The sequence below is a fragment of the Crotalus tigris genome, unplaced genomic scaffold (genome assembly GCF_016545835.1).
Source record: "Crotalus tigris isolate CLP2741 ecotype Arizona unplaced genomic scaffold, ASM1654583v1 scf7180000018005.443694, whole genome shotgun sequence".
Taxonomy (NCBI): domain Eukaryota; kingdom Metazoa; phylum Chordata; class Lepidosauria; order Squamata; family Viperidae; genus Crotalus; species Crotalus tigris.
The window spans coordinates 108,792-252,970 of NW_024096769.1; the positions used below are offsets into that span (position 1 = coordinate 108,792).

The following is a 144,179-nucleotide window of genomic DNA, read 5'->3' on the forward strand; positions in this document are numbered from 1 at the left end:
TCATATCTGCCTGTTTCTCTGCTCATTCGTATTTTCTCTTTTGTGTAAATGTTTGCAGTGGGGAAAAAAGTACATAAAGAGATCATTGAGAAATGAAACATAGGTAATATAAGTAAAAATAATTTTGGAACATTTGCAAAACAGTTAAGTCTCAGTCCCTTTGGCATTGATATAATTAACCTAATCATGTGTAATTCTTGAGAAAGAGTATTAAATCTCCTGATAAAATTTAAGTTCTGCTTTGAAAGCCCACCTGACAACCGTGAAAATGCCCTGGAAAGGCCACTGAGAAAACATGAATCAGTTCAGAGGTGGAAATTATGAGTAAGTAAATGCCATTTTAGAAAAGCAGCAGCAGATTAGTAGCAGTTTACCTTTGCCTTTAAACAGGTAACAACAGGTGGCAGCCCTTAGCCAAATTTGACTACCTCAGAGTAGCAGGGCTTGTTCTTGGATGAGAGGCTATCATGAATCTCAGTCAGAGACTAGACTTGGAAGCTGAAAATCAAATACTTGGAAGAAGGTAACGGTGAACCATTTTTGTCCTCTTGCTAAAAAAAATTATATGGTCATTCACAAAGTCACCAATATTTGAGCTTCAGTCACAGAAGACTTTTTAGTCACACACACACACACAAAAACCAGACAAAACTTCTAGGCTGACTACAATGGTTAATTTTAAGTTATTACATTTGCTTCATCATGGGTTTCTAAATTGTGTGAATTTGAAAAAAAAAAAATACCGCAGGAGAGAAGTGGAAGACAATACAACTCTTTCTAAATGACAGTGACTTAGTGGCGGACTTTTGCTTCCTCACTTTGTACAGGAAGGTATTTACTTATGAAAATAATCAAGCACAGCTGTGCATCCCAGAGTCTTTCATAGAACTCCTATCGAAGACTAAAAGCTGTTGAAAGCTAAAACTGCATTTCAGCTGGAGGGAATACTTTGTGTTTCGGAAGACTTAAAAGACCAGGTTAGGGACAAATCGTCTTGGAGAGAATACCTAAGTGGCTGCTAAGAGTCAACACTGACTTGATGGCAAATAACCAATCAAATCGTAATCACACGTTAACCTCGGGACTTGTGCAACAGAGACCCGCTCGCCTCCGTTCCTTTGCAAAGGAATCCTGTTCACACTCCCAGCCACGGACTGCCGCGATGTCCCCATGTGCGTGAACCAGACCCATTTCCTAACGCGAGTAGGTACTGTACGACTTAGAGGTCGCCTAATAGAAGTACGGCAGCGAAAGGGTTAACGCACTCCCTCCCTTCTCCCCTTCCCTTTTTTCCCCGGCTGAATTGATCTATTAACCAGCTGCCACATTAGCTGGGGGGGGGGGCGGCTGTGAGGCGGGGCAAGGGGTACAATAGCTGCCTCTTTGCAGCCGGAGACAATCGATCAGCTCGGCCCCAGCCTCTTCGCGGGAGTGACATCATCCCTTCCAAATACCAACCGGCACTGCCATTGGCTGGCCAGGTAACCGAGATGGGCATTTCTGCTTCCCCCCGCCCATCCTCGCCCGATGCCTACTTTGTGGCGGCGGCGGCGGCGCTGTGCTCGTCCTCCACACACGCCCAGTGCGAGCGGCCAGCGGCACCGACCGGCCTAGAGTTCGCTCGCTCTGCTCCCCAGCGCAAGGCAAGCGAGGTAACCACAGCCGTCCACAGGCGCTGGGCTGGGAGGGGGGGGGGGACGGTGCCGGAGCTCTGGGGCCGGCGAGGCGGTTCCCGGCCGGCGCCGAAGGAATTGCATGCAAGCAGGGGAGACGGAGGGACATGCTGGCTGGCTCTTTTCCCCCTCGGCTTGGTGCTTTCGGGGAATCGCTCCTGGGAAGCAGGGGCTGGGCGGCGTGGCGCGGCGCGGCGGAGAGAACTAGGCGGGGGCCGCCGCGCGTCTAGAGGCAGCTCGCCTGCAGGTGCAGCTCGCGAAGGAGCCGCGCCTTGTTGGGTGGGCTGGGCTGGGCTGGGCTGTGGGCTTTGTTAAACTGGGCAGTTTTTGGCCGGGGTTCTTTTCCTTCCGGCCGAAAGGAAACGCAGGAAATGGATCTGGAGTCTTTTCTGGGCACGAACTCTTCCTTTGTGGCTACCCGCTTGGGGGGGGGGGGAGAAGGGAGGGGAAGAATCGCGTTGCTACCCTGCTGAACTCAAAAGGATGGCTGTCTGTTTGCCATCTGCGTTTGTGGCTGGTTTGTTGGATGGATTGATCTGGGGGGGGGGGTTATTTTTAGAAACGGAATTCAGACGTTAAGTGCTCAAAGGGGAAGGGCGGTGAAAGACTCTTGGCGAAGGAATAAAAACAACGTATCTGACCACCGGAACAGTTGCCGTCTCTCAAAAAGTCTCCATTGAGAGTAGTGGGTCAGAGAGGCGCGGTCGCCGGTCCGTTTTCTTTGTTAAGGGAGGGGTCTACGGTGGTAATGGGCGGCAGCCTCGCCCTATGCCGCTTTGTTGAAAAGAAGCTGATTTTTTTTTGTCGTTCCATCTCCCTTTTATTGGGTAAATCTCATTTTTTTTTTAAAAAAAGTATGTCTTCCCACAGCTAAAAAAACAAGCTGAGCGAAATTGTTATTTGCTCATTCACCAGCAGACAATTTTTTTTTATCTTCACATGGGCTCTTGCAGCTTCCATTAAACAAAGGAGTTGTGCTCCTCTGGGAGAGAAATATATAAGTCTTAAAGCTGTCGATATGTGAACATTTTGTATTAAAAATAAAAAGAGTTTCTGCTCTTCTGAGTTGGACTAAGGGGGTAGCTAAGCTGCAGTAATAACAATAATGACATGCTGAGTAGAATTGAAATAAAATCTTAATGAATTAACAGCTCTTAAAATGATGCTTAAGGGCATATGTGAGCTGTTCTAAAGAAAAAAAAACTTGGGTTAAGATGAATGGATGCTTCTTTGTGATAGACCTTAAATCTCATATTTTCCAGATGGGTGATGGAAAAGAGGCAATCAAACACGATTGATTTTAGACAGTGGTAGAAAAGAGAAAATGGTTTCCAACTGGAACTGTTGGCAACAGATGATGGGAAAGGTGGTAAAACTTCTTTCCAGAAGGTCATGTGAAGAAACCCAGATACTGCAATTGATTGTGACTTAAGTATAAGAAAATGGTGTTGCAGAGAAAGAGATCCACTACAGATGCACTCTGATTGCACTGAACAATCCTTTTACTGGCTCTGTTTTGTATCAGCTCCACCTCCCTCCCCCAAAAGACCAGAGCTAATGCTTGGGAGTTGTTTCCCCTGCAAGAACCAAACTAATGGATGAGATGATTCAGCTGGCTCTTTAGTAGAGGCAACTGAAGAAAAGCAAATGCAGACTCTGTTGCCTTGCTCCTTCATGGCATTGAGTTCTCCCAAGTGGGTTTGTTGGACCCAGTTTGCAAAGTCAATTAACACAGAGAATAGAGAGTAAATGACTTTATTTGTGTAAATAAAGTGTGGCAGGAAAAATGTTCCAAACGTATACACTCCAACCTTTAGATAAGCTTTTTTTATACAGTTTTTATAAACAGCATCCCCTCTTAGAGTGGATTCTTGCAAGAAAACAAAACTAAAACATTTTTTTTTTTGCCCCGTACAGCTTTGTTCACAGACACCCATGCTCTTGTGACCTCTCATCTGGACTATTGCAATGTGCTCTACATGGGGCTGCCCTTGAAGGGTGTATGGAAGCTTCAAGTGGTGCAGAATGCAGTTGCACGGGTAGCAAATGGTGTCAGATATTCAACACATGTAACACTACTGCTGCTGCCAGTCTGCTTCCAGGTAGCATTCAAGGTGCTGGTTATCTCTTTTAAAGCCCTTCATGGCTTGGGAATAGATTATCTAAAGGTCCATCTTCTCCCAGTCCAGCTGTCCAGCTCAGTCTGTTATGGCTCTTGTCAGCCAAGAAATATCTGCTGGCAGAGAGACCAGGAGACCTGTCTTCTCTGCTGCAGCACCTACTATCTGGAACATTCTCCCCTCTGGGTTAGGATAACCCTGTCCCTGCTGGCCTTGAAGCCCTGGCTATGTGCTGAGTTTGGAACCTCCAGTGCACTTATTTTTAATTGTTTGTGTGGTGTACACTGCCCAGAGTCACTTGTTGAGACTATGTCTATGGGGTTTCTCAGTCATCCAGGTCAGGGTTGTCCCAAAGATGTTTTTTTCCAGAGGCAACTGGACTTTCTTTGTTTTTCCTTGAAGATGTTTTATGCTTCTCTTCCAAGAAGTTTCTTCAATTCTGAAGTTGTTGAGACTGAAGAAATAGGCTGGCTATAGAAACCATCCCTACCCTATCCTTCCATTTCCCCCCTCCCCCACAACTGATGAAGTTTCTTGGATGAGAAACATTTTCTTCCTCAAGGGAAAAAACCCAGTCCAATTGCCTCTTGAAAAAGCACCTTGGAGAACAACCATGACCTTACCTGGAGGACTCAAAATTAACTACAGATTATAGAAATCAAATAAAAATGCCATTAATTATTAGGCCTTTGATCCCAGTGATGTTTGTTTTACTGCCTCTTTGTTCTTACCACAAATGTTAATAGGGACCTGCAATTAACTTGTTCTCCGGCTTATCTTTTTCCTACGGAAATTGTCTGTTAGTTCCCGGTTATCTTTTTCAATAATGAGCAGAAACAGTCATGAGTTGTCGGTTCCTCCTCCAATTCCAGCTGCACATGGAACCATAACAGCGTCCTCCCTTTTTATTCTCGTATATTCTATTATCTATTACCTCTTCATAACTCTTAAGCTACAGGGGCCTCTCGCCTGTCCTTTCTGGATCAAATCAGGGAAAAGGTCACGGCTGAAGGATAAACCAAGTTATTTCAGCAGCTGGGCAGAGGAGGGAATAAAATACATCCTTGGCCAATTAAGGGGGATGATATAGTGTCTTGTGACTGTTAATTAAAATTGCACTTCCATGTGACTTTCTGTACGCCTAAGAGGCTATCCTGTGAGTTTCCTTAAATTTGGGTCTTTTAACTATGTAACCCAATTTCCTTCAGTCACTGGTGCATTTGCAGATGCCTCGTCATACAGGAGCTTCCTTCAGTCTTGGCATTCCTTTCTCTAGAACAGTGTTTCTCAACCTTGACAATTTTAAGGCATGTGGACTTCAACTCCCAGAATTCCACAGCCAGCAATGCTGGCTGTGGAATTCTGGGAGTTGAAGTCCACATGCCTTAAAATTGTCAAGGTTGAGAAACACTGCAAATAAGCAGGTTGTCTGGAAATAGTGGAAGGTCATTCACATCTACGCAGCACCAACTTCAGGAAGCCTTCTTGGGTATTGTACTTACACTTGCTATGAATTATCCCAAAATGCTTTGGTACACAGGCTGACAAGACCACGAGGCTGATCACTCAGATGAGAGTAGGGGAAAAAAAAAAAAAAAACTAAACCAAACCAGGGATGGTGCAGTTTTTATGTGGCTCCATTGGATAGTCTTAGATGTATTAAGTTTGGTTGCCAGACTGAGTTTGGGTACTTGGTTTGGCATGACAATTGCTAGATCACATATTGATAGCTAGCAACCCTTTGCATTCTCTTGGAAAGACGTTTTACTAGGATGACGGGCCAGGGGAGCCCAGAGATATTCTGGTAAAACTAGACAACTTTATTCCACAGAATTTTCCATAAACTAGGAGAGAAGATGACTGAATGGGACTGGGCCATGTTATGATTTAATGCAGGGGTAGGAAACCTTGGCTCTTTTATGACTCGTGGACTTCAACTCCCAGAATTCCTGAGCCAGCCATGCTGACTCAGGAATTCTGGGAGTTGAAGTCCACGAGTCATAAAAGAGCCAAGGTTGCCTACCCCTGGTTTAATGGATACTAGAGCTGTTGAACACTTATTCACCAAAGGAAGTACTGAATGACATACTATAGGGCTCTGTTTTAGGCACTGTGCTGTTGAACATAATTATTATTTAGAGGACGGTTTAAAAATTGTATTATCTTTGCAGATGACACAAAAGTTAGGCAGAAAAATCTTTGGAGGACAATTTCAGGGCTGAATGGAATCTTGTACAATGGAACATTAGGCAAAATCCACAAAATAAATTTCATTAGAAAGACATTTATTTATTTAAAAGTTATTGGCTGCACAACTCTAGTGGAACCTGGGCAGCATACTAAATTTAAAAATCATAAAAACAGTGTGAAATGTTACATCAAAAGGCAGCCCGGGATACAATATTCACAAAACAAAGCCCGCAAAACAAAAGAGGAGCCATTAACAATGAGAAATGTCAACCCCAGGCCTGGGACCAGAGCCAGGTCTTCAAGGCTTTCCAGAATCCTAGGAGAGAGGAAACCATCCTTATCTTGGGGAGCGGGCAAGGGGGGGGAATGCTATTCCAGGGCTGTAACAGAGAAGACCCACTTTGTAAGTCCCACAGGATAGCTGTATTTAATGGAGGAGACCTGAGTGCACCTGATCTGCTTCAATGCACTGGGTGGGCAAAAACTATTGGAGATAAGTGGTATCTCAGATATCCAGGCTCTATGCCAGTGGTGGTGAACCTATGGCACGTGTGCCAGAGGCAGCACTCGGAGCCCTCTCTGTGGGCACACATGCCGTTGCCCCAGCCTTGCCTCCTCCCGTGACCCCCTCCTCACCAGCAGCCCCCCTGGAGGAAAGTCGCCCCTGAGCGTAGGCCGTGTGGAGCAGCGCAGCCAAGCACATGGCAGCCAGGCAACGTAGACAAGACTGCCCTCACACCCCATCGCGCACAGTTGATGCTGCGGGGCGCAGGCAGACAGCATGGCTGCAATGGTGCTGCTGGGCTGCCTGGGCAATCTGCGGTGGGCCCTGGAGGTGATGAGTGGCCCTGCGGGCAGGCGGGGTAGGGGTGGAGCAGGGGGCGGAGCGGGGGCGGGGCCAGTTTTTGGGCACTCGGTCTCTTAAAAGGCTTGCCATTACTGCTCTATGCCATACACTTCAAATGAAAAATGTTACGTTTAGGTACGAAAATTGGATTACAGTATAAGATGACAGAGTATGTGGAAATATAGCGGAATGGTAGTCATGTAGAATATGGAACAGGAAAAGTTGACCCAGAAGGCATGGCACAGGAGAATGGTTTAAATTATATGGGGATAGATTTTGGTTGGACATCAAGAAATATTTCCTGAGCTGCTAAGCCATGGAAGAGATTGCCTTGGGAGTTTCAGCAAGGGATGGATAACCTTTGTTGGGGGCGTTATAATTGTTGATTCGTGCTTTGGATGAGGGACTTCATAGGATAAGGGTGATCTCTTCCACCCCCCCCCCCGACCTTCCATGATTGTGTGAGAACTGCAGCCTTGCTTATTATATCCTCAGACCAAATTAGATTGGAGACTACTAAGGAAACCTGTCCTGCTAAACCCTCATGTGGAGTATTTTGTGTTGAAGGGAAAGATAGGATACAAATGTGGTGCATTATTGTCAGTTTGCAAGAGTGCCTCTGTCTGTGTATCAATAGTAGTTGGTCCACGCGGTGTACATGCATGTGCTGTTAGGGACTTGGACTCCTTTCTGCCTTGAGGTAGCCTGAATCTAGTAGTTGGTGACTCTGATTCTTGTTGTAGTTAGTGATGTTTCTTAGATAAAAATTCACAAATTAGCAGAGATACTAGGATCATAAGTAGGATCAACACTAATCTAGGGAACTTGTGTTGAGCGACAGTTATTAAATTTATCTGCTGACCCTTTTACAGATAAAATATGCATCAATGTTTTCTATGGTAACAAGAAGAGAGAAGAAAAGTTACCATTTCCCATTCAGAATCTCCTTTATGCTCTTCCATCACCAGCATTGTAGAATCTGGAAGGGCAAAGCCCCCTGATCCAGAAAGCTAATTGCTTCTGGCCCTCTCCACTCCTGTTTGTATATAGGACCTCTGTGTCAATTTCTTTTTGCAATGTTCTTTTTATAGGCAGTAACACTTAAGAGGAGAGCAGAAGTGTGAATACGCTTTAGAGGAAAATGAATTGACAGTGTGTATATGAATCTTATTTCAGTCTTTTAAACTGAACTTTGACCTGGGTCCATCTGTTTTTTTGTTTTTTGAATGCAGCTCCTGATAACCTGCGGTCTGAATGAGGTTGTTTACCCTTGCCACAGCAAGCTGAAATCTCTTTGCTCTGACGTGACCTCCCTAGAAGGTGAGTTTTGTGATACTCTGGCTATTATTGTAGGTCCTTTCAGATATGAGTATTGTTGTAAAAGCCTGTGACAATAAAATAAGGATAGTATCAGTGAACACATGACCGCATATCCTGATCTCCTTGTGTGTTTTGTCAGTACCAACTTCAATCCTATTTGCATCCAGTGTCGTCTTCCACAATCGGTAAGCAGGAGCTGGAAGACTCATTGTTACAGTCTCTCTATATGTAGTCGGTCTTCCTGGGGGTCCAGCAATAGGTATATGGTTTGGGTCACCTTGGTGGTGCTTCTCTTTTTCAGGACCAAATTGAAAACTGCAACCTGCCAAGCCATTCAGACACATACCACCCGCCTGGAGCCTATGAATGTGAAGATGGATGACAACGGCAGAGCTGCTAGTGGAACCTCAGTTTTGCAGACCAGCGGGGTGGCAACTGCTAGGAAGAGAGTGCCAACTGCTTGTCCCTCTGCTGCCAAGCAAAAGGCCAGCAAGCCCCCCCAGCCAGCAAACAAGCTTCCCAATAAGAAGCAGCCAGCAGCTCTCGCAGCTGGTTCTCCTTCAGTTCCTAGCGGAGCTTCCAAAACACTTGGAGACGGATCTGCTCGGAAGGCCAACGTGCAGCAGCCAAAGCAGCCGGCATCCAAGAGTAGTAGTGTTGACAACTTGTCTGCTAGAGCAACAGTGAAAAAGGCAACAGGGGACAGGGCAAGTGGACTGAAGACGTCGGGAAAGACAGCTACAGAGAAGGAAGCGCAGCAGAAACCCCCAAAGGTGACCACACAGCCCATAGGTATGCTTTTGCCTGTTTTTCAGCATGCACGGAGTAATTAATCCTGGACTTGGTTCATTCCTGTATTTTCAGCATCTTTCAGGATGGTTTTGGTCATGCTTTTTAAAGGGTACTAAGTGTGCTAAACTTACTGATTATTTTTTTTTTACTCAGGGGAAAAAAAAGCATTGAGAGCCATCTAATACTAGCTGTTGGGAAGAATGGAAGAACTATATGGATCTCTTTTCCTAAATCACTAGATACTGGGATGGCTTTTCCTAACTTGTAACCAGGCAAGCAGTGTTCCCAGCATTAATTATGATAGCCGTAAGGATTGGATTCTCAGGATGCTGCACTTTCTGTATTTTCTCTGATGTTTCTCTTGACACACTGTTCAATCCTGAAAAAAGAAACCTTCCCTTTGTCCCACTACATTCATTAGATAACTCTTGCAAGTGTTCATGGCAATTTGTCAATTAACTGTTAAGCTGCTGCCTTTTTTTTTTCTTCCATCAGCATCAAAAGCACCTTCAACGAAGCCCAGCAGAGCTGAACAGACTAAAACATCCAGGTATCGGCTTTGGGTATCGCTTTCAGATGCACCAGTCAAAGAATTGGGATTTTAAATGCTTTTTCTCTGTATGAGTATGTTGATTTGCTCAGAAATGCCAGGTTTTGGGGGGTATAAAGTAGAGTCCTGATGGAGGGAATTGTTGTGAAATTATGGTGGGAGTAATTGTTTGTACATTAATATATTCAGGTTGAAAGCATGTTAAGGCAATCCGAGAGAGCATCTCCCTTATAGGATATGAATGTCATGTCTGTATCTAGTTAGAAGCCTGGAGTTTTGCAGGGCCACTCGGGAACTCTGTCCATTTCACCATTGTCTCTCTGACAGCATAGCAATTTGATATGACCCCAGTTAAAAGCATTAGAAAGAAAGAAAACATCGTACACACAGGGCACAAGCATACTTAGATCTGCAATGTGATATAAGAGTAAATCATACTAGTAGCAGACTGGAGGGCTGCCAGCTATTTGGAGTTAAAGCCAAGGAATGCCTCTATAACGAGGCAAACAGCTTAATTGTCTGGTATACTAGTGTACTGCACAATAGTATACTATTGCATACTATCACTGATGCTGTTGTAAATCCAATGAGGAGCACACATACAATCAGTGGATAAAAGTATCAAATAAGCTGAATAAGCTGTTCCAGTGGAAGGGCTTCAGTTTGGTGGTGATCTTCTGTCCTGGGCCCAGATGGATGGAGTGTTGTGTTCCTGACCTGGAGTGCTGCTGATCTATGCTCAAGACTTGTTTGTAACAAGTCCTCATTCATTCATGACTTAGTGATGGGCAAACAGGCATACCTGGTCAATAACTAAGATTGGCTAGGCCAGGGGTAGGCAACCTCAGCTCTTGGAATTCTGGGAGTTGAAGTCCATGAGTCATAAAAGAGCCGAGGTTGCCTACCCCTGGGCTAGGCAAAAGCAGCAATGCTATCCTACCTTAAATCTGCCTTGGTGGATTTTGGAGCCACGATTGGAAAGGAAAGGTGGTGTCAGTCTGTCTTGAGACCTTATACATAAACTGAGGTCACTATTCTTCACACAGTGGGGTATGAATGCTTATGATTTAGGTTGGATTGGTAGCTGGTATATCAGCCAACGTGCTGCCACCAAAATCCATTGCTATTTTGTGTTTGTTCTCCCCTGGCCCAGTTTATTTGAATACTGGAAGATGCCATCAGATGCAAGAGGTAGGTGAGTAGCTAGCAGAACTATATTTCAAGCTGTTAACCAAAATAAAAACATCTTGTCTGGTTCTTGATCTAATGGCTGAGATATTTGAAGGTGGTTGTTTTTGTTTTGTTTTGTTTTGTTTTTAAAAAAACTAGTCCTTTTCTCTTTACTGCAAGTTTTAAAAGCTGGTACTTTTCAGGATAAACTTGGCTCGTAGACTTTGAACTGGCAAAAGCTTCAAGAGCATTTGTACTGAGGCCATAGATTACTCAATTGTGCCTTCTATGTTTTCTAAGGGTTCTCTGCTGTGCATAATCGTTTGCTATCTGTTTCAGGACTTCATCCTCTTTAAACAGACCTGCTACCAATGATAAGAATGTGGGCAAACATAAGCCAACACCACCCCCTGCTGGTCAGGCCACATCAGCACATCAGCAGAAAAACACTCTGGCAACACAGAGAGGTACATAGCCTGTTGTCATAACACAAATGCCCCTCTACCTTACCAAAACCTGAATTTTGCAATGTCTAAAGGGGGAAGATCATATTTCACAGAAATATTAGATAATACGTATAAGCGGGAGTGATCAGGCTAAAGGCAGGTCATATAAATGTTTTTCAATATGTTTATAGTGACTTTAGATTTCAAAACATATTCAAGGATCATAACCCTCTCAGATCAATCAGAATTATCTACGTTGCAAATGGCATATCAGGGCTGCCAAGGGTAAGCACACCTAGTAAGTTCTTGGCAGGGTTCTTCCACCCCCTTAAGAATTAGAACTATGTTTCCATGTCATCATTTCCCCTAAGGCTTTCCAATGTTTTTTTTTATTTGGGCTTCCATAATTTTCAGTCATAGTGGCTTTTGCTGGCACATAGCAGTTTTTGTTGGCGTGGCTTCTGAAGAGATGGTGCTGAATTCTAATGGCCATAACAATTGGCTAGCAACACCACAATAATTGGACTATTTAGTATTCCACATCTGGAGGAGTTAGGGAAGTCACACTAAGCATTACATACTTTTAAAATTTTAGCTTATTGCAAAACAGACTTGAGGCCTGTCAAGTACAAGGAGCAAAACATCACGTCATCGGTAAGCCCATTGAGAAAGGGACAATGATCACTGAAGCAGGACAACTATATTATTTTTTATGAACGAATCAGTACTAAAATGGAAGGTCGTGTTCAATTGCCATATGAACCTTAAAGCGGAAGGGGCAGCTGTAGTGTAGTTAGAAATAGGCCTTAGGATGCTGGAGGGGTTTCAGGCGTTCTGCATAGATAACATGTTAGCTTTTCCAGTCCAAACAAAGATGTAAGATGTCTTTTCTTACTCCAGATGCCTCTAGAGCTGCCCCAGTTTTAAAGGCCAAGGTTTCACACTCCAACTCCTCTGTGAAGATGCCACCTGTCCTAAAGCATCCCAAACACTCGGCCTCCAAATTGCAATCTGAGCAAAATCTCGGAGAGAGGAATGTGACTGCACCTATGAACAGCAGATTTGCAGCAAAGAGATTTTCAGATCCCAGCAAGCCCCAAATTCCTGCCAAGGCAGCCGTTGGGACTCTCCATCCAAGAGTCATTGCTTCCCCTCCCAAATCTCTGCCTCCTTCAGGCAAGAAGCTTCTGAAGAAAGACACTCTTTCCAGTCGTGAGCAGGTGTCACCCCAAAAGAAGCTTCAAAAGACAATTGCCAAGGAAGGGAATTGCAAGAAAACCATCAAAGAAGCAGAAAGTGCTTCAATCAAGGGTACAAAGTTTCTAGAAAAGTTGGAATCTGCAGCAGAAGAAGAAACTGTTGACCAGCTACTCTCCCCGGAGACTGCAGGCTGTTGCATAACAGGAGTAGGGATGGAGCAGATGGAACCAGGAGTCTCAGAAGACGACAAAGAGGAACAGATAAACGCTAATGTTTCAGAGGGGCTGCCTTCAGCACTCCTTGAAGAATCTCTGGTCTGCCCTGGACCACAAGATACCAGTATATCATCTGTCAGTGAGATGCCTCGCTTGACCACTCTTGATGTCTTGGAGGTACGTTGTGGAAGTGGTGATGAAACACACAATTTGGAGCCAGCCCTCCCTTGTGAAACATCTCCTCCCATTCAGCTGGAGCTCTCTCACCAAACTTCTCCAGCGGAAACCTTATGGCACAAAGAAAGAGACATGGACTCCGAGCACCTCAGAAAGCAAACATCTCATTTTGATGCTTCAGCAGCTATTGAGCAGCCCCATTTCTTGCACAGCCCTGACAAGCCTTGTCTTGATGTACATCGTATTTCAACAACATCCCTTCCAGCTGGGGATTCCCAGATTTTAATAAGCGAATCTGTTCCTATGCTTGAGAGATCTCCTTCTTCCGAGTCCTTGACTTTAGAGTCTGAATTGCTTGAAGAGACTCAAACTATAAAACTATTAGTTCTGGCGGAGACACAGGAGGAGCCCAGTCTTTCAGCAGAGCAGGAGGAGCCCAGTCTGTCAGCTAGCCAGTTTGATCCCATCTTAAAAACTGTAACAGAGTCTCTAGCAGCAGGCCACGATGATAGCACTGAATTGGAAATGGTGAACAGGGTATTGAATTTGTGTCAGGACTCAGAGGAAGAACTGCAGAAGGAAGTGGTATCTCTAGAGGCAGGAAATGAAGGACTGAAGAGCCCCCTAGATCTTGCAACTAAAGATAGTGAGCTTACACAGAAAGTAGTCACTTCTCAGCAGATGGAGGATCTGCATTGTGCCAGTATACGTGCTGAAAATGAAGAGCTAATGGAAGTTCTGCAGGTAGCAGATCATTTAATAATGGGAGCAGCTACACAGTACCAAACACGTCTCCCTGTGTTTGTGGCTGCAACCTCAATTCCTACACAATTGCCTGGAGAGCCTTCTGCAGGCTATGATGATCAGTCTAGCAGCTTAGATGACTATCCCACCATTGGAGAACTTGAGGATGATGCAGTAATTCCAGAAGAATGCATGAGTAATGTGAAGCAAGAAGAGGCCACCCAATATGAAACTCCAGACTTATTGTTTCATCCTTCAGGGGAGCTCTCACCAAATAGCGGTGCCACTCAGCTGTCAATGCACAAACCTCAGAGCCTGCCCTTGAAGAGCTTGGAGTTGTTACAAGAATACCCAACTGAGTTGGCTGAAATGCCAGAGTTGCTGTTAAGTAGTACAGGGCTGAAAGCTCTCTCTCCAGAGAAGGGAGGCTCGTCTTCCAAATCCAGCACCTTAAGTGGGCCTGATCTGGCAGGTAAGAGCAGCAGTGAAACTAGCACACCTGAAGAGCTGCGGGAGTACGACAGTAGCTCTGGAGTTGAATCTAAGTCAGATGACAAACTGGAACAAACTTGTCATCAGCTCCTGAGTCCCTTGGAGGATCTCCCTGGTGAACTTGATCTGGGCATCCACATGGAAAAGGGAGACGATGAGGCAGAGACCCTGCCAGCAGATGAAGTCCTTGGAGATCCACCTACTGAGCCCACTGTATCCTCCGAGGAGGAAGCTGATCTGGATGCAGATCTTCTGAAGGAAGCGGGCTTTCCCAAAACGGTATGCCTCTTGACATCACCTCTCCCAACCAAGTCACATTTGCCCCATTCAGTAGAGGAGTCTGATGAACCAGGTTCTGGTGATGCTGGCACAGAAACCCCAGCCTCAACCAACTCTGCAGCTTCGTGTGATGTTTTTGGTGCCTTTCATCTCCATTCAGCTGACAGCTGTGGCAAAAGCCCCGGCCTCTCTTCCCTGGACAGCGAAGAACATTCCACTGAGGGCAGTAAGGAGACCTGCAGCAAGATTCCCGTGGATTGGGAGCAACAGTTGCACCTCACCCCAATGCCCTTGAAGACTGGAGGGCACGAAGAAGAATCGTCACAGCCTTTCCCTGCCGGTCATAGTCTGGCTGCAGGTAATGTATAGAAATCCTGCCCTATCTGTGTTGGATGGGCCAACCTGTGGTATGTTAATGTGCAATAGTATCCTGTAGGGAATGGAGATGGTTTCCTTCCTGCTTGTGTATCTGTTCCATCTGTGTCTCTAGCCAAACGGGCATTTTCTCGTTTTTGTGTGTCTTAAAATCTTTTCTCTCAACTTCTTAATAGACTTCTTTTGGGAAAGTTGTGTATATTTTAGTGCTTTTCTTAGTGGTGGTGGTGATGGTGGAAATAAACTTCTTAGCCTTTGGATATGTAAAATAAAGCATCACTTTGTCTATCTGATGTGGCCTGTATTGTTTTTCCAGGGAATCTGTCTTCTCCACCTACCTGTCCATACCACTTGCAGTTTTTAAATTGGAAAGAAGGGTGCCAAATAAATAATAGCATCTAGAATGCAAACAGAAATTATGGGGTTTGCTGTATATGAACTGGACAAACATGAGTGGCATATGGGAGAAGAAACCTTATTTTGAATATATGAACAAGCATCAGGAAAACTTGATCCATCAGAATAACCTGAGGTCCTCATCCTGCTCAGCAGCCATGTCTTCTTTAATTATCCTTTGGTAAAGCTGCCTTTTGCAATTTCTTCATGCCATTGGATTTTGCATCCTTTGGTGCATTGGGCTCTGAGAACATTTAGTAGAGAGCAGAGCAAGGTACTAAGCAGCACAATGCTTGGACTGTTAGATGTTTTATGGGGCTCACAATTAATTTGATCCAAGTTGTCCAGCAGTCCCAACCTGCCTTCCCTCTGGAATCATGCACATTTCTGTGTTTAGACAAATATCCTAGCATTGGGTGGATTCATTAACATGCTAAGGCAAAACCAAACACACCATACTGACGTTTTGAATAACACGGACTCGGCCATAAAACGCACATTTATTGTTTATAGCCCTAGAAATCAGGGCTACGTTTAATAGATTTTTGGTTGAATATTAAGAAAAAACTTTCCAACTTTTCTTATGCCAGGCATAAGAAATAAATCATTGAAGCCATCACGTTTCCATCACAGGAAGGCTAAATAGCGATTGGTTAAGAATATCATGCTTTCCTGGAATGAGCAAAGGATTGGTTAGCTTGCTAATTAACCAAGGCAGATTTCCTTTAATGAAATCTTGAAATGTAATAAATGATCAGAAATATTCTGCAGGAGATAGATTGCGTTTAGATCTTTTCAGGCCATAGGTGTACTGGACTAGGAGGAAGGCCATTGAGGAAAACTCACGTTGCAATTTCCTGTCTTAGCATGTTATATGCTGAAAGATTCCTGGATTCAAAAATGATTCAGCTTTGATAGCTGCTTTAGTATTTATAATTAGATAAATAATTTCGGTTTACCAATTGGTTTACTAATAGGAGCTGAGAAACAAGTTAAATCCTCAAGTTCATTATTGAACTAAATCCTGCTTCACTATTGCTGATTGATTGAAACTGAAACCAAGCAGTCTATAGATAAATTAGGAACAGATCCTGATAAAATGAAGTTTTAATCAGTCCTAAGAACTCTGGCATCTCTTTCTCTGATTCTGAGAAAATTTGAGGTGATTGAGGTGAACAGTTCCTGGGAGGGAAGCTGTTCAGAAAGTAAAGGGTTGCTGATTTCATATATATAGGTCCTCCAAAAAGTTAGCCCTAGCCGTTCTCATTCATAGCCAGTGGAGCCAACTAGCAGTAAACAAGCATGCAAAAACTGTCTAGTATTGAGACATTGTATTGAGACATGCCCAATACAATCTCTGAATCCATTTTTAAAATGAATTAGTTGGGAACACAACATTGATCAGCCAAGCACTGGCACTATAACTGCAATGGAGTGTATTTCTTGCAAATCTGAGAAGCATCTCCTTTTTTTCTTCAAAACCTAGCCTCTTTCCACTTTCCCTTTTCTTTTTTGTTCTTGTCTGTCAATTCCTTTCTGTCTGTTGTGACCACTACCCATCCTGAGGGCCATCCTTTCCAACCCAAGCTCCTTGCCCTATTTGTAGGTGACAATGGGGCTGGCTTGCCCTTCCCCTGGGAACCATGTCCATCAGAGATCCTCTCCACTATCTATGAAGTAGAAAGTGGTGCTGAAACACCTGGCCCAGACGAAGAGGACGGGAGCCGTTGCTTGCGTGCCGCCTCCCGAGAACAGGCTCTCCAGCTAGGAAACATCCAGGCTACAGTCGTACAGCAGCTAATCAGCCGAGCCCTGCTCTTCCCAACAGAAGCACCTCCTGGGGCTGTCAGTGGGAAGGGGGCCATGAACAGCGAAGCAGAGATTGGCAAATGGACGGAACTGATCTCCCCTTTGGAAGAATCTCGAGCCAGCATCACTTCTGTGACCAGCTTCTCCCCAGAGGACATGTCATCCCCACATGGGGACTGGACTGTGGTAGAGGTAGAGTCGTTCCACTGATTATTCTCCCCCCCCCAGTTATAAATATATAGAAGGCATTTTTTGGAGGTGAACCACTACTTTTCATACAAGTGTATCTATTAATGTCCAGGAAGGGTCAAGTGTTAGCTGACTGGAGCTACTGCTCTCCCCTTCATTTTCAGCAGCTAATGGTATGGATAGTTAAGCACTTGTGAATCATGATTACATTTATCCCATGCAGTCTTAGCCCTTGAGTTTTTGGTTCAGCAGACTAGACTGGTCAGCCTTTCATGTTTGGGATTACCAGGCATAATGTTTATTTCCAGAGGGTAAGGTCCAGCTTTACTTAGTGGTAACATGTGATTGTGCCAATTATTGATATCACTATCCGTCAACATGATAAAAATAAAGCTTCCTCTCCCACGTATTTTGATAAACCTACAGTGTTCTTCATTAATGAAGGCTATCAGTAACAGAAGATGCTAGTGGCCTTGATTACTGATACCTCCTTATGGAAAGCCATCCACATTTGGTTGTCAGGCTGCCAATATTTGATATTTTTTTTTGTCAACTTTCAAAAGCAAATTTCCTGGCAAAGGTGTTTTACTCTGAGAGTTTTTTTTTAAGGAAGTAGCACCTCAAAGATTGTGCCCACACAATACTATTAGGATGAGACCTAACAGATAAATTTATATGTTATCCAGCAGCCTGGATTTGCACAGTATGTTTGGTACAAGGACATCAATTAATTCAAAAAGTAGCTTAAATGGGTTGTGTGAATGTAGCCAATATGGAAGAGAAATTTACAAATGAGGACATCTTAGTGTTTTTGAATGATTGATGTATCTGCTATTTAGGATGTGGTTACTCTACTTCTCTTGCCTACTTCTATGAAGTGGACCTCTCAGCAATAACTTCTGGAGGAGACCTTGGACTCAAAGAGAGATGTATTTTAGCATCCTAAACAAGACTAGGTAAGAAAAGACTGCTAAAAAAAATCAGTTTGGGAATTTTCTTCAAAGGTACAGTTTTCAGACCACTTGAACTTCTATCTAAAATGGAAAAGTTTAGAAAATGCAGGGACCAAGTTTTGGTGCAACTGGTTCTTATACTTGTGCTAGCCCAAACTCCTTGCTGATGCAGCAGTAGATAATTCCATTTTTTTTTTCTTTGTGCCAGTGGTTATGCCTAGACAAATAGCACGTGTGTCATTGTGAGGGGCTTTCCTGACTTGATTGTAGGCCAATGCAGCGGTGGGGTGAGGAACATCCGGAACAACCCTTAAGTTGTGAATTACAATTCCAAGCAGCCTCTGAGAATTTTTATAACTGTTCAATGTTAGACATTTTTCACTAGCATTCTAGAGACGCATAGATTGGCAGTGCAACCATGATAGTTTTGCTCTGGCATTTGTTAGTAAGAGTGGTATGAAACTATACCGCAGCTATGAGATGGTGTCCAGTAATGGATAAACCCGATTCCATCGTACAATAGCAATTGTTTAATGGTTTCTTTTAGCTGTGCCATATTTTTTTTTGTTGTTACCACATTTGAGAGTCTACATTAAACTGCATAAATTCAGAGCAAAGATGACTATCTAAAAATTAGGCTGCCTTTCTAACCTACTACCAGAAAAACAATGTGAAAAAGCTTTTTCTAATTGCCATATTTAAGAGGTACTATACTCGTGAAGCCAACCTTCTATTGCAATACTCCTTCTCTCCTGAAAAAAAGAAATGAAGCTTGTTTCTATAATGTGAAATGTGTTTTAAAAAACGTTCATCTCATTAACTCTGCCATCTTCCTATATCTGCCTTCCCAGATCACTTGTAGTTCCACTAGTTAACGCAAATGTGGAGCCTTATTGTCTGTAATGAAGTATTGATGTGTGCAACTTTTTTTGTAATGTAGCAAAGTGTGATATAGTATTTTTAAAAAATAAAAATAAATTTGAGGTTATTCTGTTGTGCGTCTTTGAAAATTGTTTGGTTTTTAATAGTCGGAATGCAGTGCAAAATTGGTTACACTTTTAAGGGCTCAGGGCCTCTTGAGACTACCTAAAGCAAGGTAGTTAATTACTTGGCTAATTCTTGAGAAGCCATTCTGCAGACTAAAGTTCTGCTGTTGGACCAGAGTCTTGTTAAAATATACAGGGGCTACTTTTCTTTAGAAAACAAATGGCTAAGCTGCGATGGATGTAACTGTTTTAAATTCATAAAAATTCTAGATAGGGTTGAAGAAGTTAATCTTGAATTTCCAATGCTAGGTACTCATGATTGCATAGACTTATGGAATTAGTCTTCTTCCAGGGTGGAGATCTCTCTCTAGCCTTCTTCACTTAAGCTGCTGTACAACTGTAACAATGTCACTTGCTGAGCGAAAGTAGCTGAGATAGTTCTAATTCTTTAACTGGGATTAGTCCATGAACAAGAGTGTAAGGGCAAGTTTAAAAGATACTAAACACACTAAACTTGATACAGCATCTCCACCTCAGCCTGCTGATAAGATGATGAGCATCTTGAACTGCAGGAGGATTGGGCAGTATAGGTGGCCCTTGACTTCAGATCTTTTGAAGGTACAATGGACTCCACCCAAAGATATTTACCACCCAGTTCTGAAGTTTCAATGTCCTACCACATGACCACATTTTGGGCACTTGGCAACTGACCCATCTTTGCAGCTGTTTGCCCCCAAAAGTTTTATTTCTGATTTATGGCAAAAATGCCCCATTGGTGAACAATAGGTTTGCTTAACCCCCACAAAAAACGGTTGGGTTGGTGACAGGGGCAAACTGCTTTACAACGATCACAACTTTTGACTCTAATGGGCAGACTTCCATTTATAGACTATTTATACTGAAATGTTCTGATCTTTGCTATCCACTTTCCTGCACTAAACTATATTGTAGTAAACCTTTGCTGTCTGGGACCTAGAATAGTTTTCAGCCTCCTGTATATGTAAATCGAACAATAGGGGATATTCACATATAGCTTGCAAAACGTAAGTATTTTTGCATGTTCTACTTCTAATTTTGTGCTTTATTTCCAAAATGTATTTTTTAAAGCAGGGGTCCCCAACCCCTGGTCCGTGGACCAGTACCAGGCTGCAGCATGCCAGCATCCGGGCTGCACAAACAAGCAAAGCCCCATCCATGGGATGAAGGCAGCACACAAAACCACACCCCCTCTGGTCCGCGGAAAAACCTGTGTCCACAGAATCAGTCGCTGGTGCCCAAAAGGTTGGGGACCTCTGCTTTAAAGCATGTAATATGCTATGCATGCTTACATAGCCTTTTAATCAATAAGTATTGTCAGGGAAAAGCTCTCTATAGCACAGTGTTTCTCAACCTTGACCATTTTAAGGCATGTGGACTTCAACTCCCAGCTGTGGAATTCTGGGAGTTGAAGTCCACATGCCTTAAAATGGTCAAGGTTGAGAAACGCTGCTATAGCAAAATAGGAAATTGTATCATGTTTCCCTATTCCTTGCCTTTTTTCTCACTAAAATCAAGATTGAGCACTATTAATTCTGAGCTGAGATACCCAGAAAGTTTGGTTCAGGAAGACTACATCTATCTTTAGTCCATGAATTATAAGTCAGGTTCTATTAAGGAAGATTGTTGCTATATTTGGCTGCTTATGAATCCTCATAAACCAAAAAGTTTATTTCACTCCAAGGGGGTCATATTACCCAAGGTACTGTCCAGACACTAGAAGGCAATTTCACAAGATGGCTACAAACACAACCCTACACCTGAAGCTTCCTTTGGAAGCTTGACAGGCATATGACATAAGTTGAAAGCTGAGAAATGAATTATATGTTTGAAGTGGAGTTTACCTTTTGAGGCACAGCAAAGGTATTTATTGGAAATCTTTGCAAGAGATGGCATCAACCCTATTATTGTCCATGCTGAAAAATAGAGTAATGAAAAGGAACATAATAGAGTTCTGCTGGAATATATCATAGATATGCCCACATCAGCATCCTATTTTTGCAGGCAAGTGCTCCAAGACAATCTCCCACCTCACCCACAACATCCAGTAATGACAAATCTTCTTCTTAGTTGGGAATTCCTTTAAATTATTGGGCGAACAACAAGGGAGAATTCTAGTCTCTCTAAAGGTGGTGCATTTTAGGAAAGAAAATTCCACCAATTCATTGTACCTTGTGGTAAGATAGTTTTGAACAGTACTGATTGTCCCTCATTACAATTAGATGCCCCTGAGTAATTTGGGAGGGAAATGTCCATTTTTTCTATCTCACATAGAATTAACTATTTTTGTCCTTCTCCAGTTCAATAAAAAGTTGCAATGCTTTCACCTTTCCAACAGAAAAAAAGGATAACTCTTTTATCAAGTTGGCTACTTAACTCTTTTTGTAACAAGGTATAGCATGGTGCAGGGACATCTCATAAAACCCCCAAGTCAGTTAATATATGTCCAAAATAAATAAAAAGTAAATACACCATTATATTAATTGGAATAACTTCTGCCAGTTCTGTATTTATACACAATGCGCACCAGCATCAGAAATTTAGATAAAAGATGGGGTTTTTTTTAGGTGGAACCAAAGTTGGACACTTAACAGGAACACCCAGATGAACTGGAGATAAAAACTACTTAAGACCAGATCCATGTCTGTCTACGTGGGAATAAATTCTACTAAACCTGAGATTATCTGGGGGGGGGGGAGAGGGGGAAAATGCAACAAATGATAGATGGTCCTGAAATCAGCCAATTCCAGCACATGGAATATCTTATTCAGAAATTAATCTTAAACACAGATGCAGTTTGCTAGATTCATGTTCCTAAAGAGCCACCATCCACTTTTGTGTAGGAATGTGAGCTTGGATGGCATTGTGGCTTCATTATGAGTAGTCACATTCAACCATGATAGCCAGGATTCACATATCAAAGATGACAACCATCCAACCACCACTTCCCAAATACCTCTTTTAGCATTACCCTGAAATTAAAATAGTTTGGATGCAATTGTGCTGACCTGAGACTTATGAAGGTTGCATTCTTCATAAGTTTTTGAGCAGATAAAATCCAAAACATTTAAAATTGTCTACTAGTGATTACTGTCTTCAAAGGTGCTATAATGGAAATTTGCATACATCATAAAGTAGTTTCCCTGTGAAAAAAGTCAGTGAAATGAGTGAGAAAAATCAACATGTGCCCAACTCACAATTCATTGAACTTATCATTTCACATTTTTCAAGATTTTTTACATTATGATCTGGGCACATGATGAAACTATGAAGTCATTTATCATCTATATATATATATATACACATATATGTATATGTATACATATATATGTTTATGTGTATATATATGCACACATACATATTTTAAAAAGTGAACTGTTATCAATATATGATGATCGTATTTACATAGTCTTAAGTCTGAGAAAAATTCATGAATGTATCAACACAAAGCTTTTTGCTCTTTCATTGCAAAGTTATGCCTTAAGCTGCTCCTTAAACGTTTAAGATACCCCAGTACAATACTCATTCCAATTTGGCCTCACTGAGCTTTCAGATCACTATAGTGAGTCAGCTGTATATATATTTTTTTTAATTTACCTTTTGCAGATTCTTTCATTGTGCCTGGAATGAGTTAAGAGTGAACCAAGAGCTCCGTATCTATTACCAAAAGGAGTGAGCAGGATCAAAAGCCACTCCAGCTCCTGCTGGATCGGCCACTGTTTCCTACACTGTATTGTGTATTACTTCTTGCACAGCAAGTTTGATAGACAAAATACAAGGGGTTAAGACTTGTTAGAACTTAAAAAATTTGGTTTTTTATTCCCAGCTCTGGACAAAAAAATAGGGCCTAGTGCAATAGAGAGCAATGTGTAGCCAGTATGTAAGCCCCTGAGGCACTTCTGTGCTAAAACATCAAGAACCTCTGTTATCAAAGTTCAAAGTATAAGTTTCTAGCCCTCGTGGGTCGAAGGGAAATGTTGAGAACATAAAATTCAGTGTGCTCATATCTGCATTCTTCCTGGTAGTGAAATTGAAGTTTCCTTCTCTCTTTGCAATTATGTAGTTTTCTGTTCCTAATGCACAACTAAACAGAGTAGATATAAATTTTTCTCACTTTCAGTAAGATCCCCTTTACATTTCTAATTTACACCATTTGAAGTGATCTGTCGTGATTCTCCAATGAGTTTTGGAAATGTTGTTCTGTATACAATCTAAGATCCTATTCTAAAGAGTTGTCTGCATCCTCTATGAAGTTCCCATTGTTTTTAATGCAAAACTGAAACTGACTTTCAATTGTGAAACAGATGTTTCCTGGCCAACATTAAGTACAATATGTCTTCAAAACCATTGAGAATCTGAAATGTTGTATAATGTGCCCACCGGAATACCTCCATCACCTGATTTTTACAAGTTTACCAAGGATAATTTCTTAATATTGGCATTGCAATCTTTTAGGATTTATCCTGCTTAAACAGGAAGAGGCCAGTCCTAAGGATAGGAAAGCCATCCCCTGGGTGTTTGATAGAGAAAAAAAATGGTTCTGGCCAATTTCATTCCCTATCCTTTTCTATGTCCCCAAAGCATTAATATTGGTGGTATGGTCTACTTATATAGTCCTTATGTAAGAAAACTCACTGCTAATGAAAATACATACATACACACGCAAGCACACAGTTATAACTCTCTGCCCACTGGAAAGAGCCCATCTATAAATCCTACATTTATTTTAGACTTTTTGGTGATTATGTAAAGGTTACCGCGCTTTCATCCCACGGATTACAATACTGAAAATTAAGGTGGAACCCTTCAAGTCTATTCCCATCTATGGACTAGACAGAAGATAATCTACCCCCACTTGCTTTCTTTTTTCTTCCAAAACTTGATTACCAGGTGACACTTCTCCATAGAGCAGAACCCAAAATCTGGAGCCCTCTTGCACATTTTTGCCCTTTAAACATACAGTCATTTCAGCTGGTTCCATTACCCTTTGCAGAGGGCTAAGGTATCTGGGAATACTAAATCGTTTTTTCAGTTTAAATATTTATATTTTTAAAAAATGGGGAAGAAAAAAAAATAATAAAAAGCAATTGACTCTGGGCAACAACCATGAAAATTGGAAGAAAAGGCTACCTGAACAGAAAAGAGAATAAAAAGCTATTTGATTAAAACCTCCTGGCACCTCCAGCAAGCTTTTTTTCTTGCCTATCATCGAAAGAAGGGGCAATCAGGGCTATCCAATGCTACTGTTGGAGAGAGGGAAGGGAGAAGCCATTTGGGTGCTGCTGAAGCATAAATCATTTCAGCTCAGGTGAAGATTGGGAAAAGGAGGAAAACCACATTGCCTCATCTTTCTCTCCCCCCCCCCCAACAGACAATGCACTATGGTGAGTGAAAAGCTTGGGGTCGGGTCAGACAGGCAAGATGAGAGAAGAAAGCGAGCTTTTAGCCCTCTGAACCCAGTCTTTTGGATCACCAGATAACCGGGATAAGGAAGCCACGAAAGCTGGGTCATTTCTGCCTCCCTCCTCTCACCAGGTATGGTCCAAGCCCTTGCCCTTCCCAACGTTGTCTTGTTTTCACAGAGGCAAAGGAAGGCTGAAATGGCTGAGACAGTAGCGTTGACAGAGTCCCTGTTCTCTCCCTCCCCCTCACTAGCGTGGCCCCGTTCTCCTCAGCCCATGAAGGAGTCGCCCTCGTCTTCTTCAAAGTGGCACTGCTGGAGGACCTTGATGTGATACTCGTAGATCTTGAGGGCCGGTCCCAGGCGAATAGAGAGGCCAGTAAGCACATCAGTGCGCTGCATCAGCAGCAGAGATTTCCCATCAATCTCCTAGGGAGGGGGAGGGATACACAAAAACAGAACATCATGAGATTAGTGCACAGCAGCATGCCAAGAAGAGGTTTCTTCCTTTCTATAAGGCAGGAAAAGAGTTCCAAGTATGGTTGATTAAAGCAACATTGAGGCATATATCCATGCATGCATACATACACACGTGCACTGCTCATATGCCTATCTCTCACCAGTCTGTGAGCCGAGAAGAGCCATTACAGAATCCCCACCGCCTAATTGGGAAGGGGCTTTTTAAGACATCTAGTCCATTACTTTGCTTAGCACAGGAAATCTACTAAACTTGCAGTGTTTCTCAACCTTGACAATTTTAAGGCGTGTGGACTTCAACTCCCAGAATTCCACAGCCAGCATTGCTGGCTGTGGAATTCTGGGAGTTGAAGTCCACACACCTTAAAATTGTCAAGGTTGAGAAACACTGTACTAAAGAAAATGTGTTCTAGAAATAGATATGGCTGCAGTTACTCTCTCAATATATAGGTATTTTTTATTAGATTTTTATATCCTTCTTTAGTGACCATCCGTGGGACAAGTACCTCTTTCGTTAAATAAAGCAAAACTATGACTCTGCTTATGATCTTATTTCAAGTTTCCTTTGCTTTACAGACCTGCTAAGATTGTCAATGCAATCTTAATTAATGGTACTTTTATCTCTGTCATTAACTACAAACGGTTGCTAGATGAAAACTTTACCTGTATTTACCTTTTATTCACTTGCTAATTTCAAACGTATTTATAATAAAACCAAAAACAACCAACCCAACTGAACTGGCTTGGCCACAACCCACCATTAGATAAAGTAAGGCAGGTAAGTGGGGCCCAATACACTTCCTAGCTGCTTGTCAGTGCTTCCCATTCTATTATAATAATAATAATAGTAAAGTTGAAAGGGACCTTGGAGGTCATCTAGTCCAACCCCCTGCTCGGGCAGGAAACCCTACACCATTTCGGACAAATGGCTGTCCAGTCTCTTCTTAAAAACTTCCAGTGTTGGAGCATTTACTGCTTCTGGAGGCAAGCTGTTCCACTGATTAATTGTTCTCACTGTCAGGAAGTTTCTCCTTAGTTCTAGGTTGCTTCTCTCCTTGATTAGTTTCCACCCGTTGCTTCTTGTCCTGCCTTCAGGTGCTTTGGAAAATAGCTTAATTCCCTCTTCTTTATGGCAGCCCCTGAGGTATTGGAATACTGCTATCATGTCCCCCCCTTGTCCTTCTCTTCGTATTCCTACCCTCTTAAAGTAACCAGGCACCCCAGGTGTGCTGGCAGAGTTTACCAGTGTGGAAGTAAAATTCAATAATCAGTTCTACTGGGCTTGTCAAAATGGAATTCAAATGTGCACCTATGATTCCTAGGCATCAAAATGGTTTAATTGCCCAGTACCTAAAGGCGAGACGGAAATAAGATCTCAAAGATCTAAGCTTTCAGAAAGCACAAAGCTTTTTACAAGCCTTTATTGCAAACTGAAATTTGTGTTTTTGAAGAAGCCAACAAAAGGCTATCTAACAAAGAGCATAGATCATAGTAAAGAATTAGGGAGCATAATTGTGGATGGTCATCAGGAGGTGCAAAATCTCTCTGAATCTCTCTCTCTGAAAACATGTTTTAGTGAGAGCTACCCAAAACTTGTCACAGCCTGAGCTCAAGAAAACCAGTCATGAAAAGGAGGACCACAAATGACAACGGGGCCTCCATCCAGGGAGTGGCCGCTTTCTCATCCCACTTTTACCGAATTTCAAAAGGATTAAAAAAAAAAAAGACATAAAAGACATATATGGTTACTGAGATAAACCAGTGATTTACTTTTAAGCAGGTTATTCTCTTGAAATACTGAGAGACTGGATGGCATTGAGAATCACAAGGGTAGGGAACAGGCAGAAGCACTACATCAGTGGTTCTCAACCTGTGGGTCGGGACCCCATTTGGGGTCAAACGACCATTTCACGGGGGTCGCCAAACAACGCAGTCCGCCATTTTCCCCCCCTTTTCCTTAGCTGTGCTACTCCCTTTTATTCTATTGGCTTTTGAAAGCCAATAGAATAGACTCTCTTGAATAGAGTCTAATTCTATTGGCTTTCAAAAGCCAATAGGAATTGTCCAGGCTGTCTCTGCCCTGCTGAGCCGCCAAAAGTCCCATTCTGCAAATGGTGCTGCATCAGTAGAGTAGTCCTCGACTTACAACCGGTTGAGTAGTCCTTGACTTATGACCGGTTGGGGGTCGTGGCATTGAAAAGGTTGAGAACCACCGCACTACATGAAAGAAAGCCATAGAACAACTAAAGTCTGGATGTACCTTTACCCAGATTTTTAAAGCAATTTTCCCAGTCAAATGGGACCTAAACTCTGGAAAGAGTTCCAGCATATTCTCCATCACAATGAGAGGCCAAGACTTTCATAAGACTTTAGCTGAAGTGTAATCCCCCAATCCCTCTTCTTGGGGTTCTCACCTGCTCCTGAAAGGCCGAAGCTTGCTCAGCAAACCCAGCTTCTGTGAAATAATCCACAACGTCACCGACAGTCCATTCCACAGGGTCAGAAGGCTTCTCTTTCACCGAACTGGAGGAGGGGAGAGAAAGTGACATTGAGATCAGAGGCCTTGCACGGCTTTTTCTCCACCATCAGGAGAAGCCTGGGATTCCTCATCAGCACCGGATCAGGGATACTGTTCACATGTGCATGTACACTCAGACTGCACCGAAGGAATTCATCACAAGTGAATTGTACAGCATCTTTCTGTGGCAGTTTAAATCTGCCTTAAAGCATCCACTGCAGACATAGAAAAATGCACCAATTTAATACACACGCTTTATTTTATTTTTCAATCACACTATCAGGAGAGATTATAATTTAAAGTAAACATTAAGAAAATAGAATACCTCACATCAGAAAATTGTAAGAGTATCACAAAACTGACAACTAAATGTAATGGCCTTAAAAACATTGGGAATATAAAACAAAAATATTGGCCTGAAGCTGAAAGCAGCTGTTAAGGCAAATCTCTCTTGGGTCCATGTTCCACAACTGGGAATGACTGAAGATACCCTCTTTGCTCGCAACTTTTCATCTTACATTAGTGCTGCCTAAAGGAGGCAACATGAAGTTAAGTATATGTGAGACAGAGTGGCCAAATATTCTAGTCCTTAGCTCTAATGATATCTGAAAGGCAATGTATAAAGTAGTTGGCACAGTACAAGTGCATTACAACTGTTAACATCCAGCCATGCTTGGTAAGTTTGCAGCTGGACTTTGCATCAAATGCCACTTCTGAACAGCAAGCAAAGACAGTCCAGTATAGAGGGTCAACAAAACAGACTGACCAGGGCACAGAGAACTGAAGTCAGGCTAGTCATTGCTTCCAAAACCGGAAGCAATCACCATATCAAGAGTTCTAGCATGGCGTGACACTTTAAAGATAACAAACAAAACAACCCCAGTGTGGATATTTCAACCCCACAGCTCCTGTTTTGCAATCTAAAAGGAAGAGAAGTCTCACTTCCTCTAGCAACATCATGTAGCCAAAGAGTCTATATAGCCTTTCTCCTCTTCAGCCCATCTTCTTCTCATACAACGGTTTCCCTTCCGAAATCAGGGCATATCAGACCCTTGCTGCCGTTACCATTAGAACCAGCCAATGTGTGGTGGCAGTGACCATTATAAAAGTAATGAGCAAGTGAGATATGACCAAGGTGTCCAAGATCCCAAAGATATTTTCAACCTACATTAATTACTGAAAACTCTGCTGTTTTTCTAGAGAAGTGATAGCAGCAGAAGACAGGTTCAAATATATCCACTTTTTCTTTACAATAGTTAAACCAGGCATAACTGAAGAACAGGTTGTGATATCTGCACAAAACTTACACACAACTGAATGGTCTCCCATCTGCCTGGATGCCAGGTCTCCCAGGAGATGAGGGCACAGAGGGATCAGCCCCTGCAACAGCTGGTGACACTGGAGAAAAAGCAGAGAAACAAACAGGGGTAGATCTTGTTCTGTATCAGTATAACTGGAATTGGGACCAAACCGTGTTTGGGGTCCTTTAAAAACAATGAAAAATGTTATTATGAAAAGAACATTTTAATTTCCAAGATAGCCAATGCCACCAACCATATTCTTCCCTTTCACTTGCCCCAACTAATTCCAACCTACTCTAGAATGCCAATTAAGAATTCTTAAAACTGAATTAAAGGATAGCGTCCATATTTATTGCAGATCTGCACATATACACTGACACACAATGCAAGCATGCAATACATTGAATTATCATTCAACCCATGTCAGAATTATTAGTGTTTAAGTGACCCCCAATCTCAGATCTTTTGCCTTACTGCCTATTAGGTTTCCCAGAAAAGTCAAGTTTAGCCAGCTACTTCCCCATCTTCTGCTACTTCTTCCTGCCTAACCCATACCTGCTCTGTCTGGCTGCTGATAGGCGCTGCCATCTTTCTTGCTGCCTCCCAGATGGTGACAGGCACTTTCTCCAGGCCAAGAGGCCTTTGTGTGACATTGCTCATTCCCTTCATGCTGAGAATGCTCCAATCCTTTGTTCAAAGATGTTTCCTCTAGGGAGTGCAGGTCTCTGGGGGTGACACTGCTGGGTGCGATCTCTTTCCCACCGTGCTTGCTGTCCTTACAGTCACCATTCACCTGGCCTGTCCCAGGTCTGCTGTAGTTGCTGATCTCAAAATCTTGTGCCACTTCTGAGCCTTCAGACATAGTGGAGACTTCATCCTCTTCTTCCTCTTCGTCCTCGTCTTCTTCACCTTTGATCTCCTCCCCTGCCTTCTATTAATATCACAGAGAATAAAGAAGAACAGCACACACATTTTAATTTGGCATTCTTCTGACATATTGGGATTTCACCCATCATGAAGGCAAGTACAGTCATCACCTGGAAACAAGCACAACTACTTTTGAGACATATCACTGCAGTGTTAATTACTTTGGCTAAGACATCTCATATCTCAAACCCAAGCTGTTTGTTTCTGAGCCATTTTGTTTCACTTTCCCTCACTTGTATACACCCAGATATTTCTGAGGGCAGTCGATGCAATCAAACTAAGTGGTGCTGGGCTGGGAAACTTCTTAAACACTGCTCTAGCAATGTGATTAAAAGCTCCTTGAAGCAGGAACAGGAAACTTTTTATCCAGGGAGCATTTCATGCTAGTAAATCACTGCCACCTCTATCTTCCACCTGCAGCTTTTATGAAAATCTGTGATCATTCTCATCAATTAAAGATTGCAAAAATAATAATAGAAGAAAAAAGGGGGGCCGGATTTCCCTCCCCCCCCATTGCTAATCCTTCCTTGCTGCTAACTGAATTGGATAACAGCTAACAAGACTGCTAACTGAATTGGGTAACATTTCTGAAGTGATTACTTCCTGACCCACATTGCATGATATTTTCCTCCCCACCTCCAGCTTACCCATATTTGCATTCATTCAATACTGCTCCCACAACCTCTAGACTTTATTGGAGGTTACCAAATTCTTTAGGTCAAGCACAAGCTGACTCTTTGTTCTGTGTTTAGATGGAGCCTGGTACGACTGGAGTTGGGCTAGAAGGGGGCGCTGTTCTGGGCCCAATGTACACCAATGGCAGCAAACTAACCTTATGGAAGGACCACACACAGGTGAGCTAAGAAAGAACCCCCTCATATGTCGGAAGACTGTCGTCCGCCAGCCCCCCCTTCTCACCCCCACCCCCCCGAGAGTCGACCTTGAAGTTCTCGGAGCGCCAAAAGCCAGCCAGCGTCTGTCTCCTAACCTTGCCAAAATACTTCGCCAGTGTACGAGGGAATACTGCCCCGTTTAAAACCACGCACCAATCCTAGCGCCCCCTCCAGTGCGACATGATTTGATTGGGTGCTGCCCTCAACTCTTCCTCCCAGACACACGCACACCTGCACGAGAGCCCACTGACAACATCTGGGGGTTGGGCGCCGTCCGCCCGCCCCCAAACTGGCTGCTTTCTGGCGCCCACTGGCGCCCCTCCCCCCCAGCATTCGGGCACCCCCCCTGCGCGCGCACTCTAATCGGTCCGTTTCCTTCCTGGAGAGCCTCACCTGTTCTCAGCCGGTGCGTCCCCTTCGCCCCACGCCAGACACAGCCATCGCCACCCGCTGTTGCCAACCCATCCCCCAGAGCGCGCCCCGGCGTCTCCTCACCTTGTTCCTGTATGGTCTGGCGTTGGGGGCCCGGGCCTGCGCGCCTCTCTCCGCCCTGGGCAAAGCGACGCTGTTGCTGCTGCCGCCGCCACCGCCGCCGCCGCCGCCACCCAAGCGGGTTCTTTCCAGCCTCTCCTCTTGAAGCAGCCCCTGTGCTCGGCCTCGAGTCACTCGGCCGCCCCCCGGCGCGGCGCCGTCCCCGCCCAAGTAGCGCACAATCTCTCGCAGACTAACGGGGGAGGATTCCTCTTGGGCTGCGGGCGGCGGCGGTCGCTCCCGTCCGGTCCGACGAGGCGGAGGCGGCGGCGGCGGTGGCGGCGGCGGCGCGACTGGCTCTGCGCGAGGCGCAGCACGCTGGGAGGACCGGGGCGTCGCGGTGGCGGCGGGAGCGCTGGGCGGGGAAGTGCGGGCCGGGCGCTGCGGGGCCGCCGGACTGGCGGCGGGCGCTCCACCTCGCCGGGGAGGCTGGACCCGCGCAGCGTTGCGGTACGAGATGCTTCCCTTGTAGCTGACTCGGAGCACGGCGCGTTGCTGGATGAGCTTTTCCAGCTCGGCGCGGGTGCGCTCCGGCTCCGGGCCGTGCCGCCGGCGCACCATGCGGCAGATGCGCTCCAGGTCCGGGCGCGCCTTGCGAGAGCGCAGCGAGTCGATGGTGTCTAAGATCCACTCTTGGTAGCGGGGCGCCTCCTGGCCCGGGGGCGGCGGCGGGGGGCCGGCCATAGTGTTGCCGCCTCCCCCGGGGCTTTGCTGCCCCCGTGCGCCGCTCCGCCTTGGCCTCAGCCCTTGTCCGCGCGGCGCGAACTGGACCCTCCACCCGGCAGGCGCTGCTGCTTGCTGGAAGCGGCGGCGCGCGGGCTGGTCCGGGCAGCGCGAGCTCCTCCCTCCCCTTCCCCCAGCCGCACGCGCCGCCGCCTCCAACACCGCCCGAGCGGGACCCGCAGCCGCTTAAGGAGGCGCTGTTGCCTCCCGTAGTCTCCCTACACTTGGCGACTTAAGGTGGAGCAGGAGAATTCTCGGGCTTCCTTAGCGGCCGCTCGGAGGGAAAAGACGCTCTCAGGCCGCCTCCGTCAAAAGTCAGCCCCAATCCTACGAGAGAGGTCCAAGTCTGTTCTATTTATAGCCGCGGGAGTTTGCACCGTGGGCAAGTAGAAGGGAAGTTTTCCTCCTAGCCGTTTTTCTGCAGTGCTTTGCTTTCTCGTCCCACGCCCTTCTTCATTAGTCCAAATAACAAATCTATCCCCCGCCTCCTCCACAACGAACCGATTCGGCAGCCCTGATGTCGTCTTACTGTCATAGTTACTTCCTATTCCACGGAAGTTTCTGTTCTGTGATGCCCAAACGAGTCAACCGCTGGATGTAATGAGATTCAGTTTGGAGTAAATACTGTAGACAAAGAATGGACTTACAGGTCTGAACAGTTGACGAGGGGAACTGGCTGTCTTTTACAGGAAGATCTGCTGCCTTAAGTTTGCATTTTTTTCCCCCTGGTGAACGTGGCCTTCATTTTCTAGATCTGAAGCATATTTTCTATCTTGCATTTTGATTACTTTTGCTTAGGACTAAGGCCTAGATGCCTGGTATGAAGAGGAATGAAATAAAAGCAGCAATTTGTTTCTGATTACAAATGACCACAAAAAAAGGTTTCTGTAAAAATATGGATTTTACTGTAGTGCTGAATTTCATATCTTGCTTTTAGCTTCTTGAAAAATATGTATTCACCCATTACCCATTATTGATTTAACCATGGCTTACTGAATTAACAGTTTACTGTAACAGAATTATAGTTACTTAAGTATAAATTAATCATACTGGTTGGGAATCCTACAACAAATTAAGGTAAAATGTGGTTGGCTAGTTTGTGATTCAGTGTAGTGTGTGAACACAGAGTAGATGTTTAGTGTATTACAAAAGTGAAACTATACTTTATAAAGACTTTATAACTGCTGCATTTGTCAGTTATATATCTGTTCTATCAATCATCACACCTTCAAATAAGGAACCTATACATAATTGATGATCTAAACAAAAGCAAGATATTGAGAGATTTGAATTAAAATTTAGTCACAGAAAGTTGAATACTCTTTTATCATTTGGTATATCAGATTTGTTACACAAGAGCAACTGAGACTTTCATATATTAACTCTGTATTCAGTCTGTACTTCTTTGTAGTTAGCTATTTTTTCCCTAGAGGTTTGCCAAAGGTAGAACTGTTTCCTTCAGAACAAATTATGCAGTATCTAACACTGATCAAGTTGTATTAGCATTGGGGGAAGAAAGGGAAATTCAAAAGTATCTCTTCTTAGAATTTCAAGTACAATTAAAAGACTGCAGTATATAAAAACTGATATTCCAACTCAGTTGTTCAAACTTCACATGATATATAGGTGATCCATCTTCATTTTAGCCTATGAAGAATTGCTCATAAAATGAATATAAACACTTAGAGCAGAGGTGTCACACTCGCCGCATCACGTGATGTGTTGCAATGTATCGCAACTTTTTTCCCCCTTGCCGGAGCTGGGGTGGGCATGGCTTCCATGTGACGCATCCGGCCCATGGGCTGGCAGTTTGATACCCCTGACTTAGGGCCATTACTTAGATTCCCTCCAAATGAGTTAGGCTAAAGCTCCAGCACTGAACTAGTTTTCAGGCAACTATATAAATGACCAAAATTCAGCATGCAGGTGAAAATTGAGAAAACTTGGAATTCAGGCAGAATTGCAGATCCAAAAACTCTATCAGCCTACAGTAAATTAAAACAATGCCATACGGGTAATCTTTGTTTAGCAACTGTCTCATTTAGTGACCATTCACTTACTATACTAATGAAAAAGTAGCTTTTTTGAAGATTATAAATACAGTCATTGTTTCACTTAGCAAAGGCTTTGCTTAACAAATGTGGTTGCTAAAGGACTACCTGTAATGAAACATTTTATATTTATTTTCTGAATTGTGTCTCACTTGACTACCAATAAATCATAACAAGTAGAAAATAATAAGATAATTAAAATAATTTGATTGTATGCCGGAAATAAGACGACATTGTGATAGTTAATAAATCTATGGAAGGCTCCTTTGCTGAAGAATGATTATCACCAAATCTATCCACTGCAGGATGAATAGCTTCTTTAGTGAAAGTTATTGACCCACACCATGCTTGTCCAGTGCAGGTTGATAGTTTGTTTTTAATTTCCCAAGCTATGAGATAATGATTATTAAGAATCATTAGATTCAAGATCACATGAAGTATTAATACCACTTTACAATGCCTTGGTAAGGCCACACTTGGAATACTGCATCCAGTTTTGGTCACCACGATGTAAAAAAAGATACTGAGACTCTAGAAAGAGAACAGAGAAGAGCAACAAAGATGATTAGGGGACTGGAGGCTAAAACATATAAGGAATGGTTGCTGGAATTGGGTATGTCTAGTTTAAAGAAGAGAAGGACGAGGGGGGACATGATAGCAGTGTTCCAATATCTCAGGGGCTGCCACAAAGAAGAGGGAGTCAAGCTATTCTCCAAGGCGCCTGAAGGCAGGACAAGAAGCAATGGATGGAAACTAACCAAAGAGAGAAGCAATCTAGAACTAAGGAGAAACTTCCTCACAGTTAGAACAATTAACCAGTGGAACAACCTGTCTTCAGAAGCGGTGAATGCTCCAACACTGGAAGTTTTTAAGAAGAAACTGGACAGCCATTTGTCTGAAATGGTATAGAGTTACCTGCCTGAGCAGGGAGTTGGACTTGATGACCTCTATGGTCCCTTCCAACTTTATTATTATTATTATTATTATTATTATTATTATTATTATTATTAATCCAATGTCATCTTACCATCTTCCATGCCTAAGAAAGGAGAAGAATCTGGATCTCTTCACTACTAAAATATTTCAATCAAAAGGCAAATCCAAAGTTTGTTTTCTGAAATATGGATTTGGTACACTGTGAACATTCCACAGTAATTTTAATATAATTGCATTTATGCTGCTAGAAACTGAATTATAAGAGAGTCAGGATTTAGCAGTTATGAGGGCTGTGAGCAACAGTGGTTACATCTCCACCTACACATAGGAAAAGGAAATAGGTCCCTATTCATAAGCTGATTCAGTGACAGGAAGTGGTCAAGAATGAACTGCCTTTCATCTTTTTTCTTTTCAAAGATGGGAATAAATACATTTTTATGTTTAAATTATCAAAATATCAACTGAATTTGACAGATTAACAGCAATTGTTCTGAAGGGTGCTATAGGAATTTTTTTTGCTATTCTAATACCAGCATTTTTAATTTCAATTTTTTCTTTGTACTCCAGAATCGTACCTAAATATTTGTTAGCAATAAAAGTTTTCCAAATATAAAGATGAACAATTTCACATTCCTCTAATTAATATAATGTTCAAATCTGTTTAAACATAAATAAAAAAGTTCAACTCAAAGTCTTGTTCACCAACACACACACACACAACCCCTATTATAAAAGTTTTGACAATTTTGATATTGGAATTTGGACTTATCAGTTTCTTAGTAGCTGCCCCTCCCAACTCATTTTACAAAATAGGAAAACACTCAAGTTCTCAAAATGGTCTGAAAACTAGATATTCTATTATAATAAGATGCCTTACATAAAACTGATTTGCATAGCATACAACAAATATAAGATAATCAGCTGCTGGAATGCTGACCAGTTTCTTAATTTACAATACTGGCATTACTGCCTTTCTTTGTAATTTCTGGTCCTTATCAAGAATAATCCATCTTTTTCTTTTTGAGCAATCACTGTAAGTTATTCTCTAGTCTATCCTATACTGTAGCCCAGATCTAACAAGGTGTATACAACAACAGAATTAAGTGTAAGAAATAATACAATAGCTTGTCACAGTTCCAGAAGCAAAATAGAATTAATTTGGGGAAACCAGTTTTCTATTTTAATTTTTTAAAAAATGAGGGAACTGTGAAGAATCCAATAGCTATTCTTTTCTCTGGTAAGTCTTACTTGTATATAAACAGCCAGCTTGTTGCATTTACTGGCTGAGGTACACTGAAAGAGGAAGTGCGCTCAGCTTTTCGGTACACCTAATTCTGTCCCATTGAAAACAGTCACCTCTAAACCAAAATTACAAAATTCCATTATTTAGCATATACACTTTAGCCTTCAATGTGTTATGATTCTTTGTAATTTTATTATTGAGATACCTTAACCAATGATAATGGATTTTTTCATGGAAAGAGCTCTTCAAATATAATTAGAACCTTAAATGCAGATATTCAAAGAACTTGTAATAGAGTTGTATTTCCAGTGATGATTATGAGTTTTCTTATTAACAGTTTTTGCTACTAACCCATAGGAACTGAATTACTTTTGTTTTGAAAGTAATTTCCATGTTGTCTTCCTACTCTCAGAAGAGTTTGAATGGCTTTATTTAGTATTTGAATACATTGCATAACAGCACCTTCTTAAGCTGGTGCCTGTCGGATGCATTGGACCACCACTCCCAGGATATTTTAGGAATAGTACTCCAACATATTTAGAGGGTATTGAGTTGGGGAAGGCTATCATAGGACATTATGTAACTAGATACATGCCTTTATTTGCTCTGAATAAGGTTTTTTTAAAAATACAAACAGCGGAAGAGCTTTCCATGCACATTAACATGACAGTGTATATGAAATTCTAATATAGAAACTCAAGAATCTGACAATTCTGGGGTGCTCACATAAATTTTAGGTAATGGCCATGTTGATTTCACAGCCATTTGATAAATTGCCTCTTCCATTATCAATACTCTCCAGATTGAATTTAAAAGTTTCAAAATGTAATGTATATTTGATTACAAAGTAAATGCATTTTTCAAAAAGCTAATAATTTTCATTGACTGAGACTTAAAATTAAAACAGAGAGCATTCAATTCACATACCTTCAGTTATGTCAATTGGTTTTAAAGTTTTATACAAAGGGAGTAGGCTGTATCAATGGTTAATGAAAACTGCATCATGTGAGTTCCTAAAAGTTCCATAGCTTTTTATTTCATGTTATCTTTTAGCGACGGCCAACATGACTCAAACTCCTTACTGCTGTTTCCCATCTTATCTAAAGTTTAGGAATTAAACTTTATTTTTTTTAAACAAAACTTTATTGGTAATAGTTTCAAATATGTTTACAACAAAGCACACTGTTAAAGAGGAAGTAGGGTTTGTTTTTTTTCTCAGTGAAACAAGTTTTGTTGGATTACACAGAAGTGGTTTTTGCTTCTTCCAAGACTGGGAGCAGATGGCTTTAGGTCTACCTCTCCCCAACCTCACAGAAATGGGACTGAGGAGCTTCTTGGTGGGAAGGGATGATGAGAAGTTGGGGTTGGGGAGGCAAATAAAGCTTGTCTGATCCTAATAGCACTTCTGTGCAGATTACATCTTTCAATCTAAAGACGCCTGCTCTGCTCTCCAGCCATGGAAGGAGAACAGGAGAAACTTAAACTGTGAATTTAGAAAGAGTGTACTTGGAGTCAGGTAGGTGAAGACAAAATACAAGGAGGCATTGCATTGGAAAGGTGAAGGGGAGTATCAGAAAAAAAAATAGGACAAAACAACAAGCCTTCCCTCCTCATTGTTTGCGTCCAACTCCAACTGCTTCCGTCTTTTCAGAGAAAAGACTCTAAACAGATGCCACTTTATATTTCCAATCTCAACAACAGACCAAAACTGGTCACTCCCTTGTCTGCATGGCACAAGTGAATGGGTTTTGTCTATTTTGTTTGTAAATCTCACCATCTTTATTATCAGGGTTAGGTTTGCCATCCTTCTCTTGTTATCTTAGTATAAAACTAGAGCAGGTGTATAGAGATCTTAAGGATTGGAGTTAACGGAGAGTCCACACCCACAGATCCATGTATCACAACATTGAGGTTTGAGCTGGAAGAGAAAGAATCGTATCCAGCCAATGTGTCTTGCCAACATATTTCACTACGCATGTACTTTATCCCCATTTTAATTGCTACTAAAGGGGACAAACCTCTTCAGACAGTAACAAGTAGCTCATCTTTCCCAAATTCTGCTCGTTTCTCATCCATTCAAATACTCCAGCAGTTACCTTATGCAGTAGAACTGATCTTGGGATACATTTTAGAGGGGGTGAGGTTAGCTGAGGAGAAGGAAAAAGAATGGGCTTTGGAAATACACATTCAAACAATGTTTCTTCCCATAGTATTCCTGCTCCAGCTGCAGCCAGTCCTTGTCCCCCTTCAGCAAGTGTGAATATTATTGCCTCTTTCTTTCCCAAAACCAGGGACAAAGATTTAAATCAAGTGTAGAAAGAAAGAAAAGAAAAACCACATATTCTTCATGCTAAAATCCAGCTGTTTTTACAGAATTAAAATTCCTGCTGAATTTCATTTAACTGTGCTGGAAACAGAGCATATAAAAGCATTGCCCCCACCTAGACTGTTAAAACCTTTTTTTAAGCCAGTCAACTATGTCTTTAAACTTTTTCTTTAAAGTTAATAAAATGAGCCTTGGAAAGGGAGAGGGGAGGAAAGGGCTATTGATAAAAGGATAGGGTTGTCTCACAGTGGGAGGCGAGACAATTGGGTTGCAACCCATTTAATGCTGGTCTAAACACCAAAGTGTTGTGTGGATGTGTTTACTTTCTGCCTTCCCCAATTCCCTTCCCTTCTTTTTTTTTTTTTTTTTTTGCAATGGCCCATGAACCAAATCGTTAGAGATGGTGATGAATTACAAAGTATTCCCTTTCCCTTACAAATAAAAAGCCACCAAAAAACCAGGGACTGTCCAATTAGGGTTTGTGTATGGATTGGAGTCAATGTAAGCAGGAAGGGAATTTGTTTTAAAAACTGCCTGAGAGTGGCTCGAAGCCACCTTATAGCTTGCAGTGGATGGTGGATGGATGACATTCAGACTACTGTCTTTTCCACAGCTTCAAATGAATTCCCCTTTTCTCTCTTCTGCCCAAACAGATCCAGGTGAACCCCAACACTCTCCCACCTCCCCAAATTAACAAATAGGCAAGGAACTCTGGCCCCTGAGGCTGATCAAATCAAGCCCTTTCTTTTCCTGGGCACACAAAGCAAAGGGGGCTGGCCCTAAAATTCTGAAAACTCCTTGACGCATTTTTCAGTGATAGACACCCGGATCTCCTCTTCTTCATAGTCATCAAAGTTACTTGTGTCACCCGGTCCTTTGCACTTTGGTATAAAAGGAGCTTCCACCTGTGGAGGAGATAGCACAGTTAAGTATTATTATAATATGGGAACATGTCATCTCATGTGTTTATAATCAGTAGATCAATTATAACATGAGGCATGAAATAGGGCTACAACAGACATGTCAAACTCAAGGCCCGGGGGCCGGATGCGGCCCGCAAAGTGGTTTCATGTGGCCTGCGAAGCCATCCTGGAAACAGTGAGGGAACAGCCCCCGCTGCCTTGGCCTTGGCCCAAGCCAGCAGGGAGCCAATGTACAATTTTGTGGTGGTCATCTATGCTGAAACACATTCAGTCTTAGCTCCATAAGCCCCCCCCCTGCATGGCATGAGAGGAACACTGAGGCTCCTCCAGTGGACCATGCCTTGGCACTTGCCCCGTTCCCACCCCCTTCTGCTAGAGACCCTCAGATCTATTCCACTCCTGCCCAAGCCCCCACAGGCACTCTTGACGCGAACGATGTAGAGCTGGCCATGCCCACCCAGTAGACCACACCCACTCCATCCATGCCCACCCAGTAGGCCGCGCCCACCCAGTAGGCCGTACCCACCCGGCCTCCCAAGGGCAACCACAATGCTGATGCGGCCCTCAATGAAATTGAGTTTGACACCCCTGGGCTACAAGTTTGGTTATTAATCTAAGTAATGTTCTCATTTTCTCCCTCTTTAAAGAAGCACACAAAGGACAATTCTTGATCTTGACGAGAGAGAAAGCGCACCACCCGGTCAATTCTGTTGGCATGGTGAGTGTCAGATCCTCAACAACAGGTCTTTAACAACTTTTACACTCAGATGAATCCAATGAATACGAGACTAAATGTATAGATCCAACAAAAATGCTTATCTGTTTATCTATAAAACAGAGTTAAAGAGGCCCTGCTTCTCTATAGAAAAGAATAAAACACACAGCTGCTTAAAGCTATTTCTGCTTAGGCTAGGACACTTCTAATATTAATTACAGGATTGGGAAAATTTGCTTAACTTAGCTCCTGCACACTCATTGATGTAAGGGACATGCTTTGTTTTTTTTAACCAGGTAAAGAGGTAAGAATTCTCCACTATGCTTCAGCTCAGTCGGAGCTCTGCCTAACTCAGGGGTGTCAAACTGCCGGCCCACGGGTTGGACGCGTCATGAGGAAACTGCGCCCACCCCATTGCCGGCAATGGAGAAAAAGTTCAGATACGTTGCGCGGCGTGGCGTGACGTCACGAGTTCGACATGTCTGGCTTAACTCCTTCCATGTCTGCTGCTCAGCCATTTCTTCCCAAAGTAGAAGTTTATCAGCTGAGTCTCCCATTTCTTGTTTCTAGTTTAGGAAAAGTCAAATTAAAAATTCTCCAGAATTATTTGGGTTCTCCAGAATTACTTGGTTTTATAGGCTTTGTTTTAACTAACCACAATATGCTGATTGAGATACTGTGTTTTGTAAATTGTAGATTTGGGTTAATTTAATATAAAAAAAAACAATAAAACAAAGCAGGCTACTATGTCTTGCTAAGGTTAATACAAACCCTGGTCTAACACAATGTATAAACCAAGCCAATGTTTATAAATCAATCAGTAAATCTGAGGAGGGTCAGAGATGTAGTGGCAAATACAAGAACCCATTTATTTGTATCTAAAATAGTTTGTCATTTTCATGATCTTGTTAAGTCTTATACCACATGCAGAACCTTCCAGCCCATTTTACATCACTAGAATAACGAGTGATATTTGCTGGCAAACAATTTTCAGAAGGGGAATCTTTTTGCCTCTGCTTCCATTATCCTCTTCTCCTTCAAATAATTCACTTCACATAAATAACCATACAACTTTGAGCAATGATGGTGAATCTTTTGGGCTTGGCATGTCAAAAATGCGGAATATGGCCTAACTTGGTTCTGCTGGCATATCACGTCTCCCCCAAACAAAAGAAAACAATTCTCTATTTCTTTATTTATTTGTATCCCGCTTTTATGATTTTTACAAATAACTCAAGGTGATGAACATATCCAGCACACATTCCTATTTTCCCCACAACCATAACCCTATGAGGTGGGTTGGGCTAAGAGTGTGTGTGACTGGCCCATGGTCACCCAGCTGGCTTTTGTGGTTAAGATGGGACTAGAAGTCATGGTATCAAGCTTCTAGCTTGGTGCCTTAGCCACTAGATCAAACTGGCTCCCATTTAGATCACCCTGAACTGTGGCACTTGGTGACAGCACTGAGGGTGAGTTTTAAATAGAGGCCTGGGCTTCAACTTCAGCCCTAGTGCCATTGCTGCCACTCAAAAAAGCCACCTTACAACATTTTCCAATGATGGCGAGACTTGAGGAATAGCACGATTGTCCCCGCAGCTTACTATTTCCCAGGATCTGCCACATCCTCCTAGGCAATGTTCTCTTTTGACAGGCTTTTGGGCCCACGTAAGGCTGTTCTGGGATCACAAGGCCTCCGCTCTTGAAGTAACTTCAGAGAATGCTCTTCTGCATTTCTGCAGTGTCCAAAAAACATGAAAGCAGGCCCTGTTCTCAGGCAATTTTGGGAGGCTTCAGAAGCAACACAAGAGCAGAGCCCTCTAACAAGACTTCCAGAAGATCCGGAAGTCCCACCAAAGCACAACCCATTCTCTCACAGCCTCCATAGCTCCAGAAATCATAAAGAAGTCCCGTTTTTACACAACTTTTGGAGTCTTCATACCATGCAAAAACATGGCCCTCTCGCATAACATTTGCAGCCTCTGAAAATCACAGAACAGGATATGCTTCCAAGAATAGTTGTCAGCTGAATTCTGGTGCGTCACCCCAAATGTTGCCACCTGTCACCTTTGACATGTGTGCCATAGGTTCGCCATCCCATAACAATAAACAATTTAGCTGTATGCTTAAAAATCTTCTGTCAAATTGACGAAGGGCACTAAGAATTGTAGCGTGCCATAGCACTAACAACTTCGCACAATTAACTGACCTATTCCAAACCATGCACAATTCATAGAATTTACTGCAAATGCAAATTCAGGAAAAGCTGATTCGCACCCATCCTTCCTAAACGCACGGTAATCATTTTGTTGCATTACCACATCCACAGCCGTAATGCAAATTATATTATGAGCAAGTTGTATTACGAGCTCTACCCCAAATCCCATATATGTGCTCATTTTTCATTTTAAAATAGCAGCAGCTTATTTGCATTAAGTCTCTAAACTCCTAAACCTTGAAGATAAAGAGCGTCAGAAGATTGGTCCCCACGGTCTCAGCACTGGCATGACTTCCGTCTTTTGGACCTTCAGTGACTGACATATAGTCAAAAATTGTACAGGCCCTGCTGCCAAAAAACTTCCTTCTATGCCCTAAGTGGCAATTTGTAGAGGAAACTAAACTCAGATATGAAGATGAGCAGCCATTGATTGTTTAGCCCTTTCCCAGCTTGTTTCCCCTCCTGCTCTTGCCTTGTGCCTCTAAGGACGGATCAGAGGCTTTATCAAAGCATACAAGCAAGCCAGGAAACCACAAACAACCCATTTTGGCATCACCATTTAGAGTTAGACAACTCAGAAAGTCATAGCTGTAAATAATTCAAAAATAAAGTTTTTAATTAAGGTCTGCTGATTTAGAACAAGCCACTTTTTGTGAAATACTATGGAAGCCCTTGTGCTGATGCTAACTTGGTGCTTTAAGAAACTGCTCATTGCATCCACCTTTGTATATGTGCAAATGGCAGCCTTAAGCCTAATAGGCAATTGACATTAATATATAATAATAACAACAATAATAATAGAGTTGGAAGGGACCTTGGAGGACATCTAGTCCAACCCCCTGCTCAGGCAGGAAACTCTATACCATTTTGGACAAATGGCTATCCAGTCTCTTCTTAAAAACTTTCAGTGTTGGAGCATTCACAGCTTCTGGAGGCAGGCTGTTCCACTGATTAATTGTTCTAACTGTCTAAAATTTCTCTAGGTTGTTTCTCTCTTTGGTTAGTTTCCATCTGTTGCTTCTTGTCCTGCCTTCAGGTGCTTTGGAGAATAGCTTGACTCCCTCTTCTTTTTGGCAGCCCCTGAGATATTGGAACACGGCTATCATGTCCCCTCTTGTCCTTCTCTTCGTTAAACTAGACATTCCCAATTCCAGCAACCGTTCCTTATATGTTTTAGCCTCCAGTCCCCCAATCATCTTTGTTGCTCTTCTCTGTACTCTTTCTAGAGTCTCAACATCTTTTTTACATCGTGGTGACCAAAACTGGATGAAGTATTCCAAGTGTGGCCATACCAAGGCATTGTAAAGTGGTATAAATACTTCACGTGATCTTGATTCTATCCCTCTGTCAATGCAGCCTAGCACTGTGTTGGCTTTTTTGGAAGCTGCAGCACACTGCTGGCTCATATTTAAGTGATTGTCCACTAGGACTCACAGTTGCTACTATTGAACAAGGTACCATCTATACTATTCCTGTGCTTTTGGTTTTTCTTGCCTAAATGTAGAACCTTACTTTTTTCACCATTGAATTTCATTTTATTAGATAGCATCCAATGTTCAAATCTATTAAAATCCTTCTGTATCTTAAGCTTATGTCAAACACAAGGCCCGCCATGTGTTTCCATCTGGCCCGGGGACCTGCTCTGGAAACAGCAAAGGACTGGCCTGTGGCACCTCGGCCCGGCCCAGGCCAACTGGCCACTAATCTACAACCTGGTGTCAGTCATCAAAGCCAGAACGTGCTCAGCCTTAGATCCACAGGGCAGCCCTGGAACCAGCGATGGGTACTCCTGCTCTGTCCTTTGGACGCGCGCGCAAGCGGAATCCAGCATCCCTGCTGGCTGTCTTGCCCCACAAGCTGACTTCACCCAAGGACGCTGGCGCTGGTCGTCTCCTGTGTGCACACCCAGGGGCGGAGGCAGAGGTAGCGGAGCAGTTCCTCACTGGTTCCAGGGCTGCCCCGTGGATCTAAGGCTGAGCACATTCTGGCTTTGATGGCTGGCACCAGGTTGTAGATCAGCACCCCCCCCCACACACACCAGCATTTCCATGGCCCGTTCGCTGACCTAGCCTTGCAGCCATGAGGCTTCCCTTTCACCGGGACCGGCCCTGACTGCCTGTGTGGGATAGTGACAGCCGATGGTAGCATGGACACCGGCAGCACTAGCAATCTCTCCCCCTCCCATCACCCCTTTCTGAGCACGGAGGAAGGAAAGAGATGAGAATGGGAAGGGAGGGAGGAAGAAAGGAATGGAGGGAGGAAGGAAGGAAGGAAGGAACGGAGAGAGGAAGAAAGGAAGGAAGTGAGGGTGGATGAGTGGGAGGGGAAAAAAGGAAGGAAGGAAGGAAGGAAGGAAGGAAGGAAGGAAGGAAGGAAGGAAGGAAGGAAGGAGAGGCAAATTGGTTGGAAATGCCGCAGTTCACGCCGTTCTGCTTCAAATCTGGATCCGTCGAGACTTGGGCTCAAAGGAGAAAGCAATCCAAGTTAACATTGGTATTCTTGAGTTGTGAACTCTTAGGAAAGTATCCCCTCCTTGTGTGTTGCAAACAGCCATTTCCAGTGGGGAAAACAGGACAAAGCAGAATGGGGGAAAATATTTTCCTTTGCTATATTTTCATCTGAATTAGATCATGGTAAGGTCCCTAGAGGAGAGCCCTTTTAAGGATTATGTATTAATACAGCGGTTCTCAACCTGTGGGTCGTGACTCTTTTGGGGGTCGAACGACCCTTTCATAGGGGTCGCCTAAGACCATCGGAAAACACATATTTCTGATGGTCTTAGGAACCGAGACACCGCTCCTCTATCCGTCTCCACACAGCTTCGAGCTGGGGCCATTGCAGTGCCAGTTTCGTTTCCGTCGAGCATCTCCTAAGGGAGGCTGCGCTGCTTTGTGGCCCTTTCCGCGGAGGAGGCTGAACTAAGCTCTACTGGCGCTGTTGCCCTCTTGGCTCTTGCTCTCTCTCTCTCTCTCTCTCTCTCTCTCTCTCTCTCCCCCCGCCTGGGCGCTTCTCCAACCAGGCTGGGCGGAGCCGGCAGAGCGGCCTTCCTGCCCCCCCTCTCCGGCCAGCTGGAGCTGCGCAGGCCGGCGACCTTCGGAAATGAGGCGAGGACAGGCAAGGTGCGCTGAGCCCTGGGTGTGGCGGGTAAGTGGGCGGCATCAGTGCGCGCTTGGAGAGCCCTTAGGGTTGGGGGTCACCACAACATGAGGAACTGTATTAAAGGTCACGGCATTAGGAAGATTGAGAACCACTGTATTAATAGAAAAGCAACTAACTTACCTCTGTTCCTAAATGCTAAAGCTGTTGCATATAAAAAACAGAGGAGCTCTGATCAACTATCACAGCCCCCATTTTGACAGTTTTGCTGTACTTTGTCTGTGGACGCCCCACTAAATGGAAGCACGGGATAAACTGAGCCTGATTTGTTCTCAGTCTTTTAAGTGGCCACAGACTACTAGCAAAAGTGGCATTTGATCACAAGGCATCGGGAAATGTTTCCCCTTTTGCATTTGAGCATCCAAGAAGGGACAGGAAAGGAGAAAGGGAAAGAGGAAAGACAAAAAGAAGGAAAGAGAATGAAGAGGGAAGGAAAAAGAAGAAAAGGGAGAAAGGAAGGAAGGAGATTATAATGAGAGGGAAGGAGGGTTTGAGGGAAGTCCTGCCTTAGCACTTGCCAGGAGCAGCCCTGCTGCCTTTTCGCCATCCCCTTGTCCCCTCTTCCTGACCTTTCCTGGTGGTCTCCCATCCTATTGCTAAGGATACTTTGATTACAAAGCTGGGTCTCCTCACAGGGAGAGGGAGTGGGCCTCCCTCTGACCCATACATTTTGCCCTCACACACACACCATGAGCAGCTTGGCCAAGAAGAGCGACCCAATCAGCGGCAGCCTTGAGGAGGAGATAAGCACAGCCAGGCGCTCCCTTGGAAAAGGCTGGGCACTTGCCCTTCACTGCCCATGGCTCCGGGCAGCCTGCATCACTGGGGGTCCTCCACATGGCCTGAGAGGGACAGAAAGGCTCCTCTAGTGGACAAGGATATAGTGCTCATCCTGGTCTCGCCTTCTTCGGTTGGAGACGATGGATTCCCCCAGCCCTGCATGGGCCACCATAGGCACCCCCCGACACGAAAGATGTTGAGCTGGCCACACCCACCCCCGCTATGCCCACCCCGGCCACGCCTACCCCGACCCCTCAAGGTCAACCACAATCCTGATGCAGCTCTCAATGAAATCGAGATTGACACCCCTGTTCTGGAGTATTGGTTATTCCTTCCAGTTTGGTGTCATCTGCAAATTTATGTACTAATACTATTTACTCTTTATTTTAAAAAAAGCCTGTTGGCTGCAGTTGTTTACCTTCCGTTGGTAGATGGCAATCCAATCAGTGGTTGCAAACCACTTGTGATTCTTGATGTCGTTGACTCCATTTTTGAGGTTGCCAAAGCGTTTGGTGAGGTCTACCTGTAGCAGGTTACGCAACAGGTCCTTCAGATCTGAGCTGAAGTGGGATGGGAAGCGGACCTGGATGCAAAAAATCCAAGATTTTCTTCTGTCTCCAGAAAGAAATCTCAAAGCTATAGAAACAGGGTGGGCAGTATGATATCTCATATGCTATAGCGGTCTATTCCCAAATTTGTGCCCTCCAGGAATACTTGGAATGATTAGGCTGGTGGAGAGCACACTGTAGCTCAAGACATTAACACACTTTTGAAATTAAAACATTTACCACATAACTACAGTTCTAGGTAGGTTTTTCATATATCTTGTATTTGAATTCCCAAAATCTTATTTTTACGAGAATTTCTACCTCTCAGGAACTTGAAGATGGGAAAAGTACAGATGTATAATAAGAATTACTGACACAAGAGAAGCAGAAGGGTTTAAAAAAAAAAAAACCTAGCAAACCATATATGTCTTTTGGGTTGTTTTTCAAAGTGCCCTGCTTCTCAAAAATCTTCTAGCATAAAACTCTTATAGATTGCCAAACTATTTTACAGAGTAGGATTTAGTATTTAGCTTTACATCAGGGCAAGCAGAGGGCAGATTGTGTGGCTTGAAATATTCCCGACTCCCAATTGACTGATAAAAGTCTAACATTATACTACTGAAAAAATAATTTATTTGCTTGGAACTATACAAGCATTGTTAAGTACTAACATTCAAAAACAAAAGAAAATAAATATTTTGGATTCAGGGTTCTTAAATCCAAATGTGTGTTTTGAGCAATTGGATCTTGGATGTCAGAAAAGTAAAACAAGATAAAGCAAAAATAGATTGTTTATATCTGAGTTTGGCCCATCTTTTCTCTTTTTCAAGTAGGTAGACTCTAATGGAGAAAGAGTTGCATCAAGGCTAATAAGTTAAATGCCTTAAGCCAAGTCTAATTTATGCAAGTCATTAAATTAAGTATTTGCCTACCTAATGCATATAGCTGGAATATTTTTAAGAAACATCTGACATATTTGTAGAAGTTGGTTACTTGATTCATTAACTTAATTTGCTCCTGCAATAAACTAAGACAGTGGTTCTCAACCTTTTTAATGCCGCGACCCCCAACTGGTCGTAAGTCGAGGACTACTCAACCAGTCGTAAGTCAAGGACTACTCAACTGGTGCAGCACCGTTTGCAGAATGGGACTTTTGGCGGGCTCAGCAGGGCAGAGACAGCCTGGACAATTCCTATTGGCTTTTGAAAGCCAATAGAATTAGACTCTATTCAAGAGAGTCTATTCTATTGGCTTTCAAAAGCCAATAGAATAAAAGGGAGTAGCACAGCTAAGGAAAAGGGGGGAAAAATGGCGGACTGCGTTGTTTGGCGACCCCGGTGAAATGGCTGTTCGACCCCAAATGGGGTCCCAACCCACAGGTTGAGAACCACTGAACTAAGATGTCATACATAAGTATCTGAGCAAAATGAAAAGGGTTTTTTTCCCCAGTTGAGAGAATAACTTAACCAAAAATTCAACTGACTGGGGTTGTGGCAAGGAACTGTGAGGAGAACATTGAAAAACAAGCTATAGAAAGATAAGAATGTTTTACATCTTATGCACTTCCTAATGCACATCTGCATTTTCTCCAAAAATATTTTTTTTTAAATTGAGAATATAAAATGCAATTCAGAGGAGATGACATATAGGAGACTCTAACATAAAAAAGAAACTCTTTCACTGATTAAATTGAACTATTACAGTTCAAAAGTACAGCACAAAGTTCTGATATATTTTATATTAACCCAACAAGTTAAAAATAATATTACATGTCCAGCCACAATGCTTATGTTGTTATTTGTAAAAGGAATTAAAACTATTTCTAAAATTTAGGACACTGCTTTGCTGAAGGACACTGTAGGAATATGTAATACCTGCATGAATTTCAAAACAAAAGCAAATCAAGACAATGGTCCACACTAAATGAAGCAGTACACCTAATAAAACATTATCCTTGATTGCTTTTCAATAAAGGTAAGTTTCCTTACAGTAAGAGTTGTGTTGAATGGTTGAAACACTTTAACTTTTGGCTTATATTCTGCCTCAAATGGTAGCTGGTATCAGAGGTAATATTTTTTAGAATAACGTGCATAAGCAGGGCCCTTTGAAGCTTTTTCAGGAGAGTGGTAAAGGAGGGAAGAAGTCAAAAAAAGTTAGATGCAGATGATCAAAAAATTAGCATAAGAGTTTTGTTTTAGTAACAGTTGATAGTAGAATTTTTTTTGCCTAGGATTGGAGTTTCTTTTCTATTTAGTTCTTCCAAATGAAATCCTGAAAACGCACACCTTTATGGTTACAGTTACAGTAAGACTATCCTTTGCCTGGTTTTATTCTTTTAAACATTATGCAGAAAAAGAGGAGCCATGCAAATTTTCATACATTTTGTTACTACAGTGAAAGCTGTTAGTAATGCCAAAAAAGTTAAATTCAAAATGTTGTCAAAAGGAATAGTTTAAAGGTGCCCACTCACAATTTACAGAACTACAATTATTTTAGCATTTATTTGGTAGGGAAAAGTTACATCCAAGTTTTAGTGAGCATTATAAATGTATATATATATATTTTAAAAAATTATTTAACCTACACCCAAGGTAAAGTCTGGATTCTAGTCTATGTAAAAAAAAAAAGACCAATAACATACAACAGGTAGGTGTAATATCTTGCATGCAGCAAATAAGGCACCGGCTGAAATATTACCTTCCCAGAGACAATTTTCTCATAGATCTGAATGGGCTGGTCTGCAAAGAATGGAGGATAGCCAGCTGCCATCTCATAGATGAGGACACCAAGTGCCCACCAATCCACTGCTTTGTTATAACCCTGCAACAGGAATAAAAACTCAAATCACAACTAGAAGAAGGGGAATATTCAAAGAGCTGGGGGGAGGGGCAGATCACCGAGCCCACCCCCAGTTTGACCAGGCACAGAACCTCAACATACTGTCCATGGAGAATACAGATCACTCACCTTACTCAAAATGATTTCAGGAGCCAAATATTCTGGAGTCCCGCAAAGAGTCCATGTTCGGCCTTTCACTCGTTTGGCAAAGCCAAAATCTGTGACCTGAAGGTCAATTTTAAAAACAAGAATTGTCAGCAATAAAGATGGCGGGGTGGAAATGTACGTTAAACACAAATCCAACCTGGGTAAAGGGAAAGTTTAGGCCAGAACAGATAGATTAAGGAGATTTGTTTTGCAAAGATCTCTTAAGAGCCAATGCCAAGATTTGTAGTATTAGATAAAATGCTATACAGTAACTAGTTATTCAGAGGATATTCAGTTAGACCTGGGGTCTTCAAACTTGGCCCTTTTATGACTTGTGGACTTCAACTCCCAGAATTCCTCAGCCAGGCACGCTGGCTGAGGAATTCTGGGAGTTGAAGTCCACAAGTCATAAAAGGACCAAGTTTGAAGACCCCTGAGTTAGATAGACTGTTGTTGGACTGATATATTTCTATTAATCGAATACAAATAATTGGAAGATATGTATCTGGTTTTTTTGTCAGCAATTCTATTACATTTATACAAAATTGCTTAAGTGTAGTAATATTCATTTACTTATACAGTAGTTCCTGCTTACTGACTATTTAGAGACTGTTTGAAGGGACAACAATAGTTAAAAAAAAGTAACTCTACAGTCCATTTACAACCTTTATAGTTGTCTCTGTCAGCTGGGAAAACCAGGACCACATGTGAAGTTCCAATAAAACTGATTTATTAATACTCATGCTTATGCAAAGGAATCTACTCAATTAATGGTTAGCAATATTTTGGTGCTAGATAAGGGTCAACGGAATTCAAGAGGGGTTGGACTTAGTCCATTGTGGCTATATAGATTCTAGGCTGATTCCTCTTTTGACTCTGCCCCCTCCTTCTCCTACATTCCCTCAGTCACATGATCATCATTACAATCATTGCACATCCTGTGGCTGACTTATGGTTCCTCCCCCTCTCTCTGGCTGAGAAGCTTGATTGGAGAGAAAGGGCTTTGAAGAAAGAAAGCTGTTTCTCTCAAAAACTCTTTTCTCTTCAATCTCTTTGCTCTGTGAGGTGGTGGTAGAGAAAAAAAGCAAATGATTTTTGTAGGTCCTTTGCCTGATCCTTCTCCGCTTCCAGTGTGATCACGTTGCTGTTGATGTATAGAAGAGCAAACTGTTTACTTTCTTGCAATCTCTTTCTTGACAACCAATCTGTTCTCTGAGGGAAAGGGAAGCAAGCAGTTTCTACAGGCAATCTCTCCTTTGCCTGACCCCTCTCTCCCCACTCCACTGAATGAGGAAAAGATTTCAAGAAAGTAAACTATTTGTTTTTCTACATATCAAAATCCGTATGATAGCAGCAGCAGGAAAAGATCAGGCAAAGGAGATATTGCCTACAGAAATCACTTGCTTTTTTTTTCCTCCCCATCCTCTTCACCAAACAAGGAGGTTGGAGAGAAAGAGATGTAAAGAGAGTAAGCTGTTATCACAGCCTGCTCACAGTTGTCAGTTGCCAGTCCCAGGCTGTGGGGCAACTGCATTCCTTTCAATGTGTATAAGACAATAAGCAGGCACTTGATCATTCCAAAGGACAGGGGATGGTTAGGAGGCAAACAAAAGCCAAAGGTGTAAAACTGAGTAGTCTTGTCTCTTTCCAGTTGGAAAAAGACTCTTGCAGTCAAACGATTTCCCACTTAGAAACCCCTTCACTTAGCAGCAAGGTTATTTATCCCAACTGGGGTTATTTATTTGTTTATTTAGAAAATTTATTTGCCGCCTAATACCCTGAGTTACCAACTCTGGGCGGCTTACAATAATAAAAAAATTAAAACTGTATACAAAGATAAAAGCGTAAGTAAATTACATATAAAATAAAACAAATACAGCTGCCCAATTAAAACATGGAGAGGGTAGGAGCAGCATGGGGGGGTGAGGTGGGATCTGTTGTTAATTGATCAACCATCTCCACTGTGATATTATTAAGTGAGCACTATCTAAAGCCCCTAATAGTCAGATGGAGGGGCTTCGTTCAAATACCATGCTGAGTCAGTTTGTTTAGTCAGGGCCTGTTAATATAATCTAGTGGTCACATTTGCACATAAAGTTCACTGTGCCAGACCACTGACCTGGACCGCAATTCTTAAGAGTGCTGAATGTGAATATGGAATTGATTGAAATAGTGCTACCTCAATATAGCCCTGCTGGTCAATGAGGAGATTTTCAGGCTTCAAGTCTCGGTAGATAAGATCTAGTGAGTGCAGGTACTCAAAAGTCAACACAATCTGAGCGGCATAGAACCGGGCATGAGGTTCACTGTAAAAAAACAACAACAGGAAAGCAGGGGGAAACATTTTCATTACTGATTTCCAAACAATGTCAGTTAGGCTTTCCTTCTACAGGCACTAACAAGGAGCCAGATGTTCCTTTCCCCTTTTTCAACGCAAACTTAACTTTTCCATCAACTGTCTTATAAGAGCAACGCTAAAGATTAAAGCTGTGCTGAAGCTTTTTTCTTACTCTGACTTTACCAGTGTTATGTCCAAATCAACCAACAGTCATTTGATGAAAAGTATTAAGCTCCCGTAATCCTACCAGGCTTGGCCATCTAGCCATAAAACAGTTTCCATCCTATCTTTTGACTTTATCTCAAAATGTGTAACTCTGTATCAGAGATTAGCAGGGCATGCAAAAAAAAAAAAAAAAAACATAGATTTTTTCCTAGATCTACTCAAATACAAAGTTAAAGAAATTGGAAACGATTATTGGGTTTGCTCCCTCTTTAATACCAGGGAATCAAATATAAAAATTACAATACCCAGTTTCTCTGTTCCTAACTAGCATAGTCCCATCCTTGCAATGATGAGGGAACACACCTACCTGAACCTGCCAATCCGTCGTAGGTGGGAGAACATCTCACCACCTGGGATGTATTCCATCACCATGTACAGATTTGAATTATCCTATAATTGAATGCAGAAATAAATTAAGAGTGATAATAACAAGTAGTGCTTTGTTCCCCTCTTCACCTCTGATGATTCCTGGTACACAACTAATCAATTATTACAAAAAGACAACTGCCTTTCTAAAGAAGTAATGCAAGAAAGAAGAAGGAAGAAGAGTTTCTTTTATACAGAATTAGTTATCTTGCAAACTGGTGCAAGAAATTAATCCAAGTATCTTGCTTTATAATTGCAAAGAGACCCCCCCCTCCATTATTTTTACAATGCCTATGGATCTGAGCTGGCTACAGAGCAGATTCTACTGCTTAGAATTCAATATCAATATGTTTTATCTCTTTTGCCATGGCTAATTTACTAGAGACATGACAAACAATTTAATCTTAGAAATGTTCTAATTCATGAAATTGATTGATCCAATTTTACCAGAAACATTCTAAATTGGCTTACAGAGTACTCCAATTTTCATTTTGCTATTGGAATAGTAAAATGTTCCAAAAGTGGAATTTTAGGAGGGGAGGGGGAGAAGACATGCTATTCCATAGGGCAGGTACCGTATCAGAGAAAGCATTCTTCCTGGTATGCATCAGATGCCGTTGCTTGATGGAAGCACACAGAGCATGTCAATTCAGTTGGATCTGGTAGACTGAACAGAACTAATAACAGATAGGTAGTTCACAAATATCTTATGCCATGAAGGGCTTTCCGACTGATAACAAGGACTTTGAATTGTCCCAGAAGCTTCTGGAGCCCAATGTATCTTGCATATAGTGGTGTAATATGGGACATATTATACACTGTCCAAATTCTGAACCAGTTGCAGCTTCCAAGTACTCTTCAAGGACAGCCCCATGTAGAGTATATTACAGTAATTCAAGCAGCAGTTAACTAAACCAGGGCTTTTCAACCTTTTCACCCATTGTACCACTTTTAGGATATGGCAATATCTGAGTACCACCAGTAGCCTAGCAAGGTGTCAAAAACTTGACCCCCCCAAAAAGTGATAAAGTACAAGTACTTCTTGACTTACAACAGTTCGCTTAATGACTGTTCGAAGTTACAATGGCATTGAAAAAAGTGCCCCCCAAGCCACAGCCGAGCAAGACACCTGCCTGTCCACCCGGCGGCGCTCTTCCTCCTGTCTTCATTGTTGTGAGCATTTCTGTTGAGGATTGGCAGCGGAGGTGGGGTGGGGGCGTGTTTGGTTTTTATTTCACCCATCTGCTGGGTAGTTGCAGCAAGTTTTGGCCACTTCACTGATCCTGGGACACTGTGACCATCATAAATATGAATCAGTTGCCAAACATCTGAATGTAAATCACAAGACCCTGGAGATGCTGCAACATTCCAGCTGATCGGCGCTTCTTCTGGGCTCAGCAGAAGCGCCAGGATCAGCGCCGAGCTCCAGTTGGAGCCTGGCACTGATCCTGGTGCTTCCACTGAGCCTTGACAGCCCCGAAGAAGCGCCAATCAGCTGGAAAGCGGCACTGATCCTGGTGCTTCTGCTGAGCCCTGACAGCCCTGCAGCTCCAGCCATCTCTCACTCAGGCTTGTGGAGTGCTGCCACTGGTTCAGCTCATTCCCCTCCCCCACTACCACTTTTCTAGGATGGTTGTGCACCACCTGCCAAGTGCCAATGTGCCACAAGTGGTATGCATACCACTGGTTGAAAAGCCCTGAACTAAACCATGAGGGGCTGTAAATAGTACCTCCCAATCCAGGAATTACCACAACTGAGACATAAGATAAAATTTGCAAAGATTCTCTGGGCCACAGTTGCCATTTGTTCTTCCAGGAGGAAGAGTTCTCAAACTGCACATAATTTCTGCCTGGGAGAATGCCACCCCATCCATAATGAAAGATTGAAAATCTGCATAAAACTCCAAACCATGAATCTTATTGTATTTAACCCAAAGCCTGTTTCTTCCTATCCAGACCACTATAGCTTTTAATACTGAGTCAAACCTTGACAGCATCACTTGTTGAGCAGAGGTAGAGATGAATAACCAAGTATTATCAACGCACAGATATGGTGATCTTACTCCATGCCAGCAGATGACTTTAGCCAGCAGGTTCATGTAGATGTTAAATAGGAGCAAGACTCCACAGAGCAGGGGTCTAGGGCACTAGAATCAATCTTGGGGAAAGAAGGAGAATCACAGTAACTTAAGTCTGTCCAGAAGGATACCATGATGAATGGTATGCAAAGCTGCTAAGATATCAAGGAAGGTCAGGATGAATGCACCATCCCTATCCCTCTAGATTAGAAGTTATCCACAAGTATGATCAATGCCATCTCCTTATTAAAGTCAGTCCTGAAACAGGATCTGAATCCATATCATCCAAAATCCTCTGAAGTTGCAGCCTAACCACCACAATCTTGCCTAAAGAGAGAAAATTGGAAACAAGATGAAAGTATCATTGGACCCAATGACTCTTTCTTGAGAAGGGGACAGACCACTGCCTCTTTAATGGCAGACGAACCACCATCTAATTCATCCCATGGATGAAAACCATGACTTGGACTCAACAACACATCACCTCCCAAGCAGCCTTGGCCATCTAGGAATGACACAGATGTAATACACAGGTGGCCAAGTTCACAGTCTTGAGAACTCTGTCCACTTTCTCAGGACCAACGGGCTCAATCTCTTCCCAAATCACATAATCAGACCATGACTTAATCAACTCCGTAAGATCTGCACAACTAGAGTTCAACTTAGAGCAGGCAGAAGCAACTTCATCCTTTGGATGCTTAGAATGCTCCTCATAGCAGCCCTGCAAACTGTTCTTCGTCCTTATTCATTTATACCACATATGTGCACAAACTAAATTCTGGCTTGACAGCAGATTGTTTTTAAAAGCAGACGTTTTTACCTTCATTTTCTAGGAACGGGCTCTTCATACTATTATAAGAGTTCTAGAAGAATCTCTTTATAACGAGTGACTAACCAAATGGCAAACTCAGTTCTATTGAAATAGTGTAAAGTGGTGTGCATTACCCCCACCCAATAAACTTTTCTTATACAGAAATTGGGTCTCAGCTGTGTGCAATTAACCAAAAAAACCCCCACAGACTCTAGAGCACAGGTGTCAAACTTGCCGCATCATGTGACATGTCGCAATGTATCACAATTTTTTTTGCATTGCTTCCATATGATGCAACCGGCCCATGGGCCGGCAATTTGACCCCACTGTTCTAGAGATTGCAGATAAACGAAGGTCAACTAAGTCTGTGGCAGCTGTGAAAAATACAAATTTTCTACTAGAATTCATTAGAAATGAAACTGAAAATAAAACTGTCAATAGCTGAGATATTGCTAGGAACCAAGCAGCATATAAATTTAATAAAAATAGTAATATTATATAATTACAGCTGCTCTGTTTAAAACAGTGATATAACAGAGTTGAAATAAATGCAAATGAGGATATCTAAATGATCAGAGAATTCAAATCTCTTCCCTTCAAAGGCTAGAATGAACTTAAAGAAAAGCAACTATATTCAACTGTATAAAATCAGGCATGGTATGGACAAAGCAGACAGGATTTCTTTTCCTTACATTCTCAAAACACTAAAACCAACAAAGCTGACTTAGAAAGTGACTAGAATGGACAAAATAAACACTTTTTTTTTGACCAATTGATCTGTGGAATTAAATGTTGTAAGACATGATCATGGCCCCCAGGAACACAAATAAATACACAGACAACAAATCTAGTATGGGCTATCAAATACTAGTTGTAGGGGAACAATGGAGGAAGAGGGATATAATAATAATAATAGTAGTAGTAGTAGTAGTAGTAGTAGTAGTAGTAGTAGTAGTAGTAGTAAAGTTGGAACGGACCTTGGAGGTCATCAAGTCCAACCCCCTGCTCAGGCAGGTAACCCTATATCATTTCGGACAAATGGCTGTCCAGTTTCTTCTTAAAAACTTCCAGTGTTGGAGCAGGTTGTTCCACATGTCGTGCTCAGCTGTCTATGCCCCACCAATGATATTTGGAGGTCATTATGAAAAACAGAATGTTGGACTAGAATGGACCTTGGCTTGATCCTGCATAACTACGGTAGTCCTCAACTTGCAACCATTAGTTTAGTGACCATTTGAAGTTTTAACAGCACTGAAAAAAGTGACATATGACCTTTTTTCACACTTAATGAGTGTTGCAGCGTGCCCATGTCACATGATCAAATTTGGATGCTTGGCAACTGGTTCACATTTATGACAGTTGCAGTGTCCCTGGGACATGTCCAAAGTCAATGGGGAAAATTTACTTAACAACCAGGTTACTAACTTAACAACTGAAGTGATTCACTCGAGAACCATGGCAAGAAAGATTGTAAAACAAGGTAAAATTCTTGCTTAGGGATGGAAATTTTGGTCAATTGTGATCATCACCTGCATTCTATGTCCTTAATATTATTGCAACTTTAAGAAGTAACATAAGAACTGATTTCATACACTGCTGAAATTGACTACCACCTCTATTTCAGTTCTACACATTACTACACAGTTCAGTTCTACACATTATTCTCACCCGCAATGGGATGAATTAGATATGCACAGATATGTTTTAACGTAAAAACTTCAGTCCTAAATATTGCTGCTAGGAAGTCACTGCCATAAATTTAAAAGTGACTAACTGCTAAATAAACAATTATTTAGAATCAAGGTTCAATTCTTATGTCTTAGAGTCAATAGATGTTATACAGTATATCAGGCTTGTACATCATGTGTCTTACCCTGGTGGGTGTTTTTAACGAAGTAATAAGTTCATTATTACCCACTGCCCCAAAAGATGCACTGCCAAGCATCTCTAAGTCTTACCACCACCTCCAGCCCTGCCATTATTTTGCTAGCTATGGAACAGCAGATTGGCAGGAAGATATTCCTTTAGAGTCCATAGTGATTTTTAATTTATCAGTGTTTCCCTTTCCCCAAGCTGTACAGTTCTGATACTGTATAAACTATGTACAATGTCTCAGACAGATTGAGTCGTTAACAGTGGTGTTTTATTGTCAAGGACTGCAATACTTGGAGAAATAACTAGTGCAGATCTTAACTGGGCATGATTTCAGACAAGTATTATGCTCATAATCTTAGCTCATAGTTGTGCAAAAGGCAGGTCAGGATGTTCTGGTAAGCCTTTTGGTGATTTCCAATAGATAAAGATAACTTGTTGTGTGGAAAGGCCACGAGCTTGTTGTTCCAGTGCTCCGGACGCATTCTTGGACTCAGACGTCTTTCATGTTAGAGCTATTCTTCTGCATCTGGTGGACCTCAAGGTTTTAGTAAAACCCAGACACAATATCAACCCATTTTAGCCCATCTTATGTTTTAAACATGGAAAATACTAGAAGGATTTAAAAACTCATTTTGTACTTTATAGCAACAATAGGTTGAGCTTAATGGCTTTTTATAATCTGGTCTGACAGGTGGGTTAACTAACAGAAACCCTTAGAGCAGGGGTGACAAAATGCCGGCCCATGGGCTGGATGTATCATGCCGAAACCGTACCCATCCAGCTCTGGCGATGGGGAAAAAGTCACGATACGTCACGACATGTCACGTGATGTTGCGAGTTTGACACCCCTGCCTTAGAGCATTTTGAATGGTCAAGCCTTTAAAGCAGTACAACGTCATGCTACATATCCTAAACCTACATGCTCAGTATGACAGTTTCATATAGGTCCTTTCAAAGTTTTCCATTTCTAGGCTGCCACAATGAAATTGTCACTAAGACATTTTATGCAAATTTCAGAGTGTTGCACATTCATTTCAAGGGCAGAATTATTTTCAGGACTGGCACTTCAACACTGAGAGCCTTTCTATTACATGCAGGAAATTTATGATGCGTATAGGTTTTGCTAAGTGTTTGTATGTGTTTTAATTGCAGAAGACGCTAAGTGAAGATACTCACTCTGTTCATCTGCTCACTGCTTTAGAAAGAAAAATTCTTCCTTGGAGCCAAATTTCTGATCACTCTGGAGCAGGGGTCTTCAAACCCGGCCCTTTTATGACTCATGGACTTCAACTCCCAGAATTCCTCAGCCAGGCAAGCTGGCTGAGGAATTCTGGGAGTTGAAGTCCATAAGTCATAAAAGGACCGAGTTTAAAGAGCCCTGCTTTGGAGCAACAGATGTTCAGAGAATTAGGCATCAGCAGATGAGAGAGAAAGACTGTTACTTGACATTACCTACCTTGAAAGAATACTCTAGCCTGACAAGGAATGGGAAGTTCACAGCCTGAAGAATGCGTTTTTCATTGAGGGTGTGCTCAATCTGCTTCAGTTTAACAACCTGCAATACATAATAATAATAATAATAAACTTTATTGCCATTGTATGTGTATACACAGTGTACACATACAATGAAATTTACTTGACACCCAAAGACCAGGTCCCACACACATAATCCCCAAACACACTCCCACCCACCACAATTCCCCACCCCTAAAACCACCCAAACATCCACACAACAGACCAAGTAACACTGTCCAACAGTTCACTGATGGTGGCCCTTTAGTTCCTTGTTGAGTGCAATTATAGCTCTGGGATAAAAACTATTCAGAAAACGTGTGGTCCGAGTTTTAATCATTCTGTATGAAACAAGATCAAGTCAAGTACAACTTCCTCTTCAATCCTGCTTTGCAAAGCAAAGATCATCAGCACGTCCAGACTCACTTTCTGCTTATCAAGGATTTTCATGGCAAAATAATTTCCAGAGTCCTTGTGCTTCACAAGCATCACCCGCCCGAAAGAGCCTGTACCCAGGGTCTTGAGCCGATCGAAATGATCCAAACTGGATGTGTTCTGCAAAAGGAGAGAGAAAGGGGGGAAAAAATAGCTTCATATAACAGGCTATAGCTATTACATTTGGGGACACAAAGCTTCGAGATGCGGGATGATTAGGCTTCATCTGATTGATAGCCCTCTTCCTTTGCTATATTATAGGTGGTTTCAAAGGTCCCCACTTCTGTGTTAGGGCCAAGTGTTCAACTATTGCTTTCATCCATTACCAATATCTTATGTAGGATTTGGAAGAGTTAGGATTCCACCACTAGAGGGCACATGATGCAAATCCTTTCAGTGAAAGAAAAACAACTTTCCTGTTGGCTACTGGCACATACAGTAGAAGCAAACTTAATCCACCAAGAGTAGATTCATATATATTTTATCTCTAGCCAACAATACTTATCAAATAATAAAATAATACCACCAAAACCTGGAATTTGTAGTATAACAGTGTAATAAATCCCCAATGCACTAGTTAGGCAGCCAGGCATATAATACTGCCTATCTTAGACTCTGAGGTTGAGAACCACATTTTGCTACTTAGAACATGGTCTGCTGACAGATGAATATTTTTGAACAATTTGTATTATTTGTCCACTCCTGGTAAATACAACCATCCTGATAAATACTGCTGATTCTTAGTGATAGTTAGAGTCCACAAACTATATTTATGGAAAATAATGTCCTACAAAGAGGGGAAAAAAGGTTTTTTTTATAGATTTCAAGATTATTTACATATAAAATACTAAACAAACTTTAAATCGCAAGATCAGGAACCCTAAATATGTAAGTATACTATAGTGAGTTTGAACATTTAAAACCGATTCAAAGCTGGTTTTCCTGTTTTTGAATTTTATGTTTTCAGCTTATACCCCATAGTCTGCTCTCTCACACTTCAGCTATAATCAGTATTCATTTCCTGTGTTGGGTGATTACCGAAATAAAGTTTTTCAATTCATTTCCATAAAAATAGCCAATCTGAAATCAATTGAAAATTTAAACTTTTACCCCCAAGAATCTCTATTTCCCTGGATAGAGCAATTTAGTTTTCATATTAACATCAAGACATCAAAATGTTTGCATCTGGGGAAAGCACTAGTAACTGAGGAGAGGTTTCTGACAAGCTCTTACAAAGACAAGCTCTTTGAAAACAACTCTGGTCACAGCATTATACTTTTGTAAAAAAACTATTTGCCACCTTTCAGATTTTCTGAAAACATGCTAACTGCCAGTATGAAAAAATAATCAATGTCCTACATTCAGTGCATTACACTACCTTTAGTTTCTATAATTGCAGTCAAATGTTTCTTGTAATTGGTCACTTAATGCAGCGGTCCCCAACCTTGGCAACTTTAAGACCTGTGGACTTCAACTTCCAGAATTCCCCAGCCAGCATGGGAAATTCTGGGAATTGAAGTCCACAAGTTTTAAAGTTGCCAAAGTTGGGGACCCCTGATTTAATGGTATCCCATTCCTGGGTCTATTTCTTCATGGCAAATTCCTTCTACTCAACAACATTAAAGGATTTTCTAGCATAAAATGTTTAAGTGTTGCCACAGTAGTTTGATGGGGTTTAGGTCTGGACTTTTATTTGACCATTTTAAAACTGAATTTGTTCTTCTTTAATCCATTATCTTGCATTCTTGCTTGCAAGTTTAGGATTACTGTCTTCCTGATTCATTTGTATTTCAGTTTTCAGACAGAGGGCGTGATGTTCTCATGTGGAATTCTCTAACATAAACAGAATTCCTGCTTCCTTTTCATAGTGGTAAGTTGTCCTGGTTCTGGGACAAAAAAAAAAAAAATCTTGCAAAGTACTCTACCACTCTACATCTGACAGTTGGCATCAGATTCATGAGATAATAATGAATGCAGTGAATAGTAGCCACTATACTTACTAACATTTAAATAGCCTGAAAAGTCTCATTTTTGACTCATTTGTTCATAGAACATGCCTCCATTAAGTGAGGACAGTTATTCAAATGCTTTTTTTGGGCAAAACTAAAGCAAGCACTGATGTTCTTCTTAGTAATCAATGGCTTCTGCATGTTACATTCTTATCTGTACTTAGTCTTTTCTGATGGTGGAACCACGAACTCTAATTTTAGGCAAGCGAGAGAAGCCTCCAAATCCAAATTAGTGTTCTTCTAGGGTTCTTTGTGACTTCTTACTGACCTTATCTTGCACTCATGGAGTCATTTTTTAACAGGATAGGCACTCTTGGTAAGATTTCACTATTATCTCAAATCTAGTTTTCAAGACTAGGTTTCCTTCTGTGAATTGGTCAAACTTCAGCGTTTGAAAATGGTTTTGTAACTTTTTCCAAGCTAGTTGGGTAAATAAATAATTAGATTGTACAGAGAATTTTGGAAATTGTGAGCATATTATGAGGTATCTCTAAAATCTGTCTAGTGAGAACTTCATAGGGTAATGGGAGCCAAAGTTTGTCAGGTTTATATTGGAAAGAGCTGCCCCTAAATAGCCTCATTTATTTAATGTAGTACTCACTCCCACCTAGGGGTTTATTTATTTGTTTATGAAATTTACATGGCCACCCATCTCATATACACAACTCTGGACAGCTAAGAATGAAAGCAGAATAAAAATAAAAAAACAGCCAGAATAAATAATAACAGAAATAGCATAAAACAGCACCCAAGAACTCTCAGTCTAACCACAAAACAGGCTCACACATAAACACTCAGCATAACCACAAAACAGGCTTACCCATATTTATCAGGGCCCAAAGCTTAATAATAAAACTGTGTTTTCAGTGGCTTGTGAAAGGCCAGCAGGATCATTTCTGAGTGGATGGTGTTCCAAGGGATGAGTACCAAAGCAGAAAAAGCACTTCTTCTGGGTCCCAACAGATGCCTTTCTCTCATGGATGGGACTCAGAAAATGCCTCTCTTGCTAGATCTAACAGGATGCGTAGGCCCCAGTGGGGAGAGATGCTCTAGTACAGTGGTTCTCAACCTTTTTAATGCCGCGACCCCCAACCGGTCGTAAGTCGAGGAGAACTCAACCGGTCGTAAGTCGAGGACTGCTCAACTGGTGCAGCACCGTTTGCAGAAGGGGACTTTTGGTGGGCTCAGCAGGGCAGAGACAGCCTGGACAATTCCTACTGGCTTTTGAAAGCCAATAGAATTAGACTCTATTCAAGAGAGTCTATTCTATTGGCTTTCAAAAGCCAATAGAATAAAAGGGAGTAGCACAGCTAAGGAAAAGGGGGAAAAAATGGCGGACTGCGTTGTTTGGCGACCCCCGTGAATGGTTGTTCGACCCCAAATGGGGTCCCGACCCACAGGTTGAGAACCACTGCTCTAGTAGGTAACCTGGCCCCAAGCCAGGCAAGGTTTAAAGGTAACTACCAGCAACTTGAAATGCACCTGGAAGCATACTGATGTCCTTTCAACTGAACTGACTGATGGGGGTGCGATGATTATTTTTTTCATACTGACAATATTACATGTTGGGTGATTCTGTATGAAATAAATGAAAAATATGGCCGGACTAACGAGATTGCTAGCTGAAATTTTGCCGAAATGACTTTGTTTGAGTCAAAATAGGCCCTCTGGAAGGGAGGGTCTCTGGGTCCCCCCAACCCAGGAATGGCACGCGCGGTGCTCAAAATGGTGACCGCTAGCCTTCTGGCCAGCCTGAGACCTGGGAGAGCTTGAGTCTTTAGCCGAAGCCTGCCAAACCGCTCTGAAAGTGAGTGGTTTAAACGCAGCGCTGAGATCAGCGCAGAGAAGGGAAATGGAAGGGAAGGGTACAACCTGATGGATCACCGTTTAGCCTTTCCGCTAAAAACAAGAGCCAATCTTCACCACGTCTCTCTTGGGCTAAGAGTAAGTCATGACTGGGGATTCCTAGCCTGAGGAAGAGAGGCGTGGCAAAAGTTGATTGACTTAGACCAGTGGTTCTCAACCTTCCTAATGCCGCAACACTTTAATACAGTTCCTCATGTTGTGGTGACCCCCCCCAACCCCCCATCCAGCTGGCCGGGGGGTATCCAAAACTTGACCCAAAAAAAAAAAAAAAGGAAAAAATGGGAAGTATAGGTAGTCCTTGACTTACAACAATTCGCTTAGTGACTGTTAGAAGTTACAACAGCACTGAAAAAGCAAATTATGATCATTTTTCACACTTATGATTGTTGCAGCATCCCCAGGGTCATGTGATTTACATTTGGATGCTTATGACATTCACAGTGTCCCAGGGTCACGTGATCAATGACGAGGGGACGTGGCCAGCTGATCACTCAGGTTGAAGAGTGCCTGTGGGGGGGAATCTGTGGGTCTCTGGGATGGGACTGGGGTGGGTGTCTGCCTTCCTTCCCTCCCCTTGTCCCTTCCTTCCTTTCCTTCACCTCTCTTAAGTCTCTTCCTTCTTCCCTCCCTCTCCCATTGTCCCTTCCTTCCTTCCTTTCCTTCACCTCCTTCTTAGTCTCTTCCTCCTTCCCTCCCTCTCCCATTGTCCCTTCCTTCCTTCTTTCCTTCCTCTCCCTTAGTCTCTTCCTCCTTCCCTCCCTCTCTCCCATTGTCCCTTCCTTCCTTCCTTCCTTCCTTCCTTCCTTCCTTCCTTCCTTCCTTCCCTTCACCTCCTTCTTAGTCTCTTCCTCTTTCCCTCCCTCTCTCCCATTGTCCCTTCCTTCCTTCTTTCCTTCCCCTCCCTCTTAGTCTCTTCCTCCTTCCCTCCCTCTCCCCTTGTCCCTTCCTTCCTTCCTTCCTTCCCTCTTTGTCCCTTCCTTCCCTCCCTTCCATTGTTCCTTCCTTCCTTCCTTCCCTCTCTCATTGTCCCTTCCTTCCTCCCCCCCTCCATGACCAGGAAGGGACAAGGGGAGGGGGATAGGCTGCCAGCGTGGCTGGGGGCTTTGCAGCCAGCAAACCTGCCGTGCACATGCAGAGACAGAGGAGAGCTCCACCCAGCTCACTTGCTCAGCTTCACAGAAAGACATGCTGCTTGCTAAGTTAGCAGAAGCTCCATGATCAGCGCCAGACTACAGCTGATTCGCACTTCTGCTAAATTAGCAAAAGGCATGTTTTCTAGCAAAGCTCGAGCAAGTTTGCTGGGCAGGAGCCAAGGAGAGCAGCTACAGCTGCAGAAGCGCGGATCAGCTGTAGAGGCTCGCCCCGATCCTGGAAAAGAGGGAAGGAAGGAAGGATGGAAGGGACAAGGGGAAAGAGGGAGGGGAGGGACAAAGAGGGAGGCGAAGGAAGGAAGGAAGGAAGGAAGGGACAATGGGAAAGGGAGGGAAGGAGGAAGAGACTAAAAGGGAGGGAAGGAAAGGAAGTTCCAGCCAGGAGAGGCTTGCCAGCCCAGCTGCCGAGGAACAGAAGGTGGCAGTTTCCTCCCAAAGGGGGCTCCTTTTCTCCACCCTTTCCCTGGGTTTATGGGGAATTTCTCGTCACCAACGCTGACAGGTGCTCCTTCGAGCCCACCGCAAGCTTTCTTGCCCCCTTTGCTTCTCCCCCCCACTTTCGTGAGGATTGTAGAGCCCTTCGGAAGCCGATCGTGCTTTGAAGCTTAGGAGAGGAGGAGGAGTCCCTTCCTCCTCCCCTCTCTCTCTCTCCCTGTCAAGCTCCGGCGGGCTCAACATGAACGGGCGGAGGAGGAGACAAGGATGGGCGGGGTGGAAAAGGAGACCGGAGGCCGTTGCCAGACCTCCCGGCTGACAAACGCAAGTTTGGGGGTCGCCAGCTGACGGGCGCAGGAGTTGGGTGCTGCGGCGGCTCCCCTTCGCTGACCTGCGTGCATGAGAAGAAGTCAATCCGGTTGCTGCACAATGAATCTCTGGGGAGGGTGGGGCCTTGCTCTGCGCCTGCGCTCTTCATGCGCCCCCTGCAGGGCACATTTGGTAGAGTTCGTGCAGACTGCCGCCAAGCAGCATATTTTCCACAAACAAGTGAGGTGGAGCAGAGGGGGCGGAGGGAGAGAAGGCGGTTGACAAGCCCTGCCTAAGACATCGGAAATATGTGTTTTCCGACGATCTTAGGCGACCCCTGTGAAAGGCTCGTGTGACCCCCAAAAGGGTCACAACCCACAGGTTGAGAACCACTGACTTAGAGTCTAGGGCAGAAAGGCAAGATCAACCCATGTGTGAATTCTCCATTCATCATGCTGGAGAAGAAACAATTTCCAAACTGGTGGGTTTTGTTTCCTTTGTGTAACAGTTGGACCCGTATGAAGCTGTCATAAAAATAATGCAAAGATTCAAAAAATCCAAAAGGAGATGAGTACCTTTTCATCAAACTGTACATCTACATCGTGGCACTGATTTTTAGGTGTGCAGCATTTTATAAGACAACATTAGAATTCTTGACAAACTTGTTTAAAGGCAGTTTCAGTACAATGGAAATTTAATAATTTTTGCTTCCCTTTACACACCCATTATCGTTTTAAAATTGGGCTGAAGAACAAATTTTCATTTCATTATTCCTACAGAAAAAAAAAAGAAAAGTTGACTATGAGGAATGCAAGGCTACCACCATACCTGTGATGGATTCTCCCATTTCTTAAGGAATTCTTCTTTGGCTTTTGCAAGAAACTCCTTCACTGTAAGAAAGCAGAGGGAAAGAAACAATGTTGAAAAGGAAGAAAAATGCTTGAAGACCTTAACTGTTGAATAATATAAACTGAGGAGGCTTCAGTGGGAAGCAAGAGTCCCTTTTTAACAAGACTCTCTCTCTCTTCCTTTTGAGTGGCATATTGATGAATACTAGATTAATTCAATAGGCCAGAAGGAGCCTCTTTTGACAAATCTGACTTGTAAGGAGTCATTGTTTCCAGGACTGTAGAAAATAGCATACACATCTCTCCAGGATTCGGCTATTATACTCTGGATAAGAAATGATCAACGATTGATCAATGGCTGAACACATGATAAAGACTTACCTACTAAATCCATACTACTCTAAGAGCCCCAAATCCAATCCAAAGAATTAAAAAAAGCTACTGTAATCAGCTCTGTTCTGGATTACAATTGCTCATCTATAGGCCTATCAGCATACTTCTTAGTGGGTTGAATTCTATGTGTTGCAAAAATATGGATGGCCATTAGATGGCAGAAAACATTAACTCTTTGGTGCTGATTTTTGCAGCTCCAATATAAGTCCCAATATTGGGGAGGTATCAACATTTATTTATTAGAAATTTCTTCAGAGATGCCACCAAGATGATAACTAAACCAAAGTACAGGTAGTCCTCAACTTATGACAATTGAGACAATTTTTTGGGGTTGCTAAGCAAGACATTTGATAAATGTGAGTTTTGCTCCATTTTCCAACCTTTCTTGCTACAGTTGTTAAGTTAATCAGTTCAGTTGGTAAGTTAGTCATCTGGCTTCCCCATTGACTTTGCTTGTCAGAAAGTTGCAAAAGGTGATCACATGACCCAGGGATACTGCAACTGTTACAATGAAAAACCAGTTGCCAAGCATCTGAATTTTCATCATATGACCATGGGGATGCTGCAATGTTCATAAGTGTGAAAACTGGTCATAAATCACTCCCAAACTATTGAGAAAAAGGGAAGTATTTGCAACTAAGATGCTCCTTTTAAACATTCTGCAGTTACCATAAATTCATGGGAAACGACAACTACAGCAATGTTTATATGTTTAAAGCAATAATTAGATATTGTGTCATAGTATGTGTGTGTGGAAATATAGATTCTCTTTCTCTCTCTCTCTGGTAGCCGCATACCACAAACCAGATTATATGCAACATTTCAGGGCACAGGAAAAAAGGGAACTTGTCTCACATATGTTCTTTGGTACCAAGTAGTGTATACTTCATCCAAGTAGTAGCACTTCCCCATTCAAGGTGTGCAGTTTGGGGATCACCTTGAATTCAACAGCCCCTGTTCAAAGAGCAGGTGGCAATTGTAGCCAAAAAAAAAAAAAAAAAGCCTTTGCACTTATCCATCTGGTGTGCCAGATGCCCCTCTTCCTAGATCGGGAGGTCTTTCAGGCAGAAGGACGCCCTGGTAACCTCATAGCTTCAATATCACATGTTTTTCATGGGGCTCTTCTTGAAGACCATTCGGAAGCTTCAACTAATCCAGATGTAAAGGAACAGGCAGTGGTGGGCATCTTTTAGGATGAACAAATAAAAGCTCTACTTTGTCACCTGTATACTTCCAGGTCCAATTCAAGGTGCTGGTTATTATCCACAAAGCCCTACACAGTGTAGGGCCAATTATTCAAGAGACTGCCTATCTCCCAAGGTTTTTGCCCAGCTGCTACTCTGTTACATTGTCTGTCTACTGGAATAAGATCCCTCCTGAGATCTGCAAGTATTTATTATCCCAGCAATGCTTCAATTGAAAAAAAATCTTTCTATCAAATTACAAAGCCACACAATTAGGACTGTGTGCTCCTAATTTTGACCACACAGTGGTCAATTTTGAGCAAGCGTACTCAAGATGAACTCCCAATAAAACTGAATCTTGGAAGAATCAGGACAGACAAAAGGAAGATATTTTTTTATACTGCACATAATTAAACTTTGGAATCTGCTACAAGCTTGACTGGCTGCAAAAATGGGTTGGACCAATACACAGAAGTCATGGGAATCAATGTCTATTAGCCTTGATAGCAGTGGGCCTGCTTCTGAAAACCATCTGCTAGAAGACTTGTGGGCTTCCTTGTGCAGCTGATTGGCCACTGTGAGAACAGAGAGCTGGTCTAGTTGAGCCAGAGATCTCATCCGGCAAGCCATTGGTTATGCGCTTATGTTTCTAAGGCAATGTCTACAGTAGTGGGAATTCCAGAGCCAGACAGGCTTTCCAAAAGCCATTTGAGGGTACGATGGAGAGATTTTTCTTTCTTAATAGTAATTATCCAAAAACCTAAGTCCTTTTCTCTGCTGTAATTATTCAATAGTAAAATATAGTTAATGTTGTTACCTTCATGTTCAAATCTGGACCAGAAATAGAGCCGAAAACTTAATTACTTAAATTATTTAAAACTACCACTTAAACAATTTGGGGATGGTTATAAGACAAATAATCACATCCTCATTCTGTCCATTATGTAAGCTTTATATTGTGGCTGATTATAAAATTTTGGGTCCTGCCATGAAATAGCTCAAAGTTTATGGAGATCTGCCAATATAAGAAGAATAGGCTCTGTACAGCTTAAGTAATCAGGCAACTAACTCCTCATGCCAAAGTCTCCATCTGAGCGATGGCATCTTGCCAATGTTACAATTAGGAAGTGGAAGACAAATTTTACAAGACAAAACTAAGTAGTACTGCTTGAATAGTAAAGGGTGTCTATTTATGCTCACGCTGCTGTATTAGGAAGGTCTCCAAACCATCGTTATTATATATATATATATATATTTAAGAAGGTTAAAAACATGAATCCTGGGAATGTTCATGGCAAGAAATAAAATGATCACCAGGATAATAAAAACTATAAAATTTATTAAAAAGCGCCTAGCTTTCGCCGGCAGGTGACGGCGAAAGCTAGGCGCTTTTTAATAAATTTTATAGTTTTTATTATCCTGGTGATCATTTTATTTCTTGATATATATATATATATATATATATATATATATATATATATATATATATATATATTTGTTTTCTGAGTTTTTCGCGGGTGTTTGTATGTAGGTCTTTGGTTGTTCGGGTTTTCTCCCGCGTAAAATTGGAAGTGTCTTGGCGACGTTTCGACGAAGTCACATTCGTCATCTCAGGCTGGTGTTTTCAGCTTCTTGCTTTGAGCAGCAATGTGTGGTCTTAGCTGTTTCTTCCTTTTAACGTAGACGACACCTTCATAATCTGGCCACATGGGAAAGAAAAACTGGACAACTTCCTCACACACCTCAACAGCCTACACCCCAAAATACAGTTCACCATGGAAACAGAAGCTAACAACCAACTTCCCTTCCTGGATGTCTTAGTCTACAAGAAATCCAATGGCTCCCTAGGACACACCATCTACCAGAAGAAAACACACACAAACCGCTATCTGCACGCTCTCTCACACCACCACCCAGCACAGATCAACTCTGTAGCCAAGACACTCATCTCCAGAACAAAACGCTTAGCTGACGAACAACACCTAAAACCCAACTACACACTCTCACCAATGTACTAACATCCAATGGATTCCATAGAAATAAGATTACAAACCTAATCCAAAAAGAAACCCCCACTAAAATCCAAGACAAAGAACAAGAAAACGGCAAAGCCCTCCTCCCATACATAAAAGGCACCACAGACAGAATCAGTAAGATCCTCCATAAACACAACATCAAAACAGCATTCTGCACAAACAGAAAAATATCCACCATCCTTAGAAACCCCAAAGATAAAATTGAATTAGAAAATCAAGGAGTATACGAAATCCCATGCACCACTTGTCCCACCACATACATCGGACAAACCAACAGAAGAATAAGTGCACGCATTGAAGAACATAAGAACTCAGTCAAAAAAGAGGAACCAACATCTTCCCTGGTCCAACACCTTAAAGCCACAGGACATGAAATTGACTTTAAAAATACCAGAACCATTGCCAAAAGTGAACATTTTAATAACAGAATAATCAGAGAAGCCATCGAGATAGAAAAACGCCCACACAGCATGAACAAGCGAGATGATACCTCCCGCCTACCAGCCATTTGGAAACCCGCCCTTATTGACAAACGACTCCCTAACCCCAAAATCTTAAACCCCTCTGCAACTCAGACTAACCTGAGCACAACCAAACAGAACACTCCCCCAGCCAATCAGAGCACAGCCAAGCCCCTAACCATTCAGAACACACCTCCACCCAATCAGAACACAGCCAAGCTCCCACCCAATCAGTTCATACCCCCACTGGCAGTTAAAAGGAAGAAACAGCTAAGACCACACATTGCTGCTCGAAGCACGAAGCTGAAAACACCAGCCTGAAGATGACGAATGGGACTTCGTCGAAACGTCGCCAAGACACTTCCAATTTTACGCGGGAGAAAACCCGAACAACCAAAGACCTACATACAAACACCCGCGAAAACCTCAGAATATATATATATATATATATATATATATATATATATATATATATATATATATATATATATATTATATATAATATATATATACAATACACACACACACACACACACACACACACACACACACACACACACACACACACACTTAACTTAGGGGCCCTCTGTTAGGGACAGAGCCGAGAGTCAGGGTTCTGGGAATGCACTTCCAGGCCATGTTTCTGTAGCCAGTAGAGAACTGAGAAGGGCTTTATTTTACTGCACCTGTCCATTTTAAGTAAACTATAATAGGTTTTTTTCACACACATACATTTTCTCTTCACTTACTGAAAGAGGTTTGTGTTGCTATTATTATTGCTAGAAAAAAGGGCTTTTTGTTCTTTCCCCGTATTACGGGAACTGCACTTTCTTCCAATATGAAACCCAGAAGGCAAAAAAAAAAAAAAAAAAAAAAAAAATCTAAAATACGTTTTTCCAAGAATTGCACTAAGCCACTTGCTGCCTTAAGAACAATGCTGCTGAGCACACTCCGCAATGTTTCCATAGCCGTCCTTCCCAGTGCCTTCACAATGCAACGGAGGTGGTTTCCCGAGATATGCAGACATGCAGCGGCAGTTCAGCATGTCTGACCTACTTTATCTTTTTTAATTATAGAGAGACAGTAGAATACATTTTCTGACAGATCCCACAGCTCTTTTCTCACCACTACCCCACAGCAATTTCTTGTATTACAGAGAAAAATCAGGCAACTTGTTCTCTTCTGCGTGCTATTTCTGTATTAGGCTTAGGCTCCATTTGACCATCTAGATTAGCAGTTCCCTTCTCTACCTTAGATCATTCACTTCTTTTATAACCAGAGGGACCTCAGTTTATGGCAAAATATCACAAGCCTTAAGACCAGGCTCAACACTGGTCTAATTTGACTCCTACCCTTAGGCAGGCAATCATGCGGGAACAACATGAAATAACTTCCAATTAAATCCTCACATGTTCTCTTGTTACCTTTAGCAGGGGAAGAATTGAACCAATGTGAATCGTAAGATTCAGCAATATATAAATTATAAATAGGTATCCTTAGCAGCTACTGTATTCTTTCAGCAGATCAGTTGGAGAGAGAGGGAAAGTTGGGATGAAAGACAAAACTCCTCACATTTGAGTTCAGTCCATGACAAAGTTCATGCACCTTGGTCGTAACAGCTTCTAGGTTAGAGAAAATTAAAAGTTCATAACCATCCTTGCATAAAAATATGTGTCTTCATAATAAAAATCTATCTATCTATCTATCTATCTATCTATCTATCTATCTATCTATCTATCTATCTATCTATCTATCTAAAAATGTAAATGTTAGCTTGTTCAAAATCTTAAATCTCCGAAAGTTCTTCACCGATTGCTTTGAAATTTTGACACAACGTTGCATTCGAATACGCGCATGTTTTTATGTTTTTATATACCTACTATTATATAGATGTCACACCTGTGACAGGTAAAAACATGCTTTTTTGAAAAAACAGCGCCATCTGTTGGACATAAAAGCAACACGCGCTACGATTTCAGACAATCTCTATATCTGCACAGACAATGGAACAACAAAAAACATTGTATACCCACAAGCATTGTGAAATTAAACATATTACAAACGTGCGCTTTCTCTTTTCTTTCTTTTCCATTTAACCACACTGAGCCACAGCAACACGTGGCTGGGTACAGCTAGTACATTAATAAAGATGTAATGCTTAAGAGTCAGATTTACCCTTTTCCTCCCTTATATATCAGTCTGAATTCTTAAAATTCAGATGGCCAACCAGGACAAAATAAAGTTGTCCCAGAAATCTGATGTGAGCAACTGACCCACTGCTGTTCATTTGTAATTTATTTTTTCTTATATTTTGGAACACATTCTTACCTTAAGACATCGATTGTGATCACATAACCCTTAAGCTGGTTCCTGAAAAATCCCTTTTCTTGGTTTGCCCATTTCAATGAATCACTGACCACCCACAGAAGCTGGTTTTGCAGAACTTGCCAAGTCTAGTCCTCACCCCCACAACACAAAGAAAGACAAAGCAACACCCCCATGATCACACGTAAGATTAATAATAAGGACGCTTCACACATTGTGAATGCAGTTATTATTTAACTAAACTGGGTAAGCATAATATATAAACCATGTCAAGATTTATTTCCTATGGTCCAAGAGACTATTTAATAACAGGGGGCTTCCTACACAATCCACATTTTATGCAATGTTCCCCTAGCTTTCATCTATGTTGTCGCAGTCATTGTGGTGTAGCAAACACAGGTGAACTTGGACCAAGAGTATTTACACCTATGCTCAACCATATTCTCAGGTTAAGGGAGAAGGACATTTGTTAAAGGCACAGCCTTATCCTAACTTCTGAGTCTTAGATGACAAAATCTGTCCATCTTGCATATGCTGCCTCAACTCTGGGCAGGATAAGCATATTCATAAGCAAACACTTATTTATACTATTATACTGTACCTGGGGAAATGGGAGCCTTCTCCCAGATGAAATATGCATTGCAGTCAAATGTGCAATGTACAGTACCATTCTATGTGACTACAATGCACTCTTATTCAGACATAAATATGTTATCTCTGCAATCCTTATGTTATGTGTATTTGATCCAAGAGTCACAGCTTAATTGTCAAATAAAGTGCTGGGAGCTTCAGATAATAATGGGCAAGACCAGAACAACAATTATATTTTATTTTGACTTGCAACTTAATTTTAAATATAAGTTATATTTTTCTCTAATCATGTATTTAGTTTTGTGTGTGTGTGTGTGTGTGTGTGTGTGTGTGTGTGTGTGAATAATTATACAGTAGATGATAATCTACAACATTTTTTGGAGGTTTTTGCAGGCCACAGAGCCCTACAGTAGGACCTCAGGCTGTATACTCTGATCTAGTCCAATATTGTTTTTCCAACAATGGCAAACCAAAGAAAATAGACTCAGTTATTATTCCACACTGTTTGTCACAGCCTCTGGCAAGTAGAGATATAATCCCTTTATAATCTGTATGATTTATAGCTATTAATAGATTTACCTGCAATACATGATACTGTTTTAAAGCCTTTGGGAAACAGCTAGCCAAATTTCCTGTAGTGAATCTCTTGAGTTCACTATCCATTGCGTAAAACAGTAATTAACCAAAAATTGCCCTGAATTTATTTGCTGTCGTGTTATTGTTCAGCCTCAAATGATAATGTTTTGAAACATACTTACTCTCTCTCTCTTTCTCCTCACGGCATTGGTAAATGGTCTTAAAATACTTTCTTTAAAGGAAGTTCCTACCAAAATGCATGGCTATATATTCTATATTTTCCAGTATGTTTGCATTTCTTTATTTTTTTCTTATACATTTTTCTAAAAATATATATTCTGAAATTAGGCTTGAAATTGCATGGTATTTTGAGAGTAAGACTACCAAAGTATAACGTTAGTTTCATTTGCAATTCCTTTCATAATCAGTCATATCTGTTTTCAGCAGCACAATGAGCTGACCCCCGGGTCCTACCTCTCTGTAATTTAGATCCCACAAATATGTGTATAGAGTAAGGTTGTTGTTGTTTTTTGTCCTATCAGGGAATACTATGCATTTGCTCACTTTGAATCTCACTTACCACTAAGCAGTATATGTGAATTATCCAGCTTGAAGACTGCTTTGAAGAAACTTTCAAACAGGCTATCCTTAACTTATGACTGGTTGCTTAGTGACTGTTCAAAGTTATGACAGACTCCCAAAAGGGTACTTATGACCTGGATTTAAAGTTCATAAGTCTGCCCCCCTTGAAGTTATGTCATCAGATTTTGGGTGCTCAGCAATGGACCACATTGGCACAATTGTGATAAATTCTGTGGCTGCAGCAACCAGTCCCAATCTTGATCCTATTGGACTTGAACTTACACACACACACACACACACACACACACACACACACACACAGAGAGAGAGAGAGAGAGAGAGAGAGAGAGAGAGAGAGAGAGAGAGAGAGAGAGATACTCTAGAGAACACAGTTGCCATTAACAAACTTATGTAACTCATCTGTTTAGATATTGTTTCAATAGAGAGCCCACAGTCCTAACAAGTTGTTACTTGACTAAAATTTCTAAAATTCTTAACTAACATGTCAATATCTCCATAAGTCTAGAGCAGTCCATCTGCAGGAAGGCCAGAAGTGATATCATATAAGAATCACCTAAGTTCTCATAAAACAAATTTTGCATTGTATTTATAAGAATCACCTAAGTTTTCATAAAACAAATTTTGCATTGTATTTCTAGCTGTAACAGATAACACTGCTGTGGTCCATCTTTATCAGAAAGATTGAGACTCACATATCTTGCTTTCCAACCTACCTCAAATAATCCTCCACTCTATTAAAAACAGGGTGACTGGGACTGTTTCCAACTTGGAATGCAAGGTTTTGCATTCAAAAGGATTGTTTAATTATTGCCAGCAATCTCATTACTTTATATGTGTGCATGTGTTAGTTTCACATAGTTTACTGATTCTAGATATACCCCCTTTTCTTTCTTCCCCAAGGGAGGAGAAAACAATGGTTTGAATTTTGGAGGAAGTTAATAACAGTTTATCCCATACTAAATGTGAAAAATCCAGTTAATGGATTTCTAGTTTATCTGAAATATAGAAGCTTCTGGATAGTAAAAAAACAACAAAGGGTAACTCATAGTTTTTATATGCTTCATAAATAAACATCATTAAAACTAGATATATTTTATAATTAGTTTTAAAAACTAATTATAGAACAATACCAACATATTCTTAACTATAGAGTCCAATATGCAAATGAGTAGCAAGTGGTGCTCTTAGAGGCAGAGTAACGCTTTCAGGGTCCTACCAGAGACTGAGATAATAAGCCCATGGAAATAAAATTTATTTGACCACCAGAGGGCTCTTGTGTTTTTTCAGCTAACTGTTGTTATCACTATCCAGGGATGGGAGGGCCCTGAATAGGATCTGCCAGCCATTTCAGTTCTAACACGTACCACACATTTTCAACCATTGCCAGAATTGCAAGCATTACAAAGAAATACCAGCATGTCAAATGTTTCAGGAAGAGATTCAACAAGGAAAAGAGCAGAAACATATAACATGTGTGTCTCATTTCAACGAAGTTGCAAAGAAGACTTTCCATAACACAATGTTCCCTTGCTCCAGTGAAGTTGGTGGCACTCCATAAATAAAGGAAACCTATTTTTGTGGTGGTTTGGGGAGACTCAACAAACCCACCATATAGACTAAACTGACCCTGTTTAATCTCACCAGAACCTAATATAGTGACTTACCCCAAATAAGCCCCAGGGGTAGCAATAATAATCCTTCATATAGCTCCTGGTATCTACTTCATGGATCTAAACACAATAACTAGTCCATATACTGACAGACAATGCAATCTAAATACAAATTACAAACAATATAGCAGATAATCACCTTTACTACATTGATGACCATGCAATCCTCTGAGCTCATATTATGCCCCATGGGGATATATAATCTCTCTCTGCACAGAAACTGTCATAATTAGAGATATAATTTCATCCCTTCTTCCCTTTCCTTCGGCAAAAAAACAAAGCAGAAGCTTTTCATCAAGAGAGACAAGTATCTTGTTCAGCATGCACGGCTACTCAAAGAAAGCTGCTGAGGCTGGTAAGTCCCCAATAATTCACAAGTGATTTGAAAATGATTTGCATGAACCTGTTCAATCAAAAGCCTAATTTATAGACTTATTTCATTTTCCTGCACCTCAATTTGGAAAAACTTCTTTGAGGAGTGAGGAGCAGCCTTTCGTACCTTCATTCATTTATGAAATCTGCTGTCCATCTCGCTATAAGGCGACTCTGGGCAGCGTACAATATGAAAATAAAATTATATATATCTACATGTGTATTAGTATATGTGTGTGTGTGTGTACACACACACACACACACACAAACACCTATAAAAAACCACATTAAAATTGCAATAAAATACAAGTTATTACTAAAGATGGGGAGGAAGGGAACAGAATATACAATGGGGGGGCAAAGTGAGAACTGCTATTCCTACTAGGGGCCCCAAAGACAGCCCACGATGCCGCACAGTCTGTATCAGTTGAAGCTTCCAAATGCATCAAGGGTAGCCCCATGTAGAACGCACTGCAGTAGTCCAAGTGTGAAATGACTAGGATTTGAATGTCTGGAAATTTATGTTCTTGCACTTAAGCTGCTGTACAGCTTAAAAGCCATGTTCTAGATAGCATACTGTATTTGGTTAAAAAATAAAAAAAAATAACCAGCAAACAAAATGAACCTTCCATTATTAATAAAAGTCTTAATGTTCTTTAGAAAAAATAATTTTGTAATAGAGAAGCAGTTGATTATTATGGTATTTAAGTTTATGCTCTAGTTCAAACGCCTGCCATCTCAAAATTAAACTAGAGTACCAATTACTTGCAATGAACCATTTGCAATGCACTGGAACAGGTGCAACAGTACAATACAATGAATCTGAAAAAAGAAAGTTCTGTTTTTATTTACAGTGGTTTGTTGCCTGTTTGTGAGATGGGAATGTTCTTTATTCAGTTCTGATTTATAAATTCAACTACATTTATTAAACACTTTGCTCATTCCACTTCAAAAGTGGGATTCATTCCCCAGGAAGCCCTTACTGTGTGATCACTTCTAAATTTCTGACCATTTTATTTCTTCAGGTTTTTCCTGTGACCATCTGATTCCTTTCAGTCCAGTCTAGAAACTATTTAGATAAAAATCCAGGAGGAAAGATTGTAATAAATACCCATATGAATCCTATTTTCTGTCACTGAAGTATGCCATAGGCTAATCCATGGTCATCACCTGGCAAAGATGCAATTTGTACAATCCCCAAGGAAAACAACTGCTTTGCAAAAATACTGAAGTCAGCTCCTATAATTCAGCATTAAGTGGCCGTACTCTTGATCTAGTTTTACTCTGGAACAGAAATAATACGTTAACATCACTTCAGCACTGTTGGCACCTGGAGGGTTAAATAAAGATATTCTTCAACACTGGGGAACACTTCCTCCAACAAGGTTTCCAAAACAACACCTATAGAAAGTCAACATTTTGGATAACAAGTCTCTTGGGGGGCAAATAATGGCTTTGGTGTATAACTATTGTTTGATCTCAAAGGGGTGTTTAAACAGCTAAACAGCTCCAGCTCAAAGCAAGCAAAAGTCTTAGCAAATATTCTTAGGATTTTTTTTTTCTTCCATTCAACTGTGTCCGATTCTGAGATTGCTTAGACAACTTCCTTATTTCATGATTTGAAACCAGTGTTTGCAGTTCCAATCAACTTATATTAAAAACCATTTCTATTTGCAGACTTCATCTTGGAAGTTGTGGATATTTTAAAAAAGTTGCATACAGGTTGCATAAAAGTTGCAGACAAGAAACAATGGTTGGAAACTGACCAAAGAGAGAAGCAACCTGGAATTAAGGAGAGGCTTTCTAACAGTGAGGACAATTAACCAGTGGAACAGCTTGCCTTCAGAAATCGTGGGTGCTCCATCACTGGAGGTTTTTAAGAAGAGGCTAGACCAGGGGTGTCCAGCCCGCGGGCCGGACACGTCACGTGGAAGCTGCGCCCACCCCATTGTCGGCAATGGCAAAACCAGCCCGATACGTTGCATGATGTCACGTGACGTCGTGAGTTTGACATGTCTGGGCTAGACAGTCACTTGTTTAAAATGGTATAGGTTCTCCTGCTTGAGCAGGGGGCTGGACTAGAAGACCTCCAAGGTCGCTTCCAGCTCTGTTCTGTTCTATTCTATTCTATTCTATTCTATTCTACTCTATTCTACTCTACTCTATTCCTTAATTTTTTCAATATCACTGATATTTCATTATTCCTTTCAAGGAACTAAAAGAACCATACCATAAGTCCTCAACTTATGACCACAAATGAGCCCAAAATGTTGCTAAATGAAACATTTGTTAAGTGAGTTTGCCCCATTTACAACTTTTCTTGCCACAATTGTTAAGGGAATCATTGCATTTATTAACTTTGTAACATGATTGTTAAGTGAATCTGGCTTCCCCATTGACTTTGCTTGTCAGAAGGTTGCAAAGGCGATCACATGATTCCAGGACACTGCAACTTTCATAAATATGAGTCAGTTGCCAAGGTCAGAATTTTGATCCTATGACCATGGGATACTGGCTTTATTTTTTAATGAGACTGGTACAGGAGGTCTACATAGGCTGGAATGCACTGCATTGTTTAACATGAATCTGATCTTAGGTATTAGATTTTTGAACACAGGCCCAACGGGTTAGGAGATAGTATCTAGCAGTTTCCTCACTGCTGAATATATACATAGATTACTCCACAGAACTGTTATTATGTTCCAAAGCCAGAAGATGTAATTTTCAGACAGACAAAAGCATATATTATTAGCCACATAAAAAAAGCTTTCCTAAAAACCAGGACAGAAATATTCATCGCTGAAGGGCAAAATAGATGCAGTGCTAAATACAAATTAAGAAGATAGACAATATTAATAGTAGTCAGAGACAGGAGTGATTTTTAATCCTTCTCGTCCCACTAGTATCCCAAATAAGGTTTTGCCCCCTACTATTACCTTTGGGGAGCAGGAGAAATGTACTCTATGCACATGAAATAAGCGACAAATATTAGAACTTTAAATATTAGAATCTATTTCATTACAAAAAGAACGACTTTTAAACGCAAAAACTCCATGCATTATTATCGACACTATCGCCTTTAGGAAATAAAGGCGATAAACTCAAGGATAAGTCGTAGAAAGGTGAAGATTTAAATAGCTCAACTATGTATGACAATATACCGGCTGCAGGCAAGGAGCGTAGATCTCTTTATTTCCAACAATCTCCTGTTCCAGATTCAGCATGATAAATAGGATTATAAGTACACAAGCTGTTTTAATGATGTTTGCTTTCCAGCATATTCTGCAAGAAGAGGAACTGGTGGGGGAGGGGGAGAAGCAGGGAGGAGAAGCAGAAGCCAAGGCGCTTTCATCCGCCTGGAAACCCATTATTCCTTACCATCCATCTGAGAGGATTCAATCCCTGGGTTCCATCAGGTCACCCTGCTGCTTTCGAAGTCACCAGCATACAGTTAACAAGTCACCGTGGGTATTGGGAAGGGCTGACCCGATGGCTCACGAAGGACTTTGCTCTCGGAAGCAAAAGCAAACAGGGCCCTTGCCTGCAACATAACTGTTCTGCAAGCCAAACAGAGCACCTTGTCAGCTTAGAGCAGTGGTTCTCAACCTTTTTAATGCCGCGATTCCCCAACCGGTCGTAAGTCGAGGACTACTCAACCGGTCGTAAGTCGAGGACTACTCAACTGGTGCAGCACCGTTTGCAGAATGGGACTTTTGGCGGGCTCAGCAGGGCAGAGACAGCCTGGACAATTCCTATTGGCTTTTGAAAGCCAATAGAATTAGACTCTATTCAAGAGAGTCTATTCTATTGGCTTTCAAAAGCCAATAGAATAAAAGGGAGTAGCACAGCTAAGGAAAAGGGGGGGAAAAATGGCGGACTGCGTTGTTTGGCGACCCCCGTGAAATGGTCATTTGACCCCAAATGGGGTCCCGACCCACAGGTTGAGAACCACTGGCTTAGAGCTAAGCACCGAACGGGAGATCTGTTGTGCCTTCCTTCTTCTCCTTTGACTGCACCAGTATGGACCTCCAGGTAAGAAAAGGGAGGACTCCGCCATCATGGTGGTAAAACCACTTTGCAAAGGCCGGCTGGTTCCTTGAACTCAGTAGGTTCTTCCTTGAAGATACACCACGTTTCATATGTCTATGTCTTCAGCTGGGAAAGCTGAGGTGTAACTTGGCATCGTGGTCTCAATTTAAACTTTAGGCAGATCCCCTGTGATTGCTCTACAATCATCTCCCCGATATCACTCTGCCACACAAGTTCCTTAAAACAACTCTACTGCAAGTGGGGCGCAGTTAGTTATAAAAGAAGGGTGACTGCTATTAGCACATCTGCAGAGGTGGTAGGAAAGGGAATTGCATGGTGACAATTCAAAGGGGAGAGTTTTGTGGCCAGACACAGGCAGCTCATTCACTGGCCTATCATAAAAAGTTGTGACAGATCCTCCCACACTCCCTTCAGATTCACCAAGCTCAGCTGGCATGGTTAGGCAATCGACATTTACTTGTTTTCAAGTAATGTAATACATATCCTTTTGTATTCTCCAGAAACAGAGCAACAATAACTAAAGCACAAAAGAGAAAGACAAGTTTCATGCTGATGCTGATCCTGTTTTTCCCCCCCTATAAATGAAAATAGCAAGAAACCTGGTCGATAAAAACTCCTTAAGTCTTTTTTTCCCCTTATTTATCTCTTTGATTTTTGAATACTGTCACTAAGGTTTTTGTTTTTATATATCAAGTGAATTATAACCGGCCATTGCTTAGATAAAAAGCCCCTGAAAATTAAAAATGAAAATAGAAGAATCCTCCATAGAAGTAACACTATCAAAGACAGCTAATGTTAAACCCCATTTTGGGAAAATAAAAAGAATAGCATAGATTTAAGATAATATGACTATAGGACCAATTTCTAATCCATATGAAAATGCAAAGGAATAGGTACAGCAACTTGATTAAATCTTCTTCAACAAAGGCCAACAAGATAACAAGGCATGACAGATATACCTTGACAGACACAATTGCCAATTTACTACAGGCTTCAGTGCTTGCATGATCACAGCATTCAGTGTCCAAGTTGGTAAAACAATACTCAGACCATATCATGTAGTGGAAGTATAATGCAAATGCAGCTAAGTTATGGAAATGAGAAAAGCTTTACCTAGCTTCAGTACGTCCTACAGGTAGTCCTTGTTTAGCAACTACAATTGAGACCAGCAACTTGGGTATTAAGTGAAGTGGTAGTTACCTTACCTTCAGCTTTCCTTTGCTTTGCAGACTTGTGAAGATCATAAATGCAAGGATTGATTGCAAAGTTACTTTTTCATTACTGTTGTAACCGTGAACAGCTACTAAGCAAGGACTACCCGTACTACATTATTTTGCAATAATACAAAAGCATGAACTTACACCAACCAGGAAATTCTGTATTAAGCTACGATTTGAGAAGTCCAAATTTATTCAGTTTCATGAAATATTTTAGTCTTTCCTAAAGTTAAAATTGGACTCATTTCTGAAAATAAACGATGAACTATAATTAGTAGGTCTTGATTGTTTTACCTGGTAGTTCAGATAACCAGAGGATGCGCAAACAGCAACCAATCTCTTATTTTGAAAACAGATAAACAATATTTAGAATATTAGCTGAGCAGTCTCTGCTAGAATGGCAACCAATAATTTTTTTATCAGAAGCATATAGGAAGAAGGCATGGCACTATCAGGGACCAAGCTCAGAAGACATATGCGCAAACTCCATCAGTGATCAAGATACCGTATATGCCGGCATATTAGGCGACCCGGCGTATAAGACGACCCCCGTCTTTATAGCTGGGCCGCATTCCTAGAACGTTGTCTTATACGCCGGAAACTACCAGTATTTCCGGCGTATAAGACTCGGCGTATAAGACGACCCCCGTCTTTGGCGACGATTTCAGCGCTCGCGGAAGTCGTCTTATATGCTGGCATTTATGGTAGATAACTCACACAACAATAAATGTTGACAAGGCCACAATAAGACTCAAAAGTACTAGAAAGAAAGATACCAAAGCATCTAGAAAATTCTGAAAATAAAATGAGAATTAAAACCACAAATATTTTTATTAGGTAGAATGCCAGAGAATATAAGCAAGAAGTACCAGCATTTATTAAGGTATATGCTGACAGCAGCAAGAATCAATCTGGCAGAATACTGAAAAAGAAAGATTGTCGACAATATAAGATTGGGAAGTTAAATTTGGAAAATATGCAGAAATGATTGCATATATTCACAGGAGTCTTTCCAAATTTAAGTAAGAATAGTTCTCACATATACAACAAATTACACAGCAAGGCAAGCCAAGACATTTAGAATACCTTTATTGTTTAGAATATAAAATAGTTTTTGAAGAAAGAGTTAAAAATACTTAAAACAATGCAAATAGAAATGAACAATAACTGCAAATACTGAACGCATAGTATTAAAATATTTAAGCAGCAATTAGCAAATAGGTGTATCTGAAGCGAGGTAAAAGGGATGAAATGTTGGTTACGAGTTCTAAGGAAGAGGGAAAAGAAAGGAAGTTACTAATCGATACAACTATCAATTATTTGATTGTTAATTCTTTCCTTGGTACTTCAGCAACCAAAGCTGAGCAAGGGCAGTTTTCATCATTTCAGTTCATTATCCCTTCACAGACAGTAAGCACCTTTGTGGTCTTCTGATACCAATATCAACACCCAGGCCCAGCATCAGCTGCTATTTTTTGTTGGATGTCAATATCTTTAGGGGGGCCTTCCACCTACCCACTTATAGATGATAATACCAGCTTTCCAATATAGTTGTATTAGTTGTATGCTTTGTCTATCTCCCCCCAGCAAATGTGGTACAAAATTGTCAGACAATCTATGCTGATCAAAGCATAGTACTGTAGTATATAGGTAATCCTTGACTTACGACCAGTTGTGTGATAATAGTTTAAAGTTACAAGAGCCTTGACAAAAGTGATTTATGGCCTATACTTGCACTTATGACCATCGCATGGACCCTCATGGTCATGTGGTCACAAGTTTGGCACTTGGCATCTGGTTCACATTTATAACAAGCTGCAACATTTTTGCTGTCACGTGAACTTGATACAGGTCCTTTTTTGCCAATTTCTGGTAAAAAAAATACCCATTGGGAAGGCTGGAATTGCAACTACCATGATTTGCTTAATAACCAATATAAAATCGGATCTGATTTGACTTACAACCCTAGTGACTCTTGATGGAAATTCCAGTCCCAATTGTGGTCATAAGACAAGGACTACTTGTATTTATTGAAAGAAAGAGGACATATATGAATGCCAACGTTCAAGATCAGTCCTGACCTCTTACAACTATGGGCGCATATATAATTCCCCCCACTGTTCTATATTATTTAAGTCTTGTATACATCTCATCACAATTCTAAAGTACAGATGGCCTTTGCTTAAAGACCACTCATTCAGCAATGGCACTGAACACGTGGTGCTTACAATTGGTCTTTTGGAGTTCCAATCATAATAGCATTCCCAGTCAGGTGATTGTTATCCAAGTACTCACTCTCATTCATGATTATGACCTTGTGGCAGTTGCTATTTAACAACTTCTTTGCCAGCTTCCAACAATCATCTGGCAGGGGGCTGCAAGTGGTAACCATGTGACGTCATCACAGTAATTTGCCGGATCTGCCATCTTGCTTAATAACTGCATTAGTAATGTCAATTCCAGTACCAATTACGGTCTTTAAACGAGGACTACCTGTAAAACTGTTAGGGCCAGCCCTATGACACATCAGGGAGAAACCATCTGTTGGCCGCCATTTGAAAGGTGGTGTTGAAGTGCGTTAGTTCATAATTATAGAGGGGAAGAAGATACATTTGGACTCTACTTCAGGCAGCAAAATGTCCTAGATTTGCATTATATAGGTTTCTTGCTGGCCAAGTAATCTTTCCTTATGCCAACTGAATACAGATGTTCTGTGTAGCTGTCTGTTTTCATGGTGGAAATTCTTTGTTCCAAGGGTCTGACAGTCACTAGGTTTTTTTTTTTTTTAATACAAACAACACAAATGCCTCTGTATGCATTCCTGTTTGGGAACCAAAATCAAATTAGTTTGATTTTCTTTCAGTTTTGCTTTAAATATTCTATTTTCTGTCCTGTCAGGTTTTATTTTTGTCATGTTTTCTTCTCTCAACATTTTTTCCACCCACTAAAATTTGATTCTCTGGTTTTTATAATTTGTTAACAAAAAAACATTCTCTATTGTTTAGCTGCCCTTCTTCCTACTTTAGCATCATGGTTCATGACGTTAACAGTTCATAATTACTTTCTCTTAACTTGGTATAGTTTTTAGTCTCAAACATTTCCTTGCTATTAGTCAGATTCTGATTTAAAAATAGCATACTCTAGTTGTCTCCTTAATTTTTTGAGGAATGCATTTGTTCAGAACAAATAAGAGCTGTATTTATGCTCCATTAAGGAGAATTTCCAACAGATAAATCATTTCTGCCCTAAGGTTGTGTGTTCCTAATATTTGTTTATAAGATTATTTTATACCCAATGGTAAGAGATGTTAAATGGCTGGACACTATACATTTTACAGTGACAATGGGAAGAATCTATTAACTAGTGATCATTCCTAGTTTCCCGAATAGAATGAAGGCCAGCCAGATTACCCTGACACACTACAATTTCCATAATTCACTCTGGCTCATCTAATTTGACTGAATGACTGAATTTATCCAGAGCACAAGAACATTATGATCTGATTCCTATAATGCTATTTATTTCTCTTATAATCTGAATTAAATTCCTATTTCCTACTGAACATTGCAGAAATCCCCTTAATTTTACTTCAGTGCTTATGCAGTTGTCTACAGTTGTCTTTATATTCTTTGATCAAAATGACAAGTTATCTATTTCATTCATCTTGCAATTTATCTTTGTTTCAGTAAATTCCATTTCTAGTACTTACCAAGGAACAGTTGCAGGTGGAAGGAATTGTTATTATCTAGTCTCCATTTCAAATTCCTCTCAATCAAACAAATTAACATTTCTGTAGAATTTGAGAATCATATAGTTGGAAAGGACTTAAGAAGTCACCAAGTCCAACCCCTTGCACACTGCAAGATTCACTACCCCTGCACTACACTATACCTCATAGATGACTACCCAGCCTGTTTGAAACTTCAAATAAATGGGCAGAAATCACACTATGCAGTAACCTTTTCCACATTCAATTATGAATAGGAGTTATTATTATCATATTACTTCTCAGACTGTATTTTTTATCAGCTCTAGTGATACATTTGATAGCGGTGACAGTGGTATTAAAAAGTAATCCAGCAGTGATGAACTTCTATAATTTCTCCAGGACTTTATATTTGAGCTCAAAATACAATCACGAAATGTTAAAACAGTTTTCTTCTACCCAGATTTACTCAAACCATCTTATTACTCCTTTCACAGTAGCGGCAGTGTTGTCTTACTGCTTCTTTTTTCTCTCTTAGGAGTTGCCCAATTTTCTGTCCTTGCCAGTATTCTCTTTTACGTTTCCACAATCTGCAATTCTTTCAGATATATTGTACATACCATTACAGATGGCATTGTAATGCTATGGGGCTTTCAAGTGGCCAAATGCAAAAACTATGCTGGCTTGCTTGGTTTTGTAAACAGATTGTCAATTGCAAAAAACCTTTGAGTCAAAGACTGAAGCAAGTTATTTTTTTTCACTTCACATTTATGTATGTGTTGAGAGCGGCAGTAAAAACATTGCTGTTGCTTCTTACCATAGTTTTGTAGTTGTTTGTAACGGCAGGATGCAAACAATACATTTACTTATATATCTTACATTATTTGCAATATGAAATTTTATTTTTTTAAAAAAAAAATATGTCACCCCTTGACCAGGTTTTTTGCATATAGTATTCAGATTGCCACCCATCAATTTTTGTGGCCCCAGGGAGCAATGACTCATTTCAAGTGTCCATTTTTCTTATGGTAGAATATTCTACCGATAATTGTCAGGAGCGCCATCATTGGCCTAGTGCCTTGCTGGTGTCCTGCCATCAAAGGTGAAAGGAGGGAAGAGGCATTTGGGGCAATCTACATCTGTGTATCTAATGATGGGAAATGGGGAACGGGAGCTGACATGTGAAGAAGACCAGAGCAGCTTGCACCAGTTATGGTGGGCATCTTCAAGGCCGCTTGCCTTGGGCGTGAAATTCCAGCAACCTAAACAACCCAGAGTTTCCCACATCATGGAGATTCCGGATTGGGTGGCAAAGGACCGGACATTGGGGGGAAGGATGGGGAACATTGGGTTTGACTCTCTGTATTGGTGAGCAGGACCCTGAGTTTCCACCTTACCTTCCCGCAACCAACATATTTAGTAAAAGTCCTTTTCACTGCAATCAGTTGGAGTTGAGAGTCTGCTTTCCTAAATGATTGTTTTGGGGCAGGTCTGACATTCGTATGAATACAACCTGCTCAAAATTATTCTGTTGGAAAATTCTGAGTGGAGCTGTTTTGTTTCAAGCTCAGAACAAAATGATTCTTTTATGCATTTTCTGTTAAATACTGTTTTCAGTGTAAACATAAGCAGCCACAAGTAAAGAAGCCAGTGTGGGGCTTTATAGATGCAGAAAAAAGCACATGCTGGATTTGTAATTTTGCTCACATGGAGCTGGTGATTGGAAAATTGACTATCACTCTCTGGTCAGTTTTAGATTAGTGTAAGACTCTGCAGAAAATGGCTAAAATACTCCAGTTCCTAACAGATAGGTTCAAAAGGCTTCCCACTTTTTGTCAGAGATGCTGCTGTAATTCTAGCTAATCTACAGAATACAAAATTAACCCAGAAGATGAACCCAGAAAGTTTCCTAACAAAAAGCTTGAAAAGTTTCTCTTGAAACTCTAATTTTCAAACATTCTGCGACTCCAAAAGCTTTGACCACATTGCTTAAATATCTTCTTTGTCCCTTACAATGGCTTTCAATACCACCCATCATAGTATTCTTCTGAATTACCAAGTAATACTTTTGGATATTGTTTTACCGTTATTTCAATAATTTCTGCTAAACTTTGTTCAGCGGATAATACTGGGAGGCTACTGCTCAACACAAGGCTACTTACTGATCCATAGTGTCTCGTATTTATATGAAACTATTCAGAAAGATATTCTCTTGAGGGTATCCTCAGAATAACCATGATACTTAGTTCTACTGCTCTTTGTCATTTGATTTCAAAGATGTGTTCTGAAATTCAGTAACAGACTAGATAGACATCTCAAAATCTGAATAAGATTTAAATTAAAAGAGGTAGTTAGGAAAATAGACGCAGGGCCAGAGAGTTAAGCCACGTTTATGCATGCTCCCTGGGGAAAAAAAAATCAGTGGACTGAGAGTGCTCCATGATCTTCAGCAGTCAGTGAAAACTATGGAACATATTTCTACAGAAGCTGCATCCAGACTTTGAGCATTTAGAAAACCTGTAATGTCTTTCCTAGCCTTTAAAATATTAATTTAATTTACAGTACTATTTTTAAATGTTTCTATTGTTCCCTTATTTTCTCTGCTGATCAAGAGCTTATCTCAGCCGAAAGGAAGGTGTATCTCAAATGAATAAATGAACAAACAAATAAATAAAAGTTTAACATTATTTTGAAAGAATTCAACTCATGAATCAGCAACAGCCTTTCTTGTTACAATTTTCCATGCTAGGTGCAAATCTAATATATTAAGGGGCTAATTAAATTCAGTATTTATAAACTTTCAGCTGGTTCCATAGCCAATGACAAGTTCTCTAAAGCTGTTTTGTTTGTGAAAAAGTCTGTCAAAAGTCATTTCCAGTTTGTTTCCAAGCACAAAGGCCGTATAAAGAGAGGAAAATACATATAGCGAAGCAATCCACGTAACATAGATGTAACAATTTCAGATTTATTGTATTAAAAAAAAACATTGAAAATTTGCCAGGAATAATTAATACTTGAATATGTACCATAGTGACATAATTTTGTCAGTATGTTTGAAAGTTCATCTACAAGTAGAGAAGATTGCATACAACTGCCAATTTGCCCAGACCAGTTTTCCCCAGCAGATTCAGCCCAAGAGCAGAAGACTAGATGCCGAAATAAAACTCTAAGAACCCCAGAATTTCATTATATGACCAACAGACAGTTCTTGTCACTACTGCTGAGAAAGAACATTGAGTCTACCTTTGGAAAGAAGTTAAAATATCACATCCTCTTCAGACAAATTATTGCTCGAAAACTGTAGACCTAGCTATAGACCATATAATTTCCCTGCCTGCCTCTTTTTAAAGGTCACTTTTTGATTTATATAATCATAGTTTACATTGGAACTAACGAACTGTGTCAAAAAGGATCACCTAAACCAGTATGCCAAGTTTATCACAATAAAATAATTCATAGAAGCCCAACAGCCACTCTAAAGCTTAATTTTATGACCCTGTGAACAGACTAGAACACAGAAAGTAAAACCTAAATAAAACTTAAAGCAATGTATTTGTTAGGCATACAATTAAAATTAATATTTTTATTATTGCTTCAAGTTAAATGAATAAGATGGGTAACATCTGGCTTACATGCAGTCCTAACTGCTTTTTTTGCAACTGAATAATTATAGCATAATTTTCTTTCAGAACCAGTGAAGTAGCAAATGAATTAAACCTCCAATAGGCTTAACATATATATTTTATTTTTAAAAAATCAGAAAAAATGGAAAAGGCAGAAAATTCACCTAGCCCCATCGATATTATGATTGCAATATTGTGTGGTCCTCAAACCACCAATGTTACTGTGCATAAATAAACAAATTAATACGTTAAGACCAGGAAAGGCAGAAAAGCTTGGAATTCTTCAAACTAGAATCTGTTAGTTTAATTTCAAATATTCTTGCTGTCTATGAAACTACTGTACCCTCAATTTCTAACAGTGAATTACTACCTTCAAAACCCTCAACCATGATACATCAGTTTCATAAAAAATGAAGGATAGGGCAATTTTCTCAAAGGCATAGGACATTGTGACCCTAATAAATTTAAGAACAGAATTAGTGTCCGTGTCCCTAACACCAATGTCTCAACTGGAATCAGAAACTGATTCGACTGAAAATCACTAAGTGAGTAAAATATCACTTTATGCAGTTTTAATGATAGAACTTCCTTAAGCTAAGCTCAACTCTTGGTGATTAAATGAACTTGTCAGTTGTTTCTTGTACCAGATGGAAAAGGTTCACCATCATTTTAAATGGGTTTTTTTCCGAAGACTAATTAAAGTATTAACCAAATCCAATTCTGCTCATCCTTTCAAATATCTCAAGTTGATTAAATACTGTTAAATGCTGTGACCCCTACTTAGCTTACCTCTAGCTACAAAAGAGCCTTGAATATAGAGCTACTTGATTAGAAATTAAGTATCTTCATTATTCAGTATTATGAACATAAGTATAAGATGATTGGAAAAGATGTGGCAGAAATGGAGGGAAAGAAATTGAGCTAGTTCCTCATTAAAAAGTTAAGAATGAAAATCAAAAGTTTTCTTAGTTGAAACATTTCAATATACATACTGAACAATAACATATAGAATAAAGAAACCCTAGATTTTTTTCCAATTTTTCTTTCAAGGATTTTTTTTTTATCTTATTTCAAAAACATGGAAAAACTAAATTTTGGAAAAAAATAAATCTCCAATGGAATATTTATTTTTAGAATAAGACAAGGTGCTCATATACTACTACCCTTTACTCACCCCAAAATATTTTTTATTCAGTTGCAACCGGAAGTCTTTTACCTAGGTTATCAGGGCACTACAGTTCTTGCACAGAAAAGATAAGCAGTGTAATACAACTTTCAAATGCAAAAGCAAGATGTATTTCTGCTCCCGGCATCATGAGGCATATTATCATTATCACAAAAGGAAGGAAGAAGCTTTTAGGGTCTGATTTTGATCTCATGCTGATTTTCACTAGAGGTTGGTAGTTCTGTTGGGTGAACAGGTGGAATAAGGAGTCCCCAAAGAAAATTTTTGAAATGGTTTAAAATAAATTCAATTAGTAAATCCAATTACTAAAATAATAAAGTGAACTTACACCAGGAAAGAGAAGTATACAAATGAATGGAATATATTTCCCCCCCAAAGGTCTGCAATTTTTTAAAAAAAACTAAACCAGGAAAATGTAATATATATTCCTACCACATTTCCTTGCAATGGGAGGCTCAGGCCTATTATCATTGACATAATATGCTTACCTCAACCAAAGCACAACGAGAGTATGCAGGACAAAATTGACTGGCTGGATGACCGAGGGAAACTACATTATTGATCTTCAACAAGACAGCAGCTTGAAATAAAGTGAGGAAGCCAGTGGGATTCTTTCTTCTAAATAAGGCAGCAACAATCTAATAAAATCAGTTCTTCAACCAGATGTCCTTTAGTATGTTGATTACAATTCCCATACATTCTAGTCAGCACAGCTATTCAGGCTGGTGGACTATACCAGACTGAATATGACATATCTGATGAGCACCCAGGTTGGGGAAATTTCAAATACACGAAATGATATGGAGTTTGTCTGGCTGTTTACAAAATATTTCATGAAGTTATACTAAAGTGGTCACGTTGATTTTATTAAGCAACAGATGGTATTATAGATGTAAAATGAATTTAAAGTCTTTTAAAATAAACATTAGATGATTTAATTCTAGAATTGGCAAATGATTTTAAAAGTCTGAGTGATATCTATGATTTTGCTTGTTTGAAAGTTACCTCTTAATTCCTTAAAACAAGGAATCATACTTTAACTTCCATGCATGCAGGTTTAAATAATACAAAAAGTACCTGCTCACATTTTTCGTCACTTAGCAAATCTCCAATAGAATAGAATAGTTTATTGATCAAGTGTGATTAGACACACAAAGAATTTGTCTCTATATTAGTGTATTAGCTTGAGAATTACATGGGATCCCCCCTCTTTATCTTCTGAAGAGACCTGCAAAATTATAAAATGGCTGAAGAGAAGGTGGGGGAGGGGAATCTTTACAATGGCTACATGTTTTCTCAGTCAGATATTTTTCTAGCTCTCTCTTTGTTCTCCCATTTCCAAGCAAATACATTTTTATTTAGACTAGACTTTATCAAAATTTGTCTCTTTATTGCTCAACCTATTTTATCTGTTTTATCCTGATTTTTTTTACTTATTTTCATATCTTTTTATATTGCAATTTTATACACTTGTCATTTTCATTTCATTGCTAGTTAGTTTAAGTTCATATGCAGAATACAAAATGGGAATAATAAGTATGAAAGTACATCAAAAACATTTCGGAAGCAGTATAGAACACAGCTTCTGAGATCTGCAAGTGGGCATCACATACTGCCCAGAGGCTACCATATGAGGGAAAACTATAAGTTGTAAAGATTGCTGGAGGTGGGAGATACTTCCAATATAATCTGCTGGATTCCCTGCATGGATTGACCTGTGACTATGTAGGAAAGATGGGGAGGAAGCTAACCACCAGATTGCAAAAACACAAGCAAGTGGTCAGATGAGGAGACGCGAATTCATTGGTAGATTTACATTGCAATGAACAAGGACATACATTCAATTGTTGGACAAGCAGGTACAAAAACAGCCAGGGAAGTGATTGAAGCCTGGGAAACGGCCCCTCACCAGTCAACAGGAGTGCTGATTTACTACCAGATTATCAAATACTTAGGAGGCGAGGGCTTGGAAGCAGAAAGAAATAGCCGATTACTTAATAGCCACCCATCAACATCCCAACCAACAACTAAAAAGCCACACACAATCAGGCACCAAGCACATACTCTATTAGAGAGAAGTTCCCTGAGAGTGGGCTCCAACATGAGTTCCAAAGCTCAGAAGACTAAACCTCTGGTCTTAGTGACCGAACCAGATTGGATCTTGCAACATTATCCTGGGATATGCCTATTTGCCTTCGTTCATAATAAAAAATATATTTTGAGAGTATTGAAAATCCATACTGCACCAAAACAATGACGTACAATAAGCCTTTGCAAAGGCAAAGATAGACGTCATTCAATCAGTCACAGAGGGACTAATCAAACCTATAGCTCAATGGGAAAAGGTTCTAGGAAAGCGAGGACTTAGAAAAGATCTGAATATACCCATGTCTCCTAATGCTGGCAATCATGAACTTCAACTCTCAGAATTCCCATCCAAACAACAGAAGTTGCCAAGATTGGAAAACAACACTAGCTTAAACATTGGAACATAAATTATATTAAGTTGAGGAGGAGACAGGTCATACTTCACCATGGATAACTTTTCATAAAACGTTATTAGTATTAGTTGCTTTGTGCAACTTTTTCATAATTTTAAATATATATGTGCAACTTCTGTTTTGAGGGAAAAGACAAAAGACTATCTTAAAAACCCTTAATAATATCAACCTGGACATCTGCACTGTATAACTAACATAAAGAGGCTCTGGTGAGACTTAAGATGACGTGGAGAAACAAATGGCCCAGCTAATGCTAGATTGCAATGAGCAACAGAGGAAATCATTTATACTTGGCATTAGAAATTCAATTACTCTTTAAATATATGTCCTCCTGACCCTATAGAAGAGATGCTTAAATCTGTCCTACATATAATCTTAAAAGATTGTGGAATATACAGTAGTTCTCATTTAACATCCACTCGCTCAATGACAGTGCCAAACAAGGGAATACTTACAATACTTTCTTATAGTTGTGGCCAGCACTTTCTCCTATGGTCACATGATTGCTATTTATAACATTCAGTGCCAGCTTCCAGTAGGCAAAGTCAATGGGGAAGCTGGCGGGAGGTTGCAAATGGCAATCATGTGCCCACAGGATGCTTTGACCATGTGGTATTCACCTAACAATGGCAACCGAATGGCCAGAACTGTCACTATAAGGTCAGCACCATTATGTCATGTCATGCCTCATGACTTTGTCGCTTAGCAACATAGTTCTTAGTTCCAAGTGCTGTCAGCAAGGGCTACCTGTACAATCTTATTCTCTTTTCCATAGTAACTGACTATTAAGTGGATGACAAACTGTGTATTGGTGTCTAGCCTTTAACTGTCTTAGGTCAAAAGACAATGTTATTTGAGGGATTTTCTCCCCCAATTATATCTACCCCCCCTCATTACATCTAGCAGGAAAGGCATGCTCTGCTTCTCATCTATTAGACCAGGAGTCCCCAATTCCCCGTCTATGGACCAGCGCTGGGCCGTGGCATGCCAGAAACCAGGTTATGCGAACAAGTGAAGTCCCATCCATGGGACGTAGGCAGCACACAAAACCACACTCCCTCCAGTCTGCGGAAAAACCTCTTTCTGCGGAACTGGTCCCTGGTGCCCAAAAGGTTGGGGGCCACTATATTAGGCAATTTCATCCGGTGGGGCCCAGGAAGACATTTTTTTCTGTCATGATACCCAGCTTTGGAGCATCAACCTACCAGAAGATTGGATTGGCCCCAACCCTGCTGGATTTTTGTAAGATCTTAAAGATATGATTATGTCAAATATATGGCACATCCTGCAATAGTTACATTGAGTTGCTGGCTGTTTTGTTTTCCAACTAGGGCTAGACTGTCAATTATGGATATATTGATTTAATTGATATATGCTTTATGGTGTTTTAACTGTTGTTACCCATCCAGAAGTGAATTAGAGATGGACAGCCATACAAATTAATCAAATAATAAATACATTTGAAGCTAGATTTATAGAATGCAAGATGGGCCAACAAATAAAGAAAAAAATTCAAGAATTGGATATATGATATATGATATATGAATATATATATATGAAAAACCAACATAATATTTTCACAAGGCTTATGAGAACTAATCAGACATAATATCACATTTTTCTCAAGAAAATAGACTCAGTTGAGGGAACTTACAATAAATTTAAGAACCAAGAAGAAAAAAAATGTATCATACTTCTAAACTGCCTAATTGTTAAACATCAATGAAGTTACATAACAATCTGTCAAACCTTAGCCATATAAGTGAGCAAAGAAGATAAAAATTATCTCAGAAGGCACACTTAGAAGTCACATTTTTTTATTCATATCCCTAGAGTCAGTAAAATCTTATTCCTGGATCTTTTGCCTAACATTACCTCCTCCCTTTCTGAACCTGTTTTTCATGTACAACAGGCTCAAATGCAGCAAAGAGTAGGTACCATTGCCAAAAGATTAAAGGATCAAGAAATCTGGCAATAAAAAAACCTTATTGTGACAATTTTGTTTAAACATGTTTGAGCATCAAAGTTTGCATTCACTCCTTCCTACTTAAAGGAGTCAATGAATAAAGCATCGGCAATGGAAGGCCTAGTACCTACTACTATCCCATCATTTGAGAAAGACTACTCTAGGAATCAAGACTGAGCCAATGAGATAAATGAAGTACAATTTCAAACAAAATTAAGAATAAAAATTGTAACTTCAGTTCCAGATGACAAAGAAAATAATAAAAACACCATCAAGACTATATCTGCATGGTGCTCCATCTGCTGTGAACTGAAATTACTATATCAAAAATACTCAGGTTGAAACACAATAAAGTGCTTACAAGGCAGGTAAGAAGAGACCAAAGATTAGTTATCGAGGTAGGAATTAGTGCTTGAGATATTGAAGGGTAAAAAGAATTTGCTACTTTTTGCTACTTAAAAATGGTTTGTCTGCCAATGAATGGAAAACAACCAGAAGCATGCATTATTCTCAGAAACATATTAACACAAGCCAGAGGCCATTACAGAATTGCTATTGTTAACTGGGAGCAACTGGAAGTAGAAAAATGAAAAGCAAATGTACTTCCTCACCCATCTGCCCATTCTCCAAGGCATTTTTACTATGACAGAGAAAATTTAGGTTAGAAAACAGTATATGAAACAGTGTTCCATCTTTGTTTTCTTGTCATAGCAATGCACAAGTGGCTTATCACTTCTACTTGGAAACACATATTTGAGGCCTGTCTTCCATTTGCCACCTGGCAAGTTATTTATATATTTGTCTGAATCTTATTTTCATATTCCATGCAGATTACGCTTAGAATATTGAATCAATAACAGCTAGGTTCTACTAACAGGATGGCCAAATTTGAGCAAATTCTGTGGGTTTTAGAATAAAATGCCGCATAACAGTAAGCTCTGGTGTCATTAAGTAGCCCGCCTACCTTTAAAAACTGGGTAATTTGATATAGAGAATGAGGTGGCTCATATTTTAAGCCAGAATGGCCCCCAGAGTAGTGGTATCCATATTTATGGGCTAGACTGGGAGAGAGCAGAGGCCTGTTTTAATGTTCTGCTCCACACTCAGGCAGTAATTAATACTGGTACTTCACATGTCATTATTAAAGAGCAGCAACGTCTCTAAAGCTTCATTTGAGGAGCAGAGCTGTTGGAAACTCTGCATTAATTCCCACTCCCTTGGAAAACATGCTCAGTTTATCAACTCACTTTGCTTATTCCAGGCAGCAGTGTGCTCTGATTCAAAGACAGCCTCTCCAGAGTTTGGTGCTCCTGCATCACTCCATGGCCCCCAGTAAAAGATCCGCCCTGCAAGATTCTCCAGTTTCTGTAGCGCTGACATTTTACACTCCTCGTTCTTGTTGGAGTCTTGACTATTTATTTCAGCTCCATAGCTCATGTTTCTCTTAATTTTATCAGTAATTCTTTTGTCATTCCTGGTCTGCTCTCAGAGCAAACATAATCAGGCAGCTCAGTCAGGATTTAGGAGAGCGCTCTCTTTGATCATTGCTATTTACCCACTGGAAGAGGCAAGCAGGGTGTTTTTCCTGTCCCAAAATGTGAAGTGGAGGCTAAAGGAAGCAACTGGAGAGCAGACACACTTTCCAGCAAAGCTCTTTACATTCCCCCTCAGCTGACTGATACAGACATTTGGCTTGAACAGATTGCTCTCAACTTCTAACCAGGGCAGACTTTCCAACAAACCCACCTCCCTGGACAAAAGCACTCATGTCAGTTCAGCAACAGCTACATAGCTCTCTAGGGCAATCATCCATAAACATGCCAGATTTTCCCAACCCCTCCCCCCCACTATGCCCACAAAGGCTCCTGGAAGCCTGATCAGTTGTACAACTGGTTAGAGGGAGAGCGGCAGACAGACCTGATTAATACAGAAAAAGGGAGGTCTGCCAGATTGAGGGTAGCAAAGGCCACGCAATAAAGCTTAAAATAGCTCAGAGATTCTTTGTATCTCATTTGCTCTGAGCTGAAGGCAGGGCAAATAAGGATCTCATCAGATAGGGAAGTCCTATTTTAAAAAAAATTAAGTTAATTCTTTCACAGGAGTTAGTTTCACAGACGGAGGTATTTAAATAATAATAGCAGTCCCGAACAAAGAACTGGTGCAATAGATGGGACAAAGCCTGGTGCAGCCCATAAGATACAAGTACAAGTTAAGAGACTGCTCAAGGTCATATTTGTTTGGGCACTCTACATTCTAGAGATGGAAATTTCCTTTTCTAAGTGCTAAATTTAAATATAAACTGCTTAACTGCAGTTGTGCTAACCACAACTTTTGGAATGTCTAAGCAATTCCCAAGAACTTACAAGGAAGTAAACAGAAGTATGTATCTCTAATGTATGTATGTATGGCTAATCCAGAATGTGCAACAACTAATCAAATATAAGTTGCTATCCCGCTTTTGAAATCAATCTGCCGCTTTGATCATATCCCCAAGCTTTAAAAACCATGCTTAAACAAAGTCATCCATAAAAGAGAATAATGGGTGGGAGAGGAAGGGAGAGAAAAAGATAAGGTACAAGGCAGGTGTCCCTTTCTAAAAAAACTGCTTACCAATAAGATTCAGATTAAAGATGATAATTAAATATGACAGTAGAAATCTGAAGACCAAACTGATTAAAGGGCCAGGAAGAAGTCAGTATTTTAGCCCTCTGAAGTTACGTAAGATATAACTGACCAGCCGACCAAACAAATATATCCACAGAAAAAGTTGGGTCCAAAACTGGAAACTGAATTCAGAGTCACCTTCCCATGTATTTTGAGGGCTGCTGGGTTTAGAATCCATATTACCACCTCCAGATTACAGAGAGTTAACACACAGTTGATCCAGATTCAGGCTGCAAGATTAGTTCTTCCAAATATTGGATATCCCCCTCATCTCCAGCACAGAATTAGCTTGTGATTAAAAACTGCATAGCAAGGCTGCACTTCTTGACAAGGGTAGCATGCAGAATGGCAGAGTAGTTTTGCAGCACTGTTTCAGAAAAAAAAAAAAAACCCAAAGGAACAGCCTTGAAGCAAGGGCTGGGCATGATGCCAACGTTGTTCAAAGAGTTTAAAGCAACAGACACCCAATTTCAGATCTTTACAAACAGACTTTGTTTGCAACTGCAAGAGGAAGTTTTATACACTACACTCCAATCATTGTACTGCAGGGAATAGGCAAACTGTAGAACACAAGTCTCCCCAGCAATATCTACACAGCCATAGGCTGCCAAACTACAGACCAGACTAAGTAATTCTGACAGGAGATAGACAGACTGTTGCAAAATTCTGTTTATGGACTAGTGATTAGAGTAACCAAGTAAGGTGATGAAAGAACATGACATATCTAGAAAATACAAGTCATATGGGTTAGCAAGCAGTTTCTGGAAACATTTGTGGTTTGTTTCAACATGGACAGAAATATAAAAATTTCAAAATATGACTAAAATCAGTTAGATTATATGTTAATAAAATATACCGATAACATTATTACAGAAAAACTGCAAAGCAAATTTAACATGCATGTAGTCAAGTATGTAAAATAAGGGAACAACCAATTCCTCTCTTAGAATTTGACGTACATGCAGGAAGAGAATTCAAGTGTGGAAAAACAACAGAAGATACAAGTTTCTTGGCTGAAAGAGTTAGCAATCTTAATTGGTTGCATTAAAACAAATGGATTCTCACTTCCCCAAAAGGGTTAAAATTGTACAGGTAAAGTTTCATTAGTTTTTTTTTTTTAATTTGTGTATTCTTGGAAGTAAAACTTTGGTGGATTCAGCACAAAAGCTTAAAGTATTTTTCTAATGATCATGCTGGAATGAATAAATATATTGAGCTAGAACAGCAGAAAGCAAAGGTTGTATAAGTCAAGAAGTGGGACACAAGTAGGACAAACAGAATAATAATCCTTAAAAAGCTTTGCTTTCTCAGCAAGTGTCTGATTTCCTGTGTTTCTACAGGGTTATTTTATTTTATCACTCCAGGTATGGACATACAAAAAGATTAGTAAGAATCTACCTAGAGAAAGGCTACTTAAACTGGAACAACTAGATATATAATCAGTTTGGGAGGAAATAAAAAATATTCCTTTCCAACACCATTACCAAATATTGGTGCATGCAAACTCTAATCTTAGGCTCTCCCTCAAAATTCCTATGAAGGTGAGAATTAAGCCAAATATTTTCTAAATTTAGTAAAATTGTTGAAGAACATCACTAATTACTACTTAAGAACATAGTGTTACTTTCATATATTCTGATGAGATAAATATGAATATCATAAAATGTAAAAATACAAAGTTATTTAAAAAAACTGATTGTACAAATTAATTAAAACTATGCCTTAATGTATATGAAATTCATTAACTGTACAACAGCCCTTTTTCTACAAATGCTACAGAAATTCCAGTTGGAATCTTGGCAGGAGAGTAAAATATGCATTAAACTTACCTTCATGAATCTCAATGCAGATTTTAAGAACTAAATACTCGATACTGCTAGTAAACAGAAATTTCCAGATTTCATAGAAATTAGCTCAGTTGGTAAAAGGTTGTCAGAAACAGTCAGTTCTACATCAACTAAAGTACAGGGTATTAAGCCTACAGAACCATTTTACCTTACCTTTACCTCTATTGCTTGCTAGATGTGCAAGTTTAAACTCCCATAATTTCTCAACCTGTACAATCATGCAGGGTAGGAAGCTGTGGAAATTTATGACTCTAAAATGTATGTGCTGTAAAAACTCTTCATATACCATGACCATGGGGATTAATTTATCTAATAGCATGGCATCCCAATGCAAAATTACTACATTTTAAAATCACTTATAATAATTTTTTCATTGGTGTAAATCTTCTAATTCAACCAATAATCAATAAAATAATTTTACATAATTATCTAAACTGGGCATTAGAATTCCTCCAAATTTGTTTTTTTTTTTCTTTAAAACAAAACAATGATCTAGCAGAAAATGGCAAATGTAATCAGCCTGGAATATTCTAAGAATTAATATGGTTAGAGGTTGGCAGCTTCTATACAGAAATTACAAATGTAACATTGAAAAACATTATCAGAATATAAGTTAATAAGGTGGTTCAGAAATTATAAATTCCCATCATTAGAACAAACAGAATATCATAAATACTGAATATAAATCAAATAACCACTAGCATTAAATTACATTAAAAACAGCAGGGAAAGAAATGTATTAACAAAGACTTGCTGAAAAAAGACCTAGCCAATATTTTCCTTTCATTTACTTAAGCATAATAGTAATTAGTATGACATAAATTGATACAGACAACTACCAAGAGCTATTCCATTGAAACTTTGCTATTGGCTTCATCAGTGGAATGTAATGAAATACGCAAACAGGATACATTTGGAAGACCAGCAGTCCTCCATAAATCAATAGTCATGAATATAAACATGCACCATTAACTGCAGAAGTGGCAAAATCAGCCACTTGCTTTTATATTTCATGCCTGACAAAACTAAGTTTATGAAAATATCTTTAAAGAAAATTTAAGAAACCATCTTTGGAATTTGTTACCCACTGATGTCCAACAATTGAACAAGACTGGAGTACAGAGCTATAGATTTCATCTTAATATACTATGGCATTCCAAATAAAGGTTTCTGTGCAGCATATAAAACATATTTTCAGAAACAGGTGAAGTGTTACTGGAAGCTTTAACAGTAGGAGAAATATAAATTTTCTCAATTTAGTTTTAAAAATGTTAACTTATATATAAGCACCGCAGTCAAGTGTAGAAATGGTTTTAATCAATATTCCATACCATTGTCACCATCACAAGAGAAGAGATGTCAATATTATCTAAAGGATTGTTATAGGTTTTGGGCAAACTTTGCTTATTGCATTACCATATATGTGCTTACAATGTGACTTTAGCAAATAAATTAAGAAGTAATATAGTACTGCTTTAGAATTCAGAGAATGGTGAGCTCCAATTCTAAACTAAAGCTTCTGGATTTTTTTAAAAAGATACCTAAAACAGGTATCAAAGTTAAGAATGAATACTGACCCTGAAACTTTTTCAAAATACTTATCCAAAGCAGATTTCCTATGCCAAGTACTGCAGTGATTCAACATAAAAGAAACCTGAAAATTTGGAAGTCGAGGTGCTTTGCCTTCTATTCAATTGTTTAAATCTGATTTTTTAATGTCACTAGCGTACTAGTGTTAAGGGTAAACTAGCTTCAAAGATCTGATAACGAGAATCATATTTAATACTAGTCAGAACACCACAAATCAAATATAGTATATGGCATTTGGTTTACTGATATGCATTTCTTTAAGGATGTGTTGTTCTACAAGAAATAGCACACTGTAGTTTATCTGCTTTTCTATGAATATTTGGAATCATTATTATAAATAAGAACATATTGCATCTAACCCTCACTGATGCTTACTTGCAAACCTAAATAATACATTTTGCATAGTTAATTTAGGTTTATAAATACATCAATAAACAGCTGTAGCAAGTTGTAGCCTTTCCTGGAATAGGTTTCCAAAGTGTTTAGAACTTGTCAGAATCTAAACAAACTATTTACAGCAAAAGGCAGAACAGCTCACAATAATGAAAATACATTTATACTTAATATATTACAATAATTTGCAACATAAAAAATCAGAAAATGTATGCTTTGCTTTTGTGGTATGTTTCTATATGTTGTATCTTTTCTCCTTTTCCCCTTATAGGAAGGAGCAGGAAACTATTGTTTTTGTTGACTGATGAGGGAAGATTCAGTTCCAAGTTGGACTAATCCAATTTGTAGCCTTACCGCATATTCAATGCCCACATAGTTTTGTCAAGTTTACATATTAAACAAAACCATTATTTGTTTCTAAAAGTAAAATTCAGTGTGCCAGGCTGCAGTGCTAACCCAAAGCTTACTTCCTAAACTTTCTGTTCCTTCACCCTTTTTCTAAGAATATACTTGCAAAGCTATATTTTTGCCCTTGCAGTCACATCAATCTATTTACTTTTCTCAGCATGAATATTTTCTAATTTATCGACATAATTGACATCTTTGGTATGAACATTTCCACTAACTGTAAATGTCTGAAGTCACTCAATATTTAGTAGAAATATTTTTATTCTTTCAATGCTTCTACTGTGCTAATGACTGATGCTGAAAAATATACATTATTTATATACTGGCAGAGGGAATAATCACTAATTTTCTCTCTTTCCAATAACTATGTTAAGATTAAGCAAAGTGCAACAACAAAAATAAATATATGCTCCAAAGCTTGTCTTATTAAAAGAAGGTTGAGTGAAGAGAATCTGGGACTGGAAAAGCAATCTTTAACAGAATAGCATGTTTGGAAATAATGTATAATATCTCCCTCTAGTGGCTGGACTATACAGGACTAAAGTATCGTACAGTTGAAAACTATAGTAAGAGCAACATATCTTCCTACAAACTTTTCACTATACCAAATGTTTTAATCTTTTCATCAGACTTGATGATCAAGACTTAAGAGGAAAACAGTTTGTATTTAATAGTTTTCTGAATTAATATCTTTAATTATATTTACTAATTACAAGCCTTTATAATAAAGATTATAGTATGTAATATTGTATTATGTACACATCAGATAATGTAGTGATAGTACTATATTTCACTTTTTCCATGTATTTGAAGTGGATCCAGAGGATGATTTTGGTTTTTGCCCACCGCTCACCTCCAGATATCCAACCCGGTTCTCAACAGGCCACGAACCGATACCAGTCCGTGGTCCGGGAGATGGGGGCCCCTGTTCTATATGAATACTGAAGTATACCAATTCTTCAACTGTTTTAACATTCTGCAATTCCTCCTCATATAATTGTATTTATCCTAGCGTTACATTGATAATTACAAGATAACATAATTATACTAAACGGTTTAAAAATCTACATCAGTTGTACTTTATATAATAAATATTCCTAAATTAGTTTATGACATTTAATTAAACAAGGTATTTTCTGTGGACCTTGATGCCGGAAAACTTGCCTGTGTAATATTTTTTGCATAATATATATCCATATATACACTAAAAATAATCTACACTATATTGCGTTAGTATAGAGAAAAAAAGTCAAGAGTTATATAAGGTAGCTTCAATTTTTCTGGAAGTCATATATATATTTTCATTTATTCCATCTGCTTTCTAAGTGTGCTGGGTAGCTGAGGGGGAGTGGGGGAGAGCTATTTGTTTTGAACTCACATGAAATTATATTGAACAGAGATGATCCACAATAAAGGAAGCACTTTCCAAAAACTCACTGAAAGATAAAACATTTGTTTTATGAAAGTAGCACCTTTTTTCCTCTTTGAATTGTTATTATCTTAATGCCATTGGTTCTTTAATTATGTAATTTGTTTAAGTTTGCTAATACTGTAATTCCAAACCACTCCTTTTTCCAGAGAAATTTGATTTAATATCACACATTTCTGAATAAATTAAAATTTCACAATCTATTCCTTTACTGCAATATTTTTGCAATCACAATGGAACTGTTCCTGCAATTCATGTTCAAATCCAAACATTGTTTATTTCTGATTTGTAGAAAAGAGATTCCCTCTAAATAGTATTAAAATTCAAATACATACGTGAGTGTATGAGTGTGAGTGTGTGTGTGTATACACACACACACACACACACACATAATTACTTACTTAGGGACATCTCAAATAAAAATATTTAATTTTAACAATATCCTTCAGAAAGATCACTATTAAAATTATTTAATCCAAAGAATGGTAGATGCAGAGAAAATAGATCACTTCTATTGATAGATATCTGATAGCTTGCAGCAGCTCTGAAAGTTTATAATTTCAGCTGTTTTAACTACTTCAACAAAATAGCTTACCCTCCAAATTTCTGAAATGAAAAAGTATAGATGATAGTAGTGTAACCTAATTGGTTTTTCAAGGACAGTTCAGCAATCCAGGCTGTCCTCCAGACTCAAAATTATTTAATGTTAAGTTTTTTACACTAACTTTAGCTAGTGAATCTCAGGGTTACTAAAAACAAAGGAGATCCACAAAATCACCTCTGGCCTAATGAAGTCTCCAGAACTATTAGCACTTGCCTCCCAATCATCTTTATTGATATTCTAAAAAAGTGGCATTAAGATTTTGAATTCCTCTGTTTGCTATGCTCCGCTTTCAGAAAGAATATCTCAAGAATAGCCCACTGCTGTAAAGTTTTAGCTCCTTAAACAGGTTATTGCAAAACAGTAACATCCCATCTCCATTAAAGAACATAAAGCTGAATTAATATAATTTCCAACTTAGCACAGAAGCAGGTCCATAGACACCAACAAGATAAGAAAGAATAAGATAAGATATAGTAAGCTAAACTGTGTGGCATTGTATAAATCAAGAGGCCTACCTTTTAAAAAAACAAGCCTGTAGAAACCAGAAGGCAGTCAGTTCCCCAAAACCATTCTTCACCTCCTAAACTCCTTGCTGGGCCCAGATTAGATCCACCTCATGGTAATCTGGAAATTTCCAATCAAACCTCCCTCCCAGGACATTTATGATCACAATTAACCCATTACTAGATAATGCTACAATATACTTCCTTTGGCCTCCTCACAAACATCAGGCCTACCCTCACATGACCAGGCAACCTGTTACTCCTCCTCACCTCCAGCATCCATCTTGCCAGCCTGGAATGTGGATTCTCTGCACTTGCCTACGGCTCCCCAGGAGGGTCAATCCAGGCTAACTGCTTGCTGGTGCTCTAAGAAACCAACTTCAGGAGCAAAAAGGGAAATGCGTAAACACACACACAGGCCTATGGGCACACAAAATGAGATGGACCATATTCCCCCCCCCCACCCGAGACCATATTGTTTGCTTTACCACATATTTCTAAGAAATCTTAAGCTAAAACACATTGACTTCTAGCTCTCACTCATCTCTGTAGATTAGAAAGAAGGGTGTGATCAAAATGGACAACTTATCGTACATACCTATATTTATGCACTTAACAGACTTTTTTTGTTTGTATGAGAAAGGGGGATGGATTTCTTCATAATTAGTGGCAACTGTAATTGCTTAGCATGTTAACTATTTAATTTGGCCACCTAAAGCAGGGGTCCCCTAACCCTGGCTGCGCAAACAAGTGTAGCCCCATCCGTGGGATGCAGGCCGCATGCAAAACCACTCTCTCCCGTCCATGGAAAAACTCTCTCCTTGGAACCAGTCCCTGATGCCCAAAAGGTTGGGGGCTGCTGACCTAAAGCACTGATTATAGAAATGTTTTTCAGTAGTGTCAGGAATTTCAACTGCACAAAGAACAAATGCAGTGATTTAGGGAAACCTAAATCAAATTTTCATAAAGATATAAAAGTTAGATATAACTCACATAATTATTGTAAAGATACATGGCAGCAATAGTGGAAGAACCATACACTAGGTGTTCATTACTTGAAGAGAGAAAGAGATGGCTTTAGCTAGCTTTGATAAACATTGGTTACCAAAATTTACTCTCAAATGTATTTGGATTCATTACTAGTTTTTATCTCAGCCCAAATGTTTTTTACTTCTAATGTCAAAACCCTAAACTTGTCCTAATTTTTTGAAGATGTATTACCTTCAGCATGTGAAATCGCACTTTTAAGTTCGCTTAAAGGAGTCATGTTAATGGTCTCAATATTTGTTGTGGAGTTGTGATTTCTTTGGGACAAAATTTTGGAAGTTCTTTAATGAACTCTCAGGAGCTATTTGTTTAGAATCTTCATTCTTACATGTTTGAATTAGCATTGGAATACCCAAAGGTTGCTTTCTCTTTATTCTTAGTGTTCTGATTTTGCATTTTGTCAATATATACATTCCTTTTAAAGCCAAACAAGCCCTAATAAGATACCTGAATGTTGCCTCGATAGCAGCTAATGGCAGCATCAATCTTCATCTCTAAATACCCACAATGTCCCCACTATAAAGTTGATATTTCATGCTTTGATCAGCATCTGTCATAACAAGATAATAGGTTACCTGAATTAAACAAATAAATTAAACAAATTCACCAGCTATGAGTGCTCTTTTTGTATCTGACACTTTCTCCACAAACTGGCATATGCAGTATTGTCCACCATTTTATTTGTGCAATCATCATGTGAGATGAGTATTATGAGCCAACATGGATTTGTCAAAAACAGATGCCACACAAATCTTATTGCATTCTTTGACCAGGTGACAAAATTAGTGGACCATAAGAATGCTGTGGATATAATTTACTTGGACTTCAGTAAGGCATTTGTTAAAGTAGACCACAACCTACTATTTGATAAGATAGAAAAATGTGGGTTAGACAGCATCACCACCAGATGGATTCATAGCTGGCTGACCAGCCGTACTCAGCATATGGTCCTCAACGGAACTACATCTACATGGAGGGATGTGTGTAGTGGGGTCCCCAGGGCTCTCTTCTGGGCTCAGTGCTTTTCAACATCTTCATCAATGATTTGGATGAGGGGATAGATGGGGAACTCATCAGATTTGCAGATGATACCAAGCTGGCAGGAATAGCCAACACTCCAGAAGATAGGCTTAAGATACAGAAAGATCTTGACAGACTTGAACATTGGGCACTATCTAACAAAATGAAATTCAATAGTGAAAAAAATAAGGTTCTACATTTAGGCAAGAAAAACCAAATGCACAAGTACAGTATAGGCAGTACCTTGCTCAATAGTAGTAACTGTGACAGGGATCTCAGAGTCCTAGTGGACAATCACTTAAATATGAGCCAGCAGTGTGCTGCAGCTGCCAAAAAAGCCAACACAGTGCTAGAAGAAGAGGAAGTCAAGCTATTCTTCAAAGCACCAGAAGGCAGAAAAAACAATGTATGGAAACTAATCAAGAGAGAAGCAACCTAGAACTAAAGAGAAATTTCCTGACAGAACAATTAATCAGTGGAACAACCTGCCTCCAGAAGTTGGGAATGCTCCAACACTGGAAGTTTTTAAGAAGAGACTGGACAGCCATTTGTCTGAAATGGTATAGGGTTTCGTGCCTGAGCAAGGGGTTGGACTAAAAGACCTACAAGGTCCCTTCCAACTCCTCCTCCTCCTCCTCCTCCTCCTCCTCCTCTTCTTCTTCTTCTTATTATTATTATTACTATTACTATTATATTGTAAACTGTCCTAACATAAGACCATAAGTGACTAATTCTGGACTTTCTTCTGACAAGAATTTTCAACCAACTTTCCAACTATTGGTGAAAAGACTAAATTGTATTCATAAATGTTTGATTCCAAAATGTTATTTACCAGGAAATACATAAAGAGAAATGTGGAACTTCTAGTAGCAGCACCCAGCTTAGTCAGCTAATAATGATGCAGGAGGGAGAATCGAGAAGAGGATTTTCTCAGTTATACTACAAAAGATCTGACAGCAAAAAGAAAAATATGAGTATCTCTACCTATCAATTGGCACCTAGCATAACCAGTAATAGACTAGAAGAAGGAGCCTTAAGGGGAGAAGTAATAAGCACTATTTTGTTTCCACAGAATCATCCTGCAGGATGACATAGAATGAAACACTGGGTTTTCCCAAGAAATTCAAATATTTTCCTTACCAAGAATTTGAACCTGGATCTCCATTGTATCACAAGTAAATAATATCATAGCTAGCTCGTATCAAATAAAAGTCTGGGTTGATGAAAAACAGAAGATAGTGTTTGCTCTGTCCTGCAATCTTCTTTCTCGTACATATGAACCTATTCAGGAAACAAGTTAAAAATATGTGGCCTGGCTTCATATTTGCAGTATAGCACAAAATAACATTGTGAGGAAAGGCAGAAGGAGAAAGTTATTTTTGTGTGCAAGAAGAGATGCACTTACTTTCTGTAACATATTGGTGCCTGTACTGCCCAGGCTCACTATGCTATGAAAGCACTAAGATCCACAGAATAGATTGAGTAGAAAGACTAGTAAGCCAATAAATATATCCTTTAAATTTAAAATCAAATTTTCAGCCTGCAGGTTGTAGTCATCTTTAAAAGTATCAGATCTGAACTCAGAAGCTTGAATAAAACCTGCTGAAGATAAAAAGTATAAGCATATTGTAAATTTTACTGCACTGCCAACAGACCTGTGAAAACTATATAAAATGAATGGCAATTAAATTTGCATAACTTGTAAACACTGTAAAATATGATTATATGCAACTAATATAGATTATCTTTCAGGAATACTGGGTATGGGAATAATTTACAATATGCATAAATCAATCACAAACAATTCTTTCAAGCTGCATTTATTATTACCTGTATTAAGATAATCACATATGCCCTAAAGTTTAAGTGGGGCCAAACCTTAAGGAATGCTTCCCTAAGGAAGATTTGATTGCAACACTCTTGGTCTTCAGATGGCAAATTAAAAGCTCTCTTGGGTACATCACTAATGGTTAGATGATTTAGCTGCTAGGAAACTTGAATGTGAGCTATAGTTTTATATTTATTACCTGTTCATTTAATTCAATAATATTGATATTTATTTTTAACATAATGTAACAGGATCTAACTTCCTATACCCATTCTACTCATTGGACTGCAATTCCCATGAGTCCTTGAAAGCGTAACCAAAGTTCATGCCAACTGGGAACAATGACGGTTGACTTCCAATGAATTTGAAGGCTAACAGGTCTCATCCAGAATAAAATACATGTTTTACAGTGACTCGATATGCCAGCAATTTCATTTTAAAAAGTACTATCAACTCAATCATAAAATGCACATCTTTCTGACCAATATATTTTGTTGAAGAGATTGTCTATGGTTGCTGTTTTACATTAGCAGTCAAAACTGCTGGACATCTGGATGTTCCATTTAATTATAATAGTATTGAAACAATTTAAGCCCTGAAAAGCTTTAGGCGCATCATCTATATTTAGCAGTTTAAAAGGCAAAAGATTATTAGTACAGATCCTTCCTGGATCAGATAGCACATCTGTAAGGAGGTTCTATGCAACAACAATAAGGAAGGTTCTAATTCTACTTTCTCTACTCAAATTTATTGAGAGCAGAATTGGATGTACTGAGTCAATAAAGAAGCCTATTTTGTATTGCTGCAAATAAAACAAAAATCCAGACAAACCAACATATATAAGAATTTTCTTGACTAGCCCAGAACCTAATTTTTCCTACTTTGATTTTTAATTTTATACAAATAATGCTAAATTTTACCTGCAATTCATAAATTGTATTTTATTTATATCTTGCCTTTCTCCTGCCCTCGTAACAGTTCGAAAGCATACAAATGTGAGTAGATAAATAGGTACCACTTCGGTGGGAAGGTAACAGCATTCTGTGTGCCTCGGCTTATAGTCATGCTGGCCACATGACCATGGAAATGTCTTTGGACAATGTTGGCTCCTTTGGCTAAGAAACAGAGATGAATCGGACACAACTGGACAGGAGAGACCTTTACTTTTATCCTGCCTTTATTATTTTTCCAAATAACTCAAGGCAGTGAAAGTACCCAATGTTCCTTCATCCTCCTATTTTCTCCATTAGTACAACTAGCTCTAAAAAATATACTCTTCTAATCCAAATTTTTTCTTGGCATCCGATCTACTGAATAGAGTTCCATAGCATAGGAACATATAGAACAGTGAGAGCAACCTAACAATATGAAGCTCTCAGGTTTGCAGTTTCTGGAGTCATGTTTAAGCACACTTAATTGATTATTGGTGTGGTTGCTTGCCATTTGAAACGGTAAACACACAAAGCAGTGATATATGCTCCAAACTAGAGCTAACATATTAATATAACATATCCTTAAACTATCCCTAAATGTCCAAGAAAATAAACAAACCTGGTTTCATAGATGTATGACATTTCCTCTGCCTATTATATACCGGTAATCACTTCCCCTATATTGGGTATTAACTCTATTACTTGGCATGTAAAGTAGCTCAGAGCAAGCCAAAGGTTGTCCATTATTATGCAGAAGTTTGAAGAGCTCATATTTTGCAAACTTCATGTAATAACTTCCAAAGGATGTTATGTCCAAAATGTAGATATGATTGCATAGATTAGGAAATGGTTAACATGAAAACTAGAGGACATGTATGCGCACACACACACATACGTGCACACACACAATTAAAAAACAATTATAGCCTAACAGACATATAGGATTCCATTTCAATAACCCAAATCAAGTTTAAATTAAAATGCCTACTTTGTTTCTGTAATTAAAAAATTCCACAACTGAGCACTGTAGTCACAAAGGAAAAATTGTGACATGCTTTTTTCTTAAATTCACAAAATAGCTGAGCTACTATCTATCCATATTCTACAATTCCTACACTTAAAACATTTTGTAAATCATTTTTCTATTAAACATTTGAATGTCTGAAGATACTCAAACTCAGAACTGAGCATAAATATATCCTTTTCAAATTGAACTGTAACTAAACATGTCATTGAACTGTACAATTTATTTCTAATAGATTTGTTATTTTGCTCTGGCAACTAACTTGGCTTGAGGTTAATAAGGGAAATATGAATCAGGATACTGATGTTTAGAAATTTTTAAAATATGAATTCAATTTGATTTATGGCAGTGAATAAGTGTTGAGTAAGTGTACATTCCAATTCCATATTAATAAACAGTACAATTTTATTAAAATGAGTAAAGATAGCAAATGATACACTGGATTTGTGACCTACTATGGTATGTAGCTTCTTCTTGAACTGCTCCTTTTGCTTTAGTTTCAGCACCATTAGGTAAATTGAGTAAGTTAGAAAGTTTATTCCTAGTCAGATATCTGAATTTCACTCATAATTCTGGGAAGAATTCTGAGATGATATACTGAAGCAGACACCGAGTCAACAACTGCTTAGGAGTAGCAAGCAATAGGCAGGGCTATTACTGCACTGCATTAAGAGATGTAATTTAGTGCTAGTTTACAAGCTCATTCACTTCAAGTTCTGATCATCTTCTCATGTGACGAGTTATGGGCTTTTCTATCAAACACTAGCATATAGAAGTTCTAATTGATCTTCAAGAACAGGGGTGGGGAATGATGGCCCTTTTATGACTTATGGACTTCAACTCCCAGAATTCCTGAGCCAGCCATTCCTGAGCCTCTTGGCTCAGAAATTCTGGGATTTGAGGTCCACAAGTCATAAAGGGGCCATTGTTTCCCACCTCTGTTCTAAAGCAGAGTTCTCCAACCTTTCCAGCTTTGCTTTGGGGGGGGTAGGGAATGGTTTTGCATGAGTGGCATGTGCATGCAGCTTCATTTGTGTGAGTAGCAGGCATGCATGCCCGCTGCTTGTGCAAGTGGGGATGCCACTTCCAATGGCTCAAACCCCAGTAATGAGCTGTGGCCCAGGGTTTAGGAAACCCCTATTCTAGAGTATATAGACTTCATGCAAAATTGCTTGTTATTCTTTTTCCCCAGATACTTACAGCCCATGAGCACATGCATCCTGGACAGCTACTGTAGTACAAGATGATATAAACAAAATGAAGTTTGTTATTTATATAAACTATATATTTCATATGCAGCCCAAGACAAATCCTACTCTCTCAATGCACTCCAGACAAGCTAAGATTGGATAACCATGCTTTAAACCAAGCCTAGTTTTAAGGATATCAATTTAGTAATTGTACAGAAAAGTATGTTATATTTATATTAAAGACATCTGTTATTCTCTATTAATCTAGTATGCTTCCAGATGAACAGCTCTTGGTACTAACAGTCAAAAGACATTCATCTCTTTCATGCAGCATGGCAAGCCACACTATGATTTATTAGGTTTGGGTTCAATGTGTTGTGTGAAGCCAGTCAAAGTGATTTGTAAACTATAGCTGAAACTATACTGTGAGAACATTAGCAGTGAGAATGCAAACACCTGTGGCTTATTCAATATAATACAACTATGGTTTGGCATGAAAGAATTCTGACATAGTCTAGCTATTCTATCTTGGCCTCAATTGACTTTTTCCAGTCAGAAAGGATACAGGAATACTGATAGAAAAACATAAGATGAAAAGCAAAAAATGATTTTTGAACCCCTATAAAATTCCATGATTGAAGAGATAAGTATACAATATAACTTTCATCTGGAATATCCCGATTAAAAACAAAAAGGCAAATTTGCATGCATAACCAGCATGAATGCCACAAGTTTCTTAAAATACAAATAAAAGGAATCAGTCAAAAAGGAAAAGGAGGACAGAACAATTTTTGTAAAAGTCTTTGAGATCTGGTCATCATCCTGTGAATACACTCTTGGCTAAAAGATCCTTATCTTCTACCACTCTCTGCCTTCCATCTAGATATGCTACACACATTGCTTGTTGTTGTTGTTGTAGTTAATATTTTCCTTCCTTCCTGCCTGCCTGCTCAATTTGCAAGTCCAGTTCTGCATCTTCCTTTATGGGTGGGACGAATACTTCCTCTGTCTTTCCTGAATTAAGTAGCCTTCATTTGCGTTTTTTGTCTACTTCCGTCTGTCTTTCCTGAATTAAGTAGCCTTCATTTGCGTTTCTGTCTACAAACAGGAACCTTTCATACCTGCCTAGAAGCAACAGCAGAAAGTGTTAGCAAGAGTATGCAGTATACCGTATAATCCTTATCAGAAAAACTGAGCTAAGCAACCTGAATAAAACATTACACACAAATGTTTCTATATACTTGTCACCTTAGGGCAAGGTAACTAACAAAGTATAGCAAAAAGGCCGTTAAGAGTTTTAGGTGCAGAAATATGACCAAAGGAAACGGGCCTCGGATTTCGGGAACACATAAAAAAATAAATCGCATAGAGGCTGTCCCGCCCGCGAGCCAACCCAGGCGCAGACAGAGCCAGACAAAGCATCCGGGGGAAGAAGGGTTTGCGCCGAGAAGCTAAAGAGCGGCTCCATGTGGGAAAGCTATGAAAGCTGAATCCAAAGGACCTGAAAGAACCGGGAAGGCTTAAAACACAGAAGCTGGGCGGGTAGTCTAGCATGGCTGCGTTAGCCAAGCAGGGAATTCCGGGAGCCCACAGATTAGAGGCGAAGGCAGCGGCCAAAATACCCTTGGAACGGCTCCGACAAAGGCCCTAAAGGGGATTCGGTGGCAACTTAAGCTCTCCCCACAGCTGCCAGGGAGACCGTCCCTGCTTCTTCGCTCCCCCTCCCCCTATTCTTCTCCACTCTCTGAGCTGGATTTCCCCAGAGAGAAGTCCGAGCCATCGCGATCCCGCATCCTGCTTGGCAGTCACGCCGGACACGGGCTCAGCCCCGACAGCGAAAGCTCTCGGCCCGGCTTGCCTGGTGGCTCCTACCTCGCCCAAACCCGGCTTGCAGCAATCGCTACCCCACACTCACCACTCTCAATCTCGCCGCCTTTCTTGGCCGTGGCCGCGTTGCCCATGGCCAGGCGGGGCTGGGCCCACGGGGAGGGGGCGGTCTCCCCGCACAGTCGGTCCCAGGCTGCAGGAGGCTCCGGCTGGGCCCAGCCAGGCCCAATCCCCCCCTCCCCGGCAGACCCGGTGTTGCCTCCGCCCCCTCTCCCCTGGCAGCAGCAGCTGCGCAAGGCACCGCCCCGACCTCGCAGGCTATTGGCTATCCAGGTTGCTCACGTTCGCTCACTGGTCTCATCAGCATGGCCCGAGCTGTTATTGGCCTTCAGATCGTGACGGGTCCCTCATATGCGGTCGCCTCCTTCCTGCGCAAACGTGCCGGGTTGAAGCGCTACCTTTCTACGATTGGCTAAGTGACGATGTAGAGACCCGCCCATTCTCGGGAGATCCGCTAGTTGGCTGGGCCGAGAGATGAGGGTCTCAGCTGGGTGCTCCGGCTCTCGAGATTGTCCGTGTTCCAAAGTATAAAGGGTGGAGCTCGAGGTGGGGGTGGAATGTATTTTAGGAAGGCGCAGGAAGGGGCGGAGCGTCCGCGCTCTAGATTCGGGACGCGTTCGGGAAGGAATATTGAGCAGAAATAAATGCGGGATTTCTTTGTACTGCAGGGAAAGGGATTCGGATTTTTTTTTTTTTTTTGCTTTAACCTATTCTCGTGTCCTCAATTGACCAGTATAGTACGGTCATTTTTCAAATGATGGTCAAAGTGGGCGGTCGGAGCTGAATTGATGTTCGGTTGAGCATGTGCTTTAAACTCGGGTTGTACCTATTAACGGGTAGCACGCTTAATTCGTGCAGTTAGTGGACAAAGAGGATTTTCGGAACAATCTTTGAAAGCCTCTCACATGTACATCTTGCTTGTTTACTCATCCTATATTGTGCTTATATTCTAAAAACCGATCAGTAGTCGGTCGCCGTAGCTGAAGAACTATGTTTGTAGATCATGTGAAACAAAAGTTAAAAGTAAATGCAGACATTTCTGCAGGATTACAGCATTTTTAAAAAATTCTTGGTAAAATGAGAGAACGGGATTCAGTGTTTATGTAAGGTGGCTTTCTGGTTTATATATGTAATACAATACTAGGTTTTGCAGCATACCGCTGGTTTATGTTAGCATTTTATTTACAGATGTAAAGATTGGAGAGTTCTGGCTTTCACATTTTTACTGATCTATACTTGAGTGGTGTTAATTCTGTAACAGGCAATTGTGTATCATTGTCATTACCATCTATTAAAATAAATGAATGGTTCAAAAGTCTATCTTATGACACCTTAAACACTTAATATATTTAATATTAATTATAATTGGATTGTTCTTTGGCATCAAACTCATCCAATGTAGCTAAATGCAGACAGACTGGAGTAATAAAAGGAAATATTTTTTAAAACAATAAAGTATAAAACCTCCAGATGTAATTTAGGTGGCTTTAAAAAGGAATTAGACAGTTTAATTGAGAGAACTGTTGAAAGGCAGTTGGCCTTCATTTCACACAGAGTACTTTAAGTCCCATTTGTCAGTAGAATACCAGTAGGACTATTACTTCTTGTTGACTAATTAGCTGTGGTGAAAATTAGCACAAGATCTCCTTATAGTCCTGTGAGGGCACATAAAAAGCTAATGTAAATTATAAATTTATGAAGTATTGTGCAGAATATATAAGGATCAGACAGTTGAGATGTGTTTGAATATTAGTAGCTTGGGTTGGTAGCTGGGCTGTTCATTTGATCTCCGGGCTTGGTAATTAGGTTGCAAACATTTTGTTTTCATTGGGGGTTGGGGGACATCTTCAGTGCGTTTTGAATTGTATTCAGTTTGTTTGGAATGTTGCTTCCGGTATTTCAGTCGAAGTAGCTCTCTCGCTCTCAGTGGTTGGTAGGCGGTGTCGATGTCAATGTGTCTGTTCACCGATTGGTTGGTGGAGAACCAGGCCTCGAGGAATTCTCTTTCTCTCCTTGACTTTGCTTGGGTTATCATTGTGGTCCTGGTTAGATCGAACTTGTGTTCTTCTGAGTCCTTGTGGATGGACATGAGGGACAATGGGTCGTGTCTTTTGATAGCCAGGGAGTGCTAGTGCAGTCTGGTAGATAGCTTTTTTTCCTATTTGGCCCACATAGTTCTTTTCACAGTTGTTGCACTGGACTTGGTATATGACAACTAATTTTTGATTTGTTTCTGTTGGCTCTTTAAGTTTTGACAGGGTTCGTCTGAGAGTTCAGACTGGTTTGTGGGATCTAATTAACTATGAGCAAATTGTGACCTATAAAAACATTTTGAATATTGAAGGAAAACTAAAATCTAGACAACAACTAGAAGAACAGGGTATTGATCTAATATGGTGGCCACACCTGCAAATTCAAATGAGATATGAAAAAGATGCTAAAACATCTGGATTCTATAAAGAACAGACAGAATTTGACCAGATACTATTGGCATCAAATGAAAAATTGATTTAAAAACTGTATAAGGACATGCTAAGTTTAAAGATGGAAGAGGAACAAGTTAAAAAAACGATAACATGGGCAAAAAACTTTGGGTATAACATAGAGCTAGAAAACTGGCAAAGACTTTGGAAAGAAATTCTAAAATAACAAAGGCGGTAGCTTACAAAGAAAACTTATATAAAATGTTTTACACATAGCACCTACCACCTGTGAGGTTAGCAAAAAGTTTAAAAATATGTCTAGCCATTGTTGGAAATGTAGACAAAAACCAGGCACATATTATCATCTTTGGTGGACATGCTCTAAGGCTAAAAGATTTTGGTCAAGAATACATATATGGTTAGAGAAAATGACAAAAAAAGACATAGATTTTAAGCCAGAATTATTTCTGTTAGGTATAATTGCAGGAAATTATGAGAAAGAATGTGTATATTTAATGTTACATATATTAACAGCAGCAAGAATTGTACTTGCTCAACATTGGAAAGATGAAGAATTACCAGCGGAGGAAGAGATAATTAAGAAAATTTTGGACTGTGCAGAAATGGTCAGACTTACATTGAAAATGAAGGAGAAAGAAAATTCAGAATACTTTAGAACATGGGATACATTTTATCACTGGCTTGAAAAACGAGGTAGAGAGAAAGGAGTTTAACATGTATCAGTAAGCTAAATATTGGAATCCAGACAACATGTTGCTGATAAAATATTAAGGATTTGTGATTATAAAAATTAATAAAATATAGTTATACATGAAGACTGGTTTGTGGGCTACTCTGAGGTGTTGGCGTAGTAGTCTTGTCATCTCTGAAATGTTTTGTATGTAGGGGATTGTGATTTGTTTGGTCATTACTGTTCTTGTTGTGTTTGTGTTTGTGTGTAGGGATCTCCAGATGAAACCTCATGGATATCCATTTCTCTCAAAGACTCTGTATAAGTATCTCAGTTCTGTTGATCTGGCTTCTGTGGTGTTGCAATGGGATTCTGCTCTTCTGAAAAGTGTTCTGACACAGCTTTGTTTATGGCATTTCGGGTGGTTGCTGTGAAAGTTGAGGATTTGGTCTGTGTATGTTGTCTTTCTGTATACAGATGTTAGAAGTTGGCCATTGGTGGTTCTGGTTACAAGGACGTCCAGAAATGGCAGTTCATTGTTCTCGATTTTTATCATGAATTGGATGTCTGTGAAGATTTTGATTTTTTTGGTAGATTTGGTCGATTTGGTTACACTTGATCATCACGAAGGTGTCATCTATGTAACATACCCATAGCTTGAGGTTTATTTGTGGGAGGACGATTTCTTCATTTTTTTGCATGATGACTTCTGCAACCAGGCCAGATATGGGGGATCCCATAGGTGATCCTTTCAGTTGTTCATAGACCTCACCATCAAATTTGAAGTCGATGGTTAGGCATAGTTGGAGGAGTTCGCATGTGTTTTCTGTTGTGAGTGGTCCTCTTGGTGGATGTGTCTTGTCTAAAAGTTCTCTGATTAGGTCGACTGCTAGTTTCAGGTCTATTGATGTGACTAATGCAGTAACATCGAATGATATCATAGTTTTGTCCTTGTCAATGTGAAGGAGTTTGAGTTTGTCCAGGAATTGCGTGGCATTGTTTATGGAGTATTGGGAAGTGCTGATGAGGTGTTTTAGGCATTTCCACATTTCTTTTATAAGATTATAAGTGGATATGCCAGGGAATGAGATGATCGTACGGTACGTTACGTAGATGACATCTTCATAATAAGTGCAACCAAATTGATCAAACCTACCAAAAAAATCAGACAGTATAATTTCTGTTCTCTGGTAGTTAAAGCTAAAGATAAGCAAGTGTTTATAGAGTAAGAGTAATATATGCATTTTATGGAAAATGCATACAGGTTCAGATACTCTGGTTGCGTTTAGCTTGTTTTGTGTTGTTTCTGGATTGATTTCTCCTCAGGTCTCATGTTTATTTCTGGAATGTTCTACAGAAGGCCTTGATTTTATTTGCCTCCATCTCCAAAAGAATGTCAGAAAGCAGCATGACAAATCTATATTCACATGAGAAACTTGTGTTGCAATAATGCACATATTTATTTAGAAGGGCCAGGAAGGTTAGTTCAGTAGAACATATACCAGTGATGGCGAACCTTTTAGAAACCAAGTAGCCAAACTACAACCCAAAACCTACTTATGTATCATCAGATGCCGGGTGGGCATGGCCCATTGGGTGAGCGTGGCCCATTGGGTGGGCGTGGCTGTGGTGGTAACGGCAGATTGGGTGGGACTAAAAAGTTCAATCAATCAATTCCAACTTTGCGAGATCTTTTTTTCCCCCACGAGTTGAAATTGATTGATTGATTGATTGCACATGGCAGCGGAAGCCTAAAGCAAAAAATTTTTATAAAACCCAGCTGAAGGCCTAGGACTGGGGCGACGGCACGCATGCCCACAAAGAAGGCTCTGCATGCCACCTGTGGCACACGTACCATAGGTTCTTCACCACGGACATATACCGTATACAAAATGTGGTAAAACTGCTGCCTGAAGTTTATCACATTAGGTTCTTAAAATAACTATATAATTAAGGTGACCAACTTTTTTACAGTGAAAAGGAGGACACAAATAAATTGAAGAAAAAAATATTGTAAATAAAAGAAACATTTTATTTATTGCAACAATAATACAGAATACACTATAATATGATAAATACCTAATAAAAAACATTTGTAACAATAAAATTTTATATTGTACTTATGTTTACATGCCGCGCCCCCACCCGCAGCCGCCCCGCCAGCACTGCTATCCCACCGTGTAGAGCGGGCCCTGTGGCTCCCAAAGTGCCAGCTGTGCCTGATCCGGCCCCGGGGGCAGCCCACCGTCAACACACCCTGCCTGCAGCCACCCCATCAGCACCACTGACCACCCTGCACAGCCCCATGTACAGCAGGCCCCGCGGCTCCCACAGCATGGGGGGTATCTGGCCACCGCCGCCCCTCACACTGCTGTGCGCAGCAGCCCCGCTGCCCCTGCCTCTTGCGCCCGCAGCCATTATTGCCCTAACAGGGCCAAAGATCAAGAGAAAGTTACCGTGGCATCACCGCTCCAGTCTCCTCCAGGTATCTTCGGGACTAACTAGGAGATGGTGTAAGTAGCAGGGAGGGGTGCAAAGTTCCTGCCAATTCGCCTTTGCTGCAGACAACTTAAATGTGCAGCGAAAGGTGTTTTGGCGCGCTCAGCAGCAATTTCTATTGGCTTTCAAAAGCCAATAGGGGGAGTAGCACAGCTCATGCAGAAAGTTGAAAAAAAAAACCATCAAAAAAAGGTGCCAGAACACCGTTCTGAGTGTTCTATGAGGGAAAAAAAGCCCTGCAGATTAGTCTTCAAATATTGAAAAGGAGGATATGTAGGAGGACACTTTTTGAGGGAGGACAGAACTTACAAAAGGAGGACTATCCTCCCTAAAGGAGGACGGTTGGTCACCTTAATATAATGACATTTCTTTCCTTCAAAAATCTTACTTTGCTGCAAAGCTTTTTTGAACAACTTGTTTCCTTTATATATTATATGTCAGCTTATAACCATTGTACAGTTATCTCCTCTTTTATTTACCTTACTTTGAATACTAGGTTTTGATCTCTTTGGAGCATAGACCTGACTTTTCATATTTTGTCTAGCATACTTCTACTGTCATATAAATAAGACATTTTACTGCTAATCTTATAAAATCTTAATTGGTAAATATATTCATTTCATTTTAACTTTATACAGAAATCTGACAAAGAATGGAACCTATGGGGAATGATAGGCCATATTACTCAGTGGGATTCAATCTTACTTGTGGTGGTTCACAACTCAACTATAAAGATACTACTGTTCTAGTGTGTGCTATTTGATAATTCAAAGTATGTCCTACCTTTCTACATTAAGCTTTCAAGACTATCAACAATATTAGCAATTCAATAAAGTAATTTCTAAAAAGATAAGAAAATACAGATAAGACCAATGCTAGTTTATTCAGTATCCTGTGGATTGGAATATAGGGAGAATTCCCTGATGGGTTTGATCTAGGAATTGGTTATTGCAATGACAGGGGAAAGAATATTGCACTTAATGCTATGCCATCCCCACTGATTAGGCTGGCTACACATAATAGCTCGTGATTCTATTTAAATATTAAATGGAATTCCCTGACCCAGATCCCATCTCGTCCTCCCATCTATTTCTTGCACTCAGAAATAACCAATACTACACTGCTGTGTGTTATAGTAAAAAAAATATTTGGCTGCTGTGGATTAGGTATATTTATTTTTCTCTTTGTTTTTTTAAGGATGTAAGTTTTTATTTAGACCTGTGCTTGCTGAGTTAGGCCATGCATATCCAAAACAGTTAGAGGTTTTTGTCAAAAGTCTTTCATTCAGAGTCTTGGTTTCTGTGCAATAGGCCACATTACTGCTGGTTGCCCCCAAATTCAATTATTAAATGTATTGCTGACGGAGTAAGAAGGACTCCCAAGGAAGCATGGCATGAATTGAAATGTACTTGCACTCCACAGCAAGGCCAACTTTAAACCTCCCCCCCCCCCAAATATCACTGAATGAATGGTTGGTGTAATTCAATTCCTTTTTGCTGATTTCAGTGGGAAAAATAAATTCAGGAAACATTGCCCTCTCCTTTATTGCCACCCCAACGGTGAAATTAAAGAATTCTGTGAGCCTGCCGCATCCAGTCACAGAATGCTACCATCAATACATAAATTCAACGTAAGTAGGATTTAACTGCTTACAGGGGATATTGACTGTATCTCTTTAGATCTCATAGCAAATTCACTAAGGCAGGGGTCTTCAAACTTGGCCCTTTTATGACTTGTGGACTTCAACTCCCAGAATTCCTTAGCCAGAGGGCCAGGTTTGAAGACCCCTGCACTAAGGTGAATGCTGATATGGGTTGACTATGGTAAAAAGGTATTTTGCCCTTTGTATAGCCTGGAAGTTCACTGCATCACAAAAGGGAGACTTTGCAAAATAACAACAAAAAAGAATCTACACAATGTTTTCTCTCTTTTCTCATACCTGTGCTTAGAATTTTAACTGGTTTCTGGTACTAGTATTACCGTATAGCTGCCTTGATTAAAAACTCATTCTAGAATTTAGGGTACACATAGCTACTCAACAAAATTAGGCACGCAAAGTGGGAAACCAGCATCATCAGGGTTAATTGGTCTTGTTTTTCCTGCTGCAACTGACTAATAGAGAGCATTACTGGAAATGTATTGACTGGGTACATGAGTTTACTATATTTTCTTTATCTACCAGTAGCCAAGGACTGTTAATGAACAGTGTAAGTTTCCCAATTTCACTCACCAGTCAATGTTCATTGTTTTTCACTACCACTTTGGAACTGGAACTGCATAGAAGAACAACGGTAATGTAGACTGAAAATGATATTGTCTTTAGCTTTCTAAGTGTAGCGATTTGCCTTATCTATTTTTGCTAGATATGACATTTAAATAGAATACAAGTAATGTATACCAAAAGGAAAAAAAAATATATAAAGATGTTGTCTTTTTTCCAACAAAGTGACTAATTAAGGAAATAGGCAGTGATTTATATACTGCAGTAAATAATGGTTTATTTTAACTTGTGATTTATAAAAAAAGCCATTGAGATTGAGATTGAGCTGATACATAATACATTAAAGTGTTAAAAATAATACTGTAATATTTTATTGATTTGCCATTAGGCCACATCAGAATATAAAATTAAAATGCATAATAAAAGATCACATATACAAAATAGAGTAAAAGGCATAACTAAAAATGCAAATCATATTTCTTTGTCATCCCTACAATTCACTATGAGATCCACATAGGCAATTTTCAATTGTCCTGTTTTGTTCAGGTAAAGAGCTGTAAAATTGTTGGATTTATACAATATGTTAGGCCAGACATCCCCAACCAGGGACTGGTTCCATGGAGAAAAGTTTTTCTGTGGACCAGAGAGTGCATGGGTTTGTGTGCTACCTGCATCCCATGGATGGGGCTTTATTTGTGTGGACTGGTTGCTGGCATGCCATGGCCCAGTACTGGTCCACAGACTGGGGGTTGGGGACCCCTGTGTTAAGCAGATGGCTTGACGGATGGGCTTACAAATTGTAGGTTTTGAAGCTAAGAAAGAAAGAGTAGAAATTTCTATGGGGTAAAGAAATTCTGCATGTTACCTGATTTTTTTTAGATCTTTATTAGAAATCCCTTACTCTATTTGCATCAACTAGAGAAGAAAAAATATATTACAAAGTACAAATATTGCCTCAGAAGTAAATCTCATCATCTTCAGTGGGTTTACCACCTAATTAATGTGCTGGGAATAGTAGTTTTGGGGCCATTTTCGATGTTTCTTAACAATTACTCATGCTAGCTCTTGGCCTTCATTCACTGCCTGATACTTAACTGCCCCTGAATAGGTAACATATTGTACTCCAGAGCTTCTCAAATGATCTGTGATGAAGACCCAATTTTTAAAATAATTTCCAACATACTGTGTACTGATTCTTTTGTAAAATACAATATGAATTATTGGAAAAATGAAATAAAACTCCCCAATGACATATAAAATGCAAACCCATCCAAACTGCATTTCAAGAAAATAACTTTTCAGAAGATTTAAAGGTGATATCAAGAGCTGGTAGAGCTGAATGCTATTTCATGATGTTCAGAGGAGGGAAAAAAATCAGATAAAACTGCTTGCTCTTTCCTGTTCTGCCCTGAAATGACCAAGCTTAGGGTGTGATGTAAATCAGCCCTTCGCCGTGGCAGAGCACTATCCATATATAAGTTTCATGCAGGCAGGGTATAACTTTAGATGATGAGTCGCGGCACAGGTGGTCTCAGTCATGTCATGTGCTTTTAAGAGCTTACAAGGGGGAAGCTTTGGTTATGGGAGCCTGTGGAGAAAGGGTACTTTGCACACCACAGGAGAGCACTCCACATTTAAAAACCAGCCTCTTGGGGGGAAAAGGGGTGGGAAGAATATTAATCCTCTTCACTTGAAAAAAATGTGTGTTCACCTGTTCTACTAAAACTTCTACAGGTTAGCCTCACCAGGACTATAGCAAGAAGGCCTAAATACTCTCTCCAGGAACATCTTGACCATGATATCCACACCAGTAAACCAGGGAAGAAGGAAGGAAAATTCTGTCGACATGAATGGCCATAGCAGTCTTCCTTGGCTTACCTTTCATCTTAACACTGTGTACTGCTTGTGTGGTATAAGCCAAAGTATAGTGACAGCTATTCATAACTTCAGAGAAGGCTTGATACAATCCTCTCTTGTTCCTGCAATGTCAGGAGGATGGAAGGTGCAGTCTGATCAGGAAGGGAAAATGGACTATCGGGGTTTTCCAAACTGCCACCACTAGTTCTTCACTTTTTGAAAATTCACCAGTGCTGTTGAAATGCAGATGGATAACAAGGATTAGTTCTTAACTTGATAATTGTTCCCAAGATTCTATGCATCTCTCTAGAACCTGTAATTAAGTATGACACATTTACATAAGTGACACAGCATCCATCATAACACATTAAAGAACAGGAGCCAGTTTTCCCATTTCATTTTCCCAGCAATAGGATGTATAAGCCGATTGTATAAATTCATTTAAAAACTTTTTAAGTCTTTCCGCCATTATTGATGCAAATATTTTGTAGTCCACATTCAGTAGGGAAATCGGCCCGTAGTTCTTTATTTTCTATGTTTCCATTTCTTCTTTTGGTATGAAAGTAATAAGAGCTTCGGACCACGAATCTGGTATCTTAGCTTCAGAAAGAAGTTTATTATAAAGTTCCAACATTACATTACCTAGGACTTCCTGCAGTGTCTTATATAGCTCTGCTGGTAGTCCATCCGGTCCTGGTGTTTTACCATTTTTTTATCTATTGATTGCTTCTATTAATTCCATCGTTATTTCTCCTTCTAATAGCTTTTTAAATTTCTCCGGCATTTTAGGTATCTGTTTCTTCCAAAAAATGTTTTATCCTATCATCTGAAACTGTTGCTTGTATAAGCTCTCATAATATTCCCAGATTATTTTTTTCTTTTCTTCATTTCAATGTTGTAAAATCCCCTCAGCCTCTTCCGATTGTTTAATCAGATCAAAATGGCTTCTTACCCAAAAGACAGATTAGAGACAATATGCAAATTATATTGAACACACTAGAATAGTACGAAACACACCCTGAGAAACAGATGGCATTGGTGTTCTTGGACGCACAGAAGGCATTCGACAATGTGAACTGGCAATTCATGATAAGCCAATTACAGACTATGGATTGCGGGGAGAAATTTATAAATGTAATCAGAACAATTTATAATAAGCAATCAGCCAAAGTAATGATAAATGGAGATATGACTGAGAAGATCAACATTATGAAGGGAACAAGACAGGGCTGTCCCCTATCTCCACTGTTCTGACATTAGAAGTATTAAATAGATGTATAAGAAAGAATAATGACATAAAAGGGATGAAAATTAAGAGGGAAGAATATAAGCTACAAGCATTTGCAGGCGATCTAGTATTTATTTTGGAGGAACCATTAGAGACAAGACCTGTATTAATAGAACAGAAAAATATGGTGAGGTAGCTGGGTTGAAAATTAATAAAGATAAAACCAAAATGTTAGTAAAAAATATTACTGAAAAACAAAACAAAAAAAGAACTGGTGGGAAAATTAGATATACAGATTGTAAAGAAGGTAAAATATTTAGGGATCTACCTGACAGCAAGATGCACAACAATTAAAGAGGATAATTATGATAAATTGAAAAGACAAATTGAAGTAGATTTGGATAAATGGAAAAATGTACAACTATCATTAATGGGAAGGATTGCGATAATCAAAATGAATATATTACCACGATTATTGTTTTTGTTTTCAACAATACCAATAAGATTAGATAAGAAATATTTTGAGGGGCTTAATAAAATAATTTTGAAATATATTTGGCAGGGAAAAAAGGCAAGGATTAATCTAAAAATATTACAAGATACAAGATTGAGAGGTGGGTTTGGTCTACCTAATTGGGAATTATACTATCAGGCTGCAGCATTATCATGGATGAGGAATACAAGATTACTGACATTAGAGGGACATGATTTACAGTTGGGATGGCATGCTTTCATATGGTATGGAAAAAACAGAAAACATAGCTATTTCCAGAGACACCATATAAGGAATTCTTTATTTGTGATCTGGGAGAAAGTAAAGAGAAAGCATTATTTGAAGATTCCAAATTGGCTGTCAACTATGGAGGCGCTAATATACCCCAATATGTTTAACATGGGAAACATTATAAGATATAAAGACTTACTAACAGATATGGGGGAGTTGAAAACCAAACAACAATTAGAGGAACAAGGAGTAAAGATGGATTGGTACATGAGAACGCAAATACAATCTAGATATGAAAAAGATGTTAAAATAGATGGTGTTAATTTGGGGACAACAGAGTTAGATGAAATACAGGATCGGAAGAAAAATGGATTAAAAAATGTACAGTTATCTACTACATATGGAGTTAGAGAAGGAACAAGTGAAAGAGACAATGATAAAATGGACAAGGAATTTTGGATACACAATTGAATTAGATAGATGGCAGCAACTATGGGAAAGAAACTATAAATTGACAATGGCGATTGCGTATAAAGAAAATATGTACAAAATGTTTTACAGATGGCATGTCTCCAGAAAGATTAGCTAAAATGTTTAAGGACAAGTCTATGAAATGTTGGAAATGTCATCAGATACCAGGTTCCTTCTACCATAGGTGGTGGACGTATGTAGAAGCTAAAACTTATTAGAATATAATTAGAACATCAATAGAAAAGATGATACAACAACGTATAGAACTAAGACCAGAAATATTCCTGTTGGGTATTCTACCAGGGAAATACAATAAAGAGAAAACGTATTTAATTATTCATATAATTACGGCAGCCAGGATAGTGTTTGCACAACATTGGAAAGCACTGAAAGCTCCCTCAGAGGGAGAGGTGATTGGGAAAATCCTGGAATGTGCAGAAATGAATAGACTAACAATGACAATTAAAGATAAGACAGAGTCAGGCTACTATGAAATCTGGGGAACTTTTTATGTTTGGCTGAAAAGAGAATATGGTTAAAAGATAGTTAACACCAATTTAGATTGAAGAAGGAGCAGATAAGGAGGGAGACCCACTCCACAGTATTGAATAACTGGAAGTTGTATAAATATTTATAAAAGCATATACGGAGAAGATTAGATAAATAGAAGTATTAATGTAAGAGAAAATTAATCTTATTGTATATAATACAGATAGGGAAATTTGGAAATGGAGTTGCTCAGACATTACCCCTGAATTGTATCTGAAGAGGGATGAGAGGGAAAAAAGGAGAGGAGAGAGAAAAGAGTAAAGGAGGGGAGAAGGAAGTAGGAAGGTTGGAGGAGAAGTGGGGAGAAAGGGGAGGAGAGTGGTGAAGGAAAGAGGAGAGGAAGAAGAGGGAAGTAAGGAAGAGAAGAAAGGGAGAAAGAAGGTAGAGAAGGAGTGTGGATACAGTGAAAGGGGAAATGGGCGAGCAACACCAAAAGTCATGTGTATGTATTTATTTCATTTTATTAAAAGTATCTTATATATGAATGTAAAAAGAATGTATGTTAACATCTGATAAATATCACGGTATATGTATGGGGGAGAATTTGGAAAAATAAAAAATTATTTTTTTTTAAAAAAAGGATGTATAAGCCACAAGTACTCCTGTATTCATATACCATGAGTTCAAACACACACTACATTAGTATGTTAGTTCTCTTATAAAACAGCACAGATGACTGCATTTGTCTTTTCCTCCATTTTCCTTTGCAGACTGCTCTCAATAAATATAGGTATTAGCCATTTTATTGTTGCACTAAAACCACAGGTAGCTGTGTTGAAATATCCTAATGAATCTTTTAATACCCATAATCCAACACAGACATGCCATAGATGTAGTATTAGATATCATACTATAGCCCCTGATCATTATTCAAATCATGGGATGCATGTTACATAAAATCAAACCACATTTTTTTCTGTTGGTGAGATTATTAAGGAAAGAAACATTTTAATGTTCCATACAAGCTGCTCACATCTTGAGTTTGTATAATTAACCCTATACCCACATAAAGGCTTAAAGTGTTGGGCTTGGATGACTTATTTGACCATGAAACTCATCAGCTGCTTTTGTTGTATCTGAGCCCCATTTCTAGTATACTTTCAAAAATCATAAAAACAGGAATATTGATAACAATAGTCCTGAAGGAATTGACACTAGTAACAGCTTCAAAGCAAGGTAGCCCTATTACATCACAGACATCTGTAATATAAAAAGAGGATCATTATTGAAATATTGTAAAATACTGTGCATACAGGAAACAAAGAGACAATTAACAGTTACATTTACTTGGTGACTTGGGGCAAATAAGGACTATCTCTGGGTACTAAATGCTTGTAAAAATGATTGCACTGCTGCTACCTCTTGCTTAATAATAAAGTGGATGGGCTAATAAAAGCAGGTATGGGAAGTAATTGTTTTGAGAGCACCAAAAACAAACATTCAGATGTCAAGAGAGAACTCCATATCTGTATTGAAAAGGAATTACAGGTAGTCCTCGACTTACAAACCACAATTGAATCCCAAATTTTTGTTGCTAAGTGAATATTTGTTAAGTGAATTTTGCCCCATTTTATGACCTTTTGTGCCACAATTGTTAAGTGAATCACTGCAGTTAAGTTAGTAACACAGTTGTTAAGTGAATCTGGCTTCCCCATTGACTTTGCTTGTAAGGTCACAAACATGATCACATGATTCTGGGACACTGCAACTGTCATAAATATGTCACTTGCCATGCACCTGAAATTTTGATCACATGACTGTGAGGATGCTGCAACAGTGAAAAATGGTCGTAAGTTCATAGCCCTCGATTTATGACCACAACTGAACTCAAAATTTATGTTGCTAAGTGAGACATTTGTTAAGTAAGTTTTGCCATGTTTTACTTTTATTGCCAGTTATTAAGTGAATCATTGCGGTTGTTAAGTTAGGAACATGTTGTTAAGTGAATCTGTCCTCCCTATTGACTTGTCAGAAAGTCCTAAAAGTTGATCACGTGACCCCAGGATACTGTAGCTGTCAGAAATGAGTCAGTTGCCAAGTGTCTGAATTTTGATCATGTAACCATGGGGATGCTGCAATAGTCCTAAGTGTGAAAAATGGTTCTAAGTCACTTTTTCAGTGCCGTTGTAACTTTGAACAGTCACTAAACGAACCGTTGTACATACAGGACTATCTGTATGCAAAACAAAGTATCCCTAAAGGCACCGGGGTTTGAGTGAAAATGGCTTTTCCTTATCTCTTAAAGCTCTAAATCCACTGGAGACTGCTGACTTACAATCTCATGAGGAGCAACTTTCTGGAGCACTTATGGGTGGTCTCAAGTCCTCTCCTTATTTGGAAAAGAATTTTAAAGAGCTGTTCTACTTGCCAGGTCTTCACTCTGCTGTTATTGGTTCCACTTTTAACTGAGTGTCTTTGGTTTGCCTTTCCTCCCCCAGAAATCTGTTTAGAACTCTGTTCCATTTATTTCTACGAATATTTCTGTTTGCTTAACAAAAAGCATTTTATTTTGCGGAAACAAATTTAGGTTGAGATTAGTTAGAGAAGCAAGATTCTGATGCACTAGTGCAGGGGTTCTCAACCTTGGCAACTTTAAGACTTGTGGACTTCAACTCCCAGAATTCCTCAGCCAGCTTTGCTTTGCTGGCTGAGGAATTCTGGGAGTTGAAGTCCACAAGTCTTAAAGTTGCCAAGGTTGAAAACCCCTGCACTAGTGAGTGGACACTAAATAATAACTTGAATCTAAAGAGGTATTTTAAATATAGCAAACAGGCAAATGTGATTTTCTTTTTCCTTTGAAATACAGAAAGCAAATTAGTTCACCTTGCAGATTCCTCATACTGCTCTGAAGTAGCAGAAACATTCTGAGTTCTGGATCATGTAAAAAGTGATATAACCTATCTTACAATTTGGAAATTTTGTTTTTAGTATTGTATCTGTTAATTGAATAACGTTAACATTTTAAAAATTCAAAATTTATATATTTTTGATGTTACTATATTTTGGTAGAATAAACAAGTATCTTTATTATAGGATAAAAGGATTGGGAGAAATTCTGCTGTTGCTCAAGAGAGATTTATACAATATATTGTAATGATGCCAGATAGTATCTAACAAGGAAAAAAATATCCTGTTTTCTGCAGTGCGTATGCTATTTTATCCCTTGGGGAAAAGAACCGCCAGAATGATTAGATCCCAGCCATTGTATGCAACATGGATGAAAAAATAATTGGCTTGTTTTTAGCACTGTGGGGCCACCCTATCATTACTGTAGCAGAATGGAAAATACCTACATAAAAATAAGAGGCTTTTCCAGAAACTCCTCAATCTTTTCCACTTCTCTATTTTCATTCCTAATGTATGATTGAATGCTCTCCCCCATTGTAGCTTGTTTCATTTGGAAACAGCTTAAAAACAAAGTAACCTTGAAGAAGATTGAAAGGTTACATAAGAATCCTGTCAAGCAATATTATTTCTCAGGGGAGCACAAATTCAGAAAAAACCCAGAGTTTATATTATCAAGAATGAAAGCAAAACAATGCTTGTTTGTTTGCCTATATTATAAAAGCTGGAAACTACAAAAGCTATAGATGGCATAAATCAGATATATTTACCCCATTGTTTAATAGAAAGCAGGTTATTTTCTTTAAAAAAAGCATTTTTTAAAGAAAATAAGTTGAAAAAAAGTATTGAAGTTTGGTTCTTGTTCATATATTTCAGTGAGGAATAGAAGTTAATATTTCTATCAGGACTGCATTTTCTTACTTCCACATAGGAACAATCAGTTTAAAAAATGTAATAATTTTAGATGAATATCCAGCTTCTTGGATCTAAAGAGATTCTTCAATTATTTTTGAGGTTGAACCAGTTCTATCTTTCATAGAGGTGTCTTTGCTATTGAGATAAGGAACAACCTTTAAAGTAATTATATTTCACATTAACTATTGTTCAGCATCCTGAAATACACTGAAGAAAACTTAATACATAGCAGTGCAAAGCACATGTGTTTTATAAAAATAATAAACCAGTATCTTTCAGTAACTGAGCAGTATAGTTTCACTTAATATATTGAGAGTAGGGAGGAGCTTCCGGTGGGAGGCGACGGCGATGGCGGCTAGCTTTTAGCCGTCCAGCTGGGGAAGTGTCAGAGCCGCGGAGCGCAGCGCGCATCAGCTGGCCCGCGGCTCGGAAATCCCTTCCCGGGCAAAGGGAAGGGACAGAGAACGCAAGAGTAGAGGTAGAACCCCTGAACCCCCTCTGGATTTATTTCTAGAGGGGGTGAAAGGAGTGTTCCCTCGGAGCTCTTGCTGATCTCCGCCTCCCAGCTGTTTTTGCTTCCTAGGAAGCAAAAGAAACCGCCGCTTCTATCTCCGTGTTTACAGCATTTTGGTGAGTAATTTTTAAACGGACGGAGCAGTTTAAAGGATTTTTTGTTATATTTTAGGTGTTTATTTTTTTATCTTTTGATTTTTACTATTTTTCCTCCTTTTTTTTGTTATACTAGTGAAAGGATTTAAGATGGCGTTTTGAAACTGTCGGAGTTTTTTTTCCTTTCTCTTTTGTTTTACTTTCCCTTTCTAAGGACTGTTTTTTGCTTCTGCTTTTGCTTTTGGTTTAGAATTTTTTCTTTTGAACTGTTTGCTCTTTTACTACTTATTCTTTGGATTTACTCTGGACTTTTAATGACTATAGTTTGTCTCTTTTTAAAATTTTTTTTTTTTCTTTCCTCCTCCCTTTTTGGCTGGAGGGGAAAGGGAAGTGACAATTGTGCTTTTTAAAATGGCTTCAAAGAGGCAGCAGCCTTCCTCAGCACCTAAGGTTATTTCTTCTCCTATAACTTCCACTGCACAGCTACAACAACAATCTAAACATGTACCACCGGCTCAGCCACCACCCTCCCCTCCTCTACCTGGACTTTCAGTACAAGAGGTTAGAGGCATAATGGGAGAGATTGTAGTTCAAATGAGAGAGGAAATGAATCAATTTGTTTCACAGATTAAATCAGAAATTAAATCTGATCTCAAAGAAGAGATAACGGGGATAAAGTCTAAATTGCAAGAAAATAATAATGAACTACGACAAGATATATTGGCAGCTGTTTCAGGTTTGGCTACTGTGGTGGTTAAGCTCGACGCAAGGCTTGAGGAAGTGGAAGACAAAGTTGACTCTTTGGATGACAAAATTCAAGACGTGGAAAGGAAGGTGGACTCCTCACAAGAAGATATTTTGATGTTTCAGTACAGACAGATGGAGTATGCCCTGAGGATTAGAGGCCTCAAGGAAGATATCAATCAAGATTTGGTGGAGGTGGTCCTTACTGATCTGGCGCTGGCCTTGGATATGGATAAAGGAGAATTACAGAGAGAAGTGGAAAAAATTTATAGACTCAACTCCTGGATTGCTAAGCAGAAGAATTTGCCTAGAGATGTGGTGATTTACTTTACAAAGAAGTCCCTGCGGAATGAGATTATACAAGCCTTTTACAACAAAAGATTTCAGATTGCCGCCCAAGATGTCATCATTCTAAAGGAAATCCCATCCAAAATTTTAAGAAGTAGAAAAGACTTTGCTTTTTTAACCAATGAGCTTAAAGCTAGATCGATGCCATTTAGATGGGAAATTCCGATGGGTATTGTTTTGAGCCATGCTGGGACACGCTACAGATTGAACACAGTTGATAAAGCTAGAGATTTTTATACTTCGGTCCTGGGTGCAGGCTCAACTTCATCTGGTCGGAAATCTTTGAGTGGTAAGGAAGCTGAGCAGCAATCTGAGGCATTAGATTTGGTTTCCGCAGGGATGATAGAAGCGGCAAAGCAACGCCAGACGGAGGCTAAAGAGCAGAGGATGACTCGTGCAGCCTATAAGCGTAAAGAGAAGGAGCAACGTAAAAAAGAGCCCAAAGAGAGTTCTCCTGGAAGTGCTTCACCGCCGGTGGGAGGAGCAAGACCCAAGAGTTATGCAACACACGCAGCTCTGTCAGATTTTGATGGTGTCTTCTCCAGGCTGCGTGCCAAGGGAGATGGCAAAGTTTTTGACCTGGAATGTTAATGGATTGAATTCTCCTCAGAAACGGAAAAAAATCTTTTATTATTTGAAGCAACATACCAATGATGTTATTTGTCTACAGGAAACTCATATTTTACTTAAAGACCAGAAATATTTAGTTAATGCTCGTTTGGGATCTCATTTTATATCTCCTGCTCCTGGGAAGAAAGGGGGAGTTGTTATATATGTTAAACAAAACCTACCAGCTTGTCTGGTAGAATCAGATCCCCAGGGGAGATATGTGATGATTGAACTTGGTATATATGGTAAGAAAGTACTTATAGTTGGACTTTACGCTCCAAATCAACAACAGGAACAATTTTATAAACAGTTACATCAAAAAATAACTTTGCTTGATTATAGATCAGTGGTATTAATGGGTGATTGGAATGGTGTCTTAGATACACTAAGGGATAAGAAAGGTTCCTCTCCTTTTCTTAAACAAGCAAGGCTACCTAAAGCCTTTTTTGACATGAAAGAAGACTGGGAATTAAGGGATTATTGGCGGGAACGTAATCAAGAGGAGAGAGACTTTACTTTTTTTTCTGATAGACACCAATCTTTTTCAAGAATTGACTTTTTCTTGATTACCACGGACTTGTATAATAAAGTAAAGAATGTAAAGATTTTTCCTAGATCACTGACGGATCATAGTCCAGTTTGGATGGAGCTGATTCAAGAGAAAGAGGAAAGAAGATCCTGGAGAGTTAATGAAAATTTGTTTAGACAAGAAAAGAATGTTCAAAAACTAAAGGAGTGTTTAAAGGACTATTTTGCTTTGAATATGTATAAGGGGACTTCAATGTCAATGGTATGGGATGCAGGTAAAGCATTTATGCGCGGTGTTTTGATAAAAATGAATAATTTTTATAAGCGAAATCAGATTCAGAAACGTAGAGAACTTGAAGATGAAATTAAATTAAAAGAAAGGGCTTTGATTTTAAATCCTTCTGATGAGAGTATTAAAGAATCTGTAAAGTTATTAAGGTCACAATTTAATATGTTGATAGCAGACCAAGCTGCAACCAACTTATTATTTATGAAACAAAATACATTTTGTAATGCCAATAAGCCTGGGAGATGGTTGGCTTATCAATTAAGAAAGAAACAGAGACAAAGAATAATAGAGAAAATAAACTATAAGGGTAAATTAGTTTCTCAGAAGGAATTGATTAAAAAATCTTTTTTGGATTATTATCAAAACCTATATAAATCTACTAATATACAAATGCTAGATATAAATAAATATTTAGCTGAGGCAAGTTTTCCTAAACTGACTGAGGATCAGAAATATGAAATTAATGGTTTAATTACTAAGGAGGAAATTACCTCAGCAATTCAACAATTGAAATTAGGGAAAGCACCGGGTACGGATGGGTTAACAGCTGTTTATTACAAAGTTCTAATAGAGGAGATGATCCAACCATTACATGATCTTTTTAATGGTATTTTACAGGGTTTAGAGATTCCTCCTTCATGGCGTAGTGCTTTTATATCATTGATTCCAAAGGAGGATCAAGATCTTACCCTACCAAAAAATTACAGGCCTATATCTCTTTTAAATGTGGATTATAAGATATTTGTAAAAATTTTGGTAAATAGGCTTATGAGGGTGGTGCATCATCTTGTGCATAAAGATCAATCAGGATTTATAACAGGAAGGTATATGAAAAATAATGTCAGACAAATTATTAATTTACTAGAATATTTAGACAAGAACAACCAAGTTCCTGCAGGGCTCATATTTTTAGATGCTGAAAAAGCATTTGATCAATTGAATTGGCATTTTATGTTAAGAGTAATGGAAGAAATGAATTTTGGTGAAAAGATATTACAAGCCCTTACGGTAATATATCAAAAACAAACGGCACAACTTATTGTTAATGGAGGTTTGTCGGAGGTTTTTACAATAGAGAAAGGTACTAGACAGGGGTGTCCTTTATCGCCATTGTTGTTTGTTTTAACATTGGAAATATTATTGATCAAAATTCGAGAGTCTCAGGAAATTAAAGGAATATATGTTAATAAAAAAGAATATAAGTTGAGAGCTTTTGCGGATGACTTGGTTGTTACTTTGTCGCAACCTGATTATTCTGTAGTAAACTTATTACAGTTGATTCATCATTATGGTTTGGTCTCGGGTTTTAAGATTAACGTAAATAAGACTAAAATTTTACCTAAAAATATGTCGAGTCAGGAGAAGCAGATTTTGGTCAACTTGACGGGTTTTGAGATTGTTAATAAGGTAAAATATTTGGGGGTGATGCTGTCTGTTTCTAATGCAAAATTATTTAAAAATAATTATGAAAGGTTGTGGGTCAGGGTACAGAAGGACTTGAAGAATTGGGAAAAGTTGCAATTATCCCTCATGGGAAGAATTGCAGTGATAAAAATGAATATTCTACCCAAGTTTCTTTTTTTGTTTCAAATGTTACCAATTTTGAAAAATGAGATTAATTTAAATGAGTGGCAGAAGGGTCTCAACAAATTTATTTGGGCAGGGAAAAAACCAAGGGTTAAGTTTAAAATTATGCAAGACTTCCGTGAGAGGGGTGGACTTAAGGTACCAAATTTGAAATTATATTATGATGCGGTGGTTTTAACATTAATTAGTGATTGGGTAAATTTGACAAATTCTGAGATACTTTACTTAGAGGGATGGGATTTACTTTATGGGTGGCATGCCTATTTAATATTTAATAAAAAAATAGATTGGGCTTTTAAATCTCATATTTTAAGAATTTCTTTACTTAGGATTTGGAGAAAATATTATAAAAGTGATTTTAAAGTACCATTATGGGCTATACCTTGGCATGCGATAGAAGGAATAAAAAGAGGGGTTAAAATGGATATGGTGTCTTATAGACAGTTACTTAAATGGGATGGACAAAACTGGCAATTAAAATCACGGGAAGAGTTAGCACAAGAAAATTTTACTTATTCTTGGTTCCAATATAGGCAACTATTAGATAGATGGAAGATGGATTGTAAGGTGGGTTTTCTTAGAGAAGATGAAAATCTTATTAAGCAACTGAAGGATCAAAGACAAACCCACATTAAGAGAATTTATGGGGTTTTAGTTGAATTGGACTCAGAAACGGAACTAATTAAAGATTGTATGATTAGATGGGTGCAGAATTTTTGTGAGCCAGTTTCATTGGACACCTGGGAAACTATTTGGATGAGAAATGTCAAATTTACTCAAGCACAGAACTTAAGGGAGAATTTTTATAAAATGTTTTATAGATGGCACCTTGATCCACAAAAAATGTCTTATATGTATCCTGACGTGCAACCCAAATGTTGGAGATGTGGTTATAAGGAGGCTTCCTATTATCATATTTGGTGGTCATGCAGAGAGATAAAAGCATTTTGGATTAAAATATGGTGGAATATCCAGAGAATTTTTAGAAGGAGGGTAAAATTTACTCCGCAATTATTTTTGTTAGGTATTGTTACAGATTGTGATACAAAGGAGGTTGTATTGATGTTAAACTTGATCACAGCCGCTAGGCTGTTAGTAGGACAATACTGGAAGAAGGAATCTTTGCCTACATTGCAGGAATGGTTTCTTAAAGTAGCTTATCTGGCAGAAATGGCAAAGATTTCGGCTTTCTTAAAGCAACAAACGCAAGAGAAGTTTTTTGCTGTTTGGGATAAATGGATAAAATTTATACAATTTAGATTGGGTATACAAAAATATTATATAGTTTTTTCATAAGTTTTATTTTCATATATATTATAGATAATTTTTTTATATATATAAATATAAAGTTTTTAATTTAATTTTTATTTTTATTTTTTAAGCCTATATTCTGCTCTGGGAAGCTCAGGGGGGGGGGGAAGGGAGGGTTTTTTTTTCCTTTTTTTTTTTTTGGGAGGGCTGGGGGATGGGGTTTTGTTTTTTTTTTTATTTAATATATGTATTGTTTAGTTTTATTTTTCTGTATATGTTGCTTCTTGTTTTGTATTATTTTTCTTTTTTTGTAAAATTTATAAAACTTTCAATAAAAAAAAAATATATATATATTGAGAGTAGGGTCCTTTCTGGCCATATTTGGTATAAAAAAACCGATGGAATTTTTGATGGACAGCTTATAACAAAATTGCCATAATGAATGGGACAATGGAAAAGTGGCAGAAATGAAGCACAATAGAAAAATAACACATTTATAGCATACAGCATATTTGTTTCATAGTAAGTCTGTGGCAGATAAAATCCTAGAATATCTGGAGTTCAAATAAGATCAAAGAGTTCAAAGCTGAGGCTTATTCCACATTGAAGCCCATTGGTTCCCATTTCTACCTTATTTTTGTCAATTTTTTTTTTGTGATTCTATTTTAAAAGATTCACATACCTGTAGCATTTTCAATTTCTGTATTTGACAATCTTTTTGTTTCAACTGAAACTGAATGTATTTGTATAATTATGCTGATATTCTCAAACTATGGTCACAAAAAATAAAAGCATGTTTTATATTTTATACAGAAGTAGCTCTTGGGTTTAATGTCCCAACTGATCTTAAAGGGAATATCCGATTTCAGGAACTTTTTCTAGTACCTAGAACAGAAGTCTTCATAATGACATCTCAGTATTTTTAAGTATGAATAGATCTGTCAAATTAGGCATTTTATTCCAAGACCTCATGTCTATTTCTTTTAAATCTTTATTTTGCTCTGTCTAATCTTACTTACCGGTACATGTTATATTGCTGCCTATATTTGCTTTCAAAAATTATATTTTATAGTTTTATTATAAAATGCATTTAGCGTCCTTGCACAAAACATAGCTTATATCCAAAATATAATTTTGGATTATGTCTGATCTAAGGCAAAGAGTTTTTTTTTTTAAAATATATATATATAAAAATAGGCATTAACCTAGCAAACAATACTGACTGCAATTTGAACATAATATTCTGTTTTTAACAACTTCTGGGGATCTAGGAATTTTTGCCATTGAAAGTTAAATACCTCAAAGGAAAAACCTGTTCTCATTTAGCTGACTTTAATCAACTGGCTAAGTCCCACATATACTAGGTTAGCTTTCCCCAGAAAAATTGAAATATATTTCACCACTCTTGCTTTAAAGAAACAAATAAAAAAAAACAGCATCAGTTTTAACTTTAACTTATCAAAGAGGAGACACTCCGTGTTTTATGCCCAGAGATACTATTATGTACATTCTGTAAGCTTTTTGCACAATTTTTATTGAAAGAGTCCTATGCAGGATAGATTTATCATATACCAAGTAAATAGTCAAATATGAAAGAATGTAATCCCTGAAAACAAGTAAGCCAGGTAAAAAATAACAAATACAAATTTGTCCAATCAAAAAGGAAACCCCATCCTAAGAGGTGCAAACAATTATACAGGCACTTAATATAGTATGGTAAGCACCTGCATAACTGTTTGTACGTCTTAGGATGGGGTTTCCTTTTTTATAGGACAGGTAGTATCTATTAATTACAAGTGCCTATATAAACTGTAAGTAGCATTTTAGAGTGCAGTTATTTTAAGACCATAGGTGAAGATGCATACAAAAAGATGCATAAGTTCAGCAGTGGCCTATTTTTGCTGATTCAGATGTTGGAAAAATCATTTTGAGGTTACTAGCAAATAGTTGTGGCATGCTAGAACACTCTCAAAAGCAGCATCATGACAGCTACATAACTAGCAGAGCTTTCATCTAAAACTCAACTTTCTAATCTTAAGATGTAAGGCAAGTATCTTTGAAGCCAAGAAGAAAATGGTTATGAAATTGGAACCAAGTAACAGCTATGATGTATCTGGTCATTTATTAAAAGCATGTCCTCAAGAGTCAGCTCTCTGTACTAACAGGAAAAAAAAAATTCAAACTGTCCAGAAATGAGAGTGCTTGCTGTGCCCACCTTTAGGCAATGGATGATCAGAATAATAAGTTAGTTCCCACTGTTCTGAGTCTTCAGGAATTATGGCAGGAGATTTTTCTGTGTCAACTAAGTGTTCATAAGCAGTCAGCACAAGAGGAGCCAAGTTTCAGTCAAGAAATAATATGACAGAATTACAAATCTATAATCAGGAAGACACATTTGTTATAAATCCAGATATGAAAAGAGCTCTGATATGTTTGTCTACACAGATGTAACAATTAGGACTCCCATTGCTTTACTGGCCATAAGAATCCATATCTCTTCACAGATTTTTCAAATAATTCATTTAGCTGCAATTTTCTGCATCTTTAAATTCTTCTGCCTGTTTTATATGCAGTCCATTGAATTTTCAGGTTGCAAGCCTGCAGAAGGGATCAATCCTTTGATGTAGGCACAGCTAGAAGATAGGAAACCATCAGGCTCTGGCTCTACATTTTCAATATTGTCCATCTGATTTTTAGGACCATCCCAATTGATGTGGAAACGGGTGACTCGGGGATTGGAGGCCAGAATATTCCTCTGCAACTAGAAAGGCAGCAGAAAATCAGCATTATGTAGAATATAAACGTAGGGTCCTTGGTGCTCTCTGAGCTTGGTGATGTTTTCTTGCAGACATTTCATTACCAAACTAGGTAATACTATCAGTGCTACTGTACTAGTCTGATAATGAAACATCAAGAAAACCACCAAGCTCAGAGAACACCAAGGACCCCCACAGTTCAAGCCTGAGCTACAAATATTCTCATATATTTATAAATAGGAATACAAGTACAAATAGAAGCTGATTATAATTCTTACTACTGTACAGTATTCCATCAAAGTAATCCCTGTGCAAGAGATGTGCATGTTTTGCACAGATTCAGCTTTCTGTTCTGAATATTGAACTCCATCTCAACAAGTCAATTTGCTTTAAATATCTGTCAGAGTGTATCCTTTCCTCAATTAAATTACTAAGTTCCTTTACTTTGTTAAGATGATCAATAAACACTTGATATTAACTTTGAGATTTAAAGATCTTTCTCTTAGTATCTAGCAAGCAAAATTATTTAATCACAAAAAAATATTTGCTGTGGCTCAAAGAAAATCAAAATTCATTCCGTATTGTTAGGACTATATATTTTTCTGCATCCTATTCAAGGCATAGTGATTTGCCTAGGAAGCATATAGTAAATTGATACTGAGCTGAAATCATTGTAACCACCTCTGACCAAATTCTGGGATCCTAATTTGTATAACAGCTTCTCTATAATAGTGTATTCACCAATACTACATAACTGCTGATTTCAAGAATTACTGACTAGCTACAGCTGCTATTTGGGGACTGCCTGAATTTTATTTCCTTCAAAACATGTTCTACTGTATTTTAATAAAAATCTATGTATTACTAAAACTCTTGTGTCTGTAACCTTTAACAGGGCAAAAAAGTGCATCATGCAGCAAAACTCTGTAGATAAAGGTGCATGAAATGTACTAACTTACAGGATGCCGGGATTTGTTACTCCTGAGGGAATGAAATTTGGGAAAGTTCTGGTTGCTTCAGCACTAGCTGCAGTCCTGTGAGTTTTCCAGCAACTTGGGCAATCCCTCATTTCCTCCCCCACACAGCAACAGCCACTTAGCTGTCTGCTGGGAAGGGAAGGAGGAATGAAGGAATAGAGAGGGAGGGAGGGAAGAGGCAGGGAGGAAGAGAGAAAAGGAGCAGGAAGAAATAAAGAAAAGAGGGAGGGAGGGAGGAGAGAAAGGAAGATTTCCAATACTCACTGCCATCTTCCCACAGTAAGAAAGCCAACAAGCCGCTAGCTCACCTGTGGTTATTCTGTTTCTTTTTAAGTAAGGAAATATCTCTTAAACTATAATATATGATCCTCATTTACAAAGTTCCTAGATACCATCCCACAAATAAATGGGGAAGGCCAGAAAGCCTGCAGGGAGAAAGTCAATGGGGATTCTGTGACCATGGCTGATGGCAGGAGCATAGCAGTGAGTTTGGTCTTACAATTTCCCTTCTGGGAAGCTTGCAGGGAAAAAGTCAAAAGGGAACCTTGCAGGGAAGGTTGCAAATAGCTCGGGTAAGTCTCCCCAACTCATGCACCCTCCACCAGTCCCTTTGTGCTTGCATTGCATCACTCAGTTTTGACCCATGGATCACGGGTTGCCTAGTTCACTATACTTCCCTAAACAGACATGCAAATAACTAATACATATTTGTACAATGGGCCTTTTATATCAGATAAGCAAAACAACTTATAATTTCCCACCTGACTCCTCATATTTCAGAAAATTATACCAGCCAATTTTCCAATTTCACCTAATTTCTAGGGAGTAGGTAATGTAATTTGGATGACGAGTTGTTGCATTAAACTGAAAAAAAAAACACAATGAGTGTGTTATTAATGTCTCACCTGGGAAAAGTCTGGCTTGAGAGGTGGGTTCTCCCTTAATTCAGGATTTATATATTCATTGTTCACATAATACCCAATGCGGATAAACTCCTGACAAAGGTAGGTGCAAGTAATGAGTATTACTGTAACTCCCACAGCATCACTTTCAGGGATTAGATCAGGATTGGGACTATTTGCCTACAGAAAAAAAACAGAAAACAGATCAATGACATTTGAATCTTGCTGTTCTTCCAAAAAAATATGAAGCATAAATGAATTCTCCATTTTATTAACAGCAAGCCATTCATCACACACACACACACACACAAAAAACCCAAAATCACAACAGTTCCTATGTTAAAAGATTTAAATCCATTCCTAAATAGCCCAAATCAAACATAGTGTCCAACATATCTCACTGGATTTTAGCACAAAGGAAGCAAAATAGACCTCTGGCCTAATTTAGCACTATCAACATTGCAGCAGCTTTCTATGGTGTTAAATAGGAATTCTTCCCGGCCCTTATTCTGAGATATCAAATGTTGGCCTCAGAACTTCTCCATACAGAGCATTCACTGAATTGCTTAGCTATGATTGAATGTATATGGAATTTAGGACATATTCATCTAGAATATTACTAATAGAAATACTAAATAAATTAATTTTCAAGTATTTGTAGATTTGTAGAATATTTTAATCCCACTATTCTACTTAAAAAGCATTGCAAGTAATTAGACTTCTTTGCCAACTCATGCTGCATCCCCGCTTTCCTTTTTTTTTTCAGATAAAAAAAATATAGAGCTTACTTCAAACACAAACATATGTCTCCCAGCTGGAACAGGTCCTACCAGTACAGAATCAAGAATTTGATCATATTCCTCACTCTCTGCAGATCCCACATAGATGATCTTCCATTCCAAATCTGAAAGATAAAAACAACAGGGATACAACTGCAAGATTATAAATGCTGTAATATTAACTCACTGAGAGAAATACACCATTCTCCACCCTTGCAAAGTGAAAATATTGACATAAATCATTGAATTAATGTATTTGGGGATGTTATACATCTGGCAAGAACAAGACTGATGTTGCTCTTATTGACTTCAGTAAGGCATTTGATAAATAGACTATAACTTACTTCTTGGTAAGCTAGAAAAATGTGGGATAGTTGACCAACTACACTCAATGTGTAGTCCTACATCTACATGACGAAAAGCATGCATTGGCGTACCCTGAGGCTCTCTCTTTGCCCAGTACTCGTCATCTTCATAAATGATGCAGATGAGATAGAAGGGGAACTCATCAAATTTGCAAATGAAACCAAGCTGGGGGAATAGCCAATTCTCTGCTCAAGCATTAGACCCTATCATTCTGAATAAATAGCTGTCCATCTCTTTTTTTAAAAAAACATCCAATTTTGAAGCACCCACAACTTCTGAAGGCAAGCCATTCCACTGACTGTCACTGTCAAGAATAGGTTGTCTCTCTCTTTGATAAGTTTCCATTCACTGTTTCTTGTCATGCCATCAGGTGCTTTGGAGAATAGGTTCACTCCCTCTTCTGTCAAGTCCCTCAAATATTAGAAGACTTATCATGTCACCCCAGTCCTTCTCTTCATTTCACTAGACACAACCATTCAAACACAACCGTTCTTTGTATGTGTTAGCCTCCAGCCCCCTAATCATCATTGTTGTTCTTCTATGACTCTTTCTAGAGTCTCAACTCTTTGTATTGTGGTGACGAGAACTGGACACAGTAGTTCAAGTGTAGTCTTACAAAGGCAGTATATAGCGGTGCTAATACTTTATGTAATCTTGATACTACAGTATTCCTAAGTTGCTGTAGCCTAGCATTGGCTTTTTTGGAGCTGTTCTTGATGATTATTTTATTAGATAAAATCTTTCTTCAATTTGTATGGCAGTTCATCTCAGCTAAGTGACTTTGGATACGTACAGCAGTGAAAATCAGTAACTACTATGCATAATCTTCTATGACAAACTGTTGATGCAGCTATGACATTTGACTCATATAGTGCAGGAACTCTAATTACAAGAATATATATACAGGATTTTTCCATGTCTTTTAAAGTCAAAATGCTGGGAAAATACATCATCGGTTTTTACCAACTGCTTCACCAAAATCTGGTAGAATGATTGGAGATAACTTCAGAAACTACAAAAATGTTTTCAAGGGCTCTAGTAGTCCTGGATTATATTCCCAGTTCTAGTCCTGTTTCTCTAGTTTTCATCAAAATCTATATAACTATAGTTACATACAATGCTCAGCTACAGAAGATATATTCTGCCTCTGATTTAGACAGGTTTCTAAATGTACCTAGAGCTTTTCACCTTATTTGTTGGAGATACTGTTGGGTAATATGTGGATTAAAGAGATACCTGGTATGTCTAGCTAGACAGCTGTTCTGCAATCATGAAGAAACTGGTAGGTCAGATCAGCTTATACTTATATATTAATATATATTAATTTTATATTATGTTTAATTTATATCAGCCACTTGGAGTATTGGCCAGAGCAAAATGTGGAAAATAAACAAAATATAGTACTAGATGCTAAGATTTTTCTATTTATTTCCCTCATGCTTTCAATACTACAGTCATGTTGGGAGCACTGAAGAGCTCTCAGGTTGAACGGATTAGCCGGTAACATTACCACTGCCCAGAAGACACCTTGTTGGGGGCTCCTTTCATGTCCTCACTAAGCTGCCCATTGAAGAGGCAACTATCTATCTACTCATGGTTGCCCGCTTTTGAACTGCTGGGGCAGGAGCTGAAGCAAGCGATGGGAAGTTACCCCATCCCGCAGCAGCAACCGGGTCTCAAATGTCAGCCTGCCAATCATATCAGCATCCTAACCACATGAGCTACTACACTACTTCTCTTCAAGGTTATTTACAGGTGAACTACATGGTATTAACTGATGCTGATGTTGAACTACATGATATTAACTTTATAGTTATATATAAACAGAATCATATGAGAATATCAGCAATGCAACACAGGAAATATTACCATGTTTCTCACAGATCCTTTTTCTGGGGTACTTCCTAGGCTTCTTTACAAGAGGAAAGTCATATACTTGATAAGTCATACTATAGCAAAAAACTGACTCCCAATGGCTTCTTCCAAAGAGGGCTATAATTGGATAAAGTCTTGCTTTGTATTTGTATGTAAACAAATCAGTAGTATAAATTAGACAATGTCTTGTATTTTTTTTTTCACAAGGTTAAGAAAATTGCTTCTCTTCAAGATCATTCTGAATGATAGCATAAATGAAAATCCTATAAAATAATAAGTAGGAAGTAGAAACCAAGAGGATCAAATTTAAATTTCTCAGTCCAAAGTGGCGCAGCAGTTAGAGTGCAATACTGCAGGCCACTTTAGCTGACTGTGTTCAGCAGGTCAGCAGTTCAAATCTCACCGGCTCAAGATTGACTCAGCCTTCCATCCTTCCGGGGTAGGTAAAATGAGGACCCAGATGTTGGGGGCAATGTAAATATATATATATATATATATATATATATATATATATATATATATATATATATATATATATACACATACACACATTGCTTACTGGTGTACACCGCTTAGAGAGTGCTTGCACTTAAAGCGGTATATTAGTCTCATAAATAAATAAATAAATAATACAGAATTAGATTGATAGAAGAGACATCATGCCCCATATGAGAAACTATATGTTTTTGCTGATTATATCTCCTGAACAGATTGTAAGTTAAGATTTTAAAGCCAGAGAATCATCTTGATGTTACTAAGAAAACCATTAACATGTTGTTCTATATACAGCAGTGGATTTTGTTAGTTCATTTTCCACTTGAAGCTAAGCAGTTAGATAGACTTGCCCCTTTAAGAATTGTACATGCATCTATGACAGGAGGAATAAAAGAAAAAGTAATAAATGGTAAACAGCAGTGAAATTAACTTATCCTAGAATGTAATATGCAGATGCATTTATTTGACAATTTAAAATATCAAATGGGGGAAGGGTTGCCTTGCATGAAAGGGCTAATGCTATTGTCAAAAAACCATAGAATAGAGCATAAAGCTTTTAATGAGCGGATAGTAAAAGCGTTTGTAAGCTCTGTAAATCAGTCCAACAGTAAACAGAATACTATTTCTGTTTGATAAAATGATCTGAAAGCTTTCTGCACTGATAAGCCACAAAGCAACATTCAACTGAAATCTTAAGGAATTCATGATTACCGGTTTTACAGTACTTGAAAGTCCACCTATCTTTCAAAAATAATAAGTTTATTATATTCTAAAGCCAGAAAAGCCTTTGTTTGCCACGGCAGTACTGTAAGCTTGTTGTGAACATCCCCAGCACGAATATCTATTATGAGGTCCTCAAGATCAATACCTCCTCCCCCCCACACCAAATAAAGAGAAGTTATTTTTTTTGAAGAACGAAGAACGTGCTATTAAATCTTGGAGGCAGAAGC

At 39.6% G+C, this 144,179-nt stretch overlaps 4 protein-coding genes across 5 annotated transcripts in view; 1 reads left to right on the forward strand and 3 right to left on the reverse strand.

Annotated features, from left to right (window-relative positions):
- Positions 1 to 1,348: 1,348 nt before the first annotated feature.
- LOC120309372 (uro-adherence factor A-like) lies at positions 1,349 to 18,915 on the forward strand. Of its 2 annotated transcripts, XM_039346533.1 has the most exons (8): positions 1,349 to 1,652; positions 8,063 to 8,150; positions 8,452 to 8,942; positions 9,438 to 9,492; positions 11,002 to 11,129; positions 12,009 to 14,573; positions 16,593 to 16,987; positions 17,824 to 18,915. In XM_039346533.1, the coding sequence occupies exons 3-8, from the start codon at positions 8,513 to 8,515 to the stop codon at positions 17,878 to 17,880; spliced, it is 3,630 nt and encodes a 1,209-aa protein (XP_039202467.1). In that variant the 5' UTR covers positions 1,349 to 1,652; positions 8,063 to 8,150; positions 8,452 to 8,512; the 3' UTR covers positions 17,881 to 18,915. The 2 variants fall into 2 exon arrangements, with proteins under 2 accessions (XP_039202467.1, XP_039202468.1); XM_039346534.1 differs by having other exon boundaries at positions 16,593 to 18,915.
- Positions 18,916 to 21,294: 2,379 nt separating this feature from the next.
- Positions 21,295 to 31,869, reverse strand: SAMD1 (sterile alpha motif domain containing 1). The gene is made up of 5 exons (XM_039346536.1): positions 30,972 to 31,869; positions 29,212 to 29,587; positions 28,663 to 28,753; positions 27,252 to 27,360; positions 21,295 to 24,789 (listed from the first exon to the last, which is right to left on the reverse strand). Exons 1-5 carry the CDS (start codon positions 31,689 to 31,691, stop codon positions 24,631 to 24,633), a joined length of 1,455 nt encoding a protein of 484 aa, XP_039202470.1. The 5' UTR covers positions 31,692 to 31,869; the 3' UTR covers positions 21,295 to 24,630.
- A 5,215-nt stretch (positions 31,870 to 37,084) lies between these two features.
- LOC120309375 (cAMP-dependent protein kinase catalytic subunit alpha-like) lies at positions 37,085 to 96,078 on the reverse strand. Its single transcript, XM_039346537.1, has 10 exons — positions 95,574 to 96,078; positions 65,847 to 65,908; positions 59,240 to 59,368; positions 58,758 to 58,856; positions 52,479 to 52,561; positions 51,788 to 51,914; positions 49,591 to 49,686; positions 49,321 to 49,443; positions 46,494 to 46,658; positions 37,085 to 39,191 (listed from the first exon to the last, which is right to left on the reverse strand). The coding sequence occupies exons 1-10, from the start codon at positions 95,761 to 95,763 to the stop codon at positions 39,066 to 39,068; spliced, it is 1,200 nt and encodes a 399-aa protein (XP_039202471.1). The 5' UTR covers positions 95,764 to 96,078; the 3' UTR covers positions 37,085 to 39,065.
- Positions 96,079 to 136,592: 40,514 nt separating this feature from the next.
- Positions 136,593 to 144,179, reverse strand: part of ASF1B (anti-silencing function 1B histone chaperone) — an 8,096-nt gene continuing 509 nt past the window's right edge. The window contains exons 2-4 of the mRNA XM_039346539.1: positions 140,503 to 140,618; positions 139,718 to 139,894; positions 136,593 to 137,840 (exon numbers count right to left, since the gene is read on the reverse strand). Coding sequence (XP_039202473.1) covers positions 137,643 to 137,840; positions 139,718 to 139,894; positions 140,503 to 140,618 — 491 coding nt within the window. The 3' untranslated portion in view covers positions 136,593 to 137,642. The remainder of the gene's footprint in view (positions 137,841 to 139,717; positions 139,895 to 140,502; positions 140,619 to 144,179) is intronic.

Bases quoted from the DNA above. Each gene is read 5' to 3' on its own strand.
- LOC120309375 (XM_039346537.1), bottom strand. From the start codon at position 95,763: ATGAGCTATGGAGCTGAAATAAATAGTCAAGACTCCAACAAGAACGAG. The intron at 65,909-95,573 runs GTGAGTTGATAA...GCTTTCTTACAG, and splicing joins TGCTGCCTGGAATAAGCAAA to TGAAGGAGTTTCTTGCAAAA. The intron at 58,857-59,239 runs GTGAGTCTGGAC...TATGTATTGCAG, and splicing joins AAATCCTTGATAAGCAGAAA to GTTGTTAAACTGAAGCAGAT.
- SAMD1 (XM_039346536.1), bottom strand. From the start codon at position 31,691: ATGGCCGGCCCCCCGCCGCCGCCCCCGGGCCAGGAGGCGCCCCGCTAC. The intron at 29,588-30,971 runs GTGAGGAGACGC...TGATATTAATAG, and splicing joins CCAGACCATACAGGAACAAG to AAGGCAGGGGAGGAGATCAA. The intron at 27,361-28,662 runs GTAAGTTTTGTG...CCCCTCCTCCAG, and splicing joins GGGAGACCATTCAGTTGTGT to TTCGGTGAAAGAGAAGCCTT.
- LOC120309372 (XM_039346533.1), top strand. From the start codon at position 8,513: ATGAATGTGAAGATGGATGACAACGGCAGAGCTGCTAGTGGAACCTCA. The intron at 8,943-9,437 runs GTATGCTTTTGC...TTCTTCCATCAG, and splicing joins GGTGACCACACAGCCCATAG to CATCAAAAGCACCTTCAACG. The intron at 16,988-17,823 runs GTAGAGTCGTTC...TCTGCTATTTAG, and splicing joins GGGACTGGACTGTGGTAGAG to GATGTGGTTACTCTACTTCT.